Genomic DNA, 144,179 nt, shown 5'->3' with positions numbered 1-144,179 from the left:
ATTTGCCGTTTTAAACCTCCGTTTTGAGTTTTGACGATATTTAAATATCAATATTATACTTTAAATGTCTTTTAACATTCTGTTTAAGAATTTTAATGTGTTACAGGCAACCAGTATTTGCTGTTTCATACACACATATATATATATATATATATATATATATATATATATATATATATCATTTCAGTTTTGACTTGTTTTAATGATATAGTCTACATTCAAGGTTAAGCACTTTATGAACTCTGTGTTACGGTTGTGTGTGAGTGTGTGTCTGTGTGTTATTTGAGTTCTGGCCAGTATTGATCCTTTTAGTTTTAAATGGGCCGGTCTCCCTACGGTGTTGATCAAGAATAAGTTAATACCGTTCCTCGTTTGATTCTCTCCTGCTCTGAAAATTAATTCTGGACAGTTGCAGGTGGAATCTTGTAATCCTACGGCTGTAAATTATGGATATAATTTATTGGATTTTTTTTTTCAGGTACTTTTTTTTTTTTGCCTCTGCTGTATGAATAATAGGATCAGAGAATTTCAACGGGAATTTTTATGGAAGAAATGTTAATATCCGTACACCCCTGTTTGGATTTTCCATTAAAAAACAGAACAAAATTTGTTAAAAGTAAACTCCAACTTTCAGTCCAAATGACTCCGTATCCAACTTTGATGGCTTGCAGAGCCTCTGGTCATAATTGCTTTTAGAGGAGCTCACAGAAACACGTTAAACATGTAGTAATAGTATGTCACAACGCTAAAAGCGGATCTTTATATTAGCGAGGATATCAAGCGGGTCACCTAAAGTGATCGCGTCGTCATTTCGTCCACTCTCTAGTCAGCTTCTCACATTTCTCAATCTGTTTCTCTACAGCCAGCGTTTCTGTTTGTTCATGTCAAGTGTGCGCGTGGGTGCACATGTCAGTTTTTTGTGTGGGTGTGTGTGTTTGTGTTTATCCAAGTGAGCGTCGACTGCTGAGGGAGCATTTCTCTGCCCGTGGCTCTACTTTTATATGTGTCTACTTGTGTGGCAGTGTGTGTAACACCTCTTTTTTTTCTGTGTGTATGGATACAAGTGTTTGGTTTTTTTTGTACGTGTGTGTGGGTTGTCTGTGGCTGAATAGCACATTAACAAACACCGGAGGTCAAAAGTTTGACATCTTCATTCACCTCACTCTGCAGGGCTTCTTCAAGCGCACGGTGCAGAACAACAAGCGCTACACATGTATTGAGAACCAGAGCTGTCAAATAGACAAGACCCAGCGGAAACGCTGCCCCTACTGTCGCTTCCAGAAGTGCCTCATTGTCGGCATGAAACTGGAGGGTAAGAAGTCTTTTTAGTTCATCTGTGCATTTCTTCTTGTTACCAAACACTGCTTTTGCTCTTTAAAGAGCAATTCTGTTATTGTTTACTCACCTGATATCGTTCCAAACCCGTAGGACTTTCATTCCTCTGTAGAACACAAAAGGAGACGTTTTGAAGAATGTTCAAGCTGCTCTTTTCCATGCAATAAAAGTGAACCACATCTGTCAAAAAAAGAAGAAAATGTTAGAAATGGATTGAAATATAAGTCATTAATTACTTTTTTAGAGCTTGACAGCTTTTGTTGCTATTGTATGGAAACGTGCGGCGTCAACATTCCTCAAAACATCTCTTTTTAGGTTCCACAGAAAATAAGTAAAACAACACAAAAACAACATTTTTGAGTGAACTATCCCTCCGGATACCATCTAAGAATTTTACACGCTTACTACATGATGCTTTGCTCTTAGTATGTAGATCTACGACTGATAATTGTTTAACTGCTGGAGGGCAGAAATTCTAGCGGTGTCGTTTTATAGCTAGCTGGCTTTGATTTGCTGCCGCATGCTACCAACAGGATATGAGGCCCTCCAGCGCCCTGTCAGACCCGTCCAAAGAGATGAGCGCTCGCTAATACTCCCCACAGGCTTATTCTGATAGTTCGTATTCCCGAGGAAAGCTGCAGAGATGGAAAATGTTAACCAAAATGGTGTTTTGAATACAAACCACAGCAGTAAGTTTCATGCATATTGCTTGAAAACAGAATTACTGCTAAAGAAATTATAATTATTTGTAGGAAACATAAGTGCGTAATTTTGTCATAAAACTAATCACAAGAATTTGATGTTGTTGCTGGCTTATTATTCAATGGTCCCGAACCCCATGGATTTTAGTGCCTGCAATCCATCACTTATTTTGGCATTACATTGATGGCAACTTATAAAAATAAATAAAAATAATAATTACTGTATAGCTTACTTATTAGACAGGGCGCCAAGGTCCCATAAATTGTAATGATGAATCTGCAATCCATTACTTATGACAATTAGTAATGGATTGAATTAGTAATGGACACACATTAGTGGCAATTTTAGTAAAAACATATATTATAATATTTATAATATAGATAATGTATTAGGCTAAAGTTAGTATGTATATATATATATATATGAGAATCCCTGAATATATATATATATATATATATATATATATATATATATAAACATTTTGTTTTATTTAATTTTAATTATTGATTTGGGGTCCCAGGCCCCATGAACTGTAGTGATAGACCTATCGGAAATAAATGCGTCAGTTTCAATCTTTTTTTTTGTATTATCAGAAGCTTTCAGCAAACAGATTTGAGCACAACACTCACCATAATTGAACAAGTAGCAAAACAAAACATCCATATCAGTGTGACACAGACAAGGTGCCTTCCATGTCTCCATGGAAGCTCTATTATCAATACAGATAAGGAAAGCCTGCTGTTTTAAAGTTCTGGAAAAAGCAGAACTCTTTCAGAGGAAGCCTGTAATTATCTTCTTTCATACAGTATATTAGTGGCTCAGTTACAGATTCCGAAAAAGAATCCAATCTTTTTTTTACCTCTGTATAATCAGTTCGGAGTTGAGGAAGTGAAAAGGAAGCTACATAGACCAGCCCCGTGCGTTTATTCATTCCATTCGAGTCCAATGTTGTGCACAACGGAGCGTAAAATAGTTTAGATTTCATCAAACGTCTGTTATCCATATTAAGGACCTTGATGAATCTGACACAGATCTTCCGTGGATATTAACATGCTCAACGCTTTGCATTGCGCACTTTGTCATTTTTGGGGGCTGATTTGCGTTTGCCGTCTCCCGGCCTTTGGTGGTGGCGGCAGCGGCAGAAAGCTGTCCCATTACTTATGCATAGGTATCATAGCTATTCATGTGTGCGCATGGAACGGCGTGCCTTCAGAGTAGAGCTCCAGCAGACATGACAAACTGTGTGTCAGGAGCCGGCCAGGGGAGGCATTCATATGCCTGTGATAGGACAGGGATTCTCACCCAAGCAACACTTAATATTCCTGTATATTAAACACACATAAATCAGACAATAAGCAGCGCTCGAATCTGCCCAGATGGGCCCCGTCTACACAGGCGCAGAACACGCACAAACAAACAACATCTATGGACGGCCAATTCAAGTAAATTAGATCAGGCAACTGCTTTTATTACCAAGGCAATTGCTTTCCGCAAGCCATTTGAGTAACTCACAAATTGGTTTTATAAGTCATGTACACACAGACAGAGGTTACAAGCACATACAGAAAAGACAGTTTACATGGGAAAAAAGGGCTGTGTTCAGAATAGAATACTAGCCTACTACATACTGAATACTTGACAATAAATACAGTATACTAGCTACTATTAAGTGAAACAGTATGCATTATTCCAAAATAAACATTTCCAAAATCATGTTTAGTAATGTAAATTAAAGTTTGATTTGTATTTTGAGAAAAAAAAAAATATTGTGTGCACTTTCGGCAACCCAATCAAATTATTAGAAAAATTGCTACTGATATTATTTCAAGCTTATTTGACACACTAGGAATCGAAAGTCAAGTTGAGGTCAAGTTGTAAACTGTGCATACTACATATTGCAAAGTAGTGGAAGTAGTATGGTGGTATGCTATTTGAAACATAGCCAGAAATGCACTGAAACGAATTCGATGTATATAGAAAATTTGCATATACTGCAACAGTAATAAGTGTAAGATTGGTAGTATACCATTTCAAACAAAGCCATAAACGCACAAAATGTTATTTCATGCATACATAAAATTTGCATACTGTGCATGGTATACGCATGCATACTATATCCTGCATTAGTAGTAATATGCTATATCAAACGGCCTTAAGTGCACAAGGTTATGCACAGACAAAAATGTGCATATTATGCATTCTATATACTGCAACAACAGTAGTAATCATGAAAAATTTGCATACTGTACATGGTATGCATACTATATAATTCAGCAATATTAGTTTGGTAGTCTGAGATCCTGAATACACCTAGAAATACACACACAAGGCAAATGCAGTAGGTGATTCTGTGCATACAGACAAATTGCATACTATGCCTAAGTATACATATTGTATACTACATCCGGTATGTACTAAAACAATAGTACTACTACTAACACAGCCAGAAATGCTCACACGAGACCCCTATTTTTATGTCAAAAAATCTGTATGATATGCATGTAAATAACCTTTTTTAATTAGACGCTGTGAGAAAAAAAATCTAATCAGAAGACAAAAAGGAAGAGGGGGATGGTGTCAGACAGAGTGTGTAAGCGTGCATGCGCACGGATGGGGGCATGCATTCATGATCTGAGTTTCAGGTCTAATTGTGATTTCCCATAAGGGCCGACTATTAGTTTCCAGCTCATTAATTACCCTGTTGCTCAGGAATCATTAATAGTTAAACTTACCACAGTTTTTCTGATTGGATACATTTTTAACAACCACTTTGAGGGGCAAACTCACTCACTCACACACACAGAAAAAAAATCTCCCACTAAGATGCTCAGGAATCATTTTTGAATGTTACGAGAGCTGTCAGCAGGATCGCAGTGGTAACACTTTGCCTCCCTCTCTCGCTGGATCAATCAGATCTCACACATTAGTGACAACCACACACACACAAACATTCACCGCTGTGACGAGGACCATTAAAATCACTCCCAAGGCAGCTGTTGGACCGAAGGTTTTCTTTTAATTGTTTTATTTTTTTAAGATCTACGATTCGTGAGATATTAGGGCGTAACGAGCGGCGGTCAAGTGGCGAACGCGTTTACCAACACATGCTTTATGCATATGCTGCTGTGTGTTTAACACGCTGCTGGAACCTCCAGCCATCCACCTGCCGACAATGTGGAGCATAAAAGAGAAATAATTAAGCATAAATAATTAACATGGGACCCAGAAGACGAAAGTGGAGTCTACGGCCCTGTGGCGGGGATCAGAGTCGCTTCCGGGCAATGGCGCTCTCTTCATTTATTTGCCATAATGATGATCTCGTCCGCTTGCACTTTGTCTCGCTGCAGTTTAATATTGAATCATTAGCACAGTTTCTCTCTAAATTGTATCCTCTGGCTCGATTATGCAGAGTTTGCTCTAGGTCTGCTTTTGAAAATAACAGGTCACATGGGGTAGCAACACAAACTAAAAAATTCACACATGAAATCTATCTCTCTGGCCAAAAAGCCTACTGTATGTTCAAGCCTTTGTCAAATTTCTCTTGATAAATTGGAATTCCAGTTCTGCATCCTGTTCACTACCTAAATTCAAACTCAACCGAAATAAAATAATATAATGTGTTTTTAAATCTTATTCTCAATTCTATTCTGAATAACCCACAACCTGCAGGGAAAAGTCCTTACTTCTCCAATTCGGTTTGGTGAAACTAGTGTCACAGAAATTACACACTTTATCTATTATTTAAGCTTTTTTTTTTTTTTTTTTTTTTAAATCATGAACTGATACCCGATTCATTTTGTGTTTTGCCTTTTATAAGCTGTGAGGGCCGATCGAATGAGAGGAGGTCGCAACAAGTTCGGCCCCATGTACAAACGAGACCGGGCGCTCAAGCAACAGAAAAAAGCCCTGATCCGTGCCAATGGACTCAAGCTGGAGGCCATGACGCAAGTCATGCAAACTGTCCCAGCGGACCTCACCATTACCTCTGCCATTCAGAACATCCATTCAGCCTCCAAGGGGCTTCCACTGAGCCACCACCATCATCACCACCATCACCACCACCACAGCTCCTCCAGCGCAGGCCTGCCCCCTGCAGACTTTGACCGCAGTCCCTTCGTCACCTCGCCGGTCAGCATGGCCATGCCGCCGCATGCCGGAGGACTGCAGGGCTACCAGGCATATGGCCACTTCCAGAGCCGCACCATCAAGTCAGAGTATCCTGACCCCTACACAAGCTCACCGGAGTCCCTCATGGGCTACCCGTACGTAGAAGCCTATCCGGGTGGATCGCCAGCCACCTTCCCTCACCTTGTGATGGAGCTGCTCAAGTGCGAGCCGGACGAGCCTCAGGTGCAAGCGAAGATCCTAGCGTACCTCCAGCAGGAGCAGGCCAGCCGAGGCAAGCACGAGAAACTCAACACTTTTGGCCTCATGTGCAAGATGGCTGACCAGACACTATTCTCAATTGTAGAATGGGCCAGGAGCAGCATCTTCTTCCGGGAACTGAAGGTACGTGATGCTTTCGTTGGTTTGGTGTTGGGTGGTAAAAAACTTCAAGTGATCCAAAAATGTCTGTTGGCCTACAATTCAGTATAATTCTCATAAAATTGCGAATGAAGTTTTTTTACGAATAGTACTGAAAATATACTGACCCTCAGCTCGTCCATGATGTAGATGGGTTTGTTTGCGTTTTATTCATCAGAACAGATTTGGAGAAATTCAGCATTACATCACTTGCTCACCAATAGATGCACTGCAATGAATGGGTGCCGTCAGAATGAGAGTCCAAATAGCTGACTCACACGACTCCGGTCCATTAATTAACGTCTTGGGAAGCAAAAAGCTGCACATTTGTAAGAAGCAGAGGATCCATTGTTGGGCAAGTGAAGTAATGCTAAATTTCTCCAAATCTGATCCAATGAAGAAACAAACATATCTAAGATCTCGGATGGCCTGAGGGTGAGTACATTCCTATGCTTTAACAACAGGTGGATCCTGATTGGATACCAATAATAAAAAAAAAAATATTCCAACGATGTAGTTCTTCTGTTTCGTCATAATTATAGTTATACTGTGGACTTCGCTATTCTCATAGAACAATTATTAAAACTATAGTAGCTTAAATAGGTGTGAAAAGGCTTTTATGCATCAAGTACACTTAGAATAACAGAATAACGTGATGTTTTGATGAATCTCACCTATAATGTTTCCCAGCACACTTAACACTACAGTACACCATTAATATGAATGAGACAGATGTTGCCATTTGACCTGACAGTTAATCAGTTCAAAGTTTCCAAGGCTACATGTTAAGACTTTTTTTCGAGACAGCCTGAAAAATACATTATGTATTTGTGTGAGTATTTCAAATGATGTATTGACACAGTGATCTATAATTGACGGTTTACAACACCAGCCGAAGAGGCCAGTCAGATGCCGTTCATTTTTTATTTTTCGCTTGTTTTAACTTTTTTTTTCCCCACAATACACATCTGTCTGACAGAAATATTGATGGGATTGAGAAGACTGTGAGGGTTTTAGTAACTCGTGCATGTCTGCCTTTGTGAAAGATTTTGGTCGTGAGCATGCTGTATTTTACCCGTCCATGACATGTTTTGATATGCCACTGGGAAATCTGACAGCACCCAATTCAAATCATTCATTTTGTGCTGTTAGAGCTACAGGGACCTTATTGTTTTCCTCATATCCCGTTCAATAGCTCATGAGCTGTACTAGAATTCATTTATACTGATATTGACATACAGTTTTATCTGGATACTGTATATATATATCAGTGTATATCTCTATTTTGATATCTGGATATGCACATTTTTTTTCCAACATATTTTGCTGGTCAGAAATTAATTATAATTCAGTTTTCATGTCTTTGTTATAAAACTGAATGTCACGCTTTCCCCAGTGCTCTTACTCATAGAGCTGTATTATCTGTTCTCACTCTCATTAGCTCAAGCATTGTATTCCCACTTTCGTGTGGATTAGCATTTGTGTATGGCTAATTGCTGTCTTTATCATTTACCTTTAATTGTGTTTGCACTTCACCTTTCGCCGCGGTGAAGTAGTTTCCCCTTGATGTTACGACTACTTTCTCGCCCCGGCTAATTGTTTTACACAATAGTTGTAAAAAAAGACAAGGGTGTAGCTGTCGAATTTGACATTAGCAGTTGTAGCATGGCGTTGAAGTTGTAATTAGCGCAGCTCTCATGCGCCCTCGCTAAATCGTACATTCGAAGCGAAAACCGCGGAAAAACCACAAACAAAAAAAGTAGCACTAGAAAGTCTGAACCCACTCCTGACTCTAATTATCGAACACTCGTATGGTTGTTGTTACCCACGGAGCTTTGTGATGTTGATGGAGGTTTATCCCACCTAACATTGTGGTTTTAACAAGCTTCATCTATCGAGAGCTCAAGACAAGAGCTATATATTCAGATTTAATTGCACAGAATTGCAGTGAATGCTGCCGATGTTGCCGTGAAAGGCCTCTCCTCACATATATTCATATTTCGGAGAATTTAGTGAGTCGTAAATTTCTCAAAAGGTGCTCTGGACTAACATGCTAATAATTGAAATCAACAGTTTCATTAGCAGTGCTACGCTAGCAGTTTAGTATGTTTATATAGCGGCACACATATGTATAGATGCCCCATTCGACGGCTCCAGCCACAAAGATGCGGCTGCCATCTTGGAGCGGTCAACTTGACATCATTCACCATAACGTAGGTTTTCAAAAAGCCTTGAGTCTTTCGGTGCAGGGTTGTGGCATGTTTTGAATATTCAGTGATTATTATGGTGAATGACGTCAAGTTGATCGTAACAATATGGCGGACGGCTTACATATAGCAGCTCATAGAAACAGTCGCTAATGAGCCATCTACGTATATATATCTATGGTGGCACCTGCGTAAACAACCACTGCTAGCATATGCTAGCATACACACCTCCTCGTAGAGAGCTCATAGATGTATAGTATGTAACCCAAAACCACCTTAGACATCAATTAATGCTTTATCCACTAGATCAATGTGAAAAATATAATTTGCGAATATTCTGCGAACGAGCTAATGACAAAGCGGTGGATAGCATATAATAAACACAGGAAACACAAGTGAATATAAGGCTTGTCTGGGAGGGTGGTGAGTCAGCTATAAATATATCTACATTTACAGTGCTATTATTAGCCTCGTAAGAACAAAAGAATTTCTCTCGTAATAGAGCCGGGTGTGAAGCGCCTGCCAAATGTTTAAAGATTTAGTTTCCATAAGTTAGACTTCGGTTACAGCTCTCATAAATATTTGGTCATGATGGGATCTCTGAAGAGAGCTTACTATTGTGTTCAGACACATGAAAAAAAGAAGAGAGGAACATTCCGATGGCCATTTCTCACACTTGGGCGACAGTGAAGCTGTAAAGTTTGGGAAAAGAGGAAGACGTGAAAAAATTAGCTTAGCTACCAATCAACCCCAGACATGACATAATTTGTAGCAAAAAAACCCAAAAAGTTTTATGATCCTTTAACCCTAATAACTCTTTTAACCATTTAAATTAAAACAGTTTATTGGACCTTCAGACAAAATATTTAAAACCTCTAAAAATATTTATTTAATACATCAGGCTTTTATGGCTCATACAGTTTGATATAGAAGTTTATGAAAAAAATAGTTGAAATTTTGTTAGCTTGTAATGTAGATTTTTAAACCAATATAACATACTACTTACATATAAATATCAGTATCATTATGTATATTATCTGTCAGTAATATGTCTCAATAAGATGATTTTTAAATGCTTTGATTCATTATCAAAGCTGTAGTTTTTTTATTTAAGGATAAAACAATGAAATGTAGGGAATACTGTAAAAGCAATGCAGTGATGACGTACTATGATCACTAAAGATTTCACAGAAAAATACTCACGAACCATGACCTGTATGACATTGTTTAAGCCTATCTCATACAGAAGCTACTTTAATTATGTTGATCATTTAGAAAGCATATACATTTGTGTATCAAATATGATACTGTAGACTTTATAGGGTTAATAAATAAAAAGGCTTGGTAAAAATGCATCAGAATTGCTAGCCACCCAGACAGCTAACTTATAAAAACAATATTGAATAAAAGCTAAATTCATTGGGAATTATGAATTAACTATGTTGACGATTTAGAAACCTAAATATGATACAGTAGGCTTTATAGGGTTAATGTATGAAATCATCTGTATCCCGGAAATGAAAACTGTGAGAGCTGTACATAAGCTGGCTAGTTTTTCATTGCTTGTTGTATAAACTCTAAAATGCTTGCCGTATGCATCATAACGTGTGTGTGTGTGTGTGTGTGTGTTTGAAGGTGCGTGCCAGCAGCATCCCTGTCGTCTGGCTGGTTTGTCATGCTAAGGGTGGGAGTCATGTTAGCGGGTGGGGTGGAAACAGATGCAGGCTTCCCAGTGTTTGCACTGACTATATGAGCTGGTATGAGACCTATGTGCGTGCTTGTCCTCCCCTGGCTCTGTCGTTAGCTGCCCGGCCCATAACGTGGAGAGTGATTCACTTCCATAGAGAGATCACCCTTTCATTGTGGATGGCGGGCTATTGTTTAACGGATAGGATGCGTGCACTTGGCTTTTCCTCAGCACACAATAGCATTAAAACACACAGATTCACCACAGCCTTAATCGTTCTAGTGAGGATTCCTGCAGCTTTTCTGTCCCCGACACAATGTGCTTGGGTAAACTTAATCACCGCTGATATTGTGCCACAAATGTACTGTCTTAAATTTAGTCCTCCGAGCTGATAAAAGTCAACCGTGCAAAACTTACAATACCCTGACATGTGGCGCCAATATTTATTTTTATTCTTTCAACGCTGCTCTGGGACTGTTAGCCACTTTTTTTTTCACTCTCTCCCTCGTTTTTCTCTCTCTCTCAACAGTGAATTGAATGACAATACCAGGCATGCCATTAAGTAAGCACTGTATTAGGGCCTTGTTCTCCAACCTGCACCCAGCCGTGAGACTCGTGCTTATTGAAAAAGCAGCTGTGAGGAGAGAGAGGACAGGAGAGATAGGGGACGGTCTGGGGCACTTACAGTGTTACAGTGTCTAGAGGGTCACCATTTTTTTTTATTTGTATGTTTAATTATGGAATGTATAATTATATATACAAATATAAATTTGTATTGCCTTATATATATATATATATATATATATATATATATATATATATATATATATATATATATATACATATATATATATATATATACATATATAATTTTTTTTTTTTTTTATTATAATTATTTTTTTTATATTTCTTCTATACGTCATAGCAAAACCTACTTAAATATAATTATTTTTCCTTTTTCCTTTCATGCTTTCAGAAAATTCCCATACTGTGTTTAGAACATTCTATATTCTGCCAAAAAATTATATAAATTATAAATAATTATAATTATACATTTTACAATTTTTACTATTTAGCAGTGGCCTTGAAAAGTGTGTACATTTGCTTTGCATTAAATGAAACATCTTTTTTTTAAAGAAATTAATACTTTTATTCCACAACGATGCATTAAAATATAAAAAAAAATGTATATTTATAATATTACAAAAAAATCTACTTCAAACAAATGCTGTTGTTTTCCTAGTATCCTAAAGAATATCATCATCAGTTTCCACAAAAATAAGCAGCAAAACTATTTTCAACATTGATAATAATAAGAAGACATGCATCTTTTGTGAATCAGATCAGTATATTAGAATGATTTCTGTAGGATCATGTGACACTGAAGACTGGAGTAATGATGATGAAAACTCAGCTACGCAATAAAGGAATCAGTTATATTACAAAATATATATTAAAATAGAAATCACTTATTTCAAATCCTAAAAATATTTCACAAAATTATTAGTATTATAACTGCTTTATAGTATTTCTGATTAAAATGAATGGAGCCTTCTTTGAAAAACATGTAGCGTAAGTGTCCAAATACCATTGCTGTATTCATTTCAGATTGAATATTTTCACCCTCCATTAATATTTTTATGCTCTGCAACACTTTTTCTCATCCTGGATCCGCCAGTCCAATTTCAGAGGTTCAGGTCAGAGACTGTCATTTCCGTGGCCGTCTCATCTGCAGAAATTAATAAGGCGTTGCAGGCGTGATCTGTGAACTTGCGCACGATTTATATCACCCCCCTCCACCCAGCTTCATCTCCACATATACAACCCAGATGGGCCGCAGCGTCTCCTGTCCTCCCCGTGACTCGCAGACGGCCTGAGGTCAAGCCAGCGCTCCTCCTGACAAACAGCCTCGCTCGCAAGTGAGCCCAGATTTGTAACCGTGTCCCTGGTCCGCCGAATTTGAATTATTCCAGCCCGAGCCTGGCGTCACTTTACATCGGCGTGTGGCGTGGGGGGGTTATTGTCACAAGGGGTGAGGGGAAAGGGGGCCGAACGAGCCCCAGAAGCGGCACCAAGGGCAGGGGTGCATGGTGAAGGACGGGGGGGAAACAGGTGGGAGGTTAATGGCCCCTGGACCGGATCCACCAGCCCCTCAGACTTGATATATGGGCTTTGGGCCTGGTGCAGGCATAGGCTTTCAAAGATATATTATTTCATTTGAGACGCAGCATTCTCAGCCCTGCATTTGTCCACTGATAGATGATATCCACTGGCTGGATTGGAGATAGCGTGTGAGTTTTCGTAAGGCCTGCTCCTGTACATATTTTCTCTCTGGCTATTCTCCCGTCGCTCTTTTTTTCCTGCTATTTCAGCGGTAACAATGTCTGTTTGATCAGAAGAGATGGGCAGCTGGAGAACATCCACAAAGGCCTCTTTTCATTCATAAATAATGCACAATTGGACAAAAACTCCATGTCTTGTCATGAATTCTGGAAGAATGCGGTGTTTTGGCACTTCATAAATATTGCAGCGCTGAAGTTCAGGTTTTTGCCCCCTGAAGATGCCAGGAAAATTAATAATAACGCCGACGTTCAAGGTGGATCACGGGTGGGTGGACGTGAAGAGATGAATGTAAACATTTATTCATTTATACATGTTAAATCATTACAGTGGTTATAGTTACAAGCTCTTTATTTGAGTCCGTCTGTCAGTAGTCATCACGTTCATGCGATTTACTTCAGCAGCAGATTCCGTCCAAGAACCGTCTGCTTAGACAGGAAGAGTTGAACGTTTGAAGTGGCCAATCACTGATGAAGCCCATTTCTGCCTCAGAGCTAAAGAATATAAAGGAGAATGTGAGGACCAATTGTATTTGAAACATTTTCTATTTATTACTTCGATGCAAAAACAGGCTTAAAATTAGCAACAATTGCATTCAGAAGGGCTGATTATTTAAATTCTTTATGTAGTTAATTAATTAATTTTTTATTAGAATTTATTAGTGTATTTATTATGATGTAATATGTTTATTATTTATTTTATTTGTATTATTTATATATATATATATATATATATATTTTTTTTTTTGTTTGTTTTTTTTTAAAGAAATTCGTATTTTTATTCAGTAATGATAAAGTTGCCTTTACTAAGCTAAAACAAACCTAAAAGTAACAAAAATAGCATCTGACAGTGCTGAATATTTTTATTATTAATTTATTATTTACACAGTTAATTTACTATTTATTACAATTTATTAGTTTATTTATTACGATGTAGTTAATTTATTTAATGTATTATTTATTTAATTTTATTTCATATTAATTTCTTTAGAGAGAGAGAGAGTGTGTTTAACTCAAATATGCAGTTTTTAATTAGCAAGGGTAATTTATGAATGAAAAGATGCATTTATTATTTATTACTTTAAACAAAAAACCTAAAAGTAAAGAAAATATCATACATAAGTCGTAGATATTTCTCAAAAATCTCAGAAAAAGAGCCAAAAATACTGTTTTATTCAAAGATAGACTATTGTTTAAAAGTTTTTTTAGTTCAGTAAGTTGTTGTGTGTTTTGTTTTGTTTGTTTGTTTGTTTGTTTGTTTTTTGTTTTTTTGGGGAAGAATTCTTCTTTTCAGTAAGGATGAATTAATTTGATTATAAATTATGATGATAATATGAAGAAATTTCCTGAGCATCAAAACAACATATTCGAATGATTTCTGAAGGATCCTGTGACACTGAAGCCTGGAGCGATGAGGCTCCAAATTCAAGAACGAATCAATTTAAACTGTTCTTTCAATTGCCAATAATATTTCACAATATTACTGTTTTTAGTGTATTTTAAATCGGATATGACACTTATTTGAAAATCATTGAACCTGTTTATGAAGTATACTGACTTAAAAATAATTTTAAACAAAATTATTTATGCCATGCCAAGATTTTATGATGTTTCGCAAATCTTTCCTATAGTTGTTCTTCAAAAGTGCTCATAGTAGCAGTCTGGTACCTTGTAAACATGACTGATATATACTCATGCTGACTCTCTAAAGCTACGTATAAATCGTCCAATCAGATCGCAGCTCTCTTTCACTGGGCATTGCATACAGGGCTTCCTATATGGCAGCTTTGCTCTTTCTTTCTCCCCGAAAAATGTGTCCTGCACCCTCAAGGCCTGACCGGGCGAAGGAAGGAAGTGCGTACACTTGTTAAAAGGAGAGATTTAGAGTCCGAACTCCCCTCAGGGCCTGTGGGAGACTCCAGGGAGGGGTTTAGAGCGGACGGAGAAGAGTCTGTTCATCCACTTGTTGCTTTGATGAGGGATAAAAGCCTGTCATGAACTTCTAGGTCCTGCCCAGGAGCTGATGGACTCGTACCGCTGCTTCCATTCCTCGCAAATGGGGAAAAAAGACAGAGAAATACAGAAATATGTTTACTTTTCTTTATCTTTGGCATTTGTAAGCACTTTGCACTCGGGAAAGGGACAAATGTTTGATATTATCTTGTGGCGATTAAGGTAAAAGCCTTTTTTATTGGCCGCACTGGATGCTTGTTAAAACCAGGATGTAGAGTGAAGCCCCAAAACACCCCAATCAGACTGAGCCGACGGCAGACAAACTGCTCCGAAGAGGCTGATTTAAGCTAACAAATCAACTCAATCAACATTTTCACCCCTTATGTACTAGTTGAAAAGTAAAAACGGCTGCACATTTGCCCTCATAACAGTAAATAGTTGCTTTATACCAAAATAGCGTCTCGTACGAGAGCCGTAATATCAGCCTTGCATTTAAACGGCACAATATCAGCATTCATGAGATGTCGCTTTAAAACAAAATGCTTTGATTTAGTAGAAGGAATTGCTATAAATCACCATAAAAAATAACCATAAAAATATATTTTACAAAACATATATGTAATTATATGATATTTAAATATCTGAAATAGTTGTATTAAATGATTAGATTAATATTGTTATAAATGATTAAATTAATATAAATTATAATATTGTTTATTTTAATATGATACTGTTATATTAATCTTAAATTACTTAATTATATATTCACACACAAATGTAGACTCGCGCTTAAAATATAAATAGTGTGATAATATACATACACACACATACAGTATATATATATATATATATATATATAATGAAATGCATTGATACTCAAATATTTCAAATATTTTTGTATATATGATGTGATCATAAATTAATAAATAAATATATATATATATATATATGTATGTATTACACATATTTAGGCTACAATGGCCTAACAAAGTATGGAAGATAATAGAAGATAATTTGATAACCATCTCAGTATTTTTGAAGGTCATTGGTAACCAAAACAGCTTTGTTACCAACCGTCTTCAAAAAACCTTCTTTTATGTTCCACAAAAGAAAGGTTTGAAACGACATGAGGGTGAGTGAATTATGACAGAACTACATTTTTTGTGTTTGTGTGAACTATCCCTTTTAATGTTTATTTTTTATTTTTTTATTAAATGCTACTCTAAATAAGGAATTAAATCTGCAGAGGGCCACAGTAAATGCCTTTATGATTCGTTCAAACGGTTTATTCATTCAGGAATTAAGTATATGCCTCTCTTTATGGATGGTCTTTAAATCACTGATTCACACGATTCGTTCAAAATGCAGATTCATTCAGAAACTAAACCCAGCTGTTTTGCTCGGAGACGTGCAACAGTTATGCTGTGGCTTTAAAGGTAATGTGTCCTCTGCAGAACTGAGCAAAAAACATCATATTGTGTTTAGAATACAACACAGATTTACTGAACTGTTGTATAAAATCACATTTAAACTTCTTATATTTGAGACAAGATCAAAACTCATGTGATACTGCTCGTGTGATATTGCTTATCGTATCATATAAATACAGGATAAAAACTCATACAGCTGCATTTTTTAATATTACATATTATTTTCTGGTACTTTTATTATATTTACAAAAGATTTCTGGCATAAAAGTGTTTGCTTTCTTTTGTTCTTTTTGTAGGTACATGTTACTTTGCCACATTCAACTAAAGTCCATGATGTCAAGCTCCCCAAATGTCACTCGGGCTTTAGCCTTTTCCCCTCTATAATTATTCTCTTCAACCTCGTATACCTCACACTTGTAAATTAAATTGGCACAGCAGCTGTGGTCTCGCACCTGTTTTACGTAATGGGTTTGAAACCAATCCATAGAACGCAAGCGCCAACTGAAAGTGTAAAACTTTTTACGGGCACATTACAAAAGAGCATTTGTTTAATTTGTCCGGATCTGCTGGTGTCTGTCCTTCAGTGTTTAATTAACTTGTAGTAATCAGCACAGGCATGAGGTTTCTAGTGTCCGCTTTCCGCCTCGCTCTGTCAGCAGTTGTCTACGACGTCTATTTTTGCTTCTCATATACAGCTGTCTATTCCGGCCGCGCTGAAAGGTCCCAAAGACAATAGATAAGGCCAGAAAGACAGGGAGCGTGCAGGCTAGGCTTACACTTATATTTAACTGGACTGTGTGAATGGATTTGCTCCTGATGAACGGCATGTGCGATTCAGCTGGAGAACGTTAGACGTCCCCAAGGCGTCAGAAAAAGACAAAGCCACCTGTTCATTAAAGCGACTTATATCTTTTATTTCTGCCTCACAGTTTAGGTTCGTTTGGCACTTTAAAACGTTTCCAAGCACATTACATCAATGAGCGTAACTTTCAGAGTAGTTTTGGTAATTGCATTCTTTCTTTATCCTGACCCCCTGACGAAGATGAAAGTAAGCTTTCACCATTTCTGAACTACGGGAGAGGAAAATATTTCAAATTCACACCAGGCCAACACTCAAGTAACTGACGTGTTGACAGTGGTTTTAAAACTAGCGAGCGTTGCGTTACAATGGTGCAATGCCAAAAATGGCACTATAGGGACATAATAGCAAAGACAGTAATGTTTCTCTCAGATTGTGTGAGCAGGCCTTTGAATTCTCTCTGTACCTGTTTGCAAAGGAGGGTGGTCTGCAGCTGCAGGCGTCTGACATTTTGGCACGAGACCCATCTAATTTAATCCAGTTCACTTTTTGTTAGGCTTACTACCAGTGTCACTCATTACAACAGTCTTGGCTCAAAATCAAGTCATAATAATTGTTTGATTAGGAAAAAAGAATTTATACACTATGGAATTGATGAAATGCCAGATGATATGTGTATATATAATGTATACAAATAATGTATAAAAAATATATATAAAATATTGAAGAAAAACCTAAAAACTAAATGTAGCCATAATATAAAAATGGAAGCATTACAAACAAACAAACGATAAATAATTAAACAATATGTGAATTATTATTATTAAAGTAAATTATAATAGTTATAAAATAATAAGTACATTTGAATTTTTTGTTTAAATATATTATATATAAAATAATTGTTTTGTCTAATTGTTCAAATATTCCATATATAGCTATAAAAATAATGAACAAATTACAAATAATTATAAATATAAAATAATTATAAATAAGTAAATAATAAACAATGTGTGCATTATTATAGTTAATAAATAATACATTGTTATAGTAATTTATAATAATAAATACATTTTAAAGTTCAAATGTATTATATATAAAATACAAACATACACACGGATGTTTGTACTAATACATACTTTTTCTTTGCATTATTAAATTATGGTAAAGTATATTGCATTTAGTTTCAAAAATGTATATGATAATTATTTTATGTGTGTGAGTGTGTGTGTGTGTGTGTGTGTGTGTGTGTGTTTGTAATTTTGTAAGTTTTTCAAATTTCAAATTGTAAGTTTGAAACAGTAAAATGACCTCTATTATTTGCTATTCTGATATATTATACTCACATTAATCATCCTAAAATCATCCTGTTAGTCTGGTGAATGTAAATTATACAAAAGTTGAATCTAAAAACATAATACTTATATATTATTTTGTTTGCATGCGCATATATATATACAGTATATATATATATATATATAAGAGTTTGTTTCCTAAATGCGATAAATGGCACAAAAAAAAACAGTATTATATCTGGTCGGTACTGGAACATTTTAGATCACGTTTTCTCCCTTTTTTCCAAACCGCGACAAACGCCAATCTCCCTTTTTTGAAGAATATGATATATCCCCTCAACCAATCACAGCACACCATTCCATGCACTCTAGACAGTAATGGCGGCGCTGTGAATACAGCGGCATCCTAGTTTTCCTCATCTACTTTGTACTCTGTGATCAACAAACAAACTTAGGGTTGCATGATAAATCACATGTGATTGTCATGCGCATCTCGGTTCTGTGATTAATAGTAGCGTTAAATCTCCATCGCATGCTTTCAGATGGAAATTATTCAGTTGTATAAAGTATATATATATATATATATATATCACTTAATCCAAATGCATGCAAAGAAGGCTGCTATTTGATGGCAATTAAATGTATCATTGATACATAAATATTTAGAAAAGCTACTCTAAATAGGGTTTAAAATGAATGAAATGCCTGAATGTAAATATACATTGAGAGATCAGCTGTTCCTTTGGGCCTCAATAAGAGCAAATGATGCCGTTACTAATGCGTTGCGTTAGTACTCTTACAGACGAGAACAGACAGACGCATGAAGCCACTCTGGAAGGCGACTGCATCTCCCAGCTAAATAATACAGAAGCCCCGGCTTACCAAGACCCATTTCCCAACAGAGCCAATCAAGAGTCATTTCCTGTTGTCTGTCAGCGTGTCACACAAAAGCCATAAATATTGACAGCCGTCGCCAATAAAGACACCCATAAATCGCAGAATTGAGGGGGAAATACAGCAAGGGGGGGGGAAGTAAAATCAAATAAAAATACAGCGATCATTCTAAACACAAGACGCCGCATTTGATTATGTGTGTGCGTGGCGTACTGATGGAGAAGCGCGATCGATTCGGGTTTGACGTGGCGCGCACAGCTCATTGTGGATTTGGAGAGCATTATTTTCTCACTGAGTCGTGGAAAGGGGGGTTGGGGTAAAGTAGCGTAGTGTGTGGTACTTCAGAGAGCCTTTCCTCCCAAGACTGCATGTATATTAGGAGTCTAATGTTCAGCTGAATAATTGATCAGGGCTGCTGTGTTTTTTTGATAATTAGTTGATAGCTTCTTAGCTTTAAGCCCTCTCCGAACCATTGGAAGATACCTTTTTTTATGTGGATTGTTTGAAACAACTACTAAGATGGACTCGATAAATGGCCTAAGGTTTGGATAAGTTTCGTTTTGTTTGGTTCTCATAACCTAATTTCATCTTTCCGTTCTCTCTGGATTGTGCTGTTGCTCAAGAGACTTATTAGACTTTTGCAAAGCATGCAGAGTGAAAAAAGGTTACGGTTTTATTGAATATCACTCCATTAATGAAAGGCTGCCACTTTACTGCTCATGAATGAATTAAATTAATTAGTCTTTCATCATAGCATCTAGAAGTAACCGAAAACCCTTCAGGAAAGTACATATACGATAAACGCACTTTGCAGTGCTTTATTAATTACTATAGTTTTCTAGCCAAGTATGTGGCAATATAGCGTTCTATTGATGGAGAACAGACTGTAAGAACCTGATTCAGTTTCATTCTGAAAAGATACACAGTAAGTGTCCTTGAAGTAGAAATATAACTGCTGGCAGCTGAACACGGCACAGCAGGTGTGGATTTCTTCTTTTTTGAGAAATGTTGGATTTATATATTTATTTAATTTGCTCTCCCTCATGCCCTCACGATTTTCTTTCTTCTGTTGAACACAAAATGAGACATTTTGAAGAATCTTAGCTGCGATTTTCCATAATGAAAGCATTTTTTTATATGCTCCATACGGCTATTGCTCTATATTATTACCCTTTTGAAGTCATATAAAAGCTTTTCTTGAGGGAAACACATTGAAAATAAATTGTGATTCACTAAAAATCTTGCCCTCCACCTCAACTTAAGAGAAACACAGGATTCTGGCTTTTATTAGAAAGTTTTAGGCGTATTAAAGCACTTTTATGCCCTTCTTGGAGCTCTATGGCCTTGGTGTCAATAGTCTTTCACTGTATAGAAAAGAGCTACTCTTCAAAACGCATTCTTTTAATCATTAAAACACATACAGTAGGTTACTGGAATCCCGATTTATATATTCACATTCTGTCAAACGATTAATCGCCATTATATTATATTTATTGGTATATATAAATACAAAAACATGCATGTATATATTTAACACAAATATGTTATATTTATATATAATATAACTATAGAAATGTTTATACATGTAAATATTTTCAAAATATATACTGAATGTGTGTGTATTTATATATACACAATAAATAAACACAGTACACATACATATATTATGTAAACAAAAACCTTTATTGTGGATGCGATTAATAACGATTAATCGTTTGACAGCACTAATACTCACACACACACACACACACACACACACACACACGCACACACATGTGATCAGCCATTGAAAACCTATATGGGTGGAGCACTAATTACAAGCAGCATTTATAGTCTCATTCATCTCTGTGATGTCCTGAGATGTTTGGCATGTCCCACTAAACTCTGCTGAATGCCGACGTGTGTTGTTTTTATTGTGGGATGACATGATGAGGGGCTGCTGAGGGGCTCCAATCAAACTCTGGGTGTTTCACAGGTCAAGAGTCACACTTGGGAGAGTGTTAATGCGTTCACCGTGGGAACTGATCAATCTCTGTTCCCCGTCTCAATCGATCCAACACCCCTCCTCCAGCCCCCGCATCAGCCAGCCACTCCACACAGTTGCTCGGTGTCCACTTGCTAGCCTTGGACAAGTCCCGAACCTGCTCACCTGCACACTAACACATGAATTATGAGCATCTGTTTATCCCCCCCTCAAAGAGACACTCGGAGAAAGAATACCATGAGGTCTTCACAGATTTAGCTACTGCAAGGAATGCAAATGTTTTCCCAAAGATATTTTATGACATCGCAATTTACATTGCTGTCAGGCACACAGTGAAAGCCTACATAATCTATGTGTCCCATGGACACAACATCACTAGGACAAGATTACAACATGGATAGTTCGCATTGCTGAGAGTCTGTTTCTGCATCCAGCCTTTCTTAGACTGCTGCAACACACCACACGCAACACATCTAAATAAATGTTGCACCTACAAATGTACAGAGTTTTGAAAATACAAATTTCAGATTTAGAAAATTAATTTACTCTCCCTCAAATCTTTCCAAGCCCTTGTGATTTTCTTTCTTCCATTGAACATGAAATTAGACATTTTTAAGTATCTTAGCTGCGATTTTCCATAATGAAAGCATTTTTTGGCCATTCGCCATAAATGTGGTGCATTCTGCTATTGCTCTATATTACAAATCTTTTAAAGTCATATAATAGCTTTTCGTATTTAAAGTGCCCCATATGGATTTTTGAAAATGACCTTTCATGCAGTGTGTAACACAGTTCTTAGTGAATGAAAACATTCTGCATTTTCTTTAATTTGAAAGTGTACAGTGTATAAAGTTATTGTCTCTCAAAAGAAAGACTTGACTTTGAATCATTGAAACTTGTTTTTAAAACGAATCCCAAGCCGTTTCATCTTGACGTTAACATAAAACATTAGCATATTGCCTGCTCAGACCTCGGAAAACTTGATTTTCATGTTGGTTTCCCTGGTAACGCTGTACACAAAGCAGCACTGCGCTCACAAACGCTGCTTTATCAGGCTGATTAGCGTCACGCAAAGGAGGGGTTTCGGAAAATTAATCGTTTGGGAGTCTTTGAGCAAATAAGGTAAACATAAATGCATTTTATAAGATACAATGAAAATGTTTTTTGAACTTGCATGCATGTCAACCTGTTGTTGGGGACTCCCAAAACCAAAATATGAACTTTTCATAACCCATCGGGGCACTTTAAATATTTCATTTACTCTCCCTCATGTTGTTCCATGCCAATGTGATTTTCTTTCTTTCTTCAAAATTAGACATTTTGAAGAATCTTAGCTGCGATATTCCACAATGAAAGAATTTTAGGCCATTCTCCATTGTGGGAAACACATTGAAAATAAATTGTGATTTACTAAAAATATTGCCCTCCACCTCAAATTAAAATAAACAATGGTAGTTGTGGAGTTTATCAGGAAACTTTAGGACTATTCAAGCACTTTAAATTTCCTTCTTGAATTCTTTCATTGTATAGAAAAAAGCTCCTCTTAAAAACATCTCCTTTTGTGTTCGGCAAAAGAAAGACAGTCATACAGGTTTGGAACAGAATGAAACAATTATAAATCGTAGGTTAACTGTATGTTTAAAATAGCACAGCACAGCAGTTACTGGAATATGGTCAGCAATTTGTCCCGGTTATAGATCATTAATACACATTAGTACAAATTATAACTCCTGCACTAGGCTCTATCCCATATGAAGCAACATCGGACTCTAAAATAAGTCCGGAGAGAGAGTGAGATGCCAGGCAGCTCCCTCAGAGCAGCACGGGTATGAAGCAATGCGGCCGCAGCGGCTGGTGGCCACCTGCTCAGTCCCAGCGTGCTTATCAGACCCCCTGGCAGCAAGAGAGCAAGAGAGCAAACAGAGGCCCTGCCATGACAAACAAGCTGGGAGATTTCCACAAGATCAGGGAAAAGCGAGGCCAAATAAACCAGGCCCTTCAGTCTCGAGCATCCAAAGCATGTCAAATCAGCTCCCACGGGACGGCAAAAGAGGAAGCCAGAATGCGACACCTCAGCATAAATTGTTAGCACTTCCTCTGGGGATTCGGGGACACTTCGATTATCTCCCATGAGTGTAACTGTACATTTATAGGTTTCCAAAAACTATTAGTGTTGATAAAGAGATGGGGCACTCAACTTTTGTTACCAGTTCTGCTACGGATGTTAATGACACCTAAAGATTATTATAAGAATAAAACCGGGACCTTATTCTTATATACTCATGAAAAATGTCTTGTTTGGATTGGGTCAGTAAACAACCACCCAAAACACCTTAGCAGCACCTTACAAACCTCTTCACGTAATGATCTATTTTGCTCTATTTTTCTTATATAAACTGCTGTAAAAATAAAAATAAAATCACCAACAGAAGGGAAGCATCCAACATCAAATGCTATTTGTCAGCCTGGCAGAAAGGAAGTGCATGTAGCAGCGTGCGAACAGATGTCCACAGCAGACAACTCAAAGCTCGTCGCCTGACGGCACCATTGAAGTGCACTTCAAACCTCACCTGTAGTTTCACCGACCAGCACCGTTCATCCACATCCAACAGGTCAAAAGATTTCGGATGGGATTTATTTTCTTTCTACCCCTCATATCTTTTTTTCTCTCCCTTCCTCGTGTTTATGCTAATGTGATTGTGGACCGCACACTCACGGCCTTCCTTTAGTTGTAAATAAATCATTCGTCTCATTCTGTTCATTAATGGGCACTCAAGGAGATTCTATTAATCTGTTCATTAGGGCACTTCAAAAACAACAAGAAATACTTATTAAAAGCAGTTCCAGCTGCGTAAGCTCGTTACTCGCGCCTTCACAATGCTTCTGGCATTCTACCAAAACAGTGTGGGATAAAAAAAAAAAGCTTGTATTTGGCGATTTGGAGTGTATTCTATTATCACCAATCAACCCTATCAGGCAGTGTTGAATAAGTACTTATTTTGGATATGCAACGAGACATATTTGCTCATCATTTACATTAAAAATGAAAAAAAAAAAAAAAAGAGCAAATAATCATGGTATACTCATTTGGCAATATCTTTAATACCGTTCAACGTGCCGTTGAGGCAGACAGGGTCTTAGGGTCTTTAGGAGCAGGACGGGGGCTCAGCAATTGATCGCTACATTGATCTAGCAATGCCTGAATGACCGTAAAAAATTAAATTGGTTTCTTGGAGGATATGCATTTTTTATCATAAGAGAAAAAGTAAAAGCTCTGATTTAGAAAATTTGGAAGCACAGCACATGAATAAATGCAAAATTCGGAGTTTCTTATATTTCTGAGGGATGTGAGAGGAGTTTGTGTATTGTGAGATTTCAGTGTAGGTCAACAGATTTGATATTTAATCGCTTGCTATTCGGTCGTACAAAAGCTCAGGTTCCTAATTGAATGCTTTCGGAGTGAAATCAATAAGCATGTTTTTATTTGGCTGACCTCAAGGTATTTTTTCCAGCACCTTGCACCACCAGCTCATTTAGATAAACATTAACAACCGATTGCCATTTTATTTTTAGCTTTTAGCTGAATTTACATTCTGTTGAGTTTATTCCTGTTATCCATGCAGGAAAAAAACACTAATCACATCAACTGTATGACAGTGTAAAATATTCAAATATAGCATATTTTTCCAGGACTGCTGGGTGATATATATATATATATATATTATAATTTAAATACACATTAGCACAATGCATTTGTGTGTAAACTGTTTGTAAAAAACTAAATAAAACATTGATCTTGTGTTTCATGAATGATAAACACAAAACTGTTCAAATGATACACTCAGAATAATCAAAATGATAAACCATCGATTGTCGAAATGATAAGCCTGAAATTGTCAAAATGATGAACCCAAAATTATCAAAATGATAAGCCCAATCCTGAATTATAAACCAAAAATTGTCAAAATGTTCTTACAATGTAACTGATAGATACTGTATTTTTAAACAGTGATGATATTTTCTTTGCAAATTGTTTATAAAATCATTCCTTCATAAATTGTCAAATTCAATATTACTTAAAAATAGCAAAAGTAATTTAACGAAACAAATTAATTCTACTCATTTCACAAAAAAAGATCCCATAAACAAAAACTTTCATAACATATTTGATACCCATTGTATATTATAACAATAAAGACACTATTCTGCATGTAAATAGTTCGTCAAAACTTTTTTGTTCAAAAACTTTTTTTTTTTCAGTAAATTGTAATTTTTTTTAGTAAATAGAATTTAAAAAATAGCAAAAGTAGTTTTACAATCAATTTACACAATTCATTATGCTCATGTTTGGATAATGATGCCAACATTTTTTTAAACTTAAGTATTTGAGTGTCAGTTGTGTAAATCATACTTTCTGTGTAAATTATAAAAACTTTCTGTCTTAAATTGTTGCATTCAAATTTAGTTTTAAGAATAGTAAATCAAATTTAAACAGAAATTTGTATTACTTTTTTTAGAGGCCCAATAAACACCAACCTTTGTAGCATTTGAGATTATTAGGAGAAAAAAAAGCATTGCTACATTTTTGCATTCAATTCCATGTTAAAATTTTGAAAAATATGTAATTACTAAACATTTTTTACAAGTGATGCACACAGAAAGCGCGACTGCTGATCACAAGTCACTACGTCCAGTATTAGAGGACATTGGTTGCCTGTCGTAAGAGCACTTCAGAGCCAAGTTACACATAGCTGTGACAGTGCAAAGGGAAGTGAGCTGACATGGAAACAGCGGTGTCAGACGCACTTTAAAAGGTCAGAGATGCCTTCTCTGCCCATCTGACATGTTTCTGGCAGCAGCCCCAGTCTGCAGTGTCTTCCCCTGCTTTGACTCATGGCACCCTTGTCCCTGTGTGATGACCTGAAAAAGTGCTGGACATCAGAGGCTCATGTGGGGGCAAGGCCTTTGATGAGAACGTCTGTCAAAAAAACAGACTAAATGACAGGTTTCTTTGTAGAACGGGCATTTTTGGCTTGCATGATTTGAAACATGAGACGTGTTAACAATGCCGAATGCATATATTTGATTCTTGCTGCCCTAGTATTTCAAACCAGGAGATTTTATGAAATTAGGCCATACAGTATCGATTGTACAGTAAAAGAGTTGATATAAGTGATGCAATGATACCAAACAAGAAGAGATTTGATTGGTTTTCTGAGGCTTTTGCTTTGCCGGATTTGGAAATCCATTCTTTCAATTGATTTTGTAGCATTTGTTATGACTGTGAGAGCAGCACAAACACGAATCGCAAGCAGTCAAAACAATCCGAACCAGATATCGATGGAGCCTCCCAAGATAGTAAGAGGCAGTTCATTTACGTTATCTTTGCCTTGAGAAACCACAAGTATTATTTTCACGGCTCGCTGTTCTCATGAGACTTCATAATCATTACATTTCTGTATTTTCATCACCCTTTTGTAAACTTTTCTCGTGGGTGAATTGAGGATCAACATGTAGCCAAATAGTCAGAAGGGGACTCGTTTTCACAAATTTTCCTCATTCTTGCTGACATTGGACTCAAAGAGCTCTTTTCACCTCTCGCGTTTAATAATTGACCAAGGGAGCCATGAGAACCCAAGAAGGGTGACAATGAATGTGTTGTTGAAGCCGTTTAACTCCTGTGTGAGAGAGTTTCAACGTAAGTGCACCTAACTGCACAACGCTATACACGCTACTTAATCACAAAGGATAAATGAAGCTGTATCGCTCGACAAACAGATTAATTAACAGCGGGTGAAAAACCGTGACATTTGGTGAAGTTCACACGAGAATGACCTCTTGCGACCCAAAGACCAATATTGATTCCTACTGGCTGTCCGGACTACTAACACACAGACACAAGTGTCGAAGGTTGAAATAACACTCAAATGACAAATGACTGAACAACAACTTTTGTGACTGAAACATCAAAAAGAAATGACATTTGTAAGCCATTTTAATTCCATAAAGTGGCATATTTGACATATTAAATGAACAACAGAACTTGATGTTAAAATGATTTTATCCATTTGAGATTGATCGACTGTGAAATGTTGTTTCTACACTACTGGTCGAAATTATTATTATTATTATTATTTTTTATGTTCTTGAACGAAGTCTCTTATGCACACCAAGGCTTTGTTTATTTGATTAAAATACAGTAAAAACAGTAAATTTTTATAACTCTAAATATGCTAAAAAATATTGATTCACATTAGGACAGTTGCTACAGGACAACACAATTTAACCTAAAAGGTTTGAAATCACTCAAAACTTAAAGGGATAGTTCACCCAAAAATGAAAATTGTCTCATTAATTACTCATCTTCATGTCGTACCAAACATGTAAGACTTCGGAACATAAATTAAGATAGTTTTGATTAAATCCAAAAGCTTCATCATGCATCGATCATGTTCAAGGCCCAGAAAGGTAGTAATGACATCGTTAAAATCATCCATATGACATCAGTGGTTCTACCGTAATTTAATGAAGCTATGAGAATACTTTTTTTTGCACAAAGAAAACTAAAATAACGACACTATTCAATGAGGACAGTCTCCTCTATCACGATGTACCACGATGCATGCTCTCTGATTTCATCAAAAACATCTTAACCACATCAACTCTGGGGACCCACCGGTGGGTCCAATATTGCATATGCCTAATTCTCAAAAAAACAAAATAACAGCTCAAGTGGTTAATTTGTGTTCTGAAGATAAATGAAGGTCTTATGGGTTTGGAACGACATGAAGGCGAGAAATTAATGACAGAATTTTCATTTTTGGGTGAACTATCTCTTTAAACATTTTTCAAAGATTATCCAGTTAATCAAGGTTAAATACAAAACTGAACCATTCTGAACACGCCCACCAACTGTACTTGGAAAAAGTTACCCAAATTACTACTTCTTACACATTACACTTACACATGTTGGTCTCTTCTCAGGTTGACGACCAAATGAAGCTTCTCCAGAACTGTTGGAGTGAACTCCTCATCCTGGACCACGTTTTCCGGCAGGTGATGCATGCCAAAGAGAGCTCCATCCTCCTGGTCACGGGGCAACAGGTGAGCGTCCGCTGCAGTCTCCTCCATGCCTCCCTGTAGATCTCATCAGGCTTTTTTGCCAGTGTGGATCAACATCCTTTAAAGTGCTATCGACTGCCCCGGCCACTCCATTAAAAATAGATTACGCTTAGGTATAAACTAATGTGGCCAGAATAATCAATTGTAGACTTCTTATCAAGTGGGTAGTGAACGAATAAATAAAATGGTTGGTTAAGCATGCACGAATCATCGCGGTGAAGAAGGGATGAGAGACAGAGAGATGGACAGGGAGGGAAAGCAGAAGATATGTATGATTTACCTCGGTCGTCTCTGAGGAACGTCGCTGGATGGACGCCTCAGGCTCAGCTGAAGTTTTCTGCACACGAGGACCTTTAATTCTGTCTTCGGCTCCAGCACATGCACACACACTTCCAGAAGATGTTTAAACTGCTTATAAATAAATATGCTTCTGTCCGCCTGTCAGTAAGGCTTGGGTTAAATTTTTAATTCTTTGTTTTTCCCTCCATCCTCTCTCCTCAACAAAGTGATCTCTAACTATAGTGACATCTCAAACACAGGGACTCGTGAGCAGGAGAACTTTTCCAAAGAGTTCACAGCTTATCAGAAGATTATGTATCAAAACAGAAGTGAATTACAGAAAGTTCAAGAAATATATGGGGGTGATTTTTCGTGGCCATGGCCTAGCGGTTAACACACATGCTCTGGTAAATAATACAGCGAGCGATGTGAGTTCGAATCCAGCTCCTGACGAGATTTCCACCAAGACAACTAAAGGACAGAGAAAACCCAGATTACAGTAGACATCTTTATTGTCTCAAAAACATGGTTTCTAGACCCTTTATGATATTAAATGATAAACAAACTCTTATGCGCTGGTAAATTATACAGCCATCAACACGAGTTCGAATCCGGCTCCTGACACAGTTTCCATCAAGTCAACTAAAGGAAAAAGAAAACCCAAACTAAGTATCTTCAATGTCTCAAAAACATCTCAGTTGTTTCTTCTAGACAATAATAAGATAAAATGATGAACAAACTCGTATGCTCTGGCAAGTTATACCGCCATCAACGTGGGTTCGAATCTGGCTCCTGATGCAATTTCCATCAAGTCAACTAAAGGACGGAGAAGACAAATTAAGCATATTTGATGTCTCAAAATCTTTTCAAAGGTTTTTCAGTGTTACTAAAGCATTTCTTATCAAGCTCTCCCAATATCAAATTATCTGAATTATATACTTTACACCTCTTTAGTTTTTCCTTTCATCATTTGAGACAAAGTTGAAAATCCACTTTGACAGCTTTTGGTGTCTAGTCTATTTGAGGTCAGAAATTGATTTGTTTGGTTAGTGTGAAAGTGGTTTGAAGCCTCCTGAGCCATGAAAGAGCAACCTCTGAGCTATAAAAATCTGAGAAAGTTCGTTAGATATCACATCTGGAGATCTGTGAGAGCTCACAGCGCTCGCTATCTTTGATTCATCTGGATTGTGAGTGCTCTGTGTAGCATGCCTCTATGTTTGATTAGCGAGGTCTGGCGGAGGGGTGGGGGAGGGTGGAGGAGGGCCAGACCTTGTTTGCATATTTTGCCTAATGAACAGCTGGTGCTGAAAAAAAAAAGCCTTTGGGGAGAGAGAAGGCAAAGACTCAAACAGTTCATTACGTCCTATTATTCCAGAGCAGACTACTGACAGCCCGGCCACACAACACACTCGCGAATGAACATGGACTTATGCATAACAAACAAACTGCCAGTTATTAAAGCAATATTGTGATTCAGTAAATCAGTGTAGTTTAACTTCAGACTGCTGTGTAGTGCATGTGTGTGTGTGTGTGTGTGTGTGTGTGTGTGTGTGTGTGTGTGTGTGTGTGTGTGTGTGTGTGTGTGTGTATATATATATATATATATATATATATATATATATATATATATATATATATATATATATATATATATATATATATGACATACATTAAAATGTAGTTACTCCACAACACTGTCAGTGACTGTCAGCTGAACTGCCCCACCATCTCTCATCTTGTTTGAGGATGTGTCATTGTTTTTCCCCAGTGTTGGTATGGCAGCAAAGCACTGTGGGGATCAGTCCTGAAGTCCTGCGACACATGACACTACATGGGCGGCTTTTCAATTTGTCACAGACCTACAGTACATCTCCCGCTCCACCCCGTCTTTTGCTGTATCTGTATGTCTGCCTCTCACACTGAAGGTCCCAGGCCTTTAGAAGAATCCAAATCATCATAATGATATTCATACAGGTCTCAGTATTTTGTCAAGATCAAGCACTCACAATATTCATTCACAAGATATTCACAATGTTAGAATGAATTGGGAAATATTGCTACAAACAGTTCGCTACAAGTGCTGCTCAGTCATCATTATGGAACAAAAATGTCACAAAAAATATTTGACGGACAATTTTTTTATTTGTATTTTTTTTATTTTGTGGGTTTTTTCACTGGAAGAGAGTTTTTTTTTAAATACTTATATTAATATAAATAGGCATCATTTAAAAAAATATATTTAGATTAGTATTAATGTTTGTTAAATATTGTCAGTATTTTGCATTATTATTTGTATTTTTTAAGTGTAATCCCACTACTTTTACTTTAAGTGGTTACTAATGCTCGAGGCACATGGTCAGTTGGTCAAATCCCAGTTAATTGACAACTTCAGCAGCTTCATATGGGCCTCGAAGAGACCCACGAATACAGCCGGTGAGAAATGTGCAATTCTCCAGCCAGGACTTTAAAAAATTCCACTCATCATATTTACACAATAAATAAATTCCAATCCGCCCGCCCGCGCCAATTTTTTTAATTGCAAATCCAGCTCAGAGGGAGCTCTCCTTACGCTTAGGAGGCCTGCAGTCTACCTTATCCAGAAACCCTGGCGCAGTCAATTATGGTAATGAATTGTCAATAAATATAAAAATTTAATATGGCCTGCTTACAGTGAGTGGCAGCTAAGGACTTGCCTCCAAGACAAATTTGCTGCTGCTGCAGATATTAAGTGCCCCTGAAAGGGGAGGAGAGGGCCACGGGGGTCCCGCGCAGGTTCCGGCCCGGTAGCCTGGGGGACCTCCAGGGGCCCCCCGCTCACTCGCGCCTCTACAACCCCCACCACCCTCGTCTGGCGCGGGGCGCTGGGGTCCGAGGGTCTGGGCACCAGGGATGGAGAAACGTGCAGCTCTTCGCCGCTCAGTTTGATGCTGATTATCATTCACACCTCGGCCCAGCGCACTGTCCCTGCTGTGCAGAGAGGAGCCTGGGAAAAAGAGAAAGGGAGAGAGGCATATAAAACATAGAGCTGCCAGAGCTGGTTACATGCTTATTTCAGACGGAGTGGAAAAACTCGAAAGGTGGTGCCAAGTGCCGTCTGTCTGATTGAACATTTAAACTGAAAGGACTGTAGAATTTCCAGTGAATAAGAAACAAGGCCTAAACTTTCCTAAAACATTCCTTTCAACTCTTGTTGTTCCAAAGCAAATATGAGCACATCTTCTCAGAATAATCGTAGTATATCAGTTCCAAAAGTTAATACGCAAGTCAATAATTGCCCCAGATTGGTTTAAACAATGGCATGCGCTTGATCAACCAATGGAATATGGGAAGAGTGTTCTTTCAGACCTCCAATTTCTTTGCAATCTTTTTTCCAATCTTTTGCAATCCTGCTCCTTGTACCTCTTTATCAGAGGTGGAAAGAGTACAAAAATATTCTACTCAAGTAAAAGTACCATTACATTAATGAAATTTTACTCAAGTACAAGTAAAAGTACCAGTCTAAAAATCTACTCAAGTAAAAGTAAAAAGTAGCTCATTTAAAATTTACTCAGAGTAAAAATTACTTAGTTACATTTTAACAGTGGGAGGGAGTCAAAAATGGGACAGGCCAAGGGTGTCAAACTCAGTTCCTGGAGGGCCACAGTCCTGCACAGTTTAGATATAACCCTAATTAAACACACCTGATCCAGCTAATCTAATCATTTAGGTTTATTTGAAAACTACATGATATGTGTGCTGGAGCAGGGTTAGAACTAAACTCTGCAGGGCTACGGCCCTCCAGGAACTGGGTTTGACACCCCTGGGATAGGTCTATTAATCTCAAACTAGTTGTTTTTAATTAAAGGAATCAGTTATTTAGAATAATAAGACATTTGGGCTGTTACCAGGCAAATCAGTATCAACAAACTCATCTTTTAATGCATAGGAAATGCAAAGATTCATTGGAAGTGGCATTTAGATGTATTACACTGTTTAGTGCAGGACAAGAATGCATTTAACCTGCAGTTACAAATGCATGAATAATGTTTTGACATACAAGACATAAAATGTTGAATACTCATTTGAAATGATAAGAAATTAGTTATTTTAAAAAAAATCAAAAGATACTTTAAATGTGAAATTAAAATGGCCAGTATGTGTCAGCAAGTCACTGTTAATAAGTGAGTCATTGCGATTGAACCGAATCATTTAAACGGTTGATTCATTCAGGAACGAAACACTGTCACGTTGCTCAGAGACGCAAAACTGTGCTTTGGTGGCTGTGTTTGGAATTATTTTCTGTTGTAGAAATAGAGCTAAAAAAGGCAATATGGTGTCTAAAACGCAAGTCTCTTAATTAACTTGTTTACTGAACTGTTATATATATATGCATGTATATATTCATGATGATTTTTGGAGGAAAAGACGGCCTTCTTTGTGTGATTTTGATTTAATATATGAAATTACATAAATATGTGAATTTTCTGCCCCTATATCTTCAATTTTGTGATCATTCTAAATGCATTTTAGGAGACTGAATCACACAGTGAAGAACGCACTATAAATGCGCGCGCACATCATTAAAACAAAAAACATTATATTATCGCAGATGATATATATAGCACACTCCTCACCACTGTCTTTTTGGCTAATTTGTGCAAAACCTCTTGCTAAAATGTCAAAGCTTCATTTTAACCACCAATGCAACGATGCAATTATTTAGCTTACCTCTACATTCTTGCGAAGGGTTGATGTCCTGTCGAGATTTTATAAGCTGCTAGTTTGGTCTTCCTAGGCAAGTACAGCTTACACTGCATAATAGAGCATACATATGGCCAGGGGTTAAATTCATTTCCTTCGAGTTCAACTTCAGAATATGACGGGGTTTCGTTTTCAGCGGTGTCTGCACCACTAACGCCTGTTTTGACCGTCTGCATCTTTCTTGTGATTTTAGCGCCAGTTTGCCCTCCTGCCCATTATTTACTGACGTAGTTTCCAGGGAGCGATTTTTTTTTTTTTTTTTTTTTTACTCAGTAATTATTGTGTTTTAAAATGTAGCGAAGTACAATACTTTAAACAAAATATACTTAAGTAAAAGTAAAATTACAGATTTAAAAAATTACTTTAAAAAGTATTAGTACACAAAAAAGCTACTGAATTACAGTAACGCGAGTAAATGTAATTCGTTACTTTCCACCTCTGCTCTTTATACCTGAGATCTCAAACCTTCAGAGATCTGGCATGTTGCTTGTGGTAATACTTTTATTGTTTGTGTGTGTAAACTCTCTCGCCCTTTCTCTTCAGGTGGATTACGCCCTAATTGCCTCCCAAGCCGGTGCCACACTCAACAACCTCCTGAGTCACGCACAGGAGCTGGTGAGCAAACTACGATCCCTCCAGCTGGACCAGAGGGAGTTTGTCTGCCTCAAGTTCCTGGTGCTGTTCAGCTTGGGTGAGTACAGAGAAAGGGGTGGAGGGGTGGAGAGAAGCGGGCATTGGCTTCTGTGCATCATCCAAATCTCACTTGCTTGCTCCCAAGGTTCCTGCTGGACCTTGAGATAAGCCACAAGACCGCATTCACTTCCCCTTGTATGATAAGACCATCATTATGAATGCCACCGTCTCTCCTTTTACTGGTAATGCCAGAATAGTTTGGACAAAGCTTTCATTCTCAGAAAATCATTTAGCTCAAAGATCTCATTTACTCTTCGTCAGTCTTCATACAGTACCTCACTAAATCAATATGCATATTTCAGAAACAGTCTATGAATAAAGTGCCATTTCAGTGTTATCAAAGACCAAATCATATTTCCTTGGGAAATTTGCTTCCCAATAGAAATGGAAGTAGACGCCACTGTTACTTTTTTAAAGTTGTGGTTTAAAGAGTGCAGCCAAAAACTGTTTCCAGATTTTTGGAATTTCCTTAATTCAATTCAAATTTCCAAAATTCAAAGTTCTGATGTGCACGTCAACCTGCCATGTTCTATTCTCTGAGTTTCTGAGTGAATTACTCAGTCATATGAATTTATGGTTCCAATTTTTTATGTTTCATCTAGCAAATTTAATGCGATGTCATAAAATTAGCATAAAATATGTGAATGAAAACTTAGTTAATGACTGTTTACAAGACATACACTAATCAATGACATCTGAAGCTAATTGTCTTGACCTGCCATGTCTGAATCATGACAGATTTTTTCTTTTTGGGTGAATTCATTATTATTATTATTTACTAAATAAAATAAATGTAAATTAAAAACAAATGAATTTTAAACAGAAAACATTAGATTAGTGCATTTAAGTGCTACTTAAGCTACACAAGTTCTAGCTATACTTCCAACTTGGAAACTTACAAAACCAAGGTTGCATTTTTTTCTCTATTGGAGTTAAGAAAATCAGGAGGTCATTTGCTCCTAGAGATTTGGGTGCCGAGTGTATTCAGTTTTGCTTTTAGCTATCAGTAACAATCGGAGGTTCCATTGCTTACAGGTCAAGGTAGCTCTTGTAGCCAATTCACAAAAGCTGCAGGTCTTCACCATTAAAGAAACAGCATCAAAAAAACAGGACTGGCCGTCTGTTTGGCCCCATAAGAACATGGAATATTAATGCCGACCATCCGCTTCTGCATCATCACATCAGCCATGATTGTTCCGTCCTGTGGTTCCGGAAAAGAAAATATGATGTGTGTAGGGTGTAAGTGCTTTGATCCCATCCATTCTGTTTGCTGCGTCCCTGAACTAACTGAAACTATGAAGCAGGACATAAGCCTTTATGTCCAACTCCCCTATCGCACCTTGAGAAGGTTCCTCATATCTTCCTAAGACCAAAGACCAGTTTCGAAAACTCCAGACCTCTCAACCTTGCTGTGTTTATGTCGAACGCCTTTGAGTAGCGTAGGTTTTTTGGTTGAAGTTTGGGGGAAATCTGATGTAAATAATTTGGCGGAAACATCATCCATAATAAAACTCTCACCTGAGGGGAGTGTAGTGCCCCAGGCACTGACCCGTTCTAGCAGCTTGCCCCACCCATGCTGTGTGCCAGGCCCAGAGAGACCAAGAGACTGAGAGAACTAAGCTTGGAGATCAAAGGTGGCTCCGATTAATAGTATCCTGTGAGTGAAGGGTGGCAGGGGGCTCTGTGTACATAAAAGTGCACGGATGAGAAAAACACTTTGCCATTTGCTATTGAGAAGCCAGTCAGAGGTTAATTAAATGAAGCGTGAAAATCCCATGGTGCTTTATGGAAACTATTTGAATTATGGAAACTTATCTTCTGTCTGTCTCAACCTGCTGCTTATTCTTCAACCCTTTTTGAATGGGGAACTTGTTTCCACAAAGAAAAATGCTACAACTTTAGCTACACCGGTCCTTATTAAACTTTTCGCAAGTGCATTCATAATTAAGGTGCGTTCCTGCATTACAGCAAATGTTTGCGCCATTAAACTAAATGTTTTATGATTAAAAAGTCAAAACAAAAACTAAGCAAAAATTTGCATACCAAAAAGGTCCAGCATTGAATGAAGTTACATAGGTCACCTTCAAACCAATAATTTTTATGATGGTCAACAGAGCAAATTCACATGAGCAACATGATCGGTTGCAAAATCTGTGTTGGGAAACTTAAAAATTTTTATTTTTGTAAATTACATTTTTTTTTTATATATATATAGTGTTCCTGTAGCTCAATTGGTAGAGTACTGCACTATCAAGCGCAAGGTTGGGGGTTCGATTCCCCGGGAACACATGATAGATAAAAATTCATAGCGTGCATGCACTGTAAGTCGCTTTGGATAAAAGCGTCTGCTAAATGCATAAATTTTTATTTATTTATTTATACAAATTAAGCCTGTTAATGGAAATCAAAATCACATCTACCCACGCTGTTCCACTCCCCACCGCTTTAAGTTAGTGTCTGTACACTCTCAACACAGCCAAACCATCGCAATTTGTCACTGTCAGCGGAGCCCAGGGGGGCTCTTTGTAAAGCTAAGTGTCGATAAAGAGGAGGAGAGACATGACTTGACCTGGGAGCAGTCACTTGTCTCCTCGATCCCTCCGGCTTGTCGAGAGGACCGATGGCAGTCAGCTGATCACTTCTCACGCTTTTCCACCAGCCGAAGCGTCTCTATCTTTCCTATTGTCAGTCTCAGTGTGTTGAATAAGTGCTTTGGCTCTAGCAGGAGCTGAAGGCTTTATCAATGGTTAAATAATTACGACCAAGACATTGATTTCCTCAACAGCAGGAAAGGCGCTGAAGGGTGAACAATGTTCTTGTGGAGTTTAAAGGGGGTAGAAACGATTAAAGTGGACATTTCTGAGAAGATGCCAACATTTCAGTTAGAGCCGATTAAACTGATTGAAACTGACTCGTGAACTCTAGCAGTCAACCAAGGTCATAGGAAAGATTTAGGTCAAAAAGAGAGTAGGGTTACTAAAACAAGAGAGAAATTTCTGTCATTCTTTACTTGCCTTCACGTTGTTCTAAACTTTTTTGACTTTCTTTATTCTGCATAACACAAAAGAGGATATTTTGGAAAAACGCTCAAGTGTTTTTTGCATAAAATGAAAGCCAGTAGGGTCCCAGGTTGTTTTGGACACTATTCACTTTTATTGTAGGGATGGTTAAAACATTCCTACAAATTTTGTGTTTTGTGGTCACAAAAGAAAGAAAGTCACGTTTGAAGAATGTGAGAATATGAATAAGATTTTGGGTGGACGAACAGTATTAATCTTTAACTAGTGCTATTGTTTCAGAATTTTTAAAATAACTTATATAAAGTAGTATATAAAGTAGTTTAATTTAAACTAACTTTTACTAACTTCATATAATAAAATGTAGTCAATATTTCATGTCAAATTGATTAATTCCAGTCAGTTTTACTTTTATGCAGTCATCAAGTACCACTGCATAGCAATTTTTGTCCAACATTTTTGGACAAAATCCATTAATTTCAATAGGAATCCACGCAATCTGGAATTTAACATAAGGATAAAAGATTTCCCAAATTCTAATTTAGCAAATTTTGAAAGTGACTTCTGTGCTTTGTCTATTTCGACATTATTGACAATGGACCTTTTTTAACCATGAATTTTGATCATGTGTGCCTTAAATGCCATTGACTTTATATATTAAACAAATGTAACCAAAATATGCAAACCGTCCTTGTCGAATTTTAATCAGCTATTTTTAAATTAAAATTATCTACATAATTCGCATTTCTACGCCTCCTCGTTATCATCAAAATGTAGAGGACACTGGTATAAAATGTTTCTGCTCATGGCATCAACAGTTGACTATGAGACTGGATGCATCTCAAGTCCCTGAGGCTTGGCTGTGGGGTCTCTTCCAAACACCTCTGAACAACACTGCATATAGTCACGGCACACAGCAGTTTCCTCTTTACTCTCGCTTTAAAGGAGCAAAAAAAGGCAGTTCCCACATAGGTAAGCTCTAATTAAGCCGGCCCATCTTGTTTCCTTGATCTGAATCGATATGTCTACCCTTGTGCGTAGAGAGGGGAGATCAGTAATGCATGCGCAAAAGCTCATAACAGGGGCAAATATTCATTTCCTGAAACAGACCAAATAATTTGGAAGTCGGTTGGGATTGATTAACATTCGAGGGCTGGGACGGTTCAATATTTACGCCTTGGAGACCCCCAGCCGGGGCCAAATAATGGTGCATAAAACTGCAGCTATGTCTTAATTAAATGCAAGATAATAGGGGCAGGTTTTCTTGTGAGCCAAGCAGTTTGGCACTGACGGGTTGTAAGTCATGTGGAAGATGTGAGGCCCAGCTCTAATCAATACACATATAAAGCAAGCGCATGTGTGTGCGGACACCCTTTGAAAACACATTGATGTGGCGATGCACATGTAGGAATTTATTTTCCATGATTTGTGACAATGCGCGGCAGCTCTTCCCCGCTCACTCAACACGTTCGCTTCTTGTTGTCACCAAACATGCTCATTTAGATTTCGCTCAAAAGTGCAAAACCTTCCAATCAGTCCTGAGTGCTCTGATATTTTACAAATCTTGTGGAGAGGAGGAAGTGGACCCGTGCAATGACCCTAATATTTAAGGGTTATTTCTTTTGCCCGCTGTCCTTTCATTCCACGAGACAGAAATCAAAAGCCTCACTTCTGGCACTTGAAACGGCAACCTCATTAGGAGCCTTAAGAGGCTTTCAGACTTTATCAGGTTTTAAAAGCTGCTGATATCTGTGGACATGGCGCAATGCAGCAGCGGGTTCATGCTTTTAAAGGGGAGTGAAAGGATGGCACTTTAACTTTAGCCCCACTAGCTTTTGTCATGCATTCAGTCAGTTTGCCGAAATTCCAGCCATTCCGCTTCAATGTGTCGTGGCAGCAATTAGCTTTTATATCTTTGCTCTTTGTTCTTTATCTTTTACTACACATTACTTTATGATTAACTTTAAATTGTAAACAACTTTAAGTGTGATTGGCGATCGTTAGCCATTAGCGTCGTTATCTGAATGTCTACAAATGCTTTAGATAAGTAACGCAGGCAAGACTCTATCTACATCTATGGATTTACTCTTGATAAGGCGAGATGAACTCGGTGTATTACCCTTGACAGATAGAAGTTTTGCTTTGTGATTTTAGCATTATAATTGAAGCTCAATTTTGTAATCTAATTTTGACCCTAAGCACTGGCAGTGAAATATTATCAGACCAAGACTTTATAATCCACAGTTTCTGCTTTATGGATTGCACAGTTGCATCTGGCACTAAAAAAAACCCATCTCGGGTGAACCATGTATCCGTGAACTGTTTGTAAAAGTTTTCCCCACGTTCAAAAAGCACAGACCGGCTGGAGTTGCCTTCGACAAAAGCTGTGGATGAAGTGATTGAGAATACACTGAGCTATAGGTACCTGTTTTCCTTCTCCATCTCACAACTCTTGCCTCTGTCCCGTCGGATTCCTCTCTTCCTCTACCTCTGCCAGAGCCTTATTACAAGCTGTCAGTTTATTGTAAAACATTAAGAAAGCAGAGGGACACTTGCTGTAACTGTCTTATCGATCTGGGGGATAGATTCTGTGATTTAACGCCCAAGCCTCCCATATTTCCACATTTTCAGCCTCCTATTAAAGCCTGTGCTTTCCTTTAGCTATTGATGTATCAACATTAACTGTTACAAGCAACTACAGAAAATCAATGACCAACTTTTATTACCGGCTGCATAACACGCTAGCTGGCTCACGCCCCAGTACTTAGCAGGCAAACCGGTCCCGAAACATGCCCTGCTCATGTCAGGTGTTTCCTAAGTGATATCTGCACTGGAAATATCAATCATACGAGCTCCGGCTCCTTCCTGCCTGTTTGTACAGATGCTTGCCTCAGAACGGAGCGCTTGGGTGCCATTTTTATGAGACTTGGCCTGCGATGCTACATGATTCACCGCTAACAGCAACTATCAATATCCGTAATGTTCCGGACTTTTGCATTCGATTCGGTAGCCGCACCTTTAGCGATCATTCGCAGCTTTAACTAGCAATACACATATTCATTTCCAAGTATAATGAGCTTGTGCGCTATAAAATAATAATAGCTCGCTGTTTCTGTCTATCACTTGAATCGAAAGGGATGCATTTGAAAAGGAACGGCGTGGCAAAAACAGATCACCCTTAAAGATTTATGAGACCTGTGGTCCTGCCGGGACAAACATATACAGGCTTTGTTTTTCCGATCAATGGGCTGAAGTTCATTATTCACTCTCACCGCAGCCGTGCTTTGCGTTTTTGTGCATTGTAAAGGGGCCTTGTTGTTGTTGCATGTGCATATCTAAGGTTTTTCTCCTGTTTCTTCTTTCTTACGTGACTTGAGGTCTCACTAGCTGGTCTACGGGTGCAGCGCTACCTTATTCCATGCCAATTAAATTCTGCAATTTTTCTTAGCCTGCGAAGAGAGCCCGCTAGCCCAGGACCTTCAATCCAGCTGGGGAGACGCGAGCTGCCGTGGATGTGATAGGACGGATCTATTGATCAGGGAGCCGCCAGGTCTTATTTAAACATTGCACACAAACACTGATAAGGGCGTTACACAAGCTCTAATATAAACTCCCCCTGTCATTTTTCAATCGATTTCATAGAAAGAGTTCTGTGCAATGGACATCTTTAAACGTGACCCGGTCACAGCAGAAGAAAAACACTCAGCCCCCAAGAGCACTCGGGTCAAACATACACCACACAGCTGAGCAGACGTGCCCCTTGAAGACAGTACTGTCTGAATGATTTGTAAGCTGTGTGTGTACAAATAAATATTTTATATTTATATGTGGTTTTTTTTTATAATTCTATCATTTTCAGTTTTCAGATGTCATACTGTAGGTATTGTCAATGGCATAAAATTATAAAAAGGCAAATATATATATTTATATTAAATATATATAAAATAATTAAAAATGTATATTTATAATGAAAAATATAAATAATACACATTAATAATACTGTACAATAAACATTGAATTGTACAGTACCTTAAAAAGACTTTTGCCACCTTCATGTTTTTTTTTATTTTTTTGCATATTTGTCACACTTAAAAGATTCATATCATCAAAATAATTTTTATGTCATACAAAGATAATGCAAGTAAATACAAATTTGCCATTTTTAAATGATGATTTCATTTATTAAGGGAAAAAAGCTGTCCAAACCTACCTGGCCCTACGTGAAAAATTAATTGCCCATGTCCCCATTGCCATGTATCAGTCTGGAAAGGGTTAGAAAGCCAGTTCTAAGGCTTTGGGACTCCAGCGAACCACGGTCAGAGCCATTATACACAAATGGAGAAAACTTGGAACAGTGGTGAACCTTCCCAGGAGTGGCCGGCCTAACAAAACTACTCCAAGAGCGCAACAACGATTCATCCAGGAGGTCATGAAAGAACCCTGAACAATATCCAAAGAACTGCAGACCTCACTTGCCTCAATTAAGGTCAGAGTTATAAGAAAACAATAAGAAAGAGGCTGTGCAAAATCAAGAACACAAAGGCTCGTCTCACATTTGCCCAAAAAATATCTTGATTACGCCCAAGAATTTTGGGCAAATATTCTGTGGACTGATGCAACAAAAGTTTAACTTTTTGTAAGGTGTGTGTCCCATTACATGAGGCATAAAACTAACACAGCATTTCATAAAAAGACCATCATAGCAACAGTCAAACATGGTGGTGGTTGTGTGATGGTCTGGGGCTGATTTGCAGCTTCAGGACCTGGACGACTTGCTATAATTGATGAAAACATGAATTCTGCGCTCTATCGGAAAATCCTGAAGGTGAATGTCCAGCTGTCAGTTTGTTACCTCAAGCTGAACAGGCTTGGGTTCTTTAGCAGGACAATGGTCCCAAATACACCAGCAAGTCCACCTCTGAATGGCTCAAGAAAAACAGAATTAAGGTTCTTGAGTGGCCAAGTCAAAGTCTGGACATCCGATTGAGATGCTGTGGCATGACCATTCATGCTCGGAAAACCCTCCAATGTGGCTGAATTAAAACAATGCTGCAAAGAAGAGTGGGCCAAATCTCCTGCATAGCGATGTGAAAGACTGCTTGACTACAGTTGTTGCTGCAAAGTGTGCCACAACCAGTTATTAGATTTAGGGGGCAATTACTTTATCACATAGGGCCAGGCAGGTTTGGACAGTTTTTTTTCCCCCTGCATTTTTTACTTACTCTTTGTTTAATATTAAAATTAGTTTGATGATCTGAATCATTCAAGTGTGAAAAGAAAAAAGAAGTTAACTAAGTTTACAATCAGCATTGGAGTAACATATTACAAGTAATCCAAGTTATGTAATATAATTACTTTTTCAAGTAACTAATAAAGTAACGCATTAACGCTAAGAAATATACTTTTCATACTATATCAAACTATCATTACACAATGATAGTAACACAATATTATGTATTAGATTTAAATGTAACTTTTACCAACAATCATCATTCAGTTATGATTAATATAATGGAATTTATATATATATATATATATACATTTTTTATATAGATATATAAATATATATTCAAGTTTGTGTATCACTATCCACAGTATATATCAATCAATATATCAATAAATAAAAATATATAATGCCAATGTATAAATAATGTATAAAAAAATGTACAAATGTAATGCATAATGCATAATACAAAAAAGTAATAATAATAATAATGACTAGCTGACTGTACATTCTTTTTAAATTAAAAATTATAGTAATGTAGTATACATTTGAATTGTGTGTAAATATATATACTGCTGTCTTATACCTTATATATATATATATATATATATATATATATATATATATATATATATTGATTTATTTATATATTAAACAGCAGAATGCCACAACTGACCAATTATAACAATGTAATTAGAGAATTGTTGAGTATTATAATAAATATACTTCATTATAAAGCAGTACTTCATTACATGTACAAGCTAAGTACACCAAATAAACTAACTTTTATGTTTAAAAAAAAGTATTCTAATTATAAAATCTTTCTCACCGATACTTCGAGAGAGCAGCTAAGCCCTAACCATCCCCTGTAACCTGAGTCTGCTGTTAAACGTGATGCCACAAATGAGCCGACAGGTGCTGCTACCATGTCTCTTGTTCCCCTTTTCATCCACCTCTCCTTCCTCCCCCCATCATTGTATTTAAAGCAACAAAGCCGAGGAATGCCTGCAACGCCTTCTTGGAAAAAATGCCCCATCATCAGTCTTCCTGTAACATAAACCTGTGCAGATAGCATGGAGCTGGACGGGTGTCACACTACAGGGACAATTATAGAAATGAGAATTCATCTAAACATTGTCTCACTTGGGGGCGAAGGTTTGACAAGAACTGCAGGAGAGACGTGAGGTCACTAAGAGATGTGGGCAAAGGCCATGAGTTGTCTGTCAACAGTGGGAATGCTGGGAAGTGTGGCCGAATGGGGTGTTGTCTATTCCTGGTGTTTTCCATGCTTGGAGACCGTCTTGTCGGACCATTATGTGTCTGGTTGCCATTCTTATGACAGTATGGACAATGCGATTGAGGACAGGAAATGATGGAGAGGAGGAGGGGCTTAACGAGTTTGAGCATGTTTAGGGTGATGGTGTTATCTTCAAATGTTTGCGCCATTCATCTAGATGTGCTACTCTTCACGTTCAGCTTCAAATTGATGTTCTACCATGACTTTAGTTGGCCAAAAAGAAAAAAGAAAAAATAAGTAGTTTGTGCAAAAACTTGCTATTGTGCTGCTTGAAGCATTGCTGAGACTGCGACACATATAAAACATTTTTATATATATTTTATTTTATAATATTTTACATATTTGCAAAACAAAATCACTATATATACGGATTTTAAAAAATCATATATACAAAAATAGCCATTATTATTATTTCTTAATATTTTTCATATATACAAAATGCATTACAAGATTAGAAATGTATTTTTCTTGCTTCAATTTTGTAGTGTATTTTGGCATTTGCAGGATCATATTAAATATTTCCTTACACCATGCTCTCTACAACATACATGCATCATATATTCTGCAAATATTTTGGTGTGAGAAAATCTTTTTTCTTATATGAGAACTAAATCATTCATCATCAAGCAGTTATCTGAGCAATATGGGAACTTAAAATATGCTTGATTTTATGTATTTAATCTCTGAGTGCTTCACGTCTTGTGATATTTTATTACTTTCATCCTTCTTGCTAGTAGTTAAGCTAAAGCTCCACAAATTACCTTGCTTTGACAGGAAGCTTACAAACACCTCATGTAACATTACCCTCGAGGTAAAGGAGACTACATCTTCTAAGTGCAATGAATTAAACCAGAAATTACACTTACATCTATCAAAATACAGAAGCAGCTTTAGCATGCATGTGAGAGAAAGACAAAAAGTGAGAAAAAACACCATCGTTTGGGTCAACACATGCAGGATTACATGGCTACTTATTTATCCAAAGCAAACACTGTGATGGTCAAACATGAATATAAAAAAAATTTGGAAAAAGTGGTCATATAAAAAGGAGGAAAATTCATGCTATGGGTTAACTGTCCTTCACTCAGGAAATATACATCCCCAGGCACTGTGTTGAATTATTAATTCAAATTTGTCCAAAAAAGAAGTGTGGGGGGGGGGGGGGTTAGAAAGGGGAAAGGAGAGAGATATTGATAGAGGCTTGGCTTTAATGACCTCATTAGGTGTGTGGTTTCCACTAAGGGCAGGATCTGGACTGCAGGTGGAGTTTTTGGGGGATACTTGACCCTTGAATGATTTTCTGTCACTTTATGATAAACAAGAAGAGCTCAACGCGCCTCCCCATTTCTGCACATGCAATCAGCTGGCACGAAAACGTGTTGAATGCAAATATAAAGATGCTCAGAGATTGTGATAAGATAAACATGGACAGGAAGGAGTCTTAGAAACCCGTTTGGCTGTTCAGAAATGATCCGGCTCTCAAAATGATGGTTTTCCAGACACTTTTTTTTCCAGAAATGAGATGCATAGATATATAGACAGACAGACAGATAAATATATGGAGATAGATACAGACAGACAGACAGATAAATAGATAGACATACAGACAGATAAATAGATATAGATAGATACAGACAGACAGATAAATAGATATAGATAGATACAGACAGACAGATAAATAGATAGATATACAGACATAGATAGATAGATAGATAGATAGATAGATAGATAGATAGATAGATAGATAGATAGATAGATAGATAGATAGATAGATAGACTCAGCTAACTCTTGATAAAGAGTTTTATTTATTAGCATCCAAACACAGAGAGTTTTATCATGATCATTATCGTGGGTTCAGCCCACACCCTGAACCTGCGAGCTCCTGACAGTGATTGCGCCAAAAGATAAGCAGATGTAAATATATTTTCCCTTACCTTAAGAGCAGGCAGAGTGCCTTTCAGCTAGCATTTGTAACAAGAAACGTTTGCCCCAGCTTCTCGTGTTTATTTCATCACACCTAAGGCGTTTTATACCCTCCCTCCCCGCGTCAAGTGCGCAGCATCTAAACCATCCTTGGGCGACCGGGACGTCTCTTCTACCTGCTCAGCCCTGCTATGACGGGCCTACATTTGACTTAATATATCCCCAACTGTACCAGTCCTGTTTAATTCCCTTTCATAGCAGTCAGAGGTGACCAGGGATGAGCAGATTGAGCCCTCCACGTCCCTCCTGGCTTTACGTGGCTTAGTCAGGAAGAACAAACAAGCGATGAGCTCATTGATATGCAATGTTAAAGAGAATAAACTTTAGATGGATCACCGTTGCAACTGATTTTTTTCATCCAAAAGCTCTCAAAATTTCTCCAAACCACCTAAACAGAAGTAAAACGCATTGAGTAAATATTATCACCAGTGACTAGGTGGACATTGGCCACAAGCAGAGCTTCAGGGGCTGGATTAGATGAAAAACGGGTGTTTGGAGGTCATCGGAGTTCATGCACCACCCCATTTCCTGATTGGTGCAAACCTGGAAGAAGTTAATGATGAATAAAGATGAAATTTTGACATGCTTGACTGACTATATGATTATAGCATGCTGTAAAGTCAAAGGTAGGGAGATGCTTTGCCATCTGAAACTCTTTGTACATGGTCATAAACTTTTGCAAATACACAATACTGTCCTGAATTGCCCTGCTTTTAAACAATATTTGTTTCTGATTAGCTTCCAACAGGAAGTCATTCATTATACTGACATCAGCCTGCTAGAAATGTCAATGGATTCATCATTTGCCTTTCAAATGTGGTATTATGATTTAATTGCACATTGACTAAACTATTAGTGGTGAATTTCCATATCCTTGTATATCTTTATATGCAATATGCATACTAACAAATTGTAATCAATATGCCATTAATGTAGTGAGTTGATGTACAAGTTTATGTATGGCGAATGTGGTCTTGCTATATTTGTGCATCCATGTCTGTGTACAAATGAACCTCACGAGGGCTTTGGGGGGTTTCCAGCATGAATTTCTCGTGGAATGGTATTTTTTTCACTTAAAAAATCATTTCTAATTAAAAAACATCCCAGCATATCACAAGGCGAGGGGTGGTGCTGGGGGTGTCTGCGAGTGTATATGTGGGGCCGTCTAGCATGAGCGCTAGTCAAATGGACAATGTATTCCTCAGGACCTAAGGGTTTAGAGGCAGGCTACATCCCAGCCCTAGTGCACACTAAGGCTGTTTCATGAAAAAAAAAAAGAAGAGAAAAAGTTGATAATTAGTCCCACAGTGGCTAAATGTTGAGATAGAAAATAAGAGTGCTTACCATGCGATGCTTGAACCTGAATGGATAACTGCTGCTTGTACATTTTTGTTGTTGTTTTTTTTTGGTATCTGTCAGCAGGGCATGATTAAGCGTTTCTTGTTGTGGATAAATTAAGCAAACACGTTAATTCTCTCCTCACAACCTGCATCTCTTGCTCGGGCCGGAAGAGATCAAGCCATTGTCATCGATCAGTCGACTCTTTTAACCCCTCCCCGCGCTTTGGTTTTTCATGTTCAAACGCAGCCCCACAATAATTAGCAATTAAAATTGGACTTTTTTGAGCAGATACAGATAGATAGATAGATAGATAGATAGATAGATAGATAGATAGATAGATAGATAGATAGATAGATAGATAGATAGATAGATAGATAGATAGATAGACTCGGATAGATAGATAGATAGACTCGGATAGATGGCCAGATAGGTAGACAGACAGATATAATCCCCTTTCACACTGTGATTCTGGAAAATTCATTGGTAATGTGTCCCAGCAATTGTTCCCGGGTCGCTTGATTTTGCCCCTTTCACACTGCCAGTGATTACCCGGAATATGTGCGTGCTTTTACACACAACCCGTAAAGGTCCCGTAAAGACACGTGACGTAACGTGTAATGTACAAGACGAAAACGTTAGGCACATTAACTTTCACTTAAACTGGTGAACGATCTCAGCTTCAGCGTGGAAAGTGAGGAACTAACTGATCTCTGCTTCATTACAGTTTGCACATATATTTTAGTCGCGAACGTTGATCTTCCTTCAAAACAGCCGGTAAAAGAGTCGCGCGATAACGTGCGTCATCACTACGACACGGCATTAGATTTGGCTTTTGTTCACACAGAGCTCGTCCCGGCAATGTTACTAGGTCCCCGACGGTGTTCAATGCCGGAATCAATCCTGGGACATGTTTGCGTTCACACAGAAGGCAATCCGCCAATGTTCCAGGACCAACGTGCAGTGTGAGAGGGGCTATAGATAGACAGACTCAGACAGAGAGACAGATATAGATAGACAGACTCAGACAGAGAGACAGATATAGATAGACAGACTCAGACAGAGAGACAGATATAGATAGACAGACTCAGACAGACAGATATAGATAGACAGACTCAGACAGACAGATATAGATAGACAGACTCAGACAGACAGACAGATATAAATAGACAGACTCAGACAGAGAGACAGATATAGATAGACAGACTCAGACAGACAGACAGATATAGATAGACAGACTCAGAAAGACAGACAGACAGATATAGATAGACAGACTCAGACAGACAGATATAGATAGACAGACTCAGACAGACAGACAGATATAGATAGACAGACTCAGACAGACAGATATAGATAGACAGACTCAGACAGACAGACAGATATAGATAGACAGACTCAGACAGACAGACAGATATAGATAGACAGACTCAGACAGACAGATATAGATAGACAGACTTAGACAGACAGACAGATATAACTAGACAGACTCAGACAGACAGACAGACAGATATAGATAGACAGACTCAGACAGACAGATATAGATAGACAGACTCAGACAGACAGATATAGATAGACAGACTCAGACAAGACAGATATAGATAGACAGACTCAGACAGAAATAGATAGACAGACTCAGACAGACAGATATAGACAGACTACGACAGACAGATATAGATAGACAGACTCAGAAAGACAGATATAGAAAGACAGACAGACAGACAGACAGACAGAAATAGATAGACAGACTCAGACAGACAGATATATATAGACAGACTCAGACAGACAGATATAGATAGACAGACTCAGACAGACAGACAGATATAGATAGACAGACTCAGACAGACAGACAGACAGAAATAGATAGACAGACTCAGACAGACAGATATAGATAGTCAGATATAGATAGACAGACTCAGAAAGACAGACATAGATAGACAGACTCAGACAGACAGACAGAAATAGATAGACAGACTCAGACAGACAGATATAGATAGTCAGATATAGATAGACAGACAGATATAGATAGACAGACTCAAAAAGACAGATATAGATAGACAGACTCAGACAGACAGACAGATATAGATAGACAGACTCAGACAGACAGACAGACAGACAGACAGAAATAGATAGACAGACTCAGACAGACAGACAGATATAGATAGACAGACTCAGACAGACAGACAGACAGAAATAGATAGACAGACTCAAACAGACAGACAGACAGATATAGATAGACTGACTCAGACAGACAGACATAGATAGACAGACTCAGACAGACCGACAGATATAGATGAGGTGGTGGTGGATGAGGAGATACCCCCGACAATGTAAAGCGCTTTGAGTGCCTAGAAAAGCGCTATATAAATGTAATGAATTATTATTATTATTATTATAGATAGACAGACAGACTCAGACAGATAGGTAGATACAGTAGATATACAGACAGACAGACAGATAGATAGACAGACACATATAGATATACATAATACATAAAATGACAGACAGACAGAAGGAACAGTAGACAGAACGACTGATAGACAGCCGGACAGACTGTTCAAGTTTTTCCGTCACTCTTGCGTTGTACTTGAGAGGCTTCCTTAACATCTCACCCTCAAAAACAGCTTGACTGACAGGTCTGTGTTTGTTTACCACCTTTTCACGAGGGCTAAAATAACCCGTCTGGAGCTGAAGAATTCTAATTGGTCATCTTCTGGTTAACCCCTCCCCCTTCCTTGTCCTGATTGTGCCTGCTGGTGTCACCCAGAGGTCAAACATCCTCACCAGCACCATGAAGGACTTGCGGCTTGTTCTACAGACCTCATTACATTGCTGATGGAGTCACTTCCCCTACACCCCTTCTTTTTTTTTTTCTTTTTTTTTTGTCGGCCAAGGCAGTCTTGATTATTTTTAGGGGAAAAGAGAGCAGGCAGAGAAGTGTCAGCTGGCTCATTAGATATGGCTGGGTGGGTCCGAGTGCTTTCACAGTCGTTCGGACCCCAGCAGTCTCCATTAGGAGAGACTACAGCGGGATGGCCACACTCTCGTTCAACCCCGGGTCAAAGAGATAAATAAAAGATCGCATGAGGTGGCCCCTCAAAACCTGATAAAATAGAGCCACACGCCAGGGATTTATTAGCAGCTCCTGCCGCCAAAGAAGCATCTGAAACACAGGAACACATGCAGCTCACCACAACACATTAACACGCCATAAATTAAAGAGATGACAAGGAAAAATCTGATGAAAAACTAAGAGGCATTTAAGATCTTGATCCCTAGAGATCTGTTTCCCCCAAATTAATTCGCTTTCTCTTCAAAATCTCCAGAGATTTTAAGCATGGAATAAAAAATATATGGACGCTACCATTCAGAGATTTGGAATAATTACAGTTTTTTTATGTTTTTGAAAGAAGTATTTAATGCTGATAAAGGCTGCATTTATTTGATCAATAATACCACAATGCAGTGCAATATAATAGGCAATATAATTACCATTTAAAATAACATGTAAAAATGTAATGTATTCCTGTAATGCAAAACTGAATTTTCAGCATCCTCATTCAGAAATCATTCTAATATTCTGAGTTGAAGCTTTAAGAAACATTAGTTTTTATCAGTGCTGCTTAATATTTTTGTGGAAACCATGATGCATTACAGTATCAAAAAATTCAATTGAATTGAATTCAATTTTTCTAATGTTAGAAAAGATTATATTTCAAATAAATGCTGCCTTTTTTTAAATCAGAGAATCCTGAAATCATGGTTACTGGTTTCCACAAAAAAAAAAAGTGTATATAACCTCAACCCACATTTTAGTAATACCAAAATTGTCTTTATCTCATCTTTGTTCAGACGTCAAGAACCTGGAGAACTTCCACCTGGTGGAGAGCGTCCAGGAACAGGTCAACGCGGCACTGCTGGACTACGTCATGTGCAACTATCCTCAGCAGACGGACAAGTTTGGCCAGCTGCTGCTGCGGCTGCCGGAGATCCGGGCCATCAGCCTGCAGGCCGAGGAGTATCTGTACTACAAACACCTGAACGGTGACGTGCCCTGTAACAATCTACTCATAGAGATGCTGCACGCCAAACGTGCCTGAGGACCGTCTCGACACGAGCATCATCACCAGACAACACCAGCCTTCGACCGATGCACACTCACTGCATGGGTTTGGGCCAGACTCTTTGGATCTGAGAACCCCATAGCGAGGGTTTGGCGAAGGGCAGATGCATTTCTGGTAAAGACATGAATGAATCCAGAGTTATAATGACCTCTAGGCTGCGGATTTGTCGTAGTATTGTCAAACCATGACTGTCAGTCGTTATTTGTTGTGTGTGCAACTGATCGAATCCTCCACCTTACACTCAGACTTGAGGTGGCGGGTTTAAGATGACTGGGAAAGGACTGGGCGCTCTTTCAAGACTGGTTTGCCAGCACTGACCCAAAGTTTCCATTAGGACCTGGCCATGTGGCCTTCCTTTGTCTGTTTTAAGGCACACAAGCTGGGCCAGAGCCAGAAGGTGGAGGTAAGATGGACAACCAGACATTGCCTGCATCTGACCCTACTAAGACTTTATTCCAACCCCTCACCAAAAAGAAAAAAACCTCTTTTCAAATGGGCAGCCATTTCTTCTTCTTTGTCACTGTGAGGCTGCTTTTACCAATATTTTCTCACCAAAAATGGAAAAGGATGAATATCACAAAATCTGTCAAGAACATGTCTGGGTCATATTTAATCTCAAAATCATAAGATATGAGAAATGATTGATGTCTAATATGTGGTCCAACGGCACAAAAAAAAAATTATAATAAATTATTCTGAATACTGAATAAAAAGTAATTTTGTGGGAAAATATGCTAAATGCGGTCATGAAAATAAGAATTAATAATTATTAGACATTTTATTAATTTTTTATTTTTTTTATTCAGACTGAAAAAGAATATTTTGGAGATAAATGTGCTAAATTGTCACGACAATTAACAAAAATATAACAATTCACAATAAAACTGAATTTTGGGAATACTATTCTAAATTGTTCTAAAAGTAACAATTAATAATCATTAATTTTATAATTATTTTAATGAAAATAGTTCATATTAAAAAAATGTAAATTTTGATGTAAATGTGCTAAATTGACCAGACATAAACATTTAATAGATAATTCATAATAAACTAAAGTTTAGGACTACAAATGCCTAACTGTCATGGAAATATGAATTAATAATTATTAACAATTAACAAATGAATGCAACTATAAAACCTTAATAAAAATAATTTCATGTTTTTTTGATTTGTGGGATGCATTGTGACCTGGAAATGTATTTACTAAGATTCTCCCTCAATAACTCACAACACACATTTTTTTCTATTTATTAGTGTAGATTTTTCAGCTCGATTGGAACATTTTGCAGTTTGTTCATTAACAAATGTGAATACGAATATAGCGCAGTCTCAAAGCCAGTATAAAGAAATACAGCCTCAGTCAACACAAGACCAAAGCCTGCAGAGAACAAAAAAGAGAAAGAAAAAAAACAACCGTAACTATCAGTATTAATAATTTGTGATGTCACAGTCATGTGAGTCTTGCCTTATTTCATTTCCATGCTAGCTAACCGTGCTGATGTGAATTACGATATGTAAAATAAAAAGTACATATATATATAACGTATTAATGTTCTACAATTGAAAAGAAATGAGGTGTTTACATTCATGTGGTCATGTGGGAGATAACTGTGATGCGTTCAATTGCAAAGCAATGATTTCATATAAAAACGAAACAATGTTCAGAAAAGATTATTCCTCTTGTTTGCTTTCTTAGGTGTGTACAGTTTTCATCTTTCTTAACCAGTACTTAATTATGTCGTGAGACACTAAATCAGAGAGGAAACTCACTTAATTCTGAGATTCGAAATGTTTTTTTTTTTTTATTGTGCTTTTTCTGTGGACATCTGTTTTATACGTTCTACGTTTGAAATGTACGTCACTGGTTAAGCTTAATTTATTGTTCTGGTTTCATCCATGTGTTCCTGCACAGTGGAGTGGGGTCATGACTTAATGTATTTGTTTACTGTAGCACGTTTTTAAAAATGTAGATACGAGATGCAGTTACGGAGCTAAATGGTGATTGAGTGATTCACATTAAATAAACATCAGTCCTGCCACTGTAATATATCAAGAGCTGTACTGAAGGGATCCGGTGTGACTGACTGGTGCATCTTTTCTATCGTGAGGTTTCACTGAATGTTTTCATGATAGCATCTGTGTTCTATACCAAAGACAGCGTCTGTCCTTCACCTGTACTTACCTGTTTGCTTCACAATGAACGGATGAGAGCTTTGATAATTGGGGACTGCCATTGTTTTTCCTGAACACTTCATTTGACTGTATTTTATAAAATTGATGTTCACGTCAACATGAAATCAAAACTGATCCAATTTACTTCCAAATCTATCAGTTGGTGTCAACTAGGGCAGAAAATAGCCAAACAAAAGCAAAACAAAAGAAGGAAGAGAAAGCAAAACAAAAGCAGTGGAAATGAAAGCAAAACAAAAGGAAAAGAAAGCAAAACAAAAGGAGGAAAAGAAAGCAAAACAAAACAAAAGAAGGAAAAGAAAGCAAAGCAAAGCAAAAGCAGAGGAAAAGAAAGCAAAACAAAAAGGAGAAGAAAAAAAGCAAAACAAAAGCAGAGGAAAAGAAAGCAAAACAAAACAAAATGCAGAGGAAAGGAAACCAAAAGCAACGCTATACAAACAAAGGCTTGAAAATATAAAAATACAATTAGTTGTGAAACAAAACAAAAAGCAGCGGAACAGAAAACAAACAAAACAAAAATCTAACAAAAGTAGAGGAACAAAAAGTAAAACAAATCAAACAAAACAAAAGCAGAGGAACAGAAATTAAAAACAACACAAAAACAAAAGCAAAGAGAAGCAAAACTAAATGAAAGCAAAAAAAAGTGAAAGCAAAACCAAAACAAGCTAATGTAAGAAAAATTTAATAAAACAGGAAATTAAAACAGAGTACAAAAAGCAAACTGAAGCAAAACAAAAGCAAAGAAAGGTTAAGCAGAACAAAGAAAAACAAGCAGTCAATTAATCAAAAGTTAAGATTAATATTCTAAACGGTACTGTTATAAATTGCAAATGATGATAACATTTTTTTTTAAGAATCCTTACCATTAGCAGACATTAAGATGCTCTTTTGACGACAAACTTGGCCTTCAGCATTCATTTTCCTATCAAAAATCTCAAAAGTATGTGCTTGTGTTTCAGAAGAGAATTTCCCAAAACCTGACATGTAGCGGCCAGTATTCATTGGCAAAAGTATTGCCACAAATTTTTCAGATGAAATTACCTTCTTTATGTGGAAATATGTCAAAATACGGAAGTAAATCGGGTCTCAAATGTCATTTCATGTTGACTGTAAAAGGTCAAAAAGTATGGTCCACGCAGTAAAAAAAAATGTTAAGGTGACTGTTGTATCACACCTGAAATGAAATGTGTTGATTTAAAAAGCAATGAAAATGGCTACCATGGTGACGTATCCCAATCATCATACGATTTTTTTTAACAAACATGATGTTACACACCTTATCGATGTAAATGATTTCAGTCAAAGATACTGTAGAAAGTAATTTGTATGAGCACAACTGCTTTAATCAACATTTGCTGCATGGCATCTACGCCCCCATTTGTACATAAGGCCACTTCTTTATGGATTCTAGGGAAATTGGTTTGTAGTTGCTTCGTTTTGTGACTCTACTGTGTTGTGTGTTGATCAGACCGACAATCTTAAGAAATCCAGTGCCCCTCGATTCTCATTTTGTTCCCCATCACCGGAAGTCCTGCAGCTGCTTTGGATGTCTGCTTACCTGCCTGAATGTGTGGATTGGGATTCTCTCATTTGTGCGCTGGAAGCCGCAGTCAGACCCACATCTCGGATGTCACCTCTTGCCATAAAGAGTTTCCATACAAGCTCTTGGAATCTTTCCATCATATTTTAATAAATTACTATTATGCCATAAGTTGTTGTTTTATTTATATTTCTGGTATCGATGATCATCGAACACGTTTCAGCCTACTCATCAAACAAACATGAACACTTGATTCAAATTCAAGAATAGGACAATTATTTCAAGAACACGTACCTGATCCTGTTACACTCAAACAAATATACTGTGTAGACAAACTAAAACATATTAAACTGCCTATTATTTACAGCAAAGATTAATTATAGCTTTTTCAAGATGAAACCTGTACAAAATAGAGTAAATCTTCAATAAAACATTCAAAGTAGTAAGACTGTTTGTCGAAAATGAACATATTGTAGTTTACGTCAAGACAAATGGCAAAATATGTTGAATTATTAAAGTGATAGTTCACCCTGTCATCATTTACTTTCAAGTTAAAACCAAAAAGACATTCTGAAGAGTGTTGGTAATCAAACAGTTGATGGTAGCCATTGACTTCCATAGCATTTTTGTCCATACTATGGAAGTCGATGGCTACCGTCAACTATTTGGTTACCAACATTGTTCAAATTATCTTATTTTGTGCTCAACAGAAGAAAGAAACTCAAACAGGCTAATGGAAGCCAAACAAAAGCAGAGGAAAGGAAAACAAAAAGCAAATTAAAGCAAAACAAAAATCAAAGTGGAGCAAAACAAAAAAGTAGAAACAAAACAAAAGCAGAGGAACAGAAGGGAAAACAAACAAAACAAAAGCAAAGCAAAGAGAGGCAGGACTAAATAAATGGGGTGAACTATCACTTTAAGGATATCATTGACAGACTATCTGCACTTTGCCAAAACACAAGACGTGAAGAGTAGTTTCATTGAAGACACGTGTCCCTGTTCTGGCGAGGAGATGAATATTGGGATGTCAGTTCAGCCTCCATGGGTACGTTCAGACTGCATTCGTTTGGAAGTCTGTCTTTAGGTTTTCTCAAGTCCTCCTGAAAGAATGAGAAATAAGAAATAATACAGAGAAAACAACACATTCTAGCATACTTTCACAAAAATAATAGTCTTTAAAATAATATCCAAAATGCAAAGAAAATGTTGTTTATGGACACTTAAGTGCATTTTATTTGCAATTTTTTAAGTTTCAATTTATAAGAAATGCAATTGTTTGAACTTAAAAGCGCTCTTTTGCATATCAGAACAGGCCTTTGGCCTGTAAACAATTCCTAAATGTGGCCAAGCGTATACTAACATTTCACAATCATAAACATGATTTCCACAGTGATATACAGATATTTGCATTCACTTCATTACTCAATCACACAAGCACAAAACCTTATTTTCAAATTATAGCTAAATTGATTGAGCTGCATAGCAAATTCTTCACAAGCACAGATCTGAGCTGTTTTAAATCTAAAATAGAAAGCATATTCTTGGGCAAGAGCCCTAAACCAACACAACCACACGATTTACTGAAGCCCTTCATTTTGAGAGGCGTCCTGCTGAGCGACTGTGAGAACCGACTGCAGCAGTGACAGATTCATTCAGACCGCTCCAATCCATCAATACAGTAGTCAAAAACAAAACAAAAACAACAAGAGATTTAGATTGGATTATTTCACCACAACCATGAGGAAATATAACCTAGAAGTAAAATGAAAATGAAATGAATCACAGTTACTTAAAGGGACCTTAGAACAGAAACACAACTTTAAAAGAATATTCAGAATGTGAACTGAATGTAATGTTTTGCAAACGTATTATTTCTAAAAATCAAAAATATTGTTCAAACTATCAAACTTATCTTGTGTATTTAAATATATTTACAATTACACATTTGTAACAATGAAGCTGCAATTTAGCACAATCTGCATGTATATATATATACTGTATATTACCTTCAAATGTAGTATCAAATAAGACTATAGTTAAAATACTTTGTTAAAATTTGATAAAAATCTTAATTTGACATTATTACAAAATGCACTTTTTAACAGTGTATTTTGTTATTGTTATATTATTTGTGTGTGTGTGTGTGTATGTATGTTTGTATATATATATATATATATATATATATATATATATATATATATATTATATAGACACACACATACTTTCAAGATTATTTTTTATGATTTTTTTTATTTTTTTGGGGGTGTATTATCCTTTTAGGTGTTCAAGAAGTATTCAAAACTTTTTCGTTAATTGAAATAAAGCTGAAATAAAACAAAATATAAATATTAAATGAAAAACATAAGCTAAACAATAATTAGAAATGTTGCCATTAAACACTAAAATTATAAAGAAATAACTAAAACTGCTACATAAAATAGTTAACCCTAATCTGTAAAATAAGCATATTACAAAATTACTAAAAATTTAAATAATTATAATGAAAACAAAAAAAAGCTAATTCAAAATATTAATAAATAATAAATAATATGGAAATATTCGTTCTATTTCCAATCATAGGATTTCATATGGATTTAAAATATTGTGCATGAGACATATGGACCACTGACAGTGCTTTATTACACACACACACACACACACACACACACACACACACACACTTCATGATTCCTTAAGAATTTTTGGGTGTACATGTATTATCCTTTTAACTGTGTCACCTACAAACCATAATTATAATATTCATTACCATATCATTAATTATGCAGCCCAGTTAACTCCATGTACATATTATTCAATAAAATCAGCTCTGCGTCTTCTACACAAACATTAACTGTCTATTAATAATCAGCACACATCAGTCGACATCAGGCCACGGTTATCTGTAGCAAAAAACTTTTAGCTCAGCTTAAAATACTGCTCAGAGCCCTTGACCCAAACTTCCCAACTACTCAAATGGACGAATTAATAGACGCATATTAAATAAGAGCAGTTGGATTGTTATGCTAAACCTCACCTCAACATGCAAAACAAATGCGGTGGGTTTGAAACGGAACACAGCGAAGGTCACCGTCCTTTCATTTAAATGCATGTATTATACATAAGTTTAGATATAAAAAAGAAGGACCACAAAAGCACTAATGTGTATTTTCTATCCTTATTAGTCATGAGGAGAAAGAAAAAACTCTTTAAGCACCTGGACCTCGCTCTCAGCATTCCATTAATTACCCAGACAATGGCAACAACTTCAGAGGCAGATTTTTCAATTTCAGAAAGAAAAAGAGACAGACAGACAGACAGAGAGAAAGAGAGAGAGAGGAGAGAAGAGAGGGGGAACGAGATAGATGGAGAGAGAGAGAGAAACGCATGTATTCAGGCTCTTCATGCTATACCAGCACTTAAATCTGACGGACCTCCCATAAAAAAAGACTCAAGGTTACGTCCGATTGAAAATCCTCACAAACAACCACTTCAGAAATCCATTTAGAGCCAGTGCTAGAACATCTAATTCAAACATGTTGTCCTGTTAAAACGCTCGCGTAGTTCCTCTAAAACTCTTTCTCTGCTGCTGCCGTTTGCCGGGCCTCTTTGTAAAAGCGATTAAATTTCCGCATTCTGAAGCACAAAGACATAATTACACAGGATCAGAAATGCAGCCCAAACAGAAGGTCAGACATGAAAAATGACCTCTTATTGTCACAAATGATAGGCTGTTTTGCCAAGAGTAATTTGTAACAATACCTCGGCTCGCAGTTCGTTGGAACATCCAGTGGAACCAAGCCCAGATATATATAAAAAATTTTAATAAATGTGTTTTGTGAGTAATGCGAGTTCGGTGGAGTGTATAGAGACTAAAAAGCTCAAATGAAGGAAAAAAAGGAAACTCACTTATTTCTTTATTAGTTTTAATTCTGTTATAATTTACTCACCCTCTTTCAGTACTTTCTTCTGTGGAACACAAAAGGAGATGTTTCGAAGAATGTTACCGATGCTCTATTTCAGTTAAGAAAAATATGGTTTCGAAACACATAAGAAACGTCAAACCTGGCATCAAGTTTTAATTTACACCAGGGTTATTAATAAAGGGTAAGTTCACCCCAAAATAAAAATTCTGTCATTAATTACCCTCATGTTGTTCCAAATCCGTAAGACCTTTGTTCTTTTTTGGAAAACAGATTAAGATATTTTGATGAAATCTGGGAGCTCTCTGACCCTCCCATAGACAGCAACTCAAGTTACGCAACTGTAATATTCCTAGGTCCATAAATGTAGTAAAGACATTGGTAAAACAGTCCATGTGACATCCGTGGTTTAAGTAAAACTTTGCAAAGCTACGAGAATACTTTTTGTGCAAAGTTACTGTCTTACGCAATTTTAGAAAGTATCACAACACATACACATGCTTTCTCCTTCATGCACGCGCTTTTTCTACGTTCTTGAATACTCTCCAAAATGGTGGAAGACATATCTCGTCGGAGAAGAGATTAAATTTTGTTATTTTTGTTTTCTTTGCGCACAAAAGTATTCTCGTAGCTTTGCAAAATTGAAGTTGAGCCACTGATGTCACATGGACATTTACATCAATGTCTTTACTACATTTATGGACCTGGCAATATTACAGTTGTGTTGCTGTCTATGGGAGGGTCAGAGAGCTCTCAGATTTCATCAAAAACATCTTCATTTGTGTTCTGAAGAAGAATGAAGGTCTTACGGGTTTGGAACGACATGAGGGTAAGTAATTCATGAAAAAATCATTTTTAATCATTTGCATTTTTGAGTGAACTATCCCTATAAGTCAAGTATTAAAATATTTTCACCCCCCGAGTTCGAACTTTGCTTCCTGTCAGATCTGATCTGTCCTATCATAATGTATAAGCAAAAACACCGAAAATAAATCGTTAAAAAACTAAAACACTTTCGTTAATTGAAATAAAGCTGATATAAAACAAAATATAATATTAGATCAAATAAACTTAAGCTAAACAATAATTAGAAATGTTAGCAACACTAAAACACAAATTTTAAATAAATGTTTAAAAATTTCAAATAAAATAAATCCTAATCGGTTAAATAAACACATAACAACATTAAACAAATTAAAATGAAAAAATGAAAATATAAAATAAAAGCTAATTCAAAATATGAATTAAAACATATATACAGTACAGAAATTATATACTAAATAAATAAATAGTATACTAAAATTCTGGTGAACGACAGTAAATAACAAATTACATTTTGGTCTATTTCCTGTGATGATTTCATATGACTTAAAATATTGTGCATGATACATATTGGCCACTTTCATAGTGCTTTTTTTTTTGTCTCCATTTACTTTTGTCATTTATTTATTTGTCCATTTATAAGATTTACATCTCCTGCTGTATTTTATTGTATGAAAAAGAGCAGCGTGAACATTCTGCTAAACATCTGCTTTTGTGTTTTATGCAAAAAATGAAAGTCATACAGATTTGAAAAGTATCTGGGCTTTGAACTGAAATAAGATTTAATTTTAAAATAAGAGTTATTTTATTACAACCAAATTACTTATAAAACACACTGTACTGTCATTTAGAAATAAGTAAATATGGTTAAATATTTGAGGCTAGTAAGTATGAACAGAACCCCATAGTTACATACTTCTCTAAGCAGACTTTCACCAAAACACTTACACAAAGATGACTACCATTCTTTTAAATTATTTCAGTATTACTGCAAAATCTGCAACCTATAATAATTTTCTAAGTGGTGCAGTTAAGTGCTACTGGTTGGAACAAAGGCCAGACTAAGAGTGAAGCTTTGTTAATGAGATCTGAGTTGCCTAAAACACTTAACGATGTGCCAGTGGATCCAAGAACAATACTTTGTAAATGGCATGCTAACAAACATGCGCTTATACTGTAACCAGATATTTGGCCGCTGTATCACGAACCAACCCAAATCCTCAGAAGTTCAAATATCTGCTTTTTTTTTTTAAACTAATACCATTATTAAATAAAACAATAAATCAAGGCTAAAATGTGCCGTGTTCTTTGTGAGCTGCATTTGGGATTGGTGGTTTTTGTGGATACTGTTGTTGGCGAAGACACACAAAATATGTTCTGTTTCAAAGGTCTTCATGGATTCACCTCTTTTAATATAAGGGGAGGGTGTATCCAAGGTCACTTCCTGATTGTGAATCCTCCAATGAGTTGCGAGACTCAATGCTCAAGTGTTTCTTTGTGGTCTGACAATAGGAAGTGTCAGAATTTTCAATACATGTGCTTGGAAATGTCACCCAAGGTCATATGAGCGTGACAGGAGTTCAAACAGACAAACATAATGAAATCAAACATGCTCTTTGTAGACACGGCTACATCTACAAAACCATGTGTATGCTGCATAACATACATTTACCGCTACACAAAGAGCATAAAATCATTCATAACAGCCTGGAAAAAGCTGAACTTTGCAGGCGTTGAACTTTACTGTTCAACCTTGAATTGTGACCCACTGATGGAGCGCTCAGGGAACAGCAGACTGGGAAGGTTCACGCCGCGGCACAAGCAAATTAAACACAATAAGGCAACCGCTGCGAAGCACATGTACACACAACAAAACTACAGCTCTGGAATCCATCGTTTGTCTTCACAATATGAAGCAGGTACACAAGTCAGCGATTTTCAGGGCAGAATTGACTGAGGTTTGTCTTGTGCAAAGCAAAGGCCTTGTGGTCTGTAAAAATAATGTCAATTTATATAAATGTAAAAATTAGCAAAATTAACAAACAAAATAAATAAATACATTTCAATTTTTAACAGTTTAGCACAGGATTATGAATGAATGAATATGGTTGACTGTGGAAACTTTTATATAACATTTTAAATTATCAATGTAAAATTTAGTTTTCAAAGTATATATTTATATATATATATATATATATATATAGTAATGTGCAAAAGTCTTAGGCCACTAGTATTTTCACAAACAAAACAAAATGGTTTTAATCCAGTTATTTCTATCTTTTGCTGTAGTGTGTCAGTAGTAAATATCAGTTTACATTTCCAAACATTAGCCAAGAGGTACAAAGATCCAGAAGTCAAGCGAATGCAGCACATTAGTCTCTGTCGATCATTTTCTCAAAATGTAGTGAAGAAAGAGCATTGAAGAACCTCTGGCCGTCCGCCTCACCTTCTTCTGATAAACAGCTGTTCGTACACAGCAAATCGGCAGTTATTTAGTCTGCCAGTCGATCCTTGGAGACCGTTCAGTTCCTCTACAACACTGGTTCCCTGGCAGCAGCTACTTGATATCAGACAGCCTGTGCTCGCCAAGCGAACATGACACGCTCTGAAAGAAGGCCACATCAGAGGGCCGGAGCCTGGGACCATCAAAGAGAGCGTGGAGGGAGCTCCGGGGGGAACACTGGTGTGTGCATCTGTTTCAGTATGCATCAGAGAGGAGGGCTGCTTTGTGTCACCTGCAGAGAGAACCAGGCAAAGCCTGTCAAGCTGTCATTGACCTGTGGCAAGATTGTCGGTGCTAGCCACCACTGTTAGCCTGTGTGCGCTCGCAAAAGGAGACACTGTATCTGCTTAACATCAGAGAGCCGAAGGAATTCTGATTGACATTGTGTGATGTGTAAACCAACAGGCTGTAGATCATGTGCAGATGTGATCTACCTCTCCTGAGTACTGTTTACAGGGTGTTTTTGTAGATTTGGGCCAGATTCAAATCCAATTTTACCACATGAGCACCTTGGTTTAATTTTACCAGGGAAAACATGCTAATTGCAAGTCAATGGCTCCAGCTTTCACAGCGATAGTTAATAACCAACAGTCATCTTAAAGGGTTACTTCACCCAAATAAATAAATTATGTCATTAATAACTCACCCTCATGTCGTTCCAAACCAGTGAGACCTCCGTTTATCTTAAGAACACAGTTTAAGATATTTTAGATTTAGTCCGAGAGCTCTCAGTCCCTCCATTGAAGCTGTGTGTACGGTATACTGTCCATGTCCAGAAAGGTAAGAAAAACATCATCAAAGTAGTCCATGTGACATCAGAGGGTCAGTTAGAATTTTTTTAAGCATCGAAAAATACATTTTGGTCCAAAAATTGTAAAAACGACGACTTTATTCAGCATTGTCTTCTCTTCCGTGTCTGTTGTGAAAGAGTTCAAAGCAAACCAGTTTGTGATATCCGGTTCGAGCCAGATAACGAACAAAAGATTAACTCGTTCTTGAGTCAAGAACTGTTTCTGTCAGACGTGTTCGATTCGAGAACCGAGGAGCTGATGATACTGCGCATGTGTGATTCAGCGTGAAGCAGAGCGTCTGAATCGAACTGATTCTTTTGGTGATTGATTCTGAACTGATTCTGTGCTAGTGTTATGAGCACGGGTAAACCGAAGGCTTGAATCAAGGGCAATCATCGCCAATGTCATTGCGTCGAGCGCAAAAGAACCGGTGAACCGTTTTCTTCAACCGGTTTATTGAATCGAACTGTCCGAAATAAGTACTGGTGATCCGACAACCAATGCAACCGGTTCTTGACTCGAGAACGAGTCAATCTTTCGTTCATTATCTGGCTCGGCTCGGTGTTCATCTTCAGTTCTCTCTTCACAGCAGTTCAGTCAGTGTATTGTTTGAGTACATGAATTACTCCGGGATATTGGTTTGTTTGAACTCAGAGGGAGTGTCAGCCACATTAAAAAAGTAAACAGCTTAAGTCATTTGTGGATTAATGTTTATTGGAGACGCGAACCGTTTAAAACGATTCAGTTCGATTTGGTGAACTGGTTCAAGAAGACCCCGTTACATCGAGTGATTCCTTTGCGAACCAGATATCACTACACTTGAACGTGCTCACAACAGACACGGAAGAGAAGACAATGCTGAATAAAGTCGTAGTTTTTGCTATTTTTGGACCAAAATGTATTTTCGATGCTTCAAAATATTCTAACTGACCCTCTGATGTCACATGGACTACTTTGATGATGTTTTTCTTACCTTTCTGGACATGGACAGTATACCGTACACACAGTTTCAATGGAGGGACTGAGAGCTCTCGGACTAAATCTAAAATATCTTAAACTGTGTTCTAAAGATAAACGGAGGTCTTACGGGTTTAGAACGACATGAGGGTGAGTTATTAATGACATCATTTTAATATTTGGGTGAACTAACCCTTTAATGTCAGGCCAAACTAGTAAGACTTTCTTTTGTCCATGTTTTACATCAAAAGACTTGAAAACATGATAGACTTGACAAATTCATCTAGACAGGATGGCGACATTGAAGTTAGGGTCCAACTTAATGAAAAACAAACATAACAGTCAGAAATGACACAATACCAATTAGCTAATAGCTAATGGTTCATCTTCTTTAGATGTTTAGCCCATAAAAACTATTACAACTCCGTTGAAAACTAGCGATCTACAGTACCTGCCTAGGGGTCATTCACAGTTTTTGTATTCCACTGCGTTACTTTTCCATAGCTTCTCCAATGTAAATACTCCAAATGTTGTATTTGCATCTTGCATCTTTGACAGAATTTCGATGACATTCCATCAGTTTATTAAAAATATGTCTCTAGAACTTGAAATTTTTTCAATTGCATTGAAAAACATGTTGTGTGAACTGGCCTTTTTATTATACATTTTATAGCATTTAACAAGATGTACATTGTTTTAGCCAAATTCTAAGGCAACATTGCAAGTAACATGCACTGCAAGAAACATGAATAGACTGGTGAAGACAAAATAGGTATATTTAATGCAATTGGAAATTAAAGTAAAAAATAACTAATAATTGTCCCAACATTTTAGTTTACGCTGATTAGAGGCTTTATCTTAGTAACATGTTAAAGTTAAACTTTATTGGAATTAAATGCGAGTTACAGAAGAGCTCTTTTCTGTTTAGCTGCCTTATTAAGAAAGTAGCACCTAGGATGGCTTGAGGGTGAGTAAATCATGGGGTTATTTTTTTCGGGGGGTGAATTATCCCTTAAAGTAACTCTTTAGGCTACATTAACTTACTACCTTAAAAGGGAGCTGACTACACTATGCGAGAGATCTAGATTTGGAAGTAGAAATAACCATTTAAATATGCACATTTACATTTAATTTGCTGTAAATGCTTTAATTTATTTAAATCTGTCAGTTTGACTAGATGCTACAAACAAGTTTTTTTTTAAAGTAACTAATCTAAAAATGAAGCTATTTCTCAAGTGAGTGATAATAAACGCAAATTAGATCATATTATTTGAAATGAGAGACATTTTTAAGAATTTCTTTTGGCCAGAGCTGGACACACATGGGGAGATCAGAAACCAAACGCCGTCTTTGATATACACGTCAGATTAAAATTTGGCGTTCATAAATAATGAATGCATGTGGTGGGGGAGCATCTTCAATGAGCCAGGAGAGAGCAGCGGTAGCCCTCATCTAGGGTCTGGCACGCAGCTCTAATGACTTCACCCAGAGCCCACTACGAGCCCACCGCTAACAACAGCAGCGCTCTATGGGACCGCCAGCTGTTTAATTAAGCATTAGTCTAGTCTGCATCTATTGAGCCAAACGTCTGTAGGACTTCTGAGAGGGATGTTAAATGTTTCAGGTCTAAATGAGAGCGTGGTCCCGTTATCTCAAACTGCTGACCTGCATTTCAGTGTAAACAGGAAAATACTCTCAACATGAACGGAAGCATCGTTTTTTTCCCTCTCTTTGTCCCAGCTGTTTCTTGGCAAGAACTTCACACAGCGCTAACAGATCCATTTCACAAACAGACAAAAGTGATAATTGAGAAACATCTGAGCTGTTGAGACGCTGCTTGCCAAGATTTAAGTGAAACTGTGTTGTACTTTTTGTCACAAATTTGACGCAAATGCTGAATGTTTTTTTTTTTTTTTTTTTTTGCAAATGCTGTGACCTTGAGTTAACTCCATTTGGGAGAGTGGCAGTGCCAGGATTTAAATACCTTTGCATCCGAAATTCCAGGAAAAATTATGAAACATTCTTTTTTTATTTTACTTGGAACTTGGAAGTCAAGATAAACATTGTGGAAATTGATAATTAATTAGTTAATGCAAAAAAAGGGTACAAATTGCAAATTGCAAACTGGTATTGCTTTATGATTTTATTATGTTTTATGGTTACCTGAAATTTAATATAAATGTATTATTTATTATTACAGCCGAGGTTAACCAAGGTTAATATAAAAAGGGGGGGGGGGTATAATAGAAATTAAAATTAATTAATAAATTAATTGATATTTCTTACAAAATAATATACATTAATGATAAAATTGTATAATTTTTAATATATAATTAGATAATGTATACCTTATATACTGTATGCATTTATTTATATTAAAAGTACATATCCATATATCATAAAGTATATTGTACATCATATAAAAGTACAAATTGCAATAAATAAATTGTAAACAGAAAAACTTTAAATTGTGACACATTTGTAAAACGCTGGTATTGCTTTATGATTTATGGTTTTATTATTGTTTTAAGGTAACCTGACATTCAACATAAATTTATTATTACAGCCAATGATTGAGGTTTATATTAAAAAAGAAAAAACTATATTAATTCTAAAAAACATGATATAAAAATGTTAATTAGTAATTAATATTTCTTAATGAATAGTATATGTAATTGTAAAATTACATAAACATTTAATACATATTAAATAATGTATACATCATATACCACATACATTTTATTTATATCAAAAGGGAATATAATATTAAATATATTTTATTATATATTCAAAATATTATGTATAGCTGTAGAAATAAACAATTACATAATTTATATATATATATATATATATATATATACTAATTCAATTATTTAACAAACATAGTATAAAACAATTTTTATTATTTAAAATGATTGAACAATTAAAAACTATTTGTAAAAATATAATATTTTTTTAAACATCACAATATCAATATTATGATATATCACACATGTATTATTATAATTGTCTAATTATGTTTTAATGTAACAATGTTACATATTATTTTATATAATTACAATTAACTGCCTATTTATTTACATTCTTTAAAAAAAAATTAAAAAAATTTCTCTCTAAAGTGGCTTACAGTCGCATTACAACATGACGGTCATCCTTGCGTGACCTGGGGTCAATTACCATGTTGCAAGGACACAATGAAAACAAAGGAGGTCAGCAACTTTCTGGTCACTCCTTCCAGCATCTGAACGCAAGACCTTTGGGTTATAAGGTTGCATTTACAAAGGTACTATTTGCTTCAAAAGTCAACAAAGATCATACATGCAGAAAAACATGTAGATTTACCTGCTTAAATGTTCTACATAACCCAAACTCCGTGGACTAGGGTCACGACAGGGCCTGTAGGAAGTGACTTCATCATTGAAAAGATGTCAGCTTGTTTTCCTTTTTCCTTTTCCTGTTGTGTTCTGATAGGAACTTCCTCTCCAATTGGGGTGGAAGTAGGCGTCACTCTCCAATCCACCCACATCACAAGGGGAAATGTCCATCACACGCCCGACCACACAGTGCATTCAGCACCAGGGTAAAGAGGTGCAGATGAACAGACTTTAGATCCCCAGAGTCACGATTAATGAACATCACGTCTCCGTACCGACGACACCAGGATGGCCGTTTCCATTTTTCACTTTATCTCTTCCATTTACAAAAACACATGCCTTGTAAGGGGAAAAAATAAACATGCATCGCCATTATTGGGTGAACTGTCACTTTCCAAGACAGCAGATTGGCCTGAAGCGGGTGATCTAAAGCGGCCGATGTTTGCAGTCTGGCTTCTTTCTTCCTGCAGAGTTAGTCACAGGAGCTCAGGTGGCCGTTCCAGAGTAACATAACAGCCCTGCGCCACTCTTCCTCTCTACGCTGATTGATTGGTAGGAGCAAGTGTCCTGCTGGCGATGCCCCCAAGCCACAGGAACCCTCATCGGTTGCTGTGTCTAACAAGGATGTGAGCTGTGGTGATGGCATATTAACACACAGGCCCCGACGGACAGCCAGAATAAAAAGACAACACGGCGATGATTCAATTTGGATTGTTTCAGGTGAAACAATGGTCTTGACGGCTGGCTGTTCAAAGAGTGTGGGAGAGGTGAGTCCATCTGCACTCTGAGCTTTGAAATATTTGGCATTGTTTTTCAGCTTAATGCCTCTTTATTTTGGTCTATTGTCAGTGGGATTGACGGTTCAACACGTTCAAAGCTTTTCCCTGTGTAAAATGTGTGAAGTTGAATATATGTGATTTTTTTAATAAAAATAATAATGATACTATATATATATATATATATATATATATATATATATATGAATATACACATATATAGCGGCTTACAGTGCATTCAGGCTAACAGTTTTTACCTAACGTGCTCACGGGGAATTGAACCCACAACCTTGCGCTGCTAACGCAATGCTCTACCAATTGAGCCACAGGAACACTAACATTAAAAATTTAACAAAAATATTAATTCAGACATAACAAATATGAATATAAATCCATTCATAATTAAAAAATGGATCTATATGTATATTAAAAAATGGATATAAAAAATGAGTTCAAGGAAAACAGAGTTGAAAAAAAAAAGGCAGAACCGATCCATGTTAACTACAATCACTCATCAGCAACAGCAGTAATCAGATCTTTAGAGGAAAGAAACTCTTGAAGCAAGTCTTTGAGGAGCTAGGCCTCACTGATCCAATCGAAGGCTGTTTAAAACAGGCTAATTGGTCAGTTCAGCATCTGTGAAGTCAATCAGTCATATACTAGACTATGATCACACTGCTGATCACTTGACTTGTTTTCCACATCTCAGGATTTCCAGGACATTTAAGACTGACTGTTTGTTATTTGAAAGAAATGTCCAAATGATAGACAATGTCATAAACACTGTCGTAGCTTGCAACTTTCAGTAAATTAGAGCATTTTGTGCAAAGAAGGTCTTTAAAAGCTGAAGAGCATCTAGTCACTTAATCTAGATATTCACCTAGATATTAAAACAATTCGAGTTAAAAATTAATGGAACATGATCTTAATATCCTGATGATTTTTTTGGCATAAAAGAAAAATCTATGATTTTGACACATACAATGCTTTTTTGGCTATTGCTACAAATATACCACAGCGACTTAAGACTGGTTTTGTGCTCCAGGGTCACATATGTGAAGGAAAAACAACAAACAAGGCCAAAATTTTAATTTACAAATATTTTAGAGACTAACAGTTATTCAGGTGTTTACTGACAAACGCTTCATTTTTGTCATTCTGCAGTTTTTCCTCTCTATCAGGGATTTGTTTTCTTTCTTTTGGCAGAAAAAATGTTTAATTAGTTTTGACTGAAGCGTGATTGACCTCTCGTGTGGCTGGGAAAGAAGTCCTGACAGCACTGTGCAGGTGTGAAGTAAAACAGGAATCAGTGCAGCACCTCCGCTGGTGTGTGGAGAGCCCGCAAGTCAGGAGATCCCTGTGGGGCTGAAGTGTGTGTGTGTGTGTGTGTGGGAGACACGACCAGCACGAGGTCCTGTGGCTGACAGCAGCTCCCCTGCCAGGATGTGTAACCTCACATGGCCAAAACAGGAAGCCCTGCCACTCACTTAGTGATTGACACACTGGCGGAAGTTCATAAAGGTTCTAGAAGGGCTGCAGTCCATGTTCAGGGGCTGCTGACTGGGCCACCTGCTACAGTGCACTGAGGACGAGAGAGCTCTCGTTACATTTAAGAGCATACTCGCCTGTCCGCCTGTCCTCCTCTGGGTCAAATAATGCCATGATGAATACTTTCAAAAAGTAATAAATAATATATATTCTTTAATGAAAGTAATAAATATTGTCAAAAAAGAAAAATAAATTATTTCAAATAAAATAATTACTCATCCCAGAACAGCAATGACTTAAGTGTGAAAAAGTGTGACTTTGTGGGGAAAAAGTAAATACATAAATAAAAATACAAAAAAGAGAGGGGTAAATAAAATAAAACAAAATTTTGAGCATCCCGACACAGCAACATAAGGGGTGAAACATGCTTGAAAAAAAATAAAATAAACAAACAAATACAATAAAAAAAGAAAACACAAACAAAGTAAAATAAAAGATAAAACAAAATAAAATAATTTCTCAGCATCCCAAAACCATTTGTGTCTGAAAAACCTGTTTGTTTGTTAGTTTGTTTTTTGTTTGGAAAGAAAGAAAGAAAGTTAATAAAAAAATTCTCTAATTTTGAGCAATCTGTTAGCAATATTAGCTAAAGGGTGAAGTGTTTAAAAAAATAAAAGTGAAAATGAATATGAAAAACAAAAAGGCAAAACAAATAAAAACAACAAAACCAAAATCAATAATAAATAAAAACTAAAACATTTATCTATTTTTAGAGCAATGCAAAACAACTTATGTTGAAAAATGTAAATAAAATAAATCGCACAAAAAAAAAACCTTATTGGAAGAAAAAAACAATCAACAAACAAAAAAAAAACAGAGCAAAACTAAAAACATAAAGCGTTGAAACAGCGCAGAGGTTTTGAGAGTCAGATGTAATCAAGATGTGGAGATCTCAGAGCCGGAGAGGATGTGACCGGGTAAGAGTGTGAACAGACTGCAGTCTCACAGCTGAGAGTGATCATGACTCTTGCATCATGGGATGTGTCACACGATGACACAATGCCGGTTCACACCAAACTGCCAATTATCAGTAAGCCCCGCCCCCCTCTCCTCACTTCTCCAGCAGGAAACAGCGTGTGCACGCCCAGGCCTGTGACCTTGAACGTGACGGGGTGCCTCATGCACCAAAATTGATTCACACCACGGGGAATCTGGAAATTTCCATGTGAAGACTCAAGTGTGAATAAAATTATAGATATTCTAGAATTAGATTTCTGTTTACAGTTAGCACAGAAGGGGAAAGCAATGATCAGAACACAATATCTCTCAGATCAGACAGAGACCACCCAAAGTAACAAAAAATATGTGAAGCTGAAGTATGACATAATGAGAGGGAAGTCATTTTATGAAATGCAATCAGACGTTTAAAGTGTAATAACAAAACTAGCTGTCTGACACAACAGATAGAGACATCATTTTTTTGTTGGCCACCAGAGGGCTGATGTCCTTGATCATCACTCTGCTTTCTCTCAGTGTACATGTACCATGTTTTTAAGAGAAGATGATTCTCAATTACTTTATTATATATATATATATATATATATATATACAGACCAAACGTTTGGACACACCTTCTCATTCAGTGTGAATCTACAATTTTCATAGTCATGAAAATAAAGAAAACTCTTTGAATGAGAAGGTGTGTCCAAACTTTTGCTCTGTACTGTATGTATATATATATATATATATATATATATATATATATATATTACCTTCCCAGTGATTTTAAAACACTTCAAATCAATAACAGGTCGCCAACATTGTTGAAGAATAACTAAAATCCTACTTTTGAATAGAAAATTATGTTTGTTTTACAAATTGTAATCTGATGATATATTTTATATGAAATATTTGATAAAAAAAAATGTTTTGATAGTAACAGTGTACAAGTAGTGTGGATTTTGATTCAACTTAGTTACTCTTTTAATTTATTCAGATTTGTTCCTTGATTCATTGACTCTTTCTGCAAACTTAAAGCATGTCATGCCTGTTGTGTACATCATGAGCAAATTATTAAATCATTCTATAAACATATTCACTACATGTTTCTATTTGTTTGCATTTTTGTTATTAAAATTGCCGTATTTTTAAAAAGCGGAGAAACTTTAGAACAATCAGTTGATTTAAAATGCTAGTTCTACTAGTTATGTGCAAGTCACTGAATCATTCAGAAAACCCATTTTTTTCTTTCTTTCTTTCTTTCTTTCTTTCTTATTTTTAATTTAAATGTAATTTAGTTATGTGCAAGTCACTGAATCATTCACTAAACCAATTCAGTAACTTTTTTCATTGATTCTTCCATTCATTAATTATTGGTATTATAATTGGGAAAAAAATTAAAAAGGAGAAGTTTACTTTAAAAATATTCGTTTTTTTAATTATGAGCAAGTAAATAAATCATTCACTAAACCAAATCAATATATATATATATATATATATATATACTGTAAAAAATAATTCTGTGGCTTAGTAAATATTACAGAAATTTTTAACTTTATTAACTTAATAAAATCTCTGAATATCGTGTACTTGATTGTTTGAGTTAAACATACCAAAATAATTGAGTAAAAATCCAACAGTTCATTTTATCTAAAATTTACAGATATATTTAAGTTGTTTTCAATAAAATTATTTAGTATTTGACTAACCAATTATTTCTTTATAATATACTTAATATATTTGTGAAATTTCTATCAAAATATTTGAGAATGTTGAATTAAACTGATCTGTTTCAAGAAACAAAAATATTACTTAATTCAAATCAATATTATTAATATATTTAACACACTCTTAAAATTTGAGTAAGTTTCACCATCTGACGTGACGACAACTCGACGGTTGGTTGAGTCAGTGAGCGCAGGCAGTTTGAACTCTCCAGTCTCCAGACAACAGCTCTCTTCTCAGCGTCGCAGATTTGGTGCATTTCCTCTGTGAAAATCAGGTTTGTGTATGTTTTATTTTATCTATAAAATCTTTACTGTGCTTTAAATCATATTTAATGCAAAACAACATACAGAGGCGTAATTCGACACCTAAACGAGAGTCGCGCCTGTCTTTTTGCATGATTGAAACGCTTTGCATAAACACATGACTTCATTCCTAATGATAATTAATATAATTATTATCATTTGGATGATACAATGTCCTCAGAACTGTCACTGTTTGTTTATTGGCAGGTTATGTCAGTCACTCGCAGTATCTATCGGCTGTGAGTGAAACGCAGGACGGCGGTATGAAGTTCAAAATTCACCCACAGAGGCGAGTCCGTCTCCGGCACGAGGACTAGCGCTGATCCGGTGGATATTGGGTTGATTTGATTACACTTGAATTAGGCTACCTGAATTTTTAAATATTTAATTTTTACTTATAAAATGTTTGTTAAATGAGTTTAAATGTAGGCAATATTGTATACAGTGTAAAATGTGCTGTATTGCTGTACTCATTGACAATAAAGGCCAATGTCATGTATACTGGTGGTTGTGTGGAGTACTATTTTACAAAGGTTTAGAGAAAATAAAAATTTAATATTACTCATTAATAAAAACAGTTAATATTACTCATAAATATTGTTTTTTAATGTTTAAATGTTCAATTATTTCTACTCAATTTTATTTGTTAATGTACCAGATGCAGTTACTCAGATTTACTTAATTTTTTTACTTACATTTACTCAATTCATACAGTATATTTCATTGATTTCACAGCTTTAAAATTTACTAAATTATTTTGAGTGTAAAAATGTTTCACCAATAAAATTGAGTAAATAATAGTTAAACTTTTTACAGTGTATATGATATGAAAACATTTTTTAAAAGAGAGGAACTTTACAATGATTCATTCACAAGATATGTTTGTAATTTAGTTAGTTAATTTGTAAGTCACTTAATCATTCACTAAACCAAATCATTATGTTGTTGTTTTTTGTATATTAATATTTGTATTTTTTTTTAAGGTCCCGTTCTTCGTGAACCCATGTTTTAAACTTTAGTTAGTGTGTAATGTTGTTGTTAGAGTATAAATAATATCTGTAAAATTCTAAAGCTCAAAGTTCAATGCCAAGCGAGATGTTTTATTTAACAGAATTCACCTACAACGAACGACCCGTTTGGACTACATCCCTCTAGTTCCTGCAGGAATGACGTCACTAAAACAGTTTTTTGCCGGGTGACGGAAAACAAGGACTCCATGAAAACAGAATGAGACAGACTGGTATATATGGACAGGATAACAAAGAAAGAGGAGGCAGCTCAGTGCAATTAACAGGTGTGCAATTAACCGTGATGAAGGGACAAGGCTTTGTGGGAAATGTAGTGCCTGCAGTGGGGTGCCTATGGGGAAGTGAGACCACTAGTGGACACCCAGGGAAACACAGACAAGACACCGTGACAATTGTGTGAAAAATACTGTTTTTTTACACACGAAACATGAACACGTTATATTGCACACTGTAAACACAATCAAAGCTTCAAAAAAGCACAAAAAAGCACAAAAAACGGGACCTTTAAAGGGAGGAACTTAGGAACAATTCGTTCATTTAAAACATCTGTTTGTTATTTATTTATTTATTTATTTATTTGTTTGTTTGTTTGTTTGTTTATGTGTGAGCCACTGAATCAATCACTAAACTAATTTGTCAAATAATTTTTTCGTATTAAAATAGCAGATTTTTAAAAAAGGGAGGAATATTAGAATGATTTGTTTGTTTTTTATTTATGAGCGAGTCACTTTTATTAAATGATTTTTGGGTATTTTTGGTATTAAAATTGACTCAAAAAAATTTTTTATTAATCGTAACTGCTTGATAATAAACAAAAATAAGAACAATAAGTTTCCTACTGACACTCGTACACATTTCTGAGCTGGAGCAAAGGGTTCGGTATGATTTTCGTGTCACTGTACAGGAAGCACATTGATTTTCTTTTCAGATGTCAAATAACCTTGGATCCTTATTGATAGATGGGCACAGAAGTGGCGTGAGGCCTTACCTGTCCAGAGAGGTGGACACCAGTGTCAGGACATCGCAGGTCTTCATTTAAGTTGTCGTGGACACAGGGGAGGGACAGACGCTCTGTGAAGTCACATGACAAGAAAGGGGGCAAACAAAAAGATTTGTGGTTAAAATTTGCAAGATGATACAACTAAACACCAATTGCAAATTGTAAAATGCTTATCAAACTGGGTGCAACTCTTCTATTCAACTGTCCAGCCAAAAGAAACAAAACAATCCATCACTGCACATCAATACAGTACATGCTATATTTGTAAAACCTTTATCAGATGCCGGCAGAAAAAGAGACACACAACACCACTATGGCATAAATTCCTCAAATTTATGGCCGACTTGTGTTTAGATGCTATGATAGTATGGTGGGGATGAGCACAATCTTTGCCTCCCATCCCAGAGGGCTCAGTCCCCAATTGGTGGGGTCTCTGAGTGCCTATAAATCTGAGGCATTTTGTAATACGCATCGAGTCTAAGACATTAGGCCTGTGAGCGGCATGTCCTGAATATATACTGGTCTTTGTGCATCAGTGCTACTGCTTCATTCAAGAGTCACTTACTACTGAAGTGAGTAGTCAGATAAGTAGAATGGTGTTCCTCACAATGAACAATCATTGACTGCCATAAACAAAGAACATACGATTTGTGTAAGTGAAGAAGACTCAACTCACTTTATGTCATATTTCCACTTTACAGTCCAAAAAGTAATAGATTTCTTTGTATGTGCGAAATTACAATTGTGCCACTGCGTAATGGAGAAAAAACGCATTGACAGGAAGATTCGAAAGAAGTTCTGAAAGAGCAAGTCACAGAGAAAACATCAAATAGATTATAACAGGTTATAATAGATTATAACCATAAAAAAACTCATGAAAATTATACAATACAAACTCCTTTGAAGATTCCACAGTGAAGAAAAGTCTACACACACACGCACACACACACACATTTGATTCTATGAATTGTGGGGACTTTGGCAGTGCGTGCTGTCCAGTAACGTTGGCGGATGAGCATGCACTGCCAAAGTTCCCCACGATAACCTCCCCTTGCTGGGGTGCATCTAAAGGCAATGATCTTGTATCTACATTAGCCAGAGATACTGTCAAATACATCAATTGTTACATTGCTACATTTCCGATTAATGTAGGCCTGTTACATTCTTATTTTTATTAGGCCTATTACTATTATTATTATTATTATGAAGTAACTTTTTTATTAAATTAAAATTGCAGTTAAATTGTCCCACAATAATTACTAAACAACTGATGTGCTGTGAGGATAACAAAAGATTAGGCTATTTACTCCTCAATTAAAATTGAGTTTTTAAAAAAAAAAACAGTTCTATTATACAATGATTTATAGGGCTACAATTAAAATATTAACACTGCAGTCATCAATAAAAATCAATGAATAAAAAGCTTTCAAATACAACTAACAAAATGACTAAAATGAAATGAAAATGAGAACTGAAAATGGAAAAATAAAATCTAATATATATTTATATTAGGGCTGTGCAAGTTAACTCGTTATTATCACATTAAAACATTAATTGATTAAATTATTTTATTGTGCGTTAACACAATCATGCAGCACATATCAGAAGATCTGCGCTCCGGCACGGTTAGCGCTCACACTCACAGTCTATAACTGATCTATAACTGAACAGCGCTCTTGTCCACCTCTTCCAACCGAGCCAGGGCCAGAGCCATTATTCTCCTGCAACCCGCACACTCCAGTCTCTTCCCGCACATCAAATGTTGTCCCGCACCGCACTCTGCTGCGATGGGTCCCACGATCATGTAGGTCTCTACTCAGAAGATGCCTCTTATAATGTTATGATCTGGACTCTGAGCAAAACTTGTTTTCCTATAACAAGCAATAAAATATTTTCTATAAAAACTTTAATGTCCTGGCAGTGACAAATGGCTTGTTTTATATTTAATTTAATTACATTAATGTTATAAGTTGAGATTTAGGCTACAATAAATATTTTAACTGCTACTATGTAACGCTTCCTTATCAAGCATTACAAGCAAAATGAAATGGAAATAAATTCGAACATTTTCTAAATACAGTCAGTCTCCTTTTGAAATACAGTGATATAAAAACACACCGGTTTTTGATTTTGAAAAGTGCAGTGAATGAAGACAAAGTGAATGAATTTATATATATATATAAATAAAATTTATTATAAGTATGTTCCCAAAGAGAGGTTTGATCAGACTTAGCTACAGTAAGTAAACTCAATTTTGTCTCCAAATAATAGCCTCTTCAACACACACGGCTGTCATGGTCGGCAAGCGTCCTGCGACAGGATTCATCTTCTGCAAAAGAGGCTGGGCCGGGGCAGCCAGAACTCATTTGGTCTGTTGCTATGAAATGGCTGCCCATCAGAAATATCTTCATCTATCTCGGTCTCATCTACATGGGTGGAAATGGAGGGATGAAGGGTTGAAAGGAGAGAGGGAGGGTGAAAGGGGCGTCCGGAGGAGAGAGGTCAGCGCATTCAAGGAGTCCATCATTCTGATGTGTCAAAACGTCTATTAAGTGAGTTTGTGGAAGTGTCAGTGTGCAGTGTTCAGCAACACAAGCTTCAGCTTCTCCAGGCTGTTCTGAGATATGAAGTATCTCTTTGAAGAAACAAATCCGATGGGAGAAAATAAATCCTTCATTAAGCTCCAAAAAGCAAATAAAAACTTGAGACAACGTAGGCTGTAAAAAAAAATAATCTTGCGACAGTACGACAGCGACGAACGCAACAGCAGAAATTGTGATTGTTTCCAAACAGGTTTCTAAAATGCTCACTCACTTGCCATTGCTCTGTTACTTTCTCTACACATGGTTTATTGTCTGACATCAGCATTTAAGAAAATTCAAGGTTTCAACACTGGCTCGGATCTCAAAGTATTCTTGACAAAACAGTACCAGCTGAGGTAAACAGCTAGAGGTAAACAGAGTGTAGAACCCAGAGGCGGATTTAGTTCTGGACCATCTGTTCAATTCATTGTGATCAGGCAGGCATACTAGCAGATATCTGAAGACTGCAGAAACTGAGAAATACCTGCGTGAGCTCAACGGATAATAAAAACTCAGTTTTGCGTGGTTTCTTATCTGCTATTATTGTTATATTGTGGTCTTCTGTGAGATCACAATGTGGCTCTGGCAGCAATGATTTTAACTGTTTTACTACTGGATGATTGAGAAGTAGAAGGTTTGTTTGTGACTAAAATGTTATAAACAGATCCTGGATGCTGATTAGTTACAGTATTACAAGCCCAAATTATACTTGGATTTTTACCTGTAAAAATATATATAAGAAATATGCGCAACTCTAGAGTGCAAAGACATTTTCATAGCTCATAAATGTACAGAAATGATGGAAGCAGTTTCCACCACAGAACAAAAATAAAGTAAAACGTAATTGTGGCTTATCTCAAAATTCCAACATTTTGTCAGAATTGTGAAATATAAATTCAGAATTGCGACAACTCTCAATTCTGAGAAGAAAAGTCAGAATTGTAAAGTATAGTCAGAATTGTGCAACAAACTCACAAATGCAAAAAAATTAAATAAAATTCGCAATTACCTTGTTTTTATTAAGTATTGAAAAAAGAGAAATGCAAGATATTAACTCGGAATTGTGAGAAACAGTCAGAACTGTGGGATGTATAAACTCAAAATTGTGAGGAATAATTCAGAAATGTCAGAGAAAATGCATGCTATCAAATGTATTAGACCGAGGATACTTTGGCCATCTGTTGCATAAAAAACTATAGTGTTACAGCTATAATGTGAAACATCAACAAATAATATACACAACACCTCATAAAAATGTAAGTACATATGTTAAAAGTTAACTAGATATCTGTTCTGTGAAGTCTCATAGTACAAGGGACTATTGGGAAATAAAAAACAGTTTCTCAAAATGTTTTCCTCAAGCTGATTTTAGTTTCTACATCTGCAAATGTCAATATATATAGCTCAAAAATGAGCTGACATGAGTTACTCAATAATTTCAGAAGACCTGGTAAACCTTCAGAGCTGTCAGGAAGTTTTTACTTTCTTGAAAAAAATTAAAAAAAGTCTTAGCCTGCTCTCTCTTTCTCCAACTTTGAGAGAAGCCAGGCACTGCAGGATAATCACAGTTTAATAGGAGCAAATATTGAAAGCAGGAGCTGACCAACCAGATCCACTTTCCTGGCTCTCTCTCCCAGTGCGCCCGAGAAAAACACTAGCACATGGGTGCATAAGAAATCGATCATTCCATGACATATCAATTAACATGAAGAGTGGAGGAAACCATCGTATTGACGTTTGTCCATTGTTTGCATTGGAATCATCCAGTCGAATGCTCTGTCGAAATTCTGACAACCTTGTTTAAGCAAAACAATTCACGTGTACCAATCTAGAGTTTCAGATTGAAAAACGAACAGGAGACGATAAGCCATCCAAGAAGTCTTCCAGATAAATACATTCATGTTGAGTAAAGTGAAAATGTACTTCATTTTTTTTGTACTTGTTCTTAAGATGAATGTGCGAGGTGTGTGTTCCCTCTCAGGCATCCTATTTGCCATGCAGAGCCATTGCATGCTGGGAGAGGGACTTGTCCACAGACTGGGGCCTCTTTCTAATGATTTCCCACACCTGCACATCTGCTGCCGTTTTAATTAATACTCTAAGGAGGTTTGTCATGAGTAATCAAAAACATTGTCACTTATGGAATCCTTCATTATAGAGAACAAAAATCAATACTTTGCATGAGTAGAATGAGGGCACTTACAAAGTAGCCCACATTGCAATAAACAATCTAATCAAGTAAAGGTGCAGAATACTTTATTCCATGCAGTCCAGGTTTTTATTTAGTAGCAACATGTGGTGAAGGGCTGGGCATCATTTTTATGCAGGCCTTGATTCTGTGGCTTAATACGGATGGAAGTGGGGGGGGGGGGGGGGCACGGTGAAGGCAATAGTCGCATCAGCTTTCTTCGACTCTGCAGCATCACCGCAACCTCTCTCCTCGCTGATTTATAGCCCACCGCTGACCTCTGAGGTCGTAACATGGTGATGGGTGACTGGCTCTCAACGGTAAGCTACTGGCACTTGACAAAGTGCCGAGAGCAGAATGAATTTACTCCTCTTTTCCTCAATCATCAACAGGCGCATGCCGGCTTGCTGCCCTGACCCCCTCTCATCCTGACTGCTATAACAAGATCTCCCATCTCATGGAAGAGCGAGGGAGAGGGAGGCTGAAAAATTTACTGTCATTTCTACTTTCCAATGAGCTCCGGTGAGCACTTCTTTCACCTTCAGGTTGCTTGGCGTGCCTGGGATAAGGAGGGCTGGTTAGGACGCGGACGAGGGCACTTCGATGCACCTGTCTAACTTTGGGTCATTCGCCAGAGGTACTTCAATCTGCTATTGCTTCCATCAACTTGATAACGGCATCTGAAAGCAAGTTCGATTTAATAAGCATATAAATCTCCATAAAGGTGGACGGTTCAGGTAGCTCATTCGTCAATATGTGGATTTCCCTGTTAGCCGCAAACAAATACTTACCAGCGCAATCATTAACGACAATGCAAAAATCCATTCGGTTACTTTGCCTTTTATTGTCGCTGGATGGGGGATAGTAAATTTAGGCGATATAAAATGCATAATTTCCTAAAGTAGGGTTTTAAATTATCCGGCAGTGCAAATGTTGGCCCATTGTGGCAGGCGAGACACTGTAGGTTATAATTGAAAATAAAAAAGCCATTTAAAAGACATTCAATAAGCCACTGGGAAATTGATCAGGCTATAAAATCTGGCGCAGGAGGCTGGCGCTCGGCTTCGGTCCTGATACAGCACTATCCCTGCCTGCCTTCACAGTCTACATGCTGGCATACAAACAAGGGATTCCGCGGAAGTACACTTCTCAATGCTTTCCTTGCGTCCTCGGGCATGCATTTAAATTGCACAAGAAACATAATGTTATAGTACGCAGTGGACTTGCTCTAGAAAAACTGGGAAAAATGATTTCCCTCAGTGGTAAGGAGTGGTAAAAAAAATGATAGAAGATTGCAAGAGCGGGCCCACATTCCACTCCTGCTTCTTTAACTTTCAATTCTCCCAAGCATCTCTGCTTCACAGCCCCTGGCTATTGCCTTTCTCAATCTGTCCCTGGGGAGGCAGGAGTTATGGGCCCTGTCGATTGAGGAGAAAGGGATGTTATTCCCCTGTCACCCTCACCCGGTCCGCCAGCAGCCCTGCCCTGATCTATGACCACCGTGGCAGGGTAGAAGTGTCTTGATGCACCATTGGTTTCCAGCGCTGTCACCCCCACCCTGACGCTCAAACTCATACTACCTTTACAACCCCCTCACCAACCCTTTAAAACAACACCCTCCGTGATTCTTGTTGGGGAGCTCTCTTAGGGACAGGGGTGAGACACAATGGCCTCGAGGAGGTCACCCCTAAAGGGACAAGGTCCGGTTGGCATCATAAGCGGGATTAAGTGACACCTGGCGGGTGTTTACCTGAGTTGGCAGATTGCACAATGGTGTAGACAATTGATCATGGTATTGAGAGATTGTGACATTGGTGTGAAACTTAATTGAATACTAATTAAACATAAGCTCTGTTAGCCCCGTGCCAAAAGCTAGTAAGCTAATTTCTAAGCATGATAGAAACTCATAATAGAAGCAAACTGTTTCAAAACAAATTTTGAGGGTGACATTTACATTTGTGTAAAACTCAAAAAAAGTGTTCAGCACCGACTAACTATCACAGTTCAAATAAGTACATGATGTTAGCATGCTGTTAAACCAATGACTATATACTGTATACTAATACTGTAGCTAAAAAGTACTAATAATAGCATAAATGATTGGGTCAATTATAATTTATTATTACATTGGTGTATTTTAAATTTTAAATATTGTTTATAATAAAATATTAATTATATAAAACTGTAGTTATCACTGTTTTATAAACATATCACTGTTTTATAACCACAACAATAATTATTATTTTTATAATTATATTATACACTTTCACAAAATTAATTAAAAATAAATTGTCACAAAAATTGCATACAATACAAATGATTTTGCCTCATTTGTATTCATAAAAAAAATAAACGTTATATTTAAAAATATACAATTTACTTCTCATTTTGCACATGAAATATGGACTTAGCCTTTAGAGTCCTAAAACATATTACTTTTTTGAACAACATTATGTCACCAGTGACGGGAAGGTTACTTTGGAAATGTAACTGGTTACATATTACAAGTTACCCTATTTAAAATGTAATAAGTAGTGTAACATTTCATTTACTTTATTAAAGTAATGTAACTGATTACATTTGGGCATTTTTGATTACTTTTCCAAATTTCTAATGTTTTCAACTGTTAATAATTTTCAAACAAATCTTTGCAATCTTAAAAAATAAAACATACTATATACATAAACCCAAATAAGAAAACAGTTAATCGTTAACATTTTCATGAGTAACTGTTATTTAAGGACACATTTCTTGTGTATTTAAATTATGTTCAGGGTGTCCGAGGGGTCTTAAAAAGTATTAAATGTTGATAAATGAATTTAGAGGAACTTAAGGCCCTTAAAAGTATTAAAAAGTCTTAAATGCCATTTTCCAAGGTATTACATTTTTGTATCATCTTTTCATTATGTATATCTTTCCGAACAGTGGGGTTATGTGTAGTTTATTTATGGAATCCCTCAAGATTGACGTCATCTGTTACTGTAATCACTGACTGATTTCTGCCATTGATCCCGCTCTCACTGAATTTCTGACCATTACCGCATGCTTCCATCCGCTCTCGCAATTTTTGTGTCCGCTTCTGAGAAACACTCTAATAATTGTATATAATATTAGCACATCAGGGCGCAGCTATCATTATGTGGGGTATTTAAACCCCTCGTGTTCTGCAGTGAGGGGTTACTGTTTGAATGAGCGCTTTCAAGATTTCGTGATCACTCCCGCAAAGGGAGCACATCTTACGAACAAAGAAATTTTGTCAATGAGCACGGGATCTTGTTGATGAGTAAATCACTGTTGCCATGGGTTGATTTTCCCCAGTGGGTTAAAGGTTTGAAATATTGCATAAATTACATTTGGTTGAAATGCTTGAACTGAAACATTTTGCATTCTACCTGTAATAAAACCGTGATAAATGTTTTGGGCCACACTAGTAGGAAGCATTTGAGTTCTGTTAATGATAAATGTGTATAACAGGGACTGTAAAATATATATTTTAGGGATGGAAATTAAATGTTTATATTTGGGACATGGTAATTGCGCTACTTTGGGCGTTTTATTTTTATTTTTTACTGGCATGGGCTTGGGATGCACAATTAAAATGATGATATAGTTGTGATCATTATTTTACCTTCCATGATCATTCAGACATGATCAGGTGTAGTATTACTGACACTCTGTCAAGTCTGCATCGAATCAAGCACTCTGTAATCACAGGTAAACTGTCTGATCAGTCAGATGTTTGTCACAAAACAGCTATGGTTTGCAGACAGTTATAAGAGATGGTGTTACAAATACATCTTTTAAATATACTGTGTGAACTCATTGCCCCATTAACTCGGAGAGCTTTATTTTGCCTCCTCAGTAAGCTTTGTCAGTTGCTTTGTTTATTGGACTAATTCTTGTTTCTTGGGTTGCATTGGTTAGTCACTCAACTGATTGTCTTGTGCTTCATTCCCACCCTTCTGAATTATGTTGTATTTATGAGGAGTTATCACAAAGTCTGTTTAGTTGTGCTGTCTTACAATCAATATTTAGCCTAGTAAATATAAGTTAAAGTGACACCGATGCAACCAGTTAAAACTTGAAGTGGCGACGAGGTCTTAAAAGATAGAAAGAGTCTTAAAAGGTATTAAATTTAACTCCATGATTCCTGTATATACCCTGATGTAACTAGTTACTACCCAACACTATGTCACATACAGTAAGCATGGTGGTTATGCTTACAGATTGTGCCTAGCTGGATTCTGTAACAGAGATTTAGCCTACAAAGGAGAAAAGTTATTCAATTGGAGCAAATGGGAATGGGACATAGAATAAATATGTATTTAAAATCATAAATGAATAGACAGACACACGTCTCCTTATAAGTCCAGGAGCATTTGGCTAGCGGTATAAATATGGGAGAATTGATGTCAGAAATCCATACACATGAGAAGGCCTACAGGGTATGCGTCCATCTGACATGTGTCGAGAATTAAGAAAAGGGTGGAGAGATGGAGGAAGGCCTTGGCCCACAAGAGCTCCAAGATGTGACGGACAACTTACCCTTTATTAACCTGCGGGCAGAAGGGTGACATACGGCTGACCGACATGCACAAAAGTGAGTTTGGATATGAACTATAAAAGAAAGGATGAAAAAAGCAGAAAAGTGACAGTGACCCCGCTGGGGATGATTTGACTGAATAAAGAGACAGATTAATAAATAAATATCTCCTAAAAAATGGGAGACCGAAAAGGGCTGCCATCCATCAAAGATCCTATTACCACAGAACCTGGAGCCATATACATAAGGCAGTCGGGATCCTAAGCAGAAACAAATTCAACTTTTCTCACACACCAGGTTGAATTATGAACAGATTTTTTTTAACGCACATTTAAAGTAAATCATTAATATCAATCACGCACAATCATAAGTAGCTTTATCGGTGGAATTAAAGAGTTAAAAATGAGGGAAATGAGAAGAGGATTTTTTATTTCTTCAGAGAAAGGAATGTAAACAGCTATCTAACTACTACCATATTTTTTTGTAATCTGTTTATTTAGGTATTTATACGAACAATATGTAGTTGTGTATTCAGCTTGTTCAATCAAATGACATGGTCTTCATTTGGGACAACAAACAACATCTTATATAAAATGTGAAACTACTCAGTTTTCAAGGTCAGGAGTTGTCAATCTTTTTGAGAGTTTGTCGGTGAGGGAGGTGGGGATGAAAACAGATGGATTCAACTTTGCTAAAGATCTACTTGTAACGATGGCAGAATTAAATGCTGCTGCGTAACATTGGATGTTGGTATGCAATAACAAATGATTGCGTTTCCATAGAGGTTGCTATGCAATAATTTGTTGTGACATCCAACATAAATGAATCGTTACAATTAGTAGACACCAAACATAAACTTACATCTACAATGCTGAAAATGTAGAAATTCAACAACAAATTACTGACACAACCATATGCTGACTAATCACTTTAATCATCTAAAATGTTCATTTGAAGCAATATCACAATCTCGGGTGTCATTTGGTCTGAAAAAAAAGAATTGTTCAAATTGATTGTAACGGTTTGCGCACACTAAAACACGAAGTGAATATTCTCTTCACATTATCGCTCTAGATTACTCGCAGAGTGTTTTTCGTATCACTCACGCATAATATAAAATCACTGCGTAATCCTCTCTTCCATTTTCTGATAAAACTGGACAATGTCAAACTAAACATCTTCGGTGATTGGCTTGCGTAATAACGTGTCATACAAATGTTCCACTCGAGTTGAAATTTTTCAACTTATATCATATATCGTGTGTCCGTGGCAAACGCATTACCCAATTTGTTGCCCGAATTTGTGTCTACGTATGTTTTTGCATTCATTTTGTATGTACTCTACTCGCACAAATAATTAAATTAGCTTTTGGTGCACACACACCATAAGAATAGTTAAAAATTATATTTTTTCCCTTAAATTGTCATTTATATATTATTTACATCTATAGATAGATAGATAGATAGATAGATAGATAGATAGATAGATAGATAGATAGATAGATAGATAGTGTATGTATTAATTTCTGCCATACATTGTAATAACACAAAGCTTTAATGAGAAAAGTTACTTTAATATATATATATATAAAAAATAAAATAAATAAAAAATTAATTAATTAATTTATTTATTTATTTTAATTTATACATATATATATATATATATATATGAAGCATTATTTCTCATTAAAATGTGCTGTTCTTATAAATGTTCATCGATACGAATGTTTTGTAGAATTCAAAATGCTCATCAATTTGATTTTACTGTTATTACATAAATATATAATAATTAGTGCTCTCAATAGATTAAAAAATATCTAATTTAATTTAAATATATAATTTATATATATATATTTGGTATATATATATATATATATATATATATATATATAACAAAAAATATTTAGATTTCTGCAAAACGCTGTTATAACAGCAAGCCTTTATTATGTTTTATTTTATTAAATGTTTGATGTAATTTTATCTTTTTTTTTTTAAATATGTTTATTTACACATATTATTAGTGCTGTCAAAATCAGAGCGGTAAAGCAGGCGATTCATTTTTTCAGTTTAACGTGTTAAAAATATTAACGCAGGAGAGGAGCTAGGGTTGGCCACCCCACTCACAACTGCTGTTTCGGTCTTGTTTTTTTGACAAGAACCGTTATTTATTTAAACGCAGAACGTCTTTATGACCACAACTAACCTGAGACATTTCAGACGCGCACTCCAACTTCGCCTCAGCGCCGGGCATGAGACAAACGAGCGTGGAAATGCTCCAGTGTGCGCTGTAGCCTGTGATATTGGCCTTCAGTAAAATAAATGGTGCCATTACACAAATATTCAAAATAAACTGTCTTTATGTTCTTTGTACAAGAATATGAAGATTGAATGTGAAATTATTGCAATGTAAAAGTATTTTTTTTTAAACTACAATATTACGTGGGATTACTTGTGATTAATTTCAGAAAAAAAATGTCATAAATTAGATATTTTTAATCTATTTTAATCTATTGAGAGCACTAATTATTATATATTTATGTAATAACAGTATAATCAAATTGATGAGCATTTTGATTTCTGCAAAACATTCGTATCGATGAACATTTATAAGAACAGCACATTTTAATGAGAAATAATGGTTCATTTCAGGAATAAAATCATCTAAATATGGTAACATTACCTTTTTAATCAATTCATCTGATTCATTCAAAAGTGACAATGAATCACCCAACACTTATCCTATTTGTCTACTACCTGGCTTCAAATTTTGTCACTTTATGTTTTGCAACTTCTTTCAGTATGTCTTATAGAATGTTTTAGAAGTAGACAGAGTGTGGAAATGAACTTTCTGCTTTCATCAACCTTTTCAAGTTGACCCTTGAGAATTGCAGCCATTTGATTGACTTGTAACTCCTTTGAGGTCACCTATTCACGGAGAAGAGGAAAAAGTAGGAAATAAAGCATACAAAATAGCACTATTCCCCTTGACCTTCAGCTTTATGGGTGAATGTACTAACGATACACTGTAACATAATGAAAGAGATGAAGTAGTGAAAGAGGAAAACGACAAAACTAAGCACTTGTCCTTTCCTGCTTTCCTTTTTGCTTATAGCATGTTCTTGTTTTCGTAATTGGCGGATTGTAACCATTACCTCAAAGGATGAAAAGACATGATTTGATCATAAGTGAACGTAAATGCTTTTTCTCACACTCGAGAATTACCGTATTTTTCGGACTATAAGTCGCACCTAAATAAGTTGCATCAGTCCAAAAATACGTCATGATGAGGGGGAAAAACATATATAAGTCGCACTGGACTATAAGTCGCATTTATTTAGAACCAAGAGAAAACATTACCGTCTACAGCCGCGAGAGGGCGCTCTGTGTCTTCAGTGTACTAGACTACAGGAGCACTGAACAGCATTAGAGTGCCCTCTCGCGGCTGGAGACGGTAATGTTTTCTATTGGTTCAGGTCTCTTAGTTCATTTCTCTTGGTTCATGTCAAATTAATTTTGATAAATAAGTCGCACCTGACTATAAGTCGCAGGACCAGCCAAACTATGAAAAAAAATGCGACTTATAGTCCGGAAAATACGGTACTTGACCTTGAGTTGAAGAGACACAACAATCAGTTATATACAATCAAGACATACAGCAGCATTTGTTGTGGGCTCAGCCCTATTTGTTACAACACAAGGCCTTTCACAGTTGGGCTCATATGCATATGAGAGACTCTCTTCCTTTTGGTTACATTATACATTACGTTTCTTCTTAGCACTTAGTCGTGTGGCTGGCTGGCTGACTGGTTTAAAAAATTGCTCGGCATTAAAAACAAATATCCAATCATGGCCCACATAGCAACCAATTACGGCGAGAGTCCTGGCAAGACTTGTCAAGATGATTAGTTGCATCGCTCATATGCATGGGACAGCCCCTTCTGCATATGCATATGGTCTGTGCATGCAACGCCTGCTAAAACTGCCATTTCATTCCTCTCAGAGCAAATTCACCTTGAGTAATGGGCTGGATAATACCAGCTGCCAATCAAAATGAATTAGTGCACGTGTCTGATTTTGCTCTTTGATTGGCCATGTCATGTTTTTTATTTTTCACAAAATAACTTCCTTCATTCCCTCCCTTCTCTCTTTGTGAAATCTCTCACTTGCATGAACTCCCTTTGAGATTACTACGATTCAGTCTTGAAATGCTGGGGTCAGAGAAGGCGATCGGATCCTGTCATTTTTCGGTGTCTGGAGAACGTTACAACCCCAGAACAGGCCTGTCATCTAAAGAGTTCACCATCTTTGCCAATCACTACTTTTGCTCTCGGCATAATTTAGCACAGATTTTTAAAGCTCTGCTTTATATAAACACATTGGCATTTGAAAATACACATGTATATGCACACACCCACATATACAAGTACATCACCTAAGCTGGCCAATCAACCTTTACAAAGATGCTTTGGATTTTTGGGGTTGATTGATAAATAAACCAACGACTCACTTGTTTTTTCGTAACTCTGGGTGATGTTGTCGCTGTGGGTCAATGTTCTGCTGGAGTAGGTGACTGTTTGCCTGTCCAAAACACCTGGTACTGGAGAGTTGGCCGGCCGAGAACTGCCCACTGAACTGGAGGGCCTGGAACTGGCACAGTTCTGACAAAAAAGGAAAAATGCATTCTACTATCAATACAGATTGGGGTACAGTCTGCGATCATTAGTGAAAATATTTCTGTTTTGGATTTTTCTATTTAATATATCATATGTATTGACAAATAGATATTTTTGTGCATTAGATTTGGTAGGGATATGGAAAAACAACAAAAACTAATGTTAAATGTCAAAAACATCAAGTTTGAGACCCAAGTAGTTTTGCATTACATGATACATGACCAAAAAGTACACAGACATGTATGGAGGTACCGCAAAATAAATATCCACAGAAGTCTCACAGGAATGTAAACTAGTTCGGACATGAAAACCCACAACCTTACCCCTCGTATCATAGAATGACATATAAAGGGCTTTGACATGCAGCCCTGGTTAAGATGGCGTCTGAAGACGTTTATTTCTTCTCAGAAAGAAGTAAATGCATAACCTATCACTATATCAACATTTAAAATCATAAAAGTGCACATTTTACAACAGGAAATGTACATTATATGTTTTATACATCTCTCTCTTTTCAGTCTTATATCTTGTCAAAACTTGAATTAGGATCAAAAAACTAATCTGCTTCCAATTTATATCTATATTTCAGGGCTGTCATTGATCTAGACCCTGCTAGAATAGCAGCACGTTCATTTTTCATTTGGCCGGTGCAACTGACAGCTTTATTTTTCTCAAGCAATCTGCCACAGTATGTACAAGTGTGAGGTCACACGGGTCAGGCGACAGTTGGTATGAAGCGCCCTGGGAGCACTGGTCTAGCTCATGAATAAGCAAGAACAGCAAGAACAAAAACTATAGAGAGAAGGAGAGAGATGTTTAATAAGGCGCTAGATATGTTCAGCAAATTGGACTGTAATATCATGCTGTATATTAATTATCTGCCATTTACAGTAACTACATTCATGGAAACTGCAGTAGTAAAAATCCTTGAGAAATCATAAGCATAATTACTAGACTCAATGCATCATCATTTAAATTCACTGAATAACAGAGAAAATATATGCCTGATTTAAAACTAAAGTGTAATATCCTTACCACTAGCATAAAAAATTTGAATTCAGAGAGAAACAAGACTAAATCTGAGACAAAATCATTGACAGATACATAGGCAGAAAGACAGACAAGACAGAAAAACTGATTAATTGAGATAGGCACACAGACAAACCGAACAATAGACAGATTAAATGAGATAGATTAATTAAGATAGGCAGACAGAATGGCAAAGACAGAGCAACAGACAAGCAGACACAGACAGAACAACAGACAAGCAGACAGAATGGCAAACAGACAGAACAACAGACAAGCAGATAGACAGACAAAACAACAAACAAGCAGACAGAATGGCAAACAGACAGAACAATAGACAAGCTGACAGAATGGCAAACAGACAGAACGGCAAAAAGACAAAACAACAGACAAGCAGACAGAATGGCAGACAGACTGAATGGCAAACAGACAGAACAACAGACAAGCAGACAGACAGTCAAAACAACAGACAAGCTGACAGAATAGCAAACAGACAGAATAACAGACGAGCAGACAGACAGACAAAACAACAGACAAGCAGACAGACAGACAAAACAACAGACAAGTAGACAGAATGGCAAACAGACAGAATAACAGATGAGCAGACAGACAGACAAAACAACAGACAAGCAGACAGAATAGCAAACAGACAGAATAACAGACGAGCAGACAGACAGACAAAACAACTGACAAGCAGACAGACAGACAAAACAACAGACAAGTAGACAGAATGGCAAACAGACAGAACAACAGACAAGTAGAAAGAATGGCAAACAGACAGAACAACAGACAAGCAGATAGAATGGCAAACATACAGAACAAAAGACAAGCAGACAGACAGACAGAACAACAGACAAGCAGGCAAAACAATAGACAAGCAGACAGAATGGCAAACAGACAGGACAAAAGACAAGCAGACAGACAGACAGAACAACAGACAAGCAGACAGACAGACAAAACAACAGACAAGCAGACAGAACGCCAAAACAGACAGAACAACAGACAAGCAGATAGACAGACAAAACAACAGACAAGCAGACATAGACAGAACAACAGACAAGCAGACAGACAGAATGGAAAAACAGACAGAACAACAGACAAGTGGACAGACAGAATGGCAAACAGACAGAACAACAGACAAGTGGACAGACAGAACGGCAAACAGACAGAACAACAGACAATCAGACAGACAGAACGGCAAACAGACAGAGCAAAAGACAAGCAGACAGACAGACAGAACAACAGACAAGCAGACAGACAGACAAAAAACAGACAAGCAGAGAGAACGGCAAAAAGACAGAACAACAGACAAGCAGACAGAACGGCAAACAGACAAAATAACAGACAAGCAGACAGAACGGCAAACAGACAGAACAACAGACAAGCAGATAGACAGACAAAACAACACACAAGCAGACAGAACGGCAAACAGACAGAACAACAGACAAGCAGATAGACAGACAAAACAACACACAAGCAGACAGACAGAACAACAGACAAGCAGACAGACAGAATGGCAAACAAACAGAACAACAGACAAGTGGACCGACAGAACGGCAAACAGACAGAGCAACAGACAAGCAGACAGACAGAACGGCAAACAGACAGAACAACAGACAATCAGATAGACAGACAAAACAACAGACAAGCAGACATAGATAGAACAACAGACAAGCAGGCAGACAGACTGGCAAACAGACAGAACAACAGACAAGCACACAGACAGAACGGCAAATAGACAGAACAACAGACAAGCAGATAGAATGGCAAAAAGACAGAAATACAGACAGACAGAACGGCAAACAGACAGAACAACAGACAAGCAGACAGACAGAACGGCAAACAGACAGGACAACAGACAAGCAGACAGAAAGACAGAACAACAGACCAGCAGACAGACAGACAAAACAACAGACAAGCAGACAGAATGGCAAACAGACAGAACAACAGACAAGCAGACAGACAGAGCGGCAAACAGACAGAACAACAGACAAGCAGACAGACAGAACGGCAAACAGACAGAACAACAGACAATCGGATAGACAGACAAAACAACAGACAAGCAGACAGACAGACAGACAGACAGACAGACAGACAGACAGACAAAAAACAGACAGACCAAAAGACAAGCAAAATGACAAACAGAATGACAAACTGACAGAACAACAGATTAACAGAACAAAAGACAAGACAAACAGAAAAAAATGACAAATTGACAGAACAAGACAGGCATGCAGACAGACAGATCGGGAAATAGACAGGTCAACAGACAAGCAAATAGACTGACAAGCAAACAGCCAGAAAAACTCAGTAGGTGGTTGCCTGTTCACAGTGTTGCTAGAGTGTTCAGAGTAGTCACTAGGCTGTTACTAGGTGGTTGCTAGGCCAGTGGTAAGGTGCTCTGGGTGGCTGCTAGAGCATTCTAAGTGGTTGCTATGGAGGTCTCTGAGAGGTAGACAGCTACAAAAATAAACATCAGTTTACACTACGATGAGTTAGAAAATCTTTAGGGTTCCCTCAGGCAAAAAACCCATCCATTCTAAAGCACGTGCTGTACATTATCAATCCTATATTGGAAATCAGTACATTCCCTGACCACTGCTCTCATACAATAAAGAAGAGTACATTTTCCTATCCCATTCTGGACCCCGTCCAGCACTGAAGCTATTCGACAAAATACAGTATATCACCTCTAGATTTATGGCGCAAAATGGCATTAGCTAAAAAACCATCCGCCACACGCGGCCAACGAATCTCATCGTGTGGACTTCAATTGGAAAATTGCCCAGAGAGCACTAAAGGGTCCCACTGCTAATACGACCCGCCACGATTTATCAGCTGCTACCTGGCACTCACGTTTGGGGCCGCAGACGTTTTTTACAAGTCCTAGTCTTAACGGTGTCGGGCCTGTCAGGGGGGTCAAAGCGAAGAGGGAGGGGGCCATATTCTAAAATCAATCCGCCTTTAGAAATTGTCTCATTCCGTTCTCAATGACCTGGTCGCGCGGCAAGGGCCGAGCGGGACAAACTGCCGTAGGCCATAAACCGTGACAAGCCCGGAGGAGAGTTAATGTGGCCATTCATAGAGGAACCGCTGGAGGTGAGGTGCTTTGCTGAAGGGGGGTGGGGTGTCTATTAACTACTTTTAAACCGCTTTGGTGAAGCTAAGTGATCTCCGTCAACAGAGGCCTCGCGTATAAATACTGGCCTGACAGTTTAATGTGAAGGGACGAGCTTCCACAGGATTAGAAACATGTAACCCAGGGCTGCTGCTTGACATTGGCTGGATTGAGGTGGCCTGAGTGGGTGTGTGAAATGGGACCAGGGGTAAAACATGCACTGCGCTATGAAATTTGCACTATATAAAGAGTAGAGGCCTCCAGTAGTCGAGAAAACATGCAAACATGCAAGAACTTACGGAGAAATTTAAGGCTTTTCTTCTTTCTTTGATTCTGTTGACTGTGTTTCGAACCTGTGGATAACAAGGAGGGGGTGGATGGTTAAAATGTCATGACTCAGTACTAAACACTTTATTCAAAACACTTTGCGCTCGCATGAGTATTGGCCCCAGGAAGGTGAAATTCAATCCGGACTGGGAACAGAGAAAACAAACAGCCGGCATTGCATAAAAGTCAATGAGTGCCGGCAAGCAAAATGTTCCAGTTTGTCACACGTAATGGGTCCTGAAAGTGACACGTAGAGTCGGCAAAGTAAGGAGAGCGTCTTAACCTCTCATCTGTCACACCGTACAGGGGGCCACGGGAATAAAGCGATAAAGGAAACGACCACCCTTGCAGAACAAATTACATTTAGACTGTGTGAGAAAAATGGGGTGTTGGGTGATGCATGCTGAATGACATACACAGTACTATAAACTCATGCTGCTTTATTTTAGTGGCGTGAGCCAATAACTCGTAAATATGCATCAAATTTAAGCCTTTTTTTTAGCAGTATGTTTATGTCACAGCAATGCCAATTAGCTAAGCCTGAAATTTATTTTTTGTAGACAAAAGAAATATATATAGAAAAGAAAAATTCCCTAAAATGTATATTAATTTATAAAAAAAATGCTATATATATATATATATATATATATATATATATATATATATATATATATATATATATATATATTACATTAAAATATTTACATGTAGGGATGTTTTGTACATTACATTCAAATATTACTCAAAAATTGAATTTATATTTACATTATAATATTAACAAATATTTTCATATTTAATATATTATTTTATTTAAAATTTTGTTTATATATATACATACATAAATACATACATTTATTTTATATAGTGCTTTTCCCAAGCACAAAGTGCTTTAAAAGTCAACATTAAACATACAGTAAATACACATGTAGAAAGTTTTGGTATATTTGTATTAATGTAAAAAATGCAAAAGTGTATGAATAATGTTTATATAACTTTATTCGTACATTTTGCATATATTGCATTTTTTGCATGTTAATGTAATACATTTGCAATGTTTCTTTTAGAAAACGTATCAGAGTTTAAATATATTCAAATTTAATGTACAAAATATTATATACAGTATGTGTGTGTGTATGTAGCATTTTTGTCAATATGTTAACAAAATTCATTTGTAATGTTTCTCTTAGAATGTCTCTTAGAATTTAATAATATATATATATATATATGTATATATATATATATATATATATATATATGTGTGTATATATATATATATATATTATTAAATTTGTAATGTTTCTCTTAGAATGTCTCTTAGAATTTAATAATATATATATATATATATATGTATATATATATATATATATATATATATATATATGTGTGTATATATATATATATATATTATTAAATTCTAAGAGACATTCTAAGAGAAACATTACAAATGAATTTTGTTAACATATTGACAAAAATGCTACATACACACACACATACTGTATATAATATTTTGTACATTAAATTTGAATATATTTAAATTCTGATAAGTTTTCTAAAAGAAACATTGCAAATGTATTACATTAACATGCAAAAAATGCAATATATGCAAAATGTACGAATAAAGTTATAATAATGTTTATATAAACATTATTCATACACTTTTGCATTTTTTACATTAATACAAATATACCAAAACTTTCTACATTATAAATATAACTATTAAATTTTTCAAATATTAAATATTCATATTCACATTTATTTTAACAAAAATTTTATAAAATGTTACATGTAAAACCTTAAAATATACATTACACTTTATTTTGTTTTTTTGCAACTATGAATAATTTGTGTGTGTGTGTGTGTGTGTGTGTGTATGTGTGTTTATATCTATATTTTCTGTATGTCAGTATTTCCCACATCATACAATCCAATCCAGCTGTTTCCTGGACTGCTAGATATTATTTTCCAGCCTGGCTGTGAGCGACCACAAAAAAAACTGCCTGCATTTCCCAGCCCGAGCGCGGCACAAGCTCCAGCCCTTCACTGGTGAATATGCATTAGCTCTTATGACTTATTAAATTATTGCTGCCATGCAGATACACACACACCAACATGTTCTGAACAAACACCATCAGCATGACGACAGAGTTAATGAAGAGAACAGAAGAGCTCTGACAGCTCGGAGTCAACGGTAATATGTCAGATTTGCAAACAGACACTGTTTTCTCCCTCTCCCACACTTTGAGTGCGCTGTACCTTTAATGAATGGAAACGGAAAATCAAATCAATTTATTCCAGGTATAAAATCACAGAAAGCTACTCGAAAAATAGCATTTCCAGCATCGAAAAGAACTGGTTTGAAGTCGCTGCTCTTAAAAGCAGTTTAGTGGTTTTCCTCTCAAGGTTTTAAAGTGATGTAGCCTTAAATGTTCAATATAAAAACACATTAGATATTATTTTCATATGAAAGCAATGCAAATAGACACTTTTGCCAAAGGGAAAAAAAAGTCATAAAAACAGGGATGACCATTAATAACTAAAAACAGACTAAATTATATTAAAAAAAAATTTAATGATCAGTTTTAATATGTTCTTGGTGTGAAATGATCTACTGTATATAAAAGAAAAATATAAAAAGGGAAATCATAATTAAGTGAATTGCAATTATCTGTTACTCTAAGCAGGAGATCGCAATATAGGCATTATTAATATTTCAATATTAAAAACATTCTCTTCTTCAATAAATAACTATACCATAATTTTGCATCAGATAAAGCTAAAAAACAGATTTATATGGTATCTAAAGTATTTGACTGCAAAATGTACGAAAGTCCTAACTAATGGCTGGTGCACATTGGGAATAAATGGCATGTTATGTGAATCTGATCTCTCTCTCTCTCTCTCTCTCTCTCTCTCTCTCTCTCTCTCTCTCTCTCGCTCTCAAATGGTTGGTTTTATATATTCTCACTCGCAAGTTTCCTTTGAGATAATCAACTGTAATCCGGTAGAATTTAAATATTCTGTGACTTGTTTTGTCTTTGTATGCTAACACTTTGATCATTCTCCTCTATTATTCTATTAAACGAGAATTTGTGGTGTCAGACGGTGAAATCTGACGACACAAAAAGAACAAAGTGGATTCACAAAAAACACATACACACATACACACACACACACACACACAAAACGATTATTACATACGATATTTAACAAAACCCCTTTTGAAAAAAAAAGTGTCAAGCAGACATGAGCTTCTCACAAATTGTGAAGACCTCTGGGTCAAGGAGAGCCGGGGGTTGGAAAATAGATTCCAGTGTACTAAAAAAGCCTGTTAAACAAGAATGCGGCGATGATTTATTTTACAATGCAGAGAGGGTCACCGGCGAGTCTCTGCTGTGTCAATACAGGGCTCGGTCTCAGGGCCATCTCCTTACACCTCTTTTTTAGACACTAAAAATGTAGAAAAAAGGTAGAGGAGCTCGGTCTATACTCAGGGGTGGAGATGAAGAAGGGAGAGGAGAAAATTAAGAAGCGGAGATCTACTCTGACATTTAAAATGATCATTCTTAAGATAATGTTAATTCATTAAATGAATATTATTGTCTATTTAATATTTAATGAATTAATTTGTTTAGTAATAAATAAATAAATAATCATTCTTAAAGGAACTGTTCTACAATCAGAACAATTCAAGCTTGATGTACCACCTTTATGTCCACAATCAGTGCATCCCACCTGCTACAACAGACAACAACAGAGCTGAGAGCACAGAACAAGTGACAAGTTGAATAGAACACATTATGGCATTCAAAAAATTATTAACTGCTAAATGTTTATTATTACTAATTAAAACTAATATTTATAATACATATTTATTTAAACAAATATTATTTATTTTAACATGCAGTATTGTTATTATTGCTAATCATATTATTATTATTATTATTGTTCTAGAAATAATTTGTACAAATATTTATCTAAATTATATATGTAAACCATTATTATTATTAGTTGTTGTTGTTGTTGTTTTTATTACTTTTATTATTATTATTGAAATAATTAGTACAATTAATAATTTATCTAAATGAATATTTATTTATATAGTTATATAAACTATTCCTACTATTACTGCTGAAAACAATATTTAAATTACATGTATTTATTTCATTTAAATGTTATTGCTATTAACATTATTGTTATTGTAATTATATTATTATTATTAAAGGCAGTAAATGTATTATTATTGTTATTATTATTACAATAAATACTTATCTATTTACCTATATGCAAATATTTATCTATATACATATTAATATTTGTATCTTTAAACAGATTTTTAGAAGTTAATATAATAATGAATACCAATAACAATATAATTTTATATAATACAAAATTATAACTATCTATTCATTCATTTTAAACATATTAACTTACATATTTATATATGCATTAATATGAATAATAATACTATAATGGAAAAATTTGATAGATAGATATCTATTTGTTATTATTGATCAATTATTAATGTACTTATTTATGGAGAAAGAAAATCAACGTACACATAAGTGCAGACAAACAAGAAACAAGTTTAAAAACTGATCTTATATTGGATGACAATGGTTACAGTCATTAATATGTGGACTTGTTCACATTTGGATTTGAATTTCAAGGCGGCATTATGGTACACAATCACCTCTTTCCCAATTCATCGCCATAGTTTCTCTCTCTTTGGAAGAGCGTCTAAATGTTAATAGGCGTAGTGCAGGTACATTTCCAACCGAACTTCCACGGCGGCGTCCCGCATACATATCCGTTTCTCTGAACTGCAGCTGAGCTCTAATGTCAGAATGTTAAATGGAAGACCATGAGTTTAAAAACTTAAAGAGGCAGTGAAATATTGGCCAATGTGCTTGAGGGATGACTGGCTCTTTACTCCGGGTGTCAGTGTTTAATGGTGGGCCTGGATGCATATAAGTTAGCCCAAGCATGAAGGGCAGTGGGACGCTCATGTGGAGAAAAAAAGGCTCGATTTCAATCCGCCCTCCTTTGGCGGGGCGGGGGTCCCATCAGAAACATCATGTCATTTCTCTCACTCAGTCAGCCTTGAGATGCACTGCGGACTTACCTCAGTGTTGTACACTCCATATATCAGGAAGATGAAGAGGCCCTGCGAAAGAAAGAAAGTTGTTAGGAATCTTTCTGAGATTCTGAAATGAATAAGAACTGTATAAAAAGCATTTCTGAAGCTGATATGTGTAACACTATACGCTGAACTTTGGCCCAAGGTTTCTGAAGTATATTCCTCCCTCGAAAATAAGCAAGAAAGAGGCTAACGAAGAACAATCAGTGGCATAGATAGACTTAAAGCACAATAAATAAAGGGAAAGAAAAACCAAAGGGGGCTTGAATGGGCTGCCCTTGGATGTACAGAATGAGAGCACATGTGGTGACAAAAAAATGGCAGTTTTTCATTATTTCCACAGTTGTGGCTATTCAGGAGAAGAGGTGTGCATCTGCAGGTCTGGAGAGCCAAAGAAAAGACGACAAGTTGAGGAAAAAAAGGGTAAGGGTCAAATAAAAGTTGGACCAACACTTAAAGAATTCTCAAAAAATGTGAAACGATGGTTGGGTTTTGCGATACAAAAGTGCAAAATGGTAAGGAATTAGATAAAAAGATCGTCATTTACTCTTCCTTGAGATTTAAATTCCTTCAAAGGAACAAAAAAAGTTTTGGAATGAAATGAAGGTGAGTAAATGAAGGCTTTTTTGTCGAATTATTCAATTAGAGTTAGTCTTATTATCAATGACATGTTAAAGCAACAAAGCGAGCCAGATTTTCCACATATCTGTTTATATTTCTATACACATTTTGCTCTTTGCACTTAATATCTTTCTTCAAAGGAGGATGAAAGAAAAACCATTTCAACTCTAGAGCCAGGTCTGAAAGTGTGTGAATGAACTGCCCTTGAGTGAAGAAAGAGGACACATATGGTGGGAAAATAAAAGGTGCCATTTTTTTTCTTTATTTCCATTGAATATAGAAAGTTGCACATCTTTAGGGCTTTTCAAGGAAATTAAAAGTTGTACTAACTTAAGGTCAACACTTTTCAGCTTTTTTAATTTTAGAATTCTGAAATGTTCTCGACTATACACACAAAAAGTCGATACTTTTTAGCACTGGTCGAGTTTAATGAGTTTACAAATGCAAGGTCTACATTCCTTCTGTTGGAATTTTTACGTAAAAATCTTGGGATTGTATTTTTTTTTATTGGCTTATTTTACTCAATGCTGTCTGACAGCTGTGATAGAGTAACATCAATCAGGCAGGAGTTTGGAGCGTCCAATTTGCCACAGCTGGATCACAATGCATCATCATTGACAGCGTGATTTGGAGGTCTGCTCCAGATGTCCACTGTGTTGCCTGTGATGCCAGCCCTCTTCATTTCATCAGCGCTGGGGAGCCGCAGATCTCCCATGAGGCCATGCTACGCTATCAGCTACTGTCAAAGTAACAGTGACATCTATCATGAAATTAGAGAAAATAAAGAGAAATTCTTTTTTGTATACTAGTCTATGAAAACCACAATGGTAAATATCTAGAGCCAACACTGGCATATTAAAAATCATATTAGTTTTTTTTTAAACTGTGATCTTAAGACAGTAATACTCTTTCTAATAATTCTGAATTGTTATGTAATATTAAAACGTAATATTATTATTATTATAAGTATACAATGTGATTATTATTATTAATATATCTGCATCTTTAAACAGAGTGATAAGTATTTGTTTAAATTAGCGTGTATTATTATTGTTGTTGTTATTGTTAAAATATATATTTGTATGCTTAAATAGACAAATATTTGTCTAAATGAAAATATTTATACATAATAATAGATTCATAATAGTAACACCAATAAATGTTAAAATTAATTAATTAACTTTGATTTACATAAATATTTAATAATAATAACAATAATAATAAAATGTTTAAATAATCAAATTAATAAAACAATGTTCATGATACAAATATTTCTTTAAATAATTAATAATTGTTATATGATATTGTATTATAAAAGTACATTATAATTATTTAAATAAATATTCGTGTTTACATAATTATTTATTTTTATTATTATTAAATATCTGTAATATTGTTTAAATAGAAACATAAATATTCTTGAAATTAATATGTATTATTATTATTTAAATTGATATTTGTATGTTTGAATAAACAAAATATTTGTTTAAATAAAAATATGAATACATAATAATATAATAACAATAATCATCATCAACATTACCAATGAATATGTAAAAAATATCAAATGAATAAATGAACAGTGATTTACATAAATATATGAATAATAATGAGTTAAAATAAAAAAATAAATATTCACATTTAAATAAATATTTATTTAAATAATTAATAATGCTATTTAATATTGTATTATAACAATATTAATATTATTAATATTAGGTAAATGAATATTCATATGTTTACATAAGTACTTAAAGGGATACTCCACCCTAAAATGAAAATTTTGTCATTAATCACTTCTTTCGCTTAATTGCTTTGTTTGTCTTCAGAACACAATTTAAGATATTTTGGATGAAAACCAGGAGGCTTGAGACTGTCCCATACACTGCCAAATAAAACACACGGTCAAAGTCCAGAAAAGTATGAAAGACATTGTCAGAATAGTCTATCAGTGGTTCAACCGAAACGTTATGAAGCGATGAGAATACTTTTCGTACACAAAGAAAAGAAAAATAATGACTTATATTCAACGAATATTCAACAATTCCTTTGTCAACAGTCTCCACTGTGTCTCTCAATATCCGTATGCTGCGTATGCTCTTCTGTATCGCCGCGCCACAAGGATGCGCTGTTTCTACGTGTATTCAGCTTTGATTTAAAAGAAAGAAAACAGCACATCCTTGTTGTGTGGCTGACACAGAAGAGCATACGCGTAGCTTCATAATGTTACGGCTGAAACACTGATGGCAGATAGACTATTCTGATGATGTCTTTCATACTTTTCTGGACTTTGACAGTGTGTTTTATTTGGCAGTTTATGGGACAGTCACAAGCCTCCCGGTTTTCATTCAAAATATCTTAAATTGTGTTCCAAAGATGAATTAAGCTTTTACAGGTTTGGAACGACATGCGTGTAAGTGATTAATGACAAAATTTTCATTTTGGGGTGGAATATCCCTTAATAAGCATATCATTGTTGTTGTAAATAAACAAATTCATACAAAAATGTGGAGTTGGTCAATTATATTTTGTGAAATGTGAACAGAAATTTTTTAACATTGTTTAAATGTTTTTATCCTGTTTTAAATGAATTTGACGCTGTGCTACAGTAGCCACGACTCCTCTAAGGAAGCAATACCCAGTGATAGTGGGGGGTAAAAGACAATGCAGTATGCATCCCATTGTTTTGCATTAAACTGTCAATTTCCTATTTAGTATTGCAAATTAATTATCATGTTTTTGATCACAGGCCTTATTGTGTTTAAGCTTTCATTGTGTTCTGAACAAAGTGGGAAAAACATCCCTTACATATTATGAAAAATGATCAATTAGAATATAATTGAGATAAAAATAAAATGGCACCAAAACAATAATGATGAGTTGTTTAAAAAGTTAATTCATTAATGACGAGCTAAAAACAAACAAGGAAAAATGGAGCACATTTAAATGCATTGTGTTGTTTGGGTTTCGGGAAAAAAAATAAAACATTTCTTTTGAACTCAGCTCTATAATGGTGAAAATGTATGCAAAGGGATTGTATTGCTTTACATCAAACAAAAAGCATAAATTATCTGCTAACGAAACTAATTAGGAAACAATTCTGTTGTTTAAAAACAGAATGCATTCGGAACCAGCAAGTGTTGTGTTCTAAAAACACGCGGCACCCCAGAGATCATGATGCATTCGCAAGTGTGATTTCATTCCAACAATCAGGACATGCTCGTTCTAACACTCCCTTAATGCATGAAGTGTTCTGCAGATACAGAAATATTGTTTGCATACTAATCTATAGAAATCAAAATGGCAAATAGAAATAAAGTTCTAGAGCTGGAATTCATGTATTTAATTTATTACATTTTTTAACAGATATTTATTATTAATATTCATGTGAATATATATTTAATAAAACAACAACTACTACTACTAATAATAATAATAATAATAATAATAACATTATTATTATTATTATTATTATTATTATTCCTGTAGTCAAGTAAATGTATTTATTAAAACAATTTTGAATGTATTTATTTAAAAAAATATTTGTTAATATTTGTGCTAGTACATAATTAATAATAATAAGAAAACACTTTTTTATATAAATAACTAAATAAAACAATTATAATAACTATTATTATTAATATTACTATTATACTGTAAAGTAGTCAAGGAAATATATGTATTTATTTAAACAAATATTTATTAATATCCATGCTAATACATATTTAATAATAATAATAATAATAATAATAGTAATAATACATTTACATTTGTATAAATTTAAATAAATATTTGCCTACACATTTTATAATAACTACATTTGTTGAAGACAAATCATTATTAATATCATTGCTATTATTTCTGACTGTAGTCAAAGACATTTATTTATACAAATATTTAATCATATTTATGCTAATACATATTTAATAGTATTACTACTAATAATAATAATAATACTTACATGTTTATAAATTTAAATAGTTTAAATAAATACTTGGTAATATATAATATATAGCAAGCAAACAAACAAACATCTTTTTAAAATTCTTGTAGCAAACTTGACTTTGAGCAAAGAATAGTGGTAGGTAGATGGAGATGGAATCTATAACACAACACAAAAATGCATTTCCCCCCTAAAAAGGAAGTTAAATATTTTTGCTGAGGTCACTCATGGCTGCACCATCCTGTGTCAAACAACGATAAATCCCTCTCAAATGTGTGTGCCACTCTGAACGCACTGTACTCCTCCGAGAAGAAAGGCCCTTGCTCCTCATTACCTACGACAAGATACAGAAACTCACTTTGCTTTTCATTTAGGGGCTTCACGTCCCTTTTTATGGATGTCCGCCTTCACGCTCTTACTTACTTCGCCTCGCCGCCTGCCGCGTAATAAATGATTATAAATTTTCACAGATGACCACCTTGTCTTTTTTATCCCTTCGCACTATCCCCTAATGCACAAAAAGTTAGAGAGCGAGCAGGTACAAAATTTTCCTCCGCAAAACCCTTTTTTGTCTTTATTTATGACGTTGTCCTTGGTAAGGGAAATTTCAATGTACTGAAATGAAAACTATGATTAAAGGGACACAGTGTATGGGCAGAGAGAACGGGGCAGCTCTCCATCTCTGTGCTGTTATATATATGATGCTGGGTGAACAAATGGAGCTGACCGGATGAACGGATGGAGTGACATCAATGGTTTTGGAGGAAAAATGCACTGATCGTCCACAGCATCTGATTTTAGTAAGCAGTAATGAAAGGAAACAGTATCTATCTAGCCGACTAATTTATCCATGGAAAACACTTTGGCGAAACAAGCCGTGTTTGAACAGGACCAGCCCTTTGCTGTTCGGGCTTGGAACCAATTTCTCAATTTAGTGAATAGCGCAGGGTCTTTGATGACGACATGAGGGGTATCAGGTGTGTGTGTGTGTGTGTGTGTGTGTGTGTGTGTGTGTGTGTGTGTGTGTGTGTGGTGGCTTTACAGAGGAGTTGAAGGCTAGGTTGAGGTTACACTCAGGGCAATCTTAAACAGAGTCTAGTGTGACACACAAGCGCACAAAAATGCACAATTACACCAGCAAGCCAGATGACTGTCAACATCTGCTTTGGGTGAAAGGACTGTGTGTGTGTTTGTGTGTGTGTGAGTGTGAGTGTGTGTGTGTGTGTGTGTGTGTGTGCAGTCATTATAGCTCTGGACTGTTTGAATCACAAAATGACATAAAAAAAAAGATCATAAATTTTACATACAATTCTAATTCAGATGTTTCACGTACGTCTACATAAAAAAAAACATACATCAATATATTCTTCACATAAATGTGTATATAGCTAAATCAATTATTTAATCAGTATATACAGTGTGTGAATGAAGCATAAAAGTAAATCAATTTATTAAACAAGAACTTGATAAAAAAAATTTAAAAAAATATTTTTAAAAGCATTATATATATATATATATATATATATATATAAATTAGGGGTCTAGATTGGATTGTTGGTCACAATATGATATGATATCGATTCTCATACCCAGCGATATGATATTTGCGATACCTCAAAAAAGTCTACGATACAATTGCGATTTGATTCGATACAGGAGTATATCGATCAATATATCAATATTTGTATATAATATATCAAAATATACTTTCTATAATTACTTTCTAACATTTACAGATGAAAACACAACGTCTAAAATGCATTAAACAGTGCAGATATATTCACTGTTTGTCATGGTGAATCGATTTGATCCATGGTCGACATTAAGGTCTGTTTAAGAATAAGTAGTCACAAATTAAGAGGATTGTGTGATTTAATTTGGAGTTTATGGAACTGCTTTTGCCCCGAATTATTTGTTAGGTTATTTCAAGTCAGGTTTTGGACTTTAATCCCCGCTTTTCCTCGGGTCTCCGTGGTGTTGTGATGCATTATATTCACGCAGCAGCAGCTGTGATGAGAGAACGCGCATGAAAAACAGATGAGAAATAAATCTACATATAAAATATTGGTCACCGATTATTGGTCAATTTCCAAACAAGAAAAGTATAGCGCATCCACTAGTAATAATATTAGAATATATTTTTGTTTACCGATGATAATATGTTAGAAATGATGCATCATGATACAAATGCTAACATGTATCCGATGCACACTTTTTAAACCGATGCATCGCATCGTTAACTTTTTATGCCGATGCACCGAGCGAATCAGGGAATCTTCTCATGCCTAATATAATATATATATAGAGAGAGAGAGAGAGAGGTAAAGCAAATCACTTAATCGTAAAATTGTTATTTGTAATTTATAAAATTTATAAAAGTTTATTGAGATAAAAGTCGCAACTAATAGTTAGTTAATAGAGAGAATCGGTCCCTAAACAACAGGTATTTTAGATACGACAAGTGAAACCTGATGGTGCTCATAATTGTGACACAAGGTCAGCAAACATGCATCGTTAATGTGGTGCTTCAAGAAACAAAGAGTGAAGCACCATCTTCTGCAGCTAATGGAATATCAAATGTTCTGGACATCCAGTCTGACTTTAATCTTACTAGGATTACGCACAGCAAACCCAAAGAAACGTCTCGTCTTGTCAAACTAAAGTTGATGCATCAATCTGGGTCGGGTCACGAGATCCAGGCTTTTTCTGTTTGTGTCAAGCAGAACCTCCTGCATGTGGCAATAATTACAGAAACACGAGACAGAAAAAGCTCTGGAAGAAGAGAAATCAGAGCGCGAGAGAAAAAGACGCTTTTCACGCTCTTTTAAGAGACCTGCTAATGTCTCTGACGCCCTCCAGAAAAACAGTTCAATTAAGTTGTATACACAACGTTTACTTTAAGTGCCAGCGGTATTTTAAAAGAGGGCCAAATGTCAGCTTTGGGTCTTGATGCTGATGTACTGCAGAACCTCCAAACCGGATCAAATTCGGAGACGTTTTTCAGCTGTGTTGTGGGAATGTCAGAGAGGCTTCAAAACCAGGCCCAGCTGTTAAACAACTAGCTCCAGGAGAACGTGAACGAAAGGTTGAAAGCGAAGTAGACTTGTTATGTTAGCCCTCTGAAAGTCTAGATTTGATTTGGGAGTTACAGCAAAAGAACCTTCGGATTAACAATGAGGTTTCTAAGTTGTCGTCTGGTGTTTTGGAAACGAAGCATGATGTGTAATCAGCTATCTGTTTCTGATCATTTCCACCCTGGAGACGGCTATTAAAGGTACATTGCCAAATAGAAACAAAGTGAACTTGTTCTGGATTTGATTTCACCCCTGGACGTTTTGACATATTAAATAGCGGGATAGAATTTGTAACACTTGCTCTTTACTATTATACCCGTCAATGACAAAATAATTTTATCCGATCTATCAACAGACGCCTGCACAGGGTGGTCTGACTCACTGGTGAAGTAAAGAAAACTAACGCTCTGCCAGTCAGCTCTGAAAATCCTGGAACGAGGCAGGACGGGGCAAGCAGGATCAGAAAATGAGTGAGAACGTTAGAAAAGGTCAAATAAAATGATAATGTGTGTTAGCGTCTGTCCGTGCTAAAGCCGCTGCTATGATGATAAAGTGTTCTAGGTCAGTGGTTCTCAAACATTTTACAGGGGCGTACCCCCTGGGACATATAACATTCTTCTGTGTACCCCCTCTCTTCCACTTACACCGCAGTCACACCTTTTCCTATTAAATGACTTCCAGTAGGTGGCGCTTATGAAAAAGCTGATTTTGACACAAAACGTAACTACTCTGCATGCTGTGCGCACGTGAGACTGTTACTGAACACTGCGCTTCATGCTGCTGGATAGTATTTATTTATCCGAAAGTTGTTCAAATCGTGACAATCGAATATGGTTAAAATGATAAACAAAATATGAAACAGTAATCCAACCGTGGGGAATTTTATCATGATTTATCGTCTAACTGCTAATCGTTACATCCCTACTTTTGATGTTCAATCATGTTTATTTTGTGCTATAACTAGTAAATATGAAAAGATGTTTGGTTCACGTGTCGCTTGAAATGAGGCACAATACAACATATTAAAGAGCCACAAAACGGTATTTACACATTGAATTTCGTACAACAACTTTGTTTCATACCTAAAATAGCCTGTTCTGTAGGGTTGCACAATTCATCAAATTTCTAATCGCTATTACAATTACGGATGCCACAATTACGTAATCGTTCAAAGTGGCAATTAATCGTTCAAAGTCCACTCACGTTATTCCGCATGCTTAAGATATGTTTTTTTCTTTCTACATGTTATCTTGAGGGTTTTTCCATTGTTTTAGTTTTAGTATAACATTACAATACCACTCATATTTTTTCTCTTTTTATAATTAAAAGAAGAAACCAATCCGATGTGTATTTGACATTTGAGGCTTAATACTATAGAAAAGCATTAAAGGTTTTTCAGTTAGAGTGTTTTCATCATTTATTTTCATATAAAAATACTGCACGCAGTTGCATCAAACAATGGTATAAACATCATTCAATGTATATTGTGATAATCGTAATTAATAATCGCAATTACAATTTCAAGGAATAATCGTCAATTTTGATTTTTGTCATGATCGTGCAGCCCTACTGCTCTGTCTTGTCTGTCGGCACGTTGTCAGTTTCCTCTTTGCTAACTTTATATATAACGTTCACTAACATGACCGTACTTTTCTCCCAAATGTGAATTAAGTGGTGAGAGAAACACAGGGGCAGAATGAGTGTACATAAGGCCCTCTTGAGGTAGGGAGAAGCTGAAAATGAAAGCGATACCCACAGGCCACCCGGCAGCCAACAGAAGAGGCAGAGAGCGGTGGAGGCAGTCAGGGGAGGCGGGGAGAGTTATTAACTTAGCCCTGAAAGCCCTTCTTAATATAGGGTCCGGCGGTGATAGCTAACAGAGCCTGGCAGAGGTGACAGCTCTTGGACCTGCTTGAGGAAATCCAATTGAGAAGCAGCCAAGAGGAACAACAAGCGCAAAACAGATGTTCCCTGCTATCGCAGAGCGCAACCGCATATACGGCAGAAACACCCTCTCTGCTCTCAAATTGGGCGCAGAAAAAAAAATAACAATCGGGATCATTATAACATTCACGTTTCTGCATCTTCCCAGCTGTCTAGTACAAAATCGAACAACTCGGCTATTCAGAGGTTTAATATCTCGTTATATGCTGAATGGATGCTCAGATGCATCTGAAGGTTAGTCGTCACAAGATCACATATTCAGACTTGTGAAAGGTGTAAAAATATGATAATAGAATAAGGTATTATGCCATTTCAGAGGACAGTTTACTAAGCAAATTCTCAAAGGCCAAACTATTTGTATGATACAATCCTTACTGAACCATGAAAGCTGATATGATTGAGGAATTTCAAACATGTAATGAATGTATTTTTTTGCATTGTGTACACAGCTTTGCAGCTGAGCTCTCCTAAAAGGTGTGTTGTCAGATTTAATGTTGATAAGATCAGTTTATTTTACTGAATTGAATCACTTGATCATTATAAGCTAGTTCAAACAGACCACTTCATTAATTTGACCTCCTGCACAGCATTATTTATTTATTTATTGTTTGTTTGTTTGTAATTAGCACAATGTCCCAGTTCTTACAATGTTTTCCACAGATTTTGCATTACGTTAAAGTATTTTAGAAGGTTTTAAAATTTTACTGGTTGTAATTAGTTCAAATTTATTTGTTCAGTTTTTAAGATGTCACCACAACGGAGATCATTTTTGTTTTCAAATAAATAATAATTTGTAATAATTATACAAAATGTTTCATTACAATATATAAATGTATATAAAATTGAAATATACTACAATAATTATAATAAATTGTTTAAATTAAATATAAATTGTATAACAAAATTAAATAACTTGGATATAACCATGCATTTTATTTTTTCAATAACATCAATTATATAATGTCTATATATTAAATGCATATTATAGAAATGTGTGTATGTGTGTGTGTGTGTGTGTGTGTGTGTGTGTGTGTGTGTGTGTGTGTGTGTGTGTATAGATTAATATATTATATATATACACAATTTAAATCAACTGCATAAATACAGCATAAATCATACAAGAAATTTTATAACTTAATTATGTATTTTGTTATTTAAATAAATTACAAAAATTACATAAATTGTCTGTGCACATTACGTGTTGTATGTTAATATTATGTTACTATATTACATGTGTTAATGTAATGTTATAATATTATATAAAAAACAATAGTTATAATAAACTGCAAAATTAAATATAAATTGTATAACAAATTATATAACTTGCTTATAATCATGCATTTTATTTTTTTAATTATATAATGTGTATATATATATTACATGTATATTCTATAAAAAATCTATATATTATATTAAAATATTTATAATAAGCAGCATAAACCATTATTTAAATTACATATAATTATGCATGTAATTACTTAAATAAATGAAAAATGAAAAAAATGAAAAAAAAGATGAAGTCTTCTTAAGAGCTTCAAGCTATTTTTTGCTCAGAGCTTGTAGGGTAACATTCTTTTATAATTTAATTAAAAGATATCTGCTACAATTTATCTAATGTACAGTCTAACAGTTTTCCCAGATAAAAAAAGTCCAAAAAATGGACAACGTTCTTTCAAAGAATTGAACTTTAATCTTGACATCCACTGCATTTCACTATTCATTTGTTTAGTGTGTTCAAGACTAAAATGAAAGAAAAAGAAAAGGCAGTACACTAAGAATCCAAAGTAACTAAACACCAAAAGCTGGTGGGTCACATGTGTGCTGAAGAGAGTGAATGGTAAACAAATTCGCTTTTAAACAAGACAATTTCACATTGCATGCTTCGAAGGGCCAAGTCAAACATCCTTGCAGAAAATTGATACAAACTCTTAACACATGGGTCAAAGCCATACTCTTTGAACTCCAGGAGAAAAGGAGGCCCCTTGTGCCAAAAAACTGTTTAATTAAAAATACTTAGGCATCCAACAGACATTTCTGAGTGCCCCTGCTGTCAGAACGCATGAGACCGCCCTGCCAATCTCAGGCAAATACTAATTACATACTTTCCACTGAAAGCAAGAAAAATGTCGGGCTTCTCACGGCTAAGACGGAGCAGCTGGGACGGACCTGGATCTCGCAGAGTTGAGCAGAAAAACGAGCAGCTCGTGCATTTGGGCAGAATTTGATGTATTGAAATAAGTTTATTTGAAGCTAAATATTACTGTAACAGATTGCAACATAGCAATAAAGATTTGATTTAGAACAAAATCATGCTTCTTGCGCAATAAAAACCACATCTTAAATGGGTGTCTGGAAGTGGTCTTCGAGTGGGCTGGGGGTTAAGGGCACATGCCCGAGTCGTGCCACATGCGGTTAAGACACTTTACACCGAGAGCATCAATCCTTATCCAGCATAACTCGGAGTGGACGTCACATGCGTTTAGGGTTGACCACGGCTCACGGGAATCCTAAGTGAAAACGAATGGTAGTTCATCGACATGAGCACTTCATTCGTCTTGGTTTTCCAGTGTCTTTGTCTCTTTCGCAGTCTGTGTTTTTAGACTCCTCAAAGGTGTGTCTTCATATTGTCTGATCATTTTAGCTAGACATATCCTTCCTGCAAGAATATTATGTATAATATTATGATGTTTGTTATTTTATGTTGGAATGAAACTAAATGACTCAAAAAAAACATGAAAAATCCAATTGATAGATATTCATTTGTATACATATCACCTATGATGCTTGTTTTTTTTTTTTTACTGAATTCAAATGTATTTTGTTTTATTTTTGTGGGGCTTCAAGTAAAAAAAAAAAAATACTTCATTGTGCAACTGACCAAACAATGCACAGAAAACAAAACAGTACACGAACAAAAAAAACAAAAACAAAAGAAAAATAAATAAATAAATAAAACACTAAGCAAAACAAAACAAAAATCAAAATCAAAAACAAATGTATAATTATTAACAAAACATTCAATGCTGATGTTTTATTTTTAAAAATACTTTTTATATTCTCAAAACATTTGTCTGGCAAATCAAAGTCAGTGTGGTGGAGTAACAAACATGCAGAAAGCCATTTTATTGTCGTGAGAAAATAGATCAAGGTCACTGTGCTTTGTGTTTATGAATATCATGCATTTTGACCTTTTCATGAAAAAGATCAATTAATTTGGGTCAAGCAAAATAACATTCAAAAAAGATTTAAAACATTTATGATTAAAAAAAAAATATCTGGAAACTTTTATTTAAATAATTAGGTATATTCAAAGTAAATGAAAATGTATTTATTCATTTATATATATATATGTGCCTTGATGATAAAACATTTTGAGACATTATATCTAAAATAAAACAAAACAAAAATACAAAATAAAATACAAAAATAAATGTTTGTAACCGACAAGAAAACAAAGATTGTAAACCTGGCACTTGCATTTTGATTTCCATTTTAAAAACACACACCTCCGTTTGTCATTGACCTCTACATAAACTTTAAACCTGAGTCTTTTTGTTATGAAGAGATGAAAAGCCTTAAAACTGACTACCACAGAATTCAAAACTGCCAGCGAACCAAACTCTCAACCACTTGCCTTTTTTCCAGGGCTAATGAGTCGAGTTTTGACGCACTTCAAGCATTAAGGTGGTTTTCGACCTGAACTGGTCCCAACTCAAAGGCAGATGATTGGCACATGCTTTGACTTAATGACGATAATTACTTAGAAAAACAAAGCAGGAGACCACATCTGCACAGTGTAAAAAGAGCAGCTCCGCGGCCGAGTGCCGAGCTGTCAACGGCCCTGTGCTTTTTCCCACCTAGGGTGGGTAACTCTTAACACAAGCCACCGAAACGACGAGAACCAGATTAATACGAATCAACATATCCTTGTAAACAATCGTTAGGGGCCAGGCAGCAGGGGAAACTTCACCAAACGACAGTCCTGCCACACAGGAAGGGCAAAGGGGCTGCAATGTTTCATGAACTACTCCTGTTTTCATTTTCTTTACAAAGTTTGCATAGTTTCAAACTGGATGAAACAGATTTTTGGTTGTTGTTGTTTTTTTTTTTTGCCCGTCATACACTTAATCATACACTTAATTGTATAATAAAAGTTTACAAGATTTGTTTTCCATTTTTATTTTCCTTTTTCATTATATATATATATATATAAAAAAATTTTTTTTTTTTTTTTTTTTTTTTAATCAAGAATATTATGAAGCTTAATTGAAAGTGATTTAACATGACCCAAATTAAGCTCGGTTTAAAATTTAAATCGGAATTCAAGTTTGTAGAAATGCAATCTTTTTATTATTTTTGGTTATTTTATTTTATTTTATTTCCATTTAAAGAGTCACAAAAAAAAGTTTAGAGGTGTAGTTATCAAGCAAAATAATTTTTCATACACTTTATTGTTTAAAAAAGGTTTTCAAGCATATTCAACAGTTTTTTCCTTTTTTTAATCAAGAATATCATGAAGCTTCACTGAAAGTTTTTTAAAATGACCTGAATTAACAAATGAATGTCTACAAGTATCTTCTCTATAATATTCAACTTAAAAATGGTAAAATGGTTTTCTGTATACCGGTTATTCCACACTGACATTGATTATCCAGACAAGTTTTTAAAATACATTAAAAATAATAACTGCTTCATAAGTGTAATTATAAAAAATAATAATTGAAAGAAATTATAATAAAAAAAAAATCATACCTAACCCACTTGTTCTTTTTGAAAGAAATTCAGTCTTTTAAAATGCATTTGTTATCATTTATGCATTTAGATTTTTCATTGTTCCACGCCAGAAAAAAGTGGGATTCCCCTTTATTTATTGTCAATAAATAAATCTTAGCACAGATTTCTGGTTGATTTGTTGTAAATTAGAGAAGAATGTGCACGGATGACTTCAGTTTTAAGACAAACCAACGATTAAAATGCTTCATTCTAGTCAACAACAAGCACGCCTCACAATTACGACTTCTTTCAGATGAAATAATGATTTAAAAAGAGCACGGCCATGAATAATACATTCCGTGTTTATTTTGGATTTCATTTCCATGCAGAAAACGAATTGCTCACTAGTAAATTGGCATCAGCTTTTGACAGCCTTTATGAAAAAAAGAGAAGAAGCGGAAGAGCTTTTCTCTTGCCCGGCCTGACCCAGTTCTGGTTAATTATCTGCAAAGTTTACATCAAAGCCCTCCAAACAGTCCGCAGCACTCAGATTAAAGCAGATTTAAAAGACATCCACACAAACCGCCCATCTCGTGAACCGATATCAGCTGAAATCATAAATCAGCCGCCATTGTTTGGCTGTCATTTGGGTGTCGGAGTGGTTTCTGACACCAGAAGTTGAACATGCGAGGGTCGTGTTGTTGTAAGAGGGGTTGCGAGGTCGTTCCCAGAGGGTCATGTGATCCTCAATCTCCTGCCAGAGTAGTCGAGTGATTTGCTTTCCTATGACACAAACTATTACTACACCGAGCCGGCAGGTAATTATAAAGCAAATAAATGCGGGTGGGTGCCAAACGCGACAGCCGTGGAATTCCCTTTCCTCTCAACAGGAAACGTGTTACTCGCAATGATTATTCCTCGCTTTTTGGCCAGATTCCAGCATTAGAGTGCCATTATGCTGCATGCGGTAGGGCCCAAGCTCACACTTATTTACACTGCATTATTACCTGTCGAGACATCTCTCATTTCAATTTAGTTCAACTTGATGTAATAAAATAATTAAACTTAAAAAAATAGAAATACAAGCTAAAATAGTTGATAAGAACTAAATAAATATATATAAAACAACTAATAAAAAATGGTAAAATGCACAACAAAATTACATTCAGTCCTCTTAAAAAAATGCATTACTTGAAATAAAATAAAAAAATACAACTTTTTTTCAGCTAGCTGCCCAGACAACACTTATCATTTTAATGAAGTTTAACTGGATGTAAAAAATAACTACATTTAAATAGATAAATAAATAAAACTGAAATAATTTATAAAAACTAGACAGATATAAAATCACTAAAAATAAAAAAACATTAAATGCTCTTTTTTTTTAAAGAAATTAAATTAAATAAAAAATAAAACTTTTTTTTCAGCTAGCTGCCAAGACAACACATCTTATTTTGATTTAGTTCAATTCTACGCAATAAAATAACTAAACTTAAAAAATAATAATAATAATAATAAACACTGAAATAGTTACTAAAAACTAGATGAGATTAAAAATGAAGATGACAAAAATCTTCATTAAAACTGAAATGAAAACAGAAAATGTACAAAATAAAATCTGATTCAAAATATTAATGAATCCGAAATCATAAATAATACTATATGCTAGAAGGGTCATAACTGAGACTATGATCACATCTAAAAGCTTTGTGTTTCTTCTTGCCGAGACTCCATCAGCAGGATATTTGTGATCATCAGTAGCGGCCTGAATTTTTAACAGACATTTTTCTGTGTTTTCCGTCTTAAACAATTCCACTTGAAAAACATTTCCCTGGCTGGGGGTTTGGGGACCGGCTGACCATGGAGGCCAGAGGGAGCGAGAGACGAGCTGGACACCTGTCTTGAATGAGGGATTCCTGTCCTGTTTTTGTTTGTTACAGAGAGTTTTTAAAATAAGCTGTCTGCCTCTTTGTATGGGGTTTGCGTTGCTCTTCCAGGTTGCCCCCCGTGGACCCCTGTGCATCCATGTCAAAATAATTTCCCAAAACACCCTGTTAAAGAGCTCAGGAGGTGTTTGTGGAGACTGCTGAAATGATGTATGAATAGGTCTTTTCACTTCACATTTATATTTTTTGCTTCAAGAACCTTTAGAAGAAAAAAAAAAACAATAAGTTTAATTAAATGTCATTTAATTTAAGTACCAACTGAAAAAAAAAAACATTTTCAATAATTAAAATAATTTATGTAATGCTAAATCATGTAGGTAATTAAATTAGTAGATAAGATTAAAACAAAAAGGTAATTAATTCTTTGGTTGAAGGATCCAACTTACTTTAACTTCCAAAAAAACTTCTGCATCCCGAGTTTGTGACCCCAAACCCCCTTTAAACTCTCTATCCTCAAAGTTATTGATAGAGGGAAATTATGAGCGTATAATGCTATGGACAATGCATGGTGGAGGGCCTATTATATACGGGTAATGGATAGCACTCAGTTTTTGAATGACATTGCACTGAGATTGGATGACGGAGGGTCGTGCGATTTATGACCAGATGAAGCACCTCCACTTCCCCCCATCCCATCCCATCCTCACCCAAAGCTATTTATTTCCAGCCTGATAGAGAAGCACATGGAGGTGTGTATGGTTCAGGAGTTTGTTAATAATCAGCGAGTTTTGGGGTTGTATGAATGGGATCACTTAAGATTGGTTTTGTGGTCCAGGGTCATCTATGATATAAATATGAGACAAAAACACATACAGGGGCATTTTTGCCACAACATCTCAAATTTTAGGGCGTAACAGCATTTATGGCCTGCATCATATTTGTCAATAGTAAACTGTATGAAATGAAATTAAACATTAGTTACTATATAAATAAAGCTATTTTATGATTAATGTGATATCATTTATGTACTGATTCTGATAACCGTAGGAAAAAAAACCCTAAAGAATTCAGAGTACCATATGCTGTAGAAACGCTACACTAATTTTATTGAACATTTCTAAAAGAAAAAAAGCACTTAAATTCTTTGCGAACTCATAATTCACCCGAACCTACTGAATAATAATATTCAAACCATTTGTATCACTTTAAGACTGTTTTACTGGAAGTCTTAAACGGAATAATCAAAACATCTCTATTTAATTTCTATGGGTCGTTCTGAATACCCGTACAAAAGCTAAAAGCCTTCAAAAAATGAATACATAGTTTTTTACATGGATTTAATTTCTCAGAAATAAAGCTAGTTCTTGCTTGTTTACATAACTATATACTCAGCCCCCTAAATAAGAATGATTTGTTTGTCGTGTTGCTTCCCTCACTCAAAACCACAAAGTGCGGCCAATGAAAAAGGCTTGTCAACATTATTCCTTTTATTGATTTAACAATAAAGTCCTCTGGCTTAAGTTTTATGTTGTTATTGCCGCCTATTGAAAATACAATGAAACATGGAAGGGAAAAAAATCCCGACAGGAATTTCACATACTGTAAGACTATCTATGCCCCCTGGATAAAGTGCGCCTGTTATATTCTTCACATTTTCAAGGGCGTTGCTTAGAAAGCAGCCGTGCCAATGAAATTACGAACTTATCCTCAATCAAAGCAGCTTCAGATGCTAGAATGCTTCATTCACCGCCCCATGCCGTCTGCATTCATATGAGCGCACGCCGTCTCTGCTTCCTTTTAAAAACCACGGGCCGTACCGAAGTATTTAAGAGCTATATGAAGCACTTAAACACAAGGTCTGCGGCTCTGAACGACTCAAGCACTCTGGGTACAGCGGCGGTACGTTCTCGACGCACGTCAAAACAAACACTGAAAGCGTGCGGCATAAAAACATTCATTGACCAGAATTGTCAACGACTTCATAAAACTTTAGAAGAAGTTTGGCGTTTCGTTGCTGCCGGAGTGGTTGGTTTCTCTAACAAGGTTGAATTTACAATGCAGTTTAGTAGAGCGCACAGTTTTATTGTCATTGTTCGCAGTCGCTTTCACAGCTGGGCAAAACAAAGGGTGGAATATAGTGAGAAAACAGCTCGATCTGGTTGGTCTTTAACACATGGGAGTTATATTTTCACCTGTCACATTTGAAAAGGAAGAGGCTGGCAAAATATCCAAGCGCTGAAACGATCACACAGAGGCCTGCCGCGATTTCCTGTGGATCCTGCATCTCCCCACAAAAAATCTCTGACTCATTTTCTGTTTGGACTGATTCCGAGCCAAAAATCTGGAGTGAAATTGATAATAATTTACACATTAGAGCTGACTTAACTTTCACTAATAAATCTGAGGGTTTTATTTACATATGCCTAATAAACAAAGTGTTAAATAAGGTCTGGTTGTTCATTCAGTTTAGATTTATTTGATATATTTTTAGGAAAAAATGTGTGTGTGGGGGGGTTACAGACAAATATGTGTGTGTGTGTGTGTGTGTCTGTGTGTCTGTGTGTGTGTGTGAAGTGAAGTGACATTCAGCCAAGTATGGTGACCCATACTCAGAATTTGTGCTCTGCATTAACCCATCCGAAATGCACACACACAAAGCAGTGAACACACACACACACACTGTGAGCACACACCCGGAGCAGTGGGCAGCCATTGATGCTGCGGCGCCCGGGGAGCAGTTGGGGGTTTGATGCCTTGCTCAAGGGCACCTAAGTCGTGGTATTGAAGGTGGAGAGAGAACTGTACATGCACTCCCCCCACCCACAATTCCTGCCGGCCCGGGACTCGAACTCACAACCTTTCGATTGGGAGTCCGACTCTCTAACCATTAGGCCACGACTTCCCCACAGTCGTGTGTGTGTGTGTGTGTGTGTGTGTGTGTGTGTGTGTGTGTGTGTGTGTGTGTGTGTGTGTGTGTGTGTGTGTGTGTGTGTGTGTGTGTGTGTGTGTGTGTGTGCGCGCACTTTTTATTCAGCAAGGACACATTAACTGAATCAAAAGTGACATTTATTATGTTTCTGAAAGATTTTGATTTCAAATAAAAGTTATTTTAAACTTTCTGTTTGTTGAAGAATCCTAAAAACTTGAATATATCACGGTTTCCACAAGAGCATTATCTAGCACAAGTGTTTTCAACATTTACAATGATAATCAATGATCTCTTGAACGGCTCTTGAAGGAGTTTCAGATTTACATCACAGGAATAAATTACATTTAGAAATATATGGAAGTAGAAAACAAACTATATTTGTATTTCACAATATTACTGTTAAAAAATAAAATAAAATGATCAAATTAATCAGCATTTCTGAAAATGATTTGTCGATTTCAAAACTCTTAATCATGCACATAACAAGATTAAAATATTTATAAATAAAAATACTGCTTTGTGTTTAGACTACTGTACACATTTTCCACAATATTTTTTTACATATTTGCTTTGATAGCATAAGAGACATTTTTCAAAAAACATAAAAAAGTTATTTTATTAAACCTTTTACTCATTATTATATATTATTGTTAAGATTATTTTAATAATTCAGTAAAAAAGGTCAATAAATATTTCTTTCCACCACTAAAAATAATTACAGTAAAAAATACAGATCACTGTTTTTAACTTTTTCAATATTCTAAAACAAGCCTTACTTGATTGATGTAAAATCTAATTTATACTATCAATCTGTCAAGCGATCTAATGATCTAGCAGTTTCCAGGGCTGAAGGACACAAATAATTATAGTTTAATCACTAGACGCTGACTTGAATGCTACACAACAAGCACAGAGCCATGAATACTGCAGGAAAGCAGGCAGGAATCCATATGTAAAGATTATTTGTGGTATCAACTAAAGCAATAAAAATACATCTAAGGAAAACAACATCCACAAACTTTACCGTATGACCTTCAAACACACGTTTAGTTGACATATCCTCAGAGGAGACACTTTACACACAAACGCCTTCTGCTACGGCTTGAGATGTGGACAAACAAACAACAGAAAATGAAAACAAGTCAGACAACTAAACTGTGACTTTGTTTCAGAAAGGCCTACATCCATTATGACTGTGTTGAGACATTTTTTAATTAGTGTGGAAAACGCACTATTTATAGTGTGGTTTAATGATGCGAGTCAGGCTAAATCTCTATTGATTTTCTTGTGATATATATATATATATATATACAGCTCTATTACAGAAACAACTGATTAAGGAGCTGCAGAGATGGCAAACACACGACTCAAACCGCACAGGCTTGTAACCAATAAAGAACGACACACTTTTCTTTCTTTGATTGAAAAATCACACACTGTGATGTTCTCTATGACGCTTTTAAACAAGGCGTATCTATAAATGAAAACATTTGGATTAGTGGCAGCACTGCTAAAATATTTGTCGAGTTTGTCAACATAATTAAAAATATTTATAAACTAAAATATATTGCTTGGTGTTACGCAAATAAACACATCTGTATTCTCTGTTTTGGTTTTGCACCTGCTTACATGTGGTTGATGTTTTTAAACAAATATTCCAAATGATTTTACATTATAATAGAACTACATTGATTATAAATATAATTCTGAAAAATGACAGAAGTGTTAAATCAAAATATTTATAAATAAAAATATACTACTTTGTTTTTCAAATGCTACAAAACAGTATTAAAAAAAAAAAACAGAAAGACAAATACAGACTTAGTATGTTTTGATTTTGCGCCCTCTTAAATATGGGACTCATGTTAAAATTTATAATAAATATATATTTTAATAATTATTTCAGTTATAAAGTGAATAAAATAAATGATCAAATTAACCTACATTTCTGAAAAGTTTTTTTTTTTTTTTTTGGCAATTTCAGAATTGTTAATCATGCACAGAAAAAAAACACAAGATTAAATATATTTATAAACAAATATATAAACAGGTCAGACCTTTAGATGATGTAATATTTGAACGATTTAATGCAATATTCTGATTATTTTGATTCTGTGCCTGCTTAAATATGGCATTCATAATAGAATATACTGTATTTTAGTAATTATTTTAAATAATAAACAAACAACCTTTTAAAAAGTCAAAGTATTTTTGTCGATTTCAGAGCTGTTAATCATGCACAGAACAAGATTAAAAAGATTTATAAATTAAAACACATAGCTTTGTGTTTTAAAAGCCACTGTCCACATTTTCCACAAAACGGCAGGAAATTTAAAACAGGACAGAACTGTAGATCATGTGATATTTGAATAATTTCCTACAATAGTCTGTATTTTTTTTTATCTAGTGCCTGCTGAAATGTGGTATTTATATAAAATTAATAATAAATCACACACGCATGTTTTTTCTCATTTAAAAATAAATGAAATGACTAAAGTAAATTACTAAATAAATCTACATTTCCCAGAATGCTCAAAGCAGCTTATTAAAGCCGAACTCAGCAACCGTGAATGAGGATTTCACGGGAAAAGGAAGCAACAGAGGATCTGTTCGGAATCCTGTCTTTCGCCCAAAAATAATTTCACCCAGATTCTGACAGTTACTAAAAGAGAAACGCTGGAAAAGGACGAAACCTTTCAGAGATTTTCAGCGTTTACCAGAAGTCTGGATAAAAGTTGACTCCACACACAGATGCTCTCAGTCCGTGTTAAACAGCAATTATCTCTTCCCTCCCTACGGTTTACCTCAGCTCGAGAAACACTCTTACCTGCAGCGAGTTCAGGAGGCTGAAGACGTACGCCATAACCACAGAGAACGGCACCAGGACGCCACAGAGCCATGTCAGGCCCAGGATCGGCAACAGAACCAGCACGGCTTTCACTGCCGCCCTACAACAGACGAGTGATATGAAAAACATTTTATTTTATTATATTAGTGCATATATATGATCGTATACACACACACACACACAGAGATTTTGGGGGTCACAACAGGAGCTGCTGCTTATTCTCACATTGTGACAATTTCCACGCTAAATCGCTTTTAATTCTGTTTAGTATAAAATTACCTCCCTATTCAGGTAACCGCTAAAGCGAACCAGCTGCGGTCCGAGCGGCCCCTGCCAAGCGGAGGAAGCGTGTGTTTGATTTTCCTTGGAGTCCCACACACACACAGGGGCCTTCTGAGGGCCCCCCACCTCAGCGACTGATGCTGGAGGTCCAGACGCGTCGAAATGTTGGGTACGTGTGGCAGCTTAATTTGCGTTGTGGTTATTTGCTGAATCTATAAACCAACATGAGAATCATATAAAGGCCTGGTTTTAAAAAACATAACGCCACAGTCCTGCAGTGACAGAGCTGTCTGAAAGTTGACTTTTGAGGGGGGAAAAAAACGAAGAATCGTTCCATTAATGGGCCAAAAAACAAACAAAACATCTGATGTTGAAAGAGGCTGTAATGTGCAAACAGAAAGCCAGAATGACTGGGATCAGTGGGACTGCTCGAGCAGACGGGGGCACAGCTGTGAAAGGGCGCCTCCATGTGGCACATGAGAAAGAGTCCCATCCCGTCCTGTCCCGTCCCGTCCCGTCCTACCTTATCTGCTCGGAGACCTGCTCTTCTGGGCTGCTGTTCGGAGTCATCATCAAAGATCTCCTCTTCGATGTGGCGATGGTGATCAAGACCACGCGGGTCAGAATCATGATATTCACCTTAACAATTGTTATAATAATTTACATAGTATTAGAATCTTGAAAAAGCATTATCATTATTGTTATAAATATTAAACATGCAAATATATATGTAAGTGCATATAATAAAAAATAAAGTGTTAACACACGAGTGTGTTGTAATTTTAAAATGTTATTTAAATTATATATATATATGCATTTATTTTAATATGTAACTATTTTTTAGGAAATATACATAGAAACATTTTTGCCATATGTTATTTATTGTTGTTATTACTACATTAAATATACATATATTTAAGTAAAAATGTTTTTAAAAAGAACATGTCACACATGTATTTGTTTGCATTATATAAAAATAAATACAACAATATAAACTTTATACAAATATTATATATTAATGAAATAATTACTACCTTATAACATAGCTTATTCATTAATGTAAAAAACTATATATGTAAAAATAATACTTTTTTGTAATTTGCATTTTTAACTGTATACCAAAAAAACCACACTATATTATACAAAATTTGCATTTTGTAAAAATGATAAAAATACAATAAATTACATTTATGTGTAATAAAGACCTTTTATATTATATATTTTTATGTGCAAGTATTTATTTTGTTATTAAACACACCTAACAAAAACATTTAGCTTATGTTATATTTATTTATTTATTTATTTATGTTGTTTTATTTATTTGTTGTTACTGTTGTTATTATATATATTAAAAATACACATATAAACAAGTGCACATATATAAAAAATCTACATTTTGCCACACATGTATATTTTGTATTATATAAAAAAACATGACGCAATATCAACTTTATGCAATGTTATATATGAATGTAATAGTTACTACATTATTATTACAAAGCTCATATATTAAAGTAATAATAAAAATTATACTTTTTTGTAATTAAATAGTTTTTTGTAATTCAACTGTATATACCAAACATAACACACTATATTATTATTTTAAAAATACTGCATATTGTAACATTGATACTGCAAAAAGTAACACACATAATATAAAAACATAATTAAAAAAAGTTTTATATTATATATTTTATACATGTATTTATTTTATTACATTATTATTGTTATTATACATACATAACAATATTTTAGCATTTGTTTTTCATTCATTCGTTTATTTATTTCTTTATTTAGTGCTTGTTATTATGATTCTGATTATAAAAGAGAAGACAGACCATAATAATGAAGATGACTGGTCCTGCAAAGCCCCATATGACGCCGTTCTGAACACTGAGCCAGCAGTGGCCGTCCGCTGAGTACTTCCCAGCAGCAGAGGCCAGTGTGATGGCCACGATCAGCGCGGGCAGACCTGTTAGACAACACACATTTCTACATCACACGTGTCCTCTTAAAGCTTAAAAAGGTATGCTTATGCTTTTTTCTTTTCTTGGTTTGCGGTAAAGTGTTTTTTTTCTACAGTTTGGATGTTGATGTATTCGTTTTAATGTGTAATTTAACAATAAGCAGTGCAAAATCAAATCAAGTACATGTGAATATTCAGTGCTATCAAATCAACAGGAAACCTGCATTCCGGTTCTCTTGAACCCGTTCAATAACTGCGCAGTACAACAGACTGAAGAGGAGATTGGGGGCGGAGTCACATTACCCCAGCCAATCAGGTAGTAGTATTTCATGTGTCGGTCCTCGCTCAAATTAACGCTCACTACTTTGCTCCAGAGCAGCAGGCCCTCCACCAGCATCCAGCTGAAGGCTGTCATGAAGAACAAATGCATCAGAGCTGCCACAAGCGTGCAGGCCACCTACAGGGCAAAGGTCAGAGCGCAGGCAGTCAAGGGTCAAAAGAGCAAACAGCCACAAGAACGAAGCCGTACTTATCCAGCTTATCCAATGCCAAATATGGCTACAGCACTAATGTCAGACTGCTGCTACTAAGATTGTTCTAAAAATAGACTTGGTTTCCTTTTTAAAAATTCAATATTATAGGCCTGATAGCATTTCATAAAGCAATAAGCCACTAGAGGATGTGTGTTTAAGTTTTCTTGAACTTGACACCCTTAAATATCGTAAAAACACTGTAACACATGACCTTGCATGGTTTATACTAATGTTAAATAAAGCTCTTTCTGATTCCGATTAAACGGACTGTTACATTAATATTATTAATACATTTACATCAGTTTTAAAAAGTATTCAAATGTATTGTGAACAGCGGTGTTGTTGTAAACTACAATAATAAAAAAATTTAAGTTATTGAAATAAAGCAGAAAATGGAAGAAAACTTGAAATAAATCTTAAAAATATATTTGAAAAAATAATAATGCGTACTGAAGCTGAAGTACTAAAATTACTGAACTAAACTTAAATTATTATTATCTAAAATGTTAATTGTATTATACTGCAATTGTATTTTTATATTAATTTTATATACTGTATATAATGCTATTTTATTATTGACTATTTTGGTAACAATTTAAATTAAGGTTCCATTTGTTAACTATATTTAATGCATTAACTAACATTAACAATGAGCAAAACATTTGTTACAGTATTCATCCATCTTTATTAACATTAGTAAATAAAATATAAAAAACATTAACATAAAATACTATGCTTATGCATAGCTGTGTTGTTATCAACTAAAGCTAAATATTTCTCTTTCTTTTTTTTTAAATGTTACATAACTGAAATAAAGTTGAAACTTAATAAAATAAATATTAGATTATTTTTTTAAATGAATAAAAAATAAATGAATCCTATACAGGAATATACATTAAAAAATAATAAAAATGTCAAAGCCACATACAATTATTAGAACTTAAAATAATTAAACTACAATAATTAAATTATAACAAAATAATAATCATTAAAAATTAATTAAAATAAAAACTGCAAATATTAAAATAAAAGCTAATTAAAAATACTAATAAATACTATAATCAAGCATAAAAAATAATGCTAAAATAACACTGCTGTATAAATAATAACAATTACAAAAAGTAAAAATTAGTTAAACATGAATTAAATATTCCGTTAAAACATACCAACAATTACAACCTCATTTTAAATGTAATGCTACCAAATAAATGTGTGAAAAACACCAAACCTTATTATGAACAGCAGCTCCACTTCAGAGAAGGACAATTTGAGCACAAGTCAAAGACACAAAAAGATTTTTGTGAACTGATGTCCGATCTGATTTCGGGATGCTGTAAAAAAAAAAAAAAAAAAAAAAAATTTTTTGTCACACATGCATTTTTCGCAATCATTCAGACACATTTTGAGAATGACAAATAAGGCAAATTGTATGTATTTTGGTAACCCAGATGCAGTATGGCTGACTAGCAGCAAACAGGCCATCAATCTCTTAAAGAAAGCAGCTTGACTGATTCTGCGCTGATTAACCTCTCTTTGTGTGACCCTTCCCTTTAATTAACTCTCCTGTAATGCCACCATAAAACTTCAGCTTCAGGCTCATTTGGCACTGAGCGCTAATTAGCCGATTAGTGGTTTTCAATACTTATTCAGCCTCTCAACTGAGCGCTATTGACGGCGTGCTGCTGAGAGTCAAGCATGCTGTCGTGACCCTTCTGAACCCAGCACTGGAAGTTAGACATCATAAAAGAGAGCGAATCGAATGCTGCCAGAGCACATCGTGCAGTGTTTCCCCGACAGAAGCACACAGCTCTTGTCATGCAGGTAGTGTGCATCGGTGAAAAGCACTTACTCTAATACGGTAAACAGCATCAAGGTCACCAGCAGAGCGCAGAGAGACGCTCCGGATCCGATAAACGTCAGCTTCGTCAGAATGCTCTCCTCTTTAAGACTCCACTGCGGGAAAAAGACCCATCAAAACACAACCATCTCGTATACCTTACACTCTGTCTGTCTCTCAGTCTAACTGTCTAACTGAAATATATGTTAACTACCGTTTATGTGAGGACTGATGCCATTACTGCGCTGCAATGGGGCTTGGGCTTTAATGTGAGATCAGATTTGCACTTTATGAAGTTCTGCAGACGAACTTCTCACATAACCACAAAGACTACTATTAAGGCTTGCTTGCGTTTGTAAGCTAACAGTGACCTCTATTGGACAGATTGTGTTATAACAGAAAGTGTTATCAGTCAGGACAGTATATTTATATAAAAGACCAAACGGCTTATTAATATTTCTCAGGGAAAAACTTAACTTTTAGTCTTACATATTGTATCATTTTATATTAGTATACATTTTTTTGTTCATAAAAAAACCCATGTATATATTATGTAATGCATTTAAGTAAAAATTAAATGTAATTATATTTTACATATTTTTTCATAATTTTGAATATATATATCAAATATATTATATATATTTTTATTGGTATAAATAATTTATTACTTAAAATAAGTAATGTTTATAAATAATACTGTATTTTATATACATTTTATATATATATATATATATATATATATATATAGTATACAATTTTTTGTTGAATAAGTTTGTATTAACATTATTATTATTAATTCATATATAATATAAATAATAACCAATTAATTGAGTATTATATCTTATTCTACACACACACACACACACACACTATATTAATATTAGTGTGTGTGTGTATAAGTAAAAAAAACTTATATACCATATTTTCATTAGAATAAATAATTTACTCATAAATAAAATAAATAATGTATAGAAATAGTATGTTGTTATATTATAATATAACATAATATTATGTAATTATCTTATTATTCTACATTTATATTTGTATATTTTATAATATATTAATATATTAACTTTTGTGTGTATATATATATATATATATATATATATATAAACATTCATTTAATATAAATAAATATAGTATAATAAAAATAATACATGAAGTTTATTTGTAAAAACAAATAAGTCTGTTTTTTTCTGTTTTTTTTTTAATCCTTCAGAAGTTTTTTTTATTATGTTACTGTTTTATTGTGTTAGCTGTATTTGTTAGTTATCTTTTACCTAGTCAAAATAACCCGACTGCAGTTTGATTGAGATTAATTAGAATGCACAATGAAAAAACAAGGTTTTTAAAAGTTATCCGTTTTTACAAATGAACTCCTCATATAAAAAAATATAAACAGATTCTTTGTTCGATTTTCTTACAGTTGAAAGCACAAAGTCTAAACATACCCTGTGCTCCATATAATTCATGAGGACAGCGAAATTGGTGGTGTGGTTGCAGAAGCAGGAAGTGACATCAGGAGGAGAAGGCAGTACTCTGCACCCTTTCTTGGACCAAGCACTTGTACGACCCGACCTTTGGACATGAGACACTACATCAGACCCAAACAAGAGACTGTAACATGACATGACACCGTTTAACAACAGTACTTACGTGATATTCCAAAAGACACAGACGGGAGTGACTTGTTTGGGATACTCTGCCTAAAGAAGAAAAAGGACAAAGATTATTTTTAAATAATTAAAAACTATCATAGTTTTATTTTTATATTTTATAAAGTTTTAGTAATTTTGTTGTGTTGTCATTTTTATTAATTTGTCTACATAGTTAATAATTAATATTAAATTTTTAGTTTTAGTTATTTTAGTACTTAAAGTTAAACAAAATTAAAATAAGAAATAAACAGAGTTCGTTTCATATATACACGCAGTTTAGTTTTAGTTGCATCAGAGGTTAATCAAATATATTACATTTTTTAAATGTTTTTAAGTGTTGTTTTTTTACCATAATCCCAGAGGACAGGGTATACTGGACAGACACAGGAACATTTTCTGCCCTGGAAACATCTCGAACCGTTGCTGAGATCACTGCTGTGGCCAGCTGACCAGTGTGATGCCTGCAAATACATGAACAAAACAGCGTTGATATAATTAATTATGACGCCAATCAACTGTAAATCCAAATGTAAACATCAATATTGGTGTAGAAACTTCAGCAGGCTCATGCTAACCGCTCGACTGCCTGTTGGTCAGCATGGGTTTTCACCTCCAGTCTGGACAACATCTCTAACAGGTTACTGTAGTAGCTATGAATAACCATCACTTCCTTGTGGCCTGTCAAAAAACATTAGCCTCTGATTTAATCATGGCATTTATCTGTAGAAATAAGAAAATTACCCAAAATCCCTTCATGTCTCACCCAGAGAAAAGACTCGCTGCATTTCTGACTCTGGTATGAGGATCTCATCATGGCTGCCGAACTGTCCACCATGAACCGAGGGCTTGAACACACAACTGCAGCTCATTGCCGTCAGCCTCTGTGGCTCCAGGTGAATATCTGAGGAAGCAGGAGATCTTGTGACTCAAAAAATAACAAAAACTCATCAATGTTTGTACAGTTTTTATGGTGAGAACACCAAAATTGCCATGGCTAAATAGTGATAACTGCTTGAATGCAATTAGGTTTATCTTTATTACTCTACCTCTCAAGAAAGCAAATATTGACTCCCATTTTTCAGAGTTCAGAGATGATGCTATCTAGTCATGCTGAGGCAAAAAAAAAAAAAAAAAAACCCTGTACCCATGTTCTTTGTTGACATTGTGAAGCTTTTGCGCTCGATCCAGAGAGCATCCGCCAGCATACACAGCAGCTTGTCAATGTTCTCCAGCATTGTCAGTGGTCCAGGGTAATCCTATGAAAATACAGGAAACTGATTCACAAACTTGATAGAAGAGTGCTCTTTTTTAGAGGATTTGGTTTCAGAAGAGTCCATTTCAGTCTCATCATAACATACCCCATGTGTTATCAAATCCTCCCATTCTTCTGCCGTATCAGGGTTGATGAGCCCGCTGACTAGTTCCAAGCAATTGCGGATCATAAGTATGAAGACATCAGTGGAAACGACTATTTTATTGAGTTGAGTGGCCTTATCGATGGTTTCTGTGAGATACAGAAGATCAGAATGTGTGAGGATGTCTTCTTTGCTGTCCATAACTCCCAATATGGCACTCAAGAGGGAAATATGACGAGTCAGATCATTTTCAGGAAACAAGGTCACATTTGTAACCTGTGGAGAAAAAGAGGAGGATAATGTATGATCAGGTCATTAGACAGTTATATTGTATGTCTGTGTCAATAGTGGCTGCATTTGGATCCTTTGGATAGTGTATGTTTATAGTGAATCTAATAAAAATCAGCCGTGGGCTCTGTCTAACTCACAGGTTTGGAATGAATCTCATTGCTGACTTGTGAGAAGAACGAGGTTCTAGGAAAACCAAGGTCCAGCTGCTCTGAAATGAAGAAGGAAAATGCCTGGATTATGACACGTGGTCAAACATACAAGGAACTGCATTTTAGAGATCCGGACGAAACAAAAACACAACTTAACAAAAGAAAAAGAAAAAAAATGCAAAAGATAACAAAACAATAAAACAGAAAACATTTTTTTTTAAATACTCAAAACAACAAGATAACAAAACCACACAAAACAAAATGAAACAAAATAAAGCATAAAACACAAAAGATAACAAAACACATTAAACAAAAGCAAAAAAAACATTTAAAAAAATAACAAAAAAAATGCACAAGATAACAAAACACAAAAACAAAATGAAACAACACAAAGCATAAAACACAAAAAAAATTATACAAAAGATAACAAAACACAATTGTCATGGAAGGGTCTGCTACGCCCTCCTCTGGCGGCATCAGATCCCTCTCTCCTGAATATTAGGACTGCATTTCCCAGTGTCCCTCTCCGCAATCATCCCCGTCTAACCCTGCTTAATTATCTTGATTACCTTTAGTATTATCACCTGCACCTTGTCTTCTCCCCTTTATATGGACTGCTCTCCCCTTTGTTATTTTGTGAAGTTTTGTGATTTACCCCTGGTCTGTATTGCTATTCTCCGTATTATCTCTGGACTCTGAAACCTGATTGATTATCCTATCTGAGTTCTCTACGAACGTCTGCTTGAGTTCCCTTTTGATGCCAGCCTGAGTTTATGTCTGCTGTTCTCTGTTTAATTACCTGTATTAATAAACTGCTGCAGATGGATCCAACTGACTCCGCCATTTCATCACAACAATAAAACAAAAAAGGCAAAAGAAACAAAACACACAATAAAACAAAAAAGCAAAAAAAAGCAATTATTAAAAAAAAAGGAAACACAAAAAGCATAAAACACAAAACAAATAGGCAAAAGATAACAAAGTCAAAGATGAAAAGAAAAACAAAAAATAAAGCAAAAATGCAAAAAATGAAACAAAACCACACAACAAAACAAAATCTAAATGAAACAACACAAAGCATAAAACACAAACCAAATAAACACAACTAAACAAAACACACAATGCCCCCTCCAACCCCCTGTATTATATTATATTTATAAACTACCATATGTATATATATATATGTAAACTTACACATTTTCATATGAACAAACAGTGAATAAATAATGTCAGTCTCACAAATTAAAAGTATTCACCACAATAACTCTTCCCGGTTCATTTTAAAGAGGACGTAACCGAAAAATGGCTTGCGGTTCAGCGAGTCATCATTGTGAACTCTGTAATATACCAAATGATTCACTATTTCACAAACGATTCACAGTTTCACAAATCTTTTTGATGGCCTCAATAAAAAGAACAGGTTCATAAGGATAATTCTACCATGAATCGGACATCAGGTTGTTATTTCGGTAAAATAATTTGCGTTTGCAACCCACTAAGTTGTGGTTTGGAACGCTGAGATGTCCTTATTAAACCTTTAAAGGTGAAAACTATATATTTAATATTTTGTAAATATATGTTACGGAGCATATTATTCATACATATGTTTATTTTTTATTAACTTTCATAACATCCAAGTGGAACAGACTTTTCTTCATCCAATCAATAAGAAATGGACAGAACTAAGTCCCACTCTAAATTTGTTATTTTTTAATTATCCATTTCACAGAATAAAAGATTTGTCACTACTTGTGTTACATTGGGTCTCTAGTAGAGCTTCAGAATGTCATAAAGCAGGTGATCACCTTTTGGGAACAGGCATACACTTCCTTTGTGTTTAGCACATGAGCTATTAATAAGTTTTCCACTTGCAGGGTCAAAGGCTACACAGGTTTTGATGGAAAGACTGTGATGCAGACCTGGACCCAACCCAGAGATGACCAGCTGGTCTTGTAGTTGGATTTTGGAGCCTATAAGAATCAAAAAACAAAAACTAGATTAGCAGACAATTGAGGTTTTTGAGTAAATTCGTCTGTCTGGGGCCACTAAGCAGCCGGCAGCCCAAGTTTGTTTTAAGTCTGCCAATTTTAAGATGTCATGGTGAGTCATAGTTCTTGATCTCTCCCAGTCTTTAAAGACCATGTGTCCTCTCTTCAGAAAACAATAAGTGTCCATGACTAATGTGAAGAGTATATTCTGAAGGGTGGGTCTCTGCATTACCGCATGGATGAAATATTTACAACCATCTCAGCCAGAGGTTACCAATCAAAACTTGGCTGTATGTCCCGCATGGCGGGAGAGTGGAAATAATTATGCAAAGACGCGAGGTTGACATAGCGACTCTACCTTGACATGGCGAGTTCCCTCTACAAGTCTGCAGGGACGTCTTTATTTCCAGCCTGGACTCGTTCCACTTGAAGAACAAACCAAAAGGGACAGCCGAGCAAAGTTTTTCCATGCTCTGGATTTCGGAGTCGACCAAGAAACGATCCCACATGTACAGTTGCGTAACATTCCCAAAAAAAGGGGCCTTGTCGTTGTTGTAGTCCCCGTAAAACTCCTGTTCTTGTCCAATCATGAAAATACCATCACCTCCGATATGGCTGGTTGACTTGAGGGAACTCCCAGAACCCACAACGGCTCCATCCACCCAGATGACCCAATTCCCGGTATTCCCGTCCCAGCTCGTGCATACAGAGTGCCAGGAAGCATCGTTGGGAAAGCCAGTTATGTAGGAGGTGTTTGACCCATGCACCAGCAATGCAAGGCGGACCGGTTCGTTCCCATTGATTTGTGCTTGGAGTTGGAACTCTTTAATGAACGACTGAATGGCGTATGAGAAGACTGTGGAAAGTCCGTGGCAAGTGGGATCAAGCTGGAGGTGAGTGCAAACCGTAAGCGCTTCCATGTTAGGGAATTTGTGACGAAGTCGAACCGATTCCCGGTGCGGACGCACTGTAAATTCCAGCATGTATATGTCTGGAGAACCTGGAAAACATCCTACAATGTTTACTAAAGAACAATATTGCCAATGTAGCGAATATGAGGCATGCTGGGAAAAGAAGGATATGGTGCTGCTCACCATTTTTTTTAAACATACCTGCACTTTCTATCCATACGGGTTGGGTGATATTTAGGGAATGCAGAAAACTGTTCAGCTTTCGAATCTCTTCAGTACTGGACACCATCACAAAGGACCCTGAACGCTGGAGGCACAGGCTGCGGGCAACGTCCCATGGCTGACGATCTGGCACGTACTCAAAGTAAAAGTCGTCACGTGTACGCAGGGTTCTGCTCTCCACTGTAAACACAGCGGTATTTTTTATTGACAAACACAATCTTACGCATTTGGCACTTTCTGTGTTAACTAATTGTACTACATGTGATTTCAAACTCTATTTTGAAATGTTTTAGTTAAAGATGGTATCTTTCATATTAATATCTATTTCATATTAATACCTATTTTAACAGTGCTGCGTGATTATATCGGAATTTTAAGCATGTTAAACAATTAACGTACACTTTGAATGCTGTGATTAACGTTACCTTTTTCCATGCAGTGATGAATGAGGACCTTGGAGGTGGGGAAAAGGTTTGCAATTATATAAAAATATTATTTGAGTCAATTTCAACGACATTTCCATAAGTATTCGTATAAGGAAAACTTGACATTTTGCCACATAACTGTTACTATTTAAACTTAACTTATTGTATTATTGGTCACTTACAATAACGTTGGAGCAAATAATTTTCAACAGATTCATCCTAAGAAACAGAATAATATATTAACAATGACACAAGTGAAACTTTTTATTGAAAAACAATAACTTAACAGGGTTTTTTTAGCAGTTTTAAACACTTTCAACGAAAGTTAAACTTTACAGAACATTACTTCATGAAATATTTATGGATATGTATATGAAAACGGAATAAAACGCCAATTACCTGATATGAGGTAAAGTCATAAATGTAATATTTTATCTCGAATGGTAAAGTTAAACAAACGGTTGACTCTGTTCTTCTTTCCGTTAGAAGTGTTGTGAGTGACTGAGGAAGTAACGTTAACTCAGAGTGAGATCATAGAAGCAGCGCGCGCTCCCGCTCGAGAACAGAGAGCAGTTCCCGCCACTCCCCTCACCATCAACACAGCTTTTATATTTGCGTTTGTGAGCGATTAAAAGAATTAAGTTTTACTGGCAGTGGTCGGTTCTGAATAAAATCTTTTAATTTATGTAAATGATTGTTTACGGTGTAAAAAATTTTCCCCCTTTGAGCAAAACGGTAGCAAAACTGAAATAAGAAGAAACATTTAATTTAACTTGTGTTAAATATTGCCTTTAGCATTTCAAATGACATAATTTTAACATAACGTTATTATTTTTTAATTTAAATAACTTTAGCATAACTTATTTTAAATAATAAAGTCATCTTGTTGCCACCACAAGATTATTATAGTTAGGCTACCTACATTTACATTTACATTTATTCATTTAGCAGACGCTTTTATCCAAAGCGACTTACAGATGAGGACAGTGGAAGCAATCAAAAACAACAAAAAGATCAATGGTATATAAATATATATAATATATAAGTTACCTAAAATCATAAATATTGCTACTTGAAATAAGATAAACTTAATCATGGGGAAGAATTTTTTTATATATATATAAATCTTAAACTTCTTTTGTTTATCTAGTTAAACAACAGTTCTCAATATCATTTAATTTAACTTACTAAAAACTATATATAGTTAAAAATCAATAAAACAAAATAAAAACTTATTAAAACCTTATGAAGGTTTCCTTTACTTATGAAGGATACTTTACATAAACGATTAAGTAAAACGTATACAACACACAACTACCACCATATTTGCAATGCAACTCAAATAATAAAAATATAAAACAATGTTACTTTTTAAATGAGACATTTTCAAACAGATTCCGGTTATGATCAAGATAAATATTAATAAACAAAGTATATAGAAACACAGAAAAGTCATACAATTTTGCAGTATGTTTAAACCGAACAGCAGACTTCTTGTCCCAGTGAGAATTTATTACTGAAAGTATAAATTAGTGTTGATTGTGGAACAATTACATGATCCAGAGTAAATGCCACTGCAAATGCTAAAAATCTCCATGCAAATGATTTTGTGAAATATCAGTGTGCCCAAGCCTGTGCAAGGGTTTGAAGTGCAAAAATATGTTGAGAAGTATTTTCTGCATGAGTTATAAAGGACTTGGGTGCTTGATCACTTGCAAAATACACAGAAATCAATCTCTTAAGTTATTCTCTTAAGCACTTCTTTAAAATCCTACAGTTAAATCTACAGGTCGTACAAAATTTGCAGACAAACTTGTAGGCCTGACTGAGTGCATACTGTAAACACATCAAAATGAAAAGTAAACCAACTTTAACATTAACCAATATACCAAATATAGTTATATACATAACTAGTACCCCTTCAATCTGCAGCTATCCAAAAATCACACCCAGCGGGCGCCTCTGGAACCCATGCCAATGCCTGAAGAAAGAGAATACACAACTTTAGGGATGGTTCGATTTCTGCTGCCATAACCTGGTAGAACATATTGTCTGTCTGTGTCCAGCGTATGAACTCCATCTGTCCTTTTATCAAATGCTGCTGTCAAAGCCTGCAGCACCGAGTGCACTTGATCTTGGGCGGCCAAGATGTTCTTCTCACATGGAAGCCGAAAACTGCCAAAGCAAAATCAAACAAACCCACAAAACAAAACTAAAAAAAGGAAATAAAACTAAACATTAAAACTAAACTAAACCCAAAGCAAAACCAAACAAACACACAAAAACTAAACAAAAACAAATTTACCAATAAATAAAACAACCAAGCCAAACCAAAAGCATACCAAACAACACCCCCCGAAAAAGGAAAACTAAAAACCCAAAGCAAAATAAAACAAACCCATACACAAAAAAACTAAAACTAAGAAATTTAATAAAAACAAAAACTAATCATTTAAACTAAACAAAAACAAATGTTAAAATAAAACTAAACCAACCCCCACCCAAAAAACAAAACAAAAACTAAAAACCCAAAGCAAAATCAAACAAATGAACAAAACGTAGAAAGATAGAAACAAAAAAAGAAACAAAAACTAAAACAAAATGACATAGAAAAAACAAAAACAAGCAAATACAAAAAAAGACAATAAAAAAATTCAAACTAAAATCAAAACACAAACTGAAAACAAAACCACACCCGCCCCAACAAAGGAATACAAATAAAACACACAAAAAAGAAAACAAAAGAAAACCATGTAATAAACAAAATAAGCCAAAACCAGACCAAACAAAAAAAGCCAAACCAAACAATCTCCAACTAATAAAAACTAAAACAAACAGAAAATGGAAACAAAAACCATACAAAAACTAAACAATTAAAAACCAAAATTTTAATATACACATTTATTGTTGGCTATCTTATTTGTTTTAGACCAAAGGGTTTTGGTTTGGTGAGTGGGTTTGAGAAATGACTGAGTGAGCTTGTGGGATGCATCCATTTTTCCTAATCCCATGTTGCTGAACAATAACAACAAGACTATAGTTTACAAGCACTGTCTCCCTCAGTCATTGTTGGGCTGGTCATCAATCCAAAACATTTTACCCTCAATGACAAGTAACAGCTGTTTGTAAGGTGTACCGACAAACAGCAGCGGAAGTAGCTCTGAAGAGTGCTGGCGACATCCATCGCGCTGGATTTCTGAATCTGTGAATATATTAGAAGTGATATTATGAAATGATGTTACACTACACATCCATTTCAGTTATTAATGTATACATATATAGCTCAATATTAACTGGATCAATAAACATTCCATTTTATCAAGTAAATTATTTATTAAGAGTACTTACTGGTATATGAGCAGATGAAAGATCTCGATGTATCTCTGTGGTGATCTTCTGACCAATGAGGAGAAACTTATTCAACACAGGGAAACGCATCATATATTCAGATATTTATACAACATAAATATAATATTACAACTTACATACGTACAAAAAGACCAAATGCACACATGAACTCGAACTAAGTTAAGTGTACACATAATCTGTCACACACCTGGACTCATTTTGTGTGTTTTTGCCCCTGTGACCCAGTTTCTGTCTTCCGTGTCTGGTTTGATTAGTTTCCAGGTGTGTCTCTTCATTTCCCCATGTGTTCCATGTCCCTGTTAATTTAGTCATGCCATCCACCTGTGTTTCCCCAATTATCCCTTCTACTTAAGCCTTGTCCTTTCAGTTCTGTTTTGTCGGGTCTACTCGTCTAAATGTCAACTTGTCTACTTGTCACCTGTTACTTGCCACTTGCCTCTTGCCACCTGTTATTTACGACTTACCTTGTTTATGTTTTATTTAATAAATCCTTGTTTTGTTTATCCCTCGGCTCCGTGTTCCTTCCAGCAGCATAAGCCGTGACAGAAGACCCGACCTGAAAAAGTTAAAAACTGCGTGTTTTCCCTCCGTTTTGTTTTCCGTTTTTTTTCACAGTCTTTTTCCTTTCCGTAGTGTTTCATGGATCCCCTCTATCGCCCCGAATACCTCCTCCTCCTGCTGGAGCCGGAGGGACTGTCTCTCGAGGACCATACCAGACGGTTTCTCTGGATAGCTAAAGCCACCAGCTACCCGGACCACGCGCTCTGCACCTTTTATCACGCCAGCCTGAACCCTAGGTGCAGAGCGTTGTCGCCCGAAGATGGTCCTCGGGAGGATTTCGCCGCATTTATAGAGTGGAATCTGGTGAGAAATGGGTCCCCTCTCACGGTCGGCCCAATGGAGGATCTCGCCAGGTCCACTCTGGACCCAGAGCCCAGCCTACAATCTCCCCACGGTACGAGGCATAAGCCCGAGCCCACCGATGACGGAGAGCCAGAGAGCATCCCGTCAGACCAGGTGCGAGAGCCGGCGACACTGCCCACCACGAGGGAGCAAAATATGGAGCGCCAAATGGGTCAAAATGAGGGGGGTTCCAATTCACCTATGCCAGATCCTCTGTTAAGCCCAGGAAGGGCTCCTGTTCCCCCGTTAAGCCCAGGAAGGGCTCCTGTTCCCCCGTTAAGCCCAGGACGGGCTCCTGTTCCCCCGTTAAGCCCAGGACGGGCTCCTGATCTTCCGTTAAGCCCAGGACGGGCTCCTGATCCTCCTGTAAGCCCAGGATGGGCTCCTGATCCTCTGTTAAGCCCAGGAAGGGCTCCTGATTCCCCGTTAAGCCCAGGACGGGCTCCTGTTCCCCCGTTAAGCCCAGGACGGGCTCCTGATCCTCCTGTAAGCCCAGGACGGGCTCCTGATCCTCTGTTAAGCCCAGGAAGGGCTCCTGATTCCCCGTTAAGCCCAGGAAGGGCTCCTGATTCCCCGTTAAGCCCAGGACGGGCTCCTGATCCTCCTGTAAGCCCAGGACGGGCTCCTGATCCTCTGTTAAGCCCAGGACGGGCTCCTGTTCCCCCGTTAAGCCCAGGACGGGCTCCTGTTCCCCCGTTAAGCCCAGGACGGGCTCCTGTTCCCCCGTTAAGCCCAGGACGGGCTCCTGTTCCCCCGTTAAGCCCAGGACGGGCTCCTGATCCTCCTTTAAGCCCAGGAAGAGCTCCTGATCCTCCGTTAAGCCCAGGACGGGCTCCTGATCCTCCGTTAAGCCCAGGAAGGGCTCCAGCCCCAGAGCTTACTCCAATGCCTGCTCCTCCAAAATTCCCACCCTCCCACCCACTCCTGCCTCCTCCTCCGCTGTCGTCTGGCTGCCCCTCTGCTCGCCCTCAGCCTACCATCATTGTGGTGCGAGCTCAGCGGGACCGCCATCCTCCAGCGACGCCTTGGTCGGCGTCTCCCTCACCTCCGCCTCCAGCCTCTGAGGCCTGGACTCCGCCTCGGCCCGTTGACCCGTCGGCTCCACCATGGCTCCTAGCTCCTTCCTCTCCGCCGTGGCCCGGCAGTCCGCAGGCTCTGCCTGGCTCCCTCGTCCCTCCGGCTCCGCCTTGGTCTGGCGTCGTCCATCCTATGCCTCGGGACTCCACTCCTCCGGCTTCGCCTCATCCCTCCGTCCCTCCGGCTCCGTCAGGCTCCTTCATCCCCTCGGCTACACCTCAGTCCTCGGTCACTCTGGCCTCACCGCGGCCTTCCGGATCCACATCGCCGCGTCAGTCACCAGAGCCATCTGTTCCGCCTAGGACCTCCGGCTCCTCCCCGTCACCCTGGCTCTCCGTCTCTGCCTCGGGCTCCTCCTCCACTTGCTCCGTTGCCGTGGGTCGAGTCCCTGGAGTCAGTGACCATTCCTCCTCCATGGCTCCTTCCACCGTCGGCCCCACCTTGGGCCGTTATGGCTGTGGCCTGGGTCCTGCTGGGTACCTCCTGCTTCACATCCTTCCTGTCTCCTCCCTGGCTCCTCCCTCCGTCATCTCCTCCCTGGCTCCTTCCTCTGTAGTCCCTGTCTGCTGGCCCCCTCCTGGGAGGCTGTCCTCCACCGGAACCTCCTCCCAAGTTCCCACCCACGCCTCCCTTTGTTGTTTCTACGGTGCGAGGACGCACCTACCGGGAGGGGGGGAGTACTGTCACACACCTGGACTCATTTTGTGTGTTTTTGCCCCTGTGACCCAGTTTCTGTCTTCCGTGTCTGGTTTGATTAGTTTCCAGGTGTGTCTCTTCATTTCCCCATGTGTTCCATGTCCCTGTTAATTTAGTCATGCCATCCACCTGTGTTTCCCCAATTATCCCTTCTACTTAAGCCTTGTCCTTTCAGTTCTGTTTTGTCGGGTCTACTCGTCTAAATGTCAACTTGTCACCTGTTACTTGCCACTTGCCTCTTGCCACCTGTTATTTACGACTTACCTTGTTTATGTTTTATTTAATAAATCCTTGTTTTGTTTATCCCTCGGCTCCGTGTTCCTTCCAGCAGCATAAGCCGTGACATAATCAGAATGTGTACCTTCTGTTGTGGATGCACTCTTGGCTCTTCCTGCAACAACGTGCTGAAACACTGAAACCAAACCGAAATAATTCAAAACGTTTTATCATAATAGTGTTCTCATTATAATGTTATATATGACAATCTCAATTATTAATGTTGTAAGCTGCTGTTTGAGCTGCGTGTGCTGAGTTAAAGATGATCACCAGCAAACTTTCAGTATAAACGCCCTCTCGCTATTGCATGTGAGTGTTTTGACAATGTTTTGACAAAAAAAAGACAAAGAAATGGTAATTTAAAGACAAAGAATCATGAAATAATTTTCTTAGGGTTTTATGAACTTTCCATGACACCGTGCCTTGTATACAAAGCAAAATTCTCAGATCAATCCTCTGACACAACCAGGGATGCCATTAAAAATAAACTATCCACTTGTTCCTTACACTGAGAATCTTCTGATAGCGGTTTAAACCGGTTGGTGTTCTGACCTTGGACCTGCAGTTGGGCGTCTCCACCCTAACTCTCTTTATCAGTTGCCTCATGTCTGGTATGAAAACACAAATTAATGTTTGGTTCCATCCTGAGACTTTAATGTTCAATAAACCAGAATTTCAACTTACTTATCAATAAACTGACTAAATCCACATTTTCCAGTCATTGCTGATTGCTGGATAACGATTTTATTTATTTGTTTTTCAAATGCTGTATTCACAATTAGCAATTTGTAACCTACTAACAGGCCATAATAAAAGGAGGGGGGGGGTATTCGCTATATCTATTTCCATATAATAATTTTCATTTAATAATTCATTGAAATTAAATTATTTTAATAAAATATTCTAATCATAAATTCTGATTGGCTAATACTGTAGCAATGTTGTTCCAAGACCGACAAAGATGTTGATCCAGGAACATTAAATCCATTACACCCACTACAGTAAATAATGTACACAGCTGAAGCCTGTGTGTTTCCTGAGTTTGTGATTTCTGATTTTGTTTGCTTCTTCTATCATCAAAGACAGCTTCAAGGCATCCCACGGTGGCTATGCTGCAAACATTGAACAAAAATATGTTGAAAAACACACTTTTGTGAACATCCCTGATGGAAAACCCCCATGTCTTTTCAATTTAAAGTGTGCATGTACCCGTTTTAGGGGTCTGGGTCTCGTTTTCTCTCGACCTGAGCAAGACCTTCTGCAATCTTTGTGGCCGTTCACATATCGCGTCTTTTGCGTGCTCAAGATCGTTATTTCCAATGTAGGCGCGCAGTATGCGCGCTCATAATGGAAGCGATGTGCATGCGGTGCGACGCGCTCGTTTTTTCCAGGCGCGTCCGCACTGCATCGAGTTAAAAACATCTCAACTTTTCAGAATGCAGCAAGCGCACCGCGGGTCATGTGACAAGAACTAAACATTCAGCTTCATCCTTTCCCGTAACAACGTTGAAAACTCAGCCAAGATGAAGGAACAGCTGATCATAGCTGTGTATGGATTGCCATTTTGATATAAATTTAGTAACAGAGCTACTGCAAGCGATTTTTAGTGCTGAAAATCCATTTATCCTTTGCTGAAATTTCCGCGTCTTCATGGAGAGAGCACGTCATGGTTGCTTAGCAACGGCAGACATCCCAGGGGCGCAACTGCCCGAGCGCTTTGGAAAGAAGGAGAAAGCGGCGCGCCTAGCGTTTTCCACGCATTTTTAGGCGCGATATGCGAACGGCCCCTTTCTCTTCTCTGCTTCAAGCGCCTCTACAATCTTAGCATACCGGATATCATGATCGGCCAACGTCTATGGAAAAAAAATTAAAAACCAAATGAGTCACAAATTAAAAGATGATGAAGCCATCTTCTGTAGAATTACATTTTTGAATCACCAAGGACCATGGTTTCTCTCTTGCGTTCACTCTCCTCTTCCTGAGCAAGCGTTCGATTAGCTGGAGTCGCACATGCTACACACAGACACGTCTGCTAACAGCTTACCAGCTCTCGCTCCAGAGCTTAGATCCTCTCCTCATACTGACTCTTCTGTTCACTCAGCGCTTTCTGTGCCATTTCTTTTGCCACCTGAATGCCTTGCATCATCTCCTCTTTGGCCTTCAACCGAGCCGCCTCAATCTCTTCTTCAAGTCTGCACAGAAAAATTAAGAATGGACCACTCAACACAAGTTTTGACCTTCTTTATTAACAATTTCTTAGATTAATGGTGGGCAGTTTTACAGTTCTGTCACGTGAAACCAAGTAAAATGAGTACTTGTAGAGGTAAATATAGTGCTTTACTCACGGAGCTCTCTGAGTCGACAGCAGCTCGTTTTTAGCGAACTCAAAGTCCTTCTGACCATCTCCACTGTTTCATGATTTATGTGGAGCTTCTCAGAACATTTTGGGGATCAGAGGCGCAGCAGGAACTCACGTGGTGGAGAACGGTGCACACAGACACAAGATGTCCATTCACAAATAATAGCTGCTTTAATAACACATTAATAGTTTTATTCTTAATTTACTTAAAAACTCTCTCTATATATAGTTCTGCAAGTGAACGTCGCTTGATTGTGCCATCCCAAAGAAGCACAAAGTCACTTTTACAGACTTTTTTCAAATTAAATGTTCCCTTCTGGTGGAATGACCTCCCCAACTCAATCCGGACAGCTGAGTCCTTAGCCATCTTCAAGAATCGGCTTAAAACACATCTCCTCCATCTTTATTTGACCCTCTAACTTTAACCCTCACTATTCTAATTCTATTCTTAAAAAAATCTAACTACCTTTTCTAATCTTTTTGTATTCTATTTTCTTTTCATTAATTATGCAATTGAATGTGTGTGTGTGTGTGTGTGTGTGTGTATGTGTAAAGACCTCTAACACTAGCTTGCTCTATTCTTTTTTTATTCTATCTGTTTTCTTTATATTATGTTATTTAAAAGCCCGTGCTACGTGTACTGTGTTAACCTAACTGAGACTTGTTATAGCACTTATATATCATTGCTCTTTTTGTTGTTTTTGATTGCTTCCACTGTCCTCATCTGTAAGTCGCTTTGGATAAACGCGTATGCTAAATGAATAAATGTAATGTAAATGTAAAGATGTGTGTGTGTGTGTGTGTGTGTGTGTGTGTGTGTGTGTGTGTGTGTGTGTGTGTGTGTGTGTGTGTGTGTGTGTGTGTGTGTGTGTGTGTGTAATTTCTTAACATCAGCCATTTATCCATTATCTGCCAAAACATTAAAAGATATTCCCTACATGTCAGCAAAAATGCAAGCAGTTTTATTTCTATTCACTGTAATTGTATGGAAAAGAACCACCAGCACAATATTCAAAACATCTTCTTTTGTGTTTCTTGGAACAACTTTATACTATTATTAGTATTTATTTAAAATTTTAAATGAACCTTTATAATAATTTGCTTAATTATTAATATTAATTATTTTCTAGATTTTGAGATTTTTATATTTTAGTTTACGATTAAGTAATTTTGTTATGTGCTTTTGTCATTTATATATATATATATATATATATATATATATATAATCTTTATTTAAGTTTAAGTAATTTTAGTCCTTCAATTTAACAATTTCAGTTCTGTCAGGTGCCAAGACAAAATCTTACTTTCATTTTTGAAGCTCAGGTATTTTATCTAATATTAATATTTTATTTAAGTTCTATTTCAATTACTGAAAATTATTTTTTATTAGTTGTAGTTGAAGAGATAATTCGCCCAAAAATGCAGATTCTGTCATTATTTACTCACCTTCATGTCGTTCCAAATCTGTACTTTTTTTCTTCTACTGAACACTAAAGAACACATTTTGAAGAAGGTTGGTTACCAAACAGGTGACAGTAGCCATTGACTTCCATATTATGGTGATAAAAATACAATGGAAGTCAGTGGCTTACCAGCAAATGTTTGGTTCCCAACATTCTTCAAAATATCTTGTTTAGTGTTCAACAGAAGAAAGAAACTCATACAGATTTGAAATGAAATGAGGGTGAGTAATAAATGACAGAAGTATCTAAACTGTTCATTTAAATGTATAAATCCAATCATTTTTAAGATGATTTAAAGTGAATGATGGAGTGGTAGTAGACTGTGGACGTGACGTCTAATCGGCGATGAGAGCTCCAGACAGCTGGATGTCGTGGGCCGACTCAGAACTGAACGAGGTACAGCGAATAAACAAATGAACAAAGTGAAGAAGAAAGAGAGAGAAAATGGCCATGAAAGCCATTTGAAAAGCTCATCGATCCATCACACACTAAAGTCTGACCGTTATTTGCAAGTGTGGGGTGAATCATTACCTGCAGCTCTTTGGTTTCTTCACGCTTCCTCCTCTCTGCCTCTTCCAGTCTTTCTTTCCAAGTTCTGCACATATTGAATGACACAAAGATTGTAAAACCTTGATATGTACATCATTTAAAAACATCAGTCAAAGGACTATTCAGTCTTTAATGTGTAAAACGTTTTAACACACCAACTGCAAGTATGTGCCAAAGTTTTATATTACAATAAAACTAATTGAAATTATAATAAAACGACTTTTCCATCTGAAGAGCTTTCCACTGATGTCAGTATGATGTCATGGGATGGGAGAACAGCCAAACATGTTTCAACCCTCAAACATCTCATTTACTGTGAGCTGCGACCACAGCAAACTACACAGTGATGGCCAAGAAATGTGTTTTCGGCTTTTTCTGTTCCAAAACCTGGCTACAGCCCATGTATTTTTGTACTTTAAAGGAATTAGAAACAGCTGAGAAGGTTACTCCCTTACTCTTCTATGATTTTAGTAAATATTTCTGTAAATATCTGCATTTGTTGTTACAGTGGTTCATAAGGTACAAAGGATTCAAATTCACAATATCTTGGGTTATTTCTCCTAATATTATTAACCGTTAACCCGACAAAATTATTTTAAATTAGAATTGAATTGAATTAGAAAGCATAAGTGTCTGTGACCTGTAATATTTGTTTTCCAGGGATTAATTTTACATGCACAAAAAGCAGCAAACAACAGAACATGAGGATTCACAGCATGGTCTTCATATCACATCATGCACCTGCAGCACTTCTGTGAGCGGAAGAAAACTTGATAAAGCTATGCCTACACGAGAAATATATTTTAACTTAATAAATTAAGAAAATGGGGGGAAAAAAGTGCAACAAGTAGCCTAATATGCAGAGTTTTGGTTCATTTTTGTGGTGCACAAAAGGAAACCAAGACGGCAGAAAGCGGTATCCTATTTTTATTTAGGCCTATTTTACAAAAGCACAAAGATTTTTTTATTGTGAATGTACCCAGATAAAAGCAAACCTTTTACAATTTCGATTATCTTTATGACTAAAAGGAGAGGTTGCTTCCTCTGTTAGAAGGAAAGAACTCAACTGATTGTGCTAGCGCCGCAGTTAAGCTTTGCTACCTTGACAATGCAGCCCTTTCATTATCATAATAAAATACAGTCAGTCAAACATATGGAAAAACACACTGCTCAGTTTAAATATGTAGTAAATTCAGTGCCGTTAAGCGTTATCACCGTACCGCCGTGATGTTATGACAAACACATTTTGTTTTAAGTAGATATTGGAACGCGACTGAAGTAGCCTACAAAACCAGGTTTACATAATAAATAATATTTTGGCATTCAAATACATTGCGAATACGGAAACATTTGATTTTGTGTCGAATGAAAGACTCAACGGTGGTTTCAGTTTCGTTTTAGCCTAAATGAATTCGTTTTAACTTGTCATTTATATAACTATAGCTTTTAATTCTTGTTCTTTTCTGAATCCTACTTAATTGAAAGGCTTTGTTGTGGAGTGAGGGGAACCAAAATAGCCTAGCTATGTTTACAGTCTTTATTATAATGTTTGTAAACATTTTGCATCAGCATTAGGGCTTTTTCTGAATGAAATATTAAAATCCGACCTATATACGCGACTTACGTTTTTTTTTCTAAAAACGCACTTTTATTTTTATATGCGTATTTCAACCATGCAGCAAACCTTTTAAAATATTACTGATTAAAAAATAAATAAATGACTTTTAAAACCGTTTAACTGGTCAATAAATTGATAAATCGTTCAAAATTTGGTTAACCATTGGTTAATAGATAAAATGAGCATCCATAGTTCACTTACTTAAAATCAGAAGAAGAAAAAAAAGCAAGACGAAACAGTCATTTTAAAAAGCTTGATTATTTTTAAGGACAAGTCTCTTATGCTCACAAGTATGAATTTACTTGATCAGAACGACAGTAAA

The 144,179-nt window shown here is 36.2% G+C and overlaps 1 protein-coding gene and 1 pseudogene across 2 annotated transcripts in view; one reads left to right on the top strand and one right to left on the bottom strand.

The window, feature by feature from the left end:
- Positions 1 to 51,755, top strand: part of LOC132159939 (nuclear receptor subfamily 5 group A member 2) — a 56,824-nt gene extending 5,069 nt beyond the window's left edge. For both annotated transcript variants that reach the window (XM_059569617.1, XM_059569616.1), the window contains exons 3-7: positions 1,171 to 1,312; positions 5,855 to 6,546; positions 28,131 to 28,250; positions 33,831 to 33,978; positions 50,690 to 51,755. In XM_059569617.1, coding sequence (XP_059425600.1) covers positions 1,171 to 1,312; positions 5,855 to 6,546; positions 28,131 to 28,250; positions 33,831 to 33,978; positions 50,690 to 50,937 — 1,350 coding nt within the window. In that variant the 3' untranslated portion in view covers positions 50,938 to 51,755. The remainder of the gene's footprint in view (positions 1 to 1,170; positions 1,313 to 5,854; positions 6,547 to 28,130; positions 28,251 to 33,830; positions 33,979 to 50,689) is intronic.
- An 18,431-nt stretch (positions 51,756 to 70,186) lies between these two features.
- LOC132159938 (uncharacterized) lies at positions 70,187 to 132,084 on the bottom strand (annotated as a pseudogene).
- Positions 132,085 to 144,179: the final 12,095 nt, after the last annotated feature.

Source organism: Carassius carassius, chromosome 16 (genome assembly GCF_963082965.1).
Source record: "Carassius carassius chromosome 16, fCarCar2.1, whole genome shotgun sequence".
In the NCBI taxonomy this organism is placed as follows: domain Eukaryota; kingdom Metazoa; phylum Chordata; class Actinopteri; order Cypriniformes; family Cyprinidae; genus Carassius; species Carassius carassius.
This window is presented reverse-complemented; position numbering and strand designations above follow the sequence as displayed.